Below are 142558 nucleotides of genomic sequence, written 5' to 3'. Positions count from 1 at the left end.
CATTTTCCTGGGACCGAACCAGATTTTCCCTTCTTTCTGTTAATTTTTAGTAACTGTTATCCCTTGCTTTTACCTGTCCTTGAACACCTGTGAGAAAGGGGGGGGTGGGACCCCTCCTCTCTCTTTCTTTCTTGGTATTACACCCTTTCATTGGTTTATTATTTCCAAATATTATTACTGCATCAATATCGATTACTGTTTCAATTTTGTCAGCATGAATCATACCTATTTACCACACAAATTAATATCAAACAAAAACTTCCATATTAAAAAAAAAAATGCTAAAATAAGTATAAATTCATAAGAAGTTTAAACAAGAAAAAAAAAGTAATCCACTATCCCTAAGAGATCTCTATTCCCAGAGATAAAAATAATTTTAAAAGTAAATAATAAAAACTTTTACTTTTAAACAATAAAATCTTTTACCTTTAAACAATTAATCTTTAAAACAATACCCCACAAGTCGACATGGCCCATCAACAAGCTGTAAAAAAGCTTGTAGCAATAAAAACAACTTCACAGTAACAAAGATTCCCAGGAACTGTTATCCATGAAAAAATTAGGAACCACAAAAAACCTATTTTTATCTCTTGTAAAAAAAGCTTGACAAGAAAAAACTTCCTCCCTTTATAAACTTAAACAAGACTATTCTAGAAACAGTAAACTAAATAGAATTTTTAAATTTACTTTCTTTACATTGTCAATGAAAATAAAAAGTTATAAAGAAAAAAAAAGTGTTCAAAAAGGGTTTATTTTAATTCTTACTACTTTTTTATTTTTCAATTTACTTTTAATAAAAATTTCTTTATACCCTTTAAAAATGTTAGGCTTACTTTACCTTTCCCGTAATTATTACAGCGACCTGTGTCGGTCGCTGCTGGTGAGAGAGAGACGGTGAATCTTGTATCTTGATCAGAAGGCTTGATTTATTAATATATGATATAATACATTATAGTTATACTAAAAAGAATATAGAGAGAGGTTTGCAGAGCTGCTAGCTAAGCTAACAAGAGATAGAAAAGAACCCACAACAAAGTTGTGGCTAAGGACTCAGTCCCCTGGCTTGAACTGATGATTGGCTCTTAATTATAAACATAGAAAATGAGCCAATCAAGGTGAATCCTATTGCATTCCACAGCAGCTGATAACAATTGTTTACCTTGTCTTCAGAGGCCTCTGGCCTCCCAAAGACGCAGAAATGTGAAAGAAAGGATTTCTGTGGAGAAATGTCTGCGACATCTCACCTTTCTAAATTGTATAAAAATAAAAGAAAAATGCTGATGTGGAATGAACAGGAAATTCCTTCACCTATAAAATATAGAATACTAACAATTCACTAAAACAATCCTACAATATAAGAAAATTGCAAGAAACAATGCAAAGAGAATTCAAGTCCATGCAGCTGAGTTTCAGGAACAGTCCAAGAGCTGAAGTTGGTTCCCTTGGAATATCTGAGAGTCCTTAGAGTCCTTTTTGTCCTGAAACAGCCTGCTGCAAAAGGAATCCCATCAATAGGTATCAAAAAACCATTTAAAGTCATAACACAATTTTAAACAATATGTACAATTTTGAAATGTCCTTTCTGCTGGCCTTTCAGTGCTTCAGCGCTTCAGAGCTGCTGCCCAGTATTTTCAATCTTTTTTATTTAATTTTTTTTTTTTTTTTTTTTTTTTTTTGATCGAAAAGCAAAAGAGCAGCACCCGAGCAGAGCAATGCCAGAGAAGGAAAAGCCCTGGGGGCCCTGGCCCATGCTGGACCAGCAACCCCAAAACTGGCTCACACAGGGGGACCCGGACTGGTAGGACAAACCAGAACCCCTAGAAACACAAGGAGGCCAAATGATGGCCCTGGCCCAGGAACCTCCTGAGCCCAGCATCCCAGGCCAAACTCATGAGGAAGGCTGTGCATTCCCGCAGGCCTGAACCTTGCTGCCAGCACAATGGCAGCACGGGTAGTGAGACGCTTCCTTTCCCCTAAACCACTGAGGCATGCCAGCAGCAGGGAAATGGAAGCTGCCCCGAGAATCTTCATCTCGGGTCTGGGAATGTTTGTTTCCCACAGCATCACGGCACCACCCCCACTGGGCTGGGGACCAAAGGCAAAACTTTTGGGAGCCCCCTCCCCCTCGCCGCTAGGGCACAAGAGGGGCGGCGGCCTCCATGGGACAATCCCCGAAAAACCACCCCCCAAACCGCCGAGCTTGAAAGCCGGCAGCCGGACTGCCACAACAGTGAGCTGGCGGGCAGCCCCAGCCCCACTGAAGGAGAGACCAGCCTCCGGGGCCGCTTCCTGGGGCGGGCCCGGGGCTGGCGGGCTGGCCATGGGGGGCGCCGGGCCGGGGTGGGGGCCCGCGGAGCTGTGGGTGACGCTGGGGCTGGCCTGGAACGCGGCAGTGACTCTGGCCGTGGAGGAGCCAGCCGAGGAGGGAATGACACTGAGCGTGGGATCAGCCGCGGGCTGCTCCGACAGTCCCGCAGGTCCAGCGGCGTTTTCTGCTGCTGACTCTGGGGTCCGCTGCGGAGGCGCAGTCGCAGTCGCCGTCGCAGTGCAAACAGACAGCAGCGGAGCTGGGAGAGACAGCGGAGCGTCGCTGTTGCTTAGCAACAGGTCAATCGTCAAAAGTGCTGCCTCTTCTGCCTTCTCCGACACAGGCTCTGGCGGGGGCAGGGAGGTCGGTGAAACCGCGGGCGGGACCTCGTGGAGAGGCGGAGACGGGATCTCCTGGAGTGACAGCTCTAGCAGGGGCATGGAGGAAGCCTCGGAGACCGGTGCCGCCCCCATATCTGAAGGCGGAGTCTGAGAGGCCGGCGCTGGCTTGAGCGGCCGCTCCCATCCCCCTGGAGATGTTGAAGTGAGGGGGAGAACGACCATCCTATAATGCATCGAACTCCGAATTTATTGATCGATCAGTCACCTTAAATAATAGTGTTAACGAACTTCATGCATATTCCAAAATACAGCTTTATGATAGGCTAACAGAGAAAACTCTAACCACTCCTTTTGTTTTACAATACCGTTGATTGTTTACATCAAACAAAATCAGTGTTCTCACTGTGATACGAACGGTTCTCAAAACTTTCATAACTGTTCCCAGGGTGCCATCTTTTCCCAGAGAGGATGTTACCTTTGTTATGGGAAGACTGCCTGAGAACTTTACTGTTTATGCAAGGATGCCTGAGAGAGACTAATTGTTTATAGAAGTCAGGCTGGGAACTGCTTTGAAGCTGCTTCACAGCTACCTGCTACTTTTCTCTCAGCTGCATGGCTTCGTGGCCTTTTTCTTTAAGCCATGCTTGAACTAAACTCCCGACACGGAGAGAGAGAAGGGGGGGGAGGAGAACACTCCATCTGAGCATGCTCCGGAGAAAGAGTAAAAAAAACTTCTTTGCGCCGCGAAGTTTTGCCCCCCCCCCGCCGCGAAGCAGGGGGGGGGAAAAAACCCAAAGTCATCACCCACCGGGTCTTCTGCCAAAGGCGGTGGAAACGGAGCCTGGCCATAACAATTAGAGATCCACTGAAAACAAGCTGCTCTGCGCTTCAGGACTGGGAAAAGCTTTATAAATGCTGGGTAGATGGAAGGCAACACGCGTCCCTTGTTCCAGACGAACTGGAAAATGGAGTCCATGCACTCCCAGACAAAAGCATCTAAAGCATACAGAACTTCAGTAAAGAACCCAAAAAGCTTTGCCCATCTAAAGAACCCATAGATATCTGTTTCTGACAAAAAGCAACCATCTTCTCTGCACCAATATTTCCAGAGGGCTATGAGGTTTTCCTCTGAAGGAGGGAATTGAGTCTCTTCTGGCAAGGCATGTGTTTGCCATACGAACAGCCACAAGCTACGAAGGGCTGGTTCATCAGGGATAGAAAAGTGAACAGTACCTTTTGAAAGAGTCCAGCTTGCTCTGGCCAGCTCCACAGGTCTGCTGCTCTTTTCCATCATCTTTCCTGATGGTTTTCCAGAAGAAAGGTTCTCTTTGTGGTCAGCCTTGGCTGTGAACTCTGTCCAAATCAGGATCTTCAGTTCTTCAGCTCCTGGCTTGAATCCACTTTCTGAGGTCACTTCAAACCAACCATCAAATGTCACAGATACAGGATTTTTACCCAGTGCAGCAATTTTGCTCCTCTGGTCTTATCAGATTAATTTTTGCTCTTACACGAGGGGTCACCAGATATTACAGCGACCTGTGTCGGTCGCTGCTGGTGAGAGAGAGACGGTGAATATTGTATCTTGATCAGAAGGCTGAATTTATTAATATATGATATAATACATTATAGTTATACTAAAAAGAATATAGAGAGAGGTTTGCAGAGCTGCTAGCTAAGCTAACAAGAGATAGAAAAGAACCCACAACAAAGTTGTGGCTAAGGACTCAGTCCCCTGGCTTGAACTGATGATTGGCTCTTAATTATAAACATAGAAAATGAGCCAATCAAGGTGAATCCTATTGCATTCCACAGCAGCTGATAACAATTGTTTACCTTGTCTTCAGAGGCCTCTGGCCTCCCAAAGACGCAGAAATGTGAAAGAAAGGATTTCTGTGGAGAAATGTCTGCGACACGTAATCCTATCTCACAACAAAATAAATAGATAAATAATTAACTGACATTAAAACACATCACACTCATCAATACATTAATTAAGAAATCTCAAGACTAGAAAAATCTTAAATTAACAAACCAAAACCACTACAATGTCATAATAAACAGTTTGCCAAAGTTGCTCTGATTTTCTAAAGTTCCCAGTAAAGGCTGTTTTGTTGTTTTGAGCCCCTGAGATTCTCTTGTTGGTATCTCTCCAGTGAGTCCAACTCAGGGTAAAGAAACAATTGTAATTCCTTTTAAATGTCTCATTGAGAGTGTTGTCCGGGGAATGAGAGTCAGGGCTTGTCTGTCCTGCTTGGCACAGCCCAGGAAGGGCTTTCCCAGCCACATTCCACACTCCATTTCCCAGCTGGAGCCGCTGGTGCCTCTGAGTTGTGCTGCCCCAGTCCCAGGGACGCTCTCCTTGTCTGCCCATTCCCCCACGGTCTCTGGGCAGGGATGGCCTCAGTGGCCCTCAGGGGGCTGCTGACATCCTCAGCAACTTGGAGGCTGCTGCTGAATTTTCCTGCTCCAGAGGCTTGTTCAGCCTTCAGCTCTTCAGTGCAGGAATTCAGTGTCCCAGGGCTCATTAACATTAAGAACACCTTAACAAGCCAAGCCTCTGGGAATAATTGAATTTTAAGTTTCAAGTCTTTTGTGGTTATGTAGATCTCAGTAGTGTATTCAAAGTGAATACATGATATTTAAAAAGACAACGAGAAGTGGTATTTTTAGATCCTATTTAGTTTTATTTTCCTGTTAATTTATTGAAATGTGTAATCTCCAACTGGCTGATCTCCCCTCTTTCCCCTTCCACCCATTGGCTTTTGTCTCCCCGCAGACCCCCTGTGAAGAGCCTGGCTCTGTGTTCTCCATCCCCTCCTGGCTGGCACTGCCAGGCTGGCATGAGGAGCCCCTCAGCCTTCCCTGCTCCAGGCTGGACAAGCCCAGCTCCCTCAGCCTCTGCTCACAGCCCAAGGGCTCCAGCCCCACCTTGGAGGCCCTTCCCAGACCCTGCTCCAGCTGCCAGACATCTTTCCTGCCCTGGGCAACCCAACCCAGGCCACAGTGACCTGGATAATCCATGTCCTTGATGTCCTGGTCACACAGCCCTGGCCCCTTGTCCCTATGTCAGGCTCTGGGGTGGATCCTGTGGAACATCCTTTGGTGGAAGCTGTGGCTCCAGGTGGGCCGGGGGGATCCCGGGGGACAGGGACCCTGCTGGGCATGGACAGCATTGGACTTGTTGGGAGAAATTGTGAGGGGGATCTGGGGCAGAGTGACCAACCCAGTGACCTGACAGAGCCCTACTGGGATATCACACAGCCCCTCTGTGACATTACAGCCTGCTCTGTGATGTCACAGCCTTTTCTGTGATGTCACAGACCCCTCTCTGATGTCACAGAGCTGCTCCCTGATGTCATACCAGAGTCTGTGATGTCAGTTTCTGGACTGTGATGTCAGACTTCTGCCCAGTGATGTCGCAACCTTCTCTGTGATGTCACAGACCATTCTCTAATGTCACACAGCCCCTCTGGGATGTCACAGTCTGCTCTGTGATGTCACAGCCCACTCTGTGACCTCATGTTACCAGATGATAAATTGTCTCCACCAGCTGAGCTGACACCTGGACCTTGTTCTCCACAACCCCAGGCCTGTGGAAACCACACAATGCCCATTGTGTGAGAAGGGGAACTGGGAGTTCAGCAGCCTCAGTGTCCTGCCAGCTCAGCCAGGCCCACTGGAACATCGGGGTCCACGACCACCAAGCACCACCAGAGAGACCCCCAGGAGAAAAGAGGAGGAGAAATACATTAATGATTTTTGGAAAATGATTATCAGATGTATATTTAGTCTGGGACAATTAATGAATATGTATGCAAAATACAGAATATAAACAGAAGCTTTCCTGTACTCAGCCTGCAGGGCTTTGGGAGGAGCTGTCCCCCGTGCATCCCCCTGAATAAATAATGATGCTTTTTAATGCTGCATTGGTGCTAAGGAGTTCTCTCTTTTACTGAATTTTTGGTAACACTCCCACTGCCAAGGAAAGCTCGGTCTGCTGCTGTTCACAAACAGAGAAGGGCTGGTGGGAGATGTGGGGCTCGGAGGCTGCCTGGGGCACAGTGACCATGAAATAATCAAGTTTTCAATGTTCTGTGAAAGAAGGAGGGGCAGCAACAAAACTTCTACACTGGAATTAGGAAGGACAGACTTTGGCTTATTTAGGATGCAGATTTGGGGAGTAATGAATCAGGCACTGATTATTTTTAAGGAAAACATCCCTTAAAACAAAGGGGTCCAGGAAGGATGGACACATTTCAAGAAAGTAATAGTAAGGAGATTACAATTGCCAGCCTGTCCCAGTGTGGCAAAAGATGAGCTAGTGAGGGAAATGACTGGCCTGGCTGGCCGTGGAGATTTTGTAGGGAACTCAAGGGTAACAAGAGGTGCATTAACTTTGGGCAGAAGGTCAAGCAGCTTAGGAAATGTTTAAGGATGTTGTAAAGTCATGCAGAAAAAAAGTTAGGAGGTGAAAGTTCAATTAGAGTTTAACCTGACACCTTCTGTGAAAAAAAAAATAGACCATGTTTCCACAATTAAATTAATAGCAAAACATGGGATGAGGAGAACCTCTACTCTTTATTGGATGCAGTGGGGAATATAGTAACTAAAGATAAGGAGAAGGCAGAGCTACTTAACATCTTGTTTGTCTCAATTTTCAATATTAGGACAGGCTGTCCTCAGGACAAGTGCTCTGCTGAGCTGGTAAATGGGCACAGGGAACAGAACAGCCCCTGTAATCCAGGAGGACGCAGTTGGTGACCTGCTGAGCCTCTCAGATGCTCACATGTGTCTCTGGGATCAGATGGGATCCATCCCAGGGGGATGAGGGAGCTGTGGATGAGCTTCCCAGGCTGCTCTCCGTCATTTACCATCAGTGCTGGCTCAGCAGGGAGGTCCCAGAGGACTGGAGGTGCCAATGAGAGCCCAAGGGCTGGAAGGAGGATCTGGGGAACTCCAGGCCTTTCAGCCTGACCTGGGTGCCCGGCAAGGTTATGGAACAGATCACCCTGAGTGCCATCACAGGACACCCACAGGATGGCCGAGGGATCAGAGCCAGCCAGCACAGATTTCAATATCTGCATTGATGATCTGCATGAGGGGACTGAGTCCAGCATCAGCAAATTTGCAGATGACACCAAGCTGAGTGTGAGTGTGGATCTGCTGGAGGGTAGGAGGGCTGTGCACAGGGCCCTGGACAGGCTGGATCCAGGGCCCAAATCCAACAAGGTGAGGTTGAACAAGTCTAAGTGCCGGGTCCTGCATGTTAGCCACAACAACCCCTGCAGCTCTGCATGCTGGGACAGAGGGGCAGCACAGCAGCCAGGCAGAAAGGGACCTGGGGGCACTGATGGACAGCAGGCTGGACATGAGACAGCAGTGTACCCAGGTGGCCAAGGAGGCCAACAGCTCCTGGTCATTGTCAGGAATGGTGTGGCCAGCAGGAGCAGGGCAGGGATTCTTCCCCTGTCCTCAGCACTGCTTGGGAGCACCTTGAGTGTTGTTTGCAGTTCTGGGGCCCTCAATTTAGGAAGGCCATGGAGGGGCTGGAACGTGTCCAGAGAAAGGCAACAAGGCTGGGGAGGGGTCTGGAGCACAAGTGCTGTGAGGAGCAGCTGAGGGAGCTGGGGTTGTTTATCCTGGAGACGAGGAGGCTCAGGAGAGACAAGGCAGTGTCAGGGCACAGGTTGGACTTGATCTCCTAAGCCTTTTCCAACCTTGCTGATTCTGGTTTCTCTGAAGCCACACTTGGAGCAGTTGCAGGATGAGCCCTGGGCCTCCTCTTCAGAAGCTCCAGCAGCCCAGGTCCCTCAGCTTCTCCTGCCAGCTCCAAAGCCCATCCTGTCAGTCCTGCAGAGCCTCTGCAGCTCCTCCTCACCGCCCGGAACAGGGAGCCCCAGAGCCAGACACAGCAGCCCAGATGTGCCCCCCTGGCCTGGGGTGCCGCTGGCAAGGGAGCAGCACCAGGCACTGCAGGAGCCTGCAGACAATTCCTGCAGCACTTGCAGGATGATCCTGCTGCCCAGGGACGCTCCCATGGTGCCAAGTCAGGAACTGCAACGGGGAGTGGGGCCAGAGAGGAAAGGGCAAACAGAGATAGCCTGTTTGCAGGGGAGGGAACAGCAATGGGCAATTGGAAGAAATCTGTATCAGGAAAGAGGAAAGAAAGTAAAGGTGAAGTCAGGGAAATCCTGAGGGCGGTTTGGGGGTGGCTGCCAGGCAGCCCTGGCTCTGAGCAACAGCGTCTGCAGTGGGACAGGAAACTCCCAGCTGATGGGAACAAACTTTCTGGCTGACTGCAGAGGCCAGGACAAACCTGAGTGGTTTCCCTGGCATCCCCCAGCCCTTGCTGGCCCCAGGGGCGGATGGCATTTGTGCTCCCTCAGGTTCATGTCCCCACACCAACAGCATGGGGGTGCTCCCCCTGCTCTGTTCAATGCAAACAGGGGCTGCTGAGCCAGTGCTGCCGTGTCTGTGCCTGCAAGGATGGGGCACCTTTGTGAGCTGGGGGAATGGCCAGGGCTGCAGAGGGGTGATGTGGTTGGCAGCTCCATGAGGACACTCTGGGATGCTGCCCTGGGCTGTGCAGCGCACTGGGGATGGATCAGCCCCTGCTCTGCTTCTCCTTCCCATCTCCCCCAGGGCCCTTGCAGAGCCCCAGCCATGCTGTTTGCCCCCAGCCTGCCCATGGCCAGCCTGGGGCTGCTCACGGGGCTTTTCTGTGCTGAGCATTGGCCTGGCTGTGTTCTTGAGAGAGCCTGGGCAAGGAGCCTGGAGCACCCAGGCTCTTGCCTGAGGCGTCTGTGCTGCCCCAGCAGTGCCCATGGCCTGTCCCTGCTGCAGCCCCGGCACTGCCACCCCCAGGGCTGTGCCCGGCCCCGAGAGCACTCAGGCCCTACAGCAACACCAGGGCCACCAGGGCAGCGGGGCAGGGCCACGGCAGCAGCACTGGCAACACCAAGTGCTGCTGCTGCTGCTGGGCACAGCTGCTGGGCCAGCACTGATCTGCCCCCAGCTCTGCACACAGACATTGCTGCTGCAGCTCCAGAGAAGGCAACAAAAGGGCATCTCTGCAGAAAACTCTGCTGGGAGATCATTTATTTCCACTGAGAGTGCAGCCCCTCATTGACACAGTCTGTGGCCACAGGGAAGATGGAGAGAAACAAAATGAGAAATGGCACAAGCAATGACATTTTTGTTTTTTAAATATGTAAAACTAAAACAAGGGAAAACAATCCCCACAACCAAACCAAGAAGAAGTATGAAAGATTACTTTTATTACAACTTATTTGCAAAAATTGTCCAGCAATTTACTGTCCCTGAAAGCATGCAGTCATCAATCTCCAAACTGCAGCCTTGAGCTCCTGGTTCCTCAGGCTGTAGATGAGGGGGTTCAGGGCTGGAGGCACCACCGAGTACAGAACTGACAGAACCAGATCGAGGGATGGGGAGGACATGGATGGGGGCTTCAGATAGGAAAATATGATAGTGCTGGAGAACAGGGAGAGCACGGCCAGGTGAGGGAGGCAGGTGGAAAAGGCTTTGTGCCGTCCCTGCTCAGAGGGGATCCTCAGCACAGCCTTGAAGATCTGCACATAGGAAAATACAATGAACACAGAACATCCCAGTCCTAAGGAGATGGAAAACACTAGAAATCCAAGTTCTCTGAGGTACAAATTGGAGCAGGAGAGCTTGAAGATCTGTGGAATTTCACAGAAGAACTGGCCTAGGGCATTACCATAGCACAGGGGCAGGGAAAATGTACTGGCTGTGTGCATGACAGCATTGAGAAAGCCACTGGTCCAGGCAGCTGCTGCCATGTGGGCACAAGCTCTGCTGCCCAGGAGGGTCCCGTAGTGCAGGGGTTTGCAGATGGACACGTAGCGGTCGTAGCACATGACAGTCAGGAGAGAAAACTCTGTTCCAATGAAGAACACAAAGAAAAAGAGCTGTGCAACACATCCTGAGTAGGAGATGTTCCTGGTGTCCCAGAGGGAATTGTGCATGGCTTTGGGGACAGTGGTGCAGATGAAGCCCAGGTCAGTGAGAGCCAGGTTGAGCAAGAAGAAGAACATGGGCGTGTGCAGGTGGTGGCTGCAGGCTACGGTGCTGATGATGAGGCCGTTGCCCAGGAGGGCAGCCAGGGAGATGCCCAGCAAGAGGCAGAAGTGCAGGAGCTGCAGCTGCCGTGTGTCTGCCAATGCCAGCAGGAGGAAATGCCTGATAGAGCTGCTGTTGGACATTTGCTGTGCCTTGACATGGGGATCTGTAAAAAATGTAATAATGGATTAGCTGGATTTGGAGAGGACTTTAAATATCCCAGCACAGCCGGGGGGCACTTTACTTTCCCCCCACTGCCTGCCCAGGGTTCTGCTGCCTGGAGATGTCCCTGCCCGCAGCTGCTTCTCTGTGCCCAGGGTTGGGCCCTGCCAGTGCTGCCAGAGCCCAGGCCAGCCCTGGGGCCTTAACTCTGCCCTGCAGACCCCTCCCATCTCAGGCACTTCCCAGGGGCAGCTGTGGCTCTGCAGAGCCATCAGAGCAACTCTGAAGGGGCTTGAAAACTGTCATTGATGCTGCCTCTGAGTTGTCCTGTGCTAATGTCTCTAACTGCCTGATTTCGAATTATTTCAGAAAAAAAATTCTCACCCTGAACTGAGAGATACATATTGATGTGCAATTTCCCACTCAGAAAACCCAGAGCAGTAGATTAATAAAGCAGGATTTCCCCTTGCATGCAGTCCCTGACTCAGTGTGCTCCCTGTATAATCTACTTTAAAATGTTCTGCAGTTAAATGCCATACTGGGAGCAGTCCTGATCAATGCAGCATCCTCCCCACACTAGGAGAACACTTCCAATCCTTACCAGCTGTCTCCTCCCACCCAGATCTTGTCCCCCAGTGCTGGAAGCAGCTGCCAGGGCTGGCTGAGAGCTGTCCCTGGCAGGCAGCAGAGTCCCTGCCCCAGCACAGCGCCCTGGGCTGCAGGACCCTGCTCTGCAGGACAGCCCTGGGCACCCCTGGCTGCTCTGCACAAGAGACAATCAGAGAATGTACTCACAGGGTCTGTAGGCATTGGGATGTTCCAGCTTTAGGAGATGGCTCCAGGAACTGCAGCGGCATTGTCCTGCAGCCAGAGGTTTCTGTGCCAAGGACTGGCAGTGATTCTGCCCCAGGCATTTCTCAGCACCTTCCCAGCCCTGACTGATTGAAGCTCTCTGTGCCTCTGTGCTGTGCCTGGGGTGGCTGCAGGCAGTGCCCCAGCCCTGCTGGGCTGGCAGAAGAGCTGCTCATCAAGAGAAATGTGCTTTTGAAGCTCTTCTTGGTTACTAGGAGCTACCACTGTGCCAGGCTCAGCTCAGCAGCACAGACACAGCACAAGGACTTTAATGACCCTCTGGGGCTTTGTGCTGAGGCCCTGAACATCAGTCCCTGAGAGGGAGCTGAAGAAACCTCTCCAGAACTCCAAGTCAGAATCACACTCCAAACTTTCTTGGACTTTTAATGGGTTCCACTGAGGGACACGACTGAGAAAGTGTTCCCAGGCCCCAGGCAGAGCAGAGAACTGGAGGCACTGATGATAGGTGAGGACAAAGAGAAGTCAATTCTTGGTGCCCTGGGGCACAGCAGGTTCTGTGCCACCAAGGGCTGTGAGGAGACACCTTGTCCTGAGGCCCTGGGGCCTCCTGGCACAGCCCCAGCCAGGCTAGGCACTGTCAGCCCCTTGTCCTGCCCTCAGCATCCCCCCCTAGCCCACATCCCAGTGGCCTCAAGGATCTGCTGGAAGGAGTCCCTGGGGAGCCTTGCTCAGAAATGGCCCTGGGGGCTTCTTAATGATCCCATGGACTGCAGGTTTTTCAAAAGACTTTGGGTTTTGCTTTTGCCTTGGAGTCTCTGAGAGGTTTGTGCAATCATGGCCTCCAATTCTCTGCTGAAATTAGTCCCTGGAGAGGCTTTGTCAGTAACACCACTCAGTGGGGTTCATTAATGCTTCAAGGTACTTCAGTTATTTTAAGGTATTTGGTGTTTCCCTTTTGATCCAGACTCTGTGAGAGGTTTCTGCAATCATGGCCCCAATTATCTGATTTAATGAGTCCCTTGAGAGCATTGTACTGACACTCAGTGGGGCTCATTATTGTTTTGAGATACTCAAGGTCTTTAAGATACTTTATGGATTTAAGAATACTTTAAGGTACTTTTAAGGATTTTCCTTCCCACACTGAGCCTCTGAGAGGTTTTTGTGCCATCCTGGCCTTCAGTTCCCCCCTCCATGGAGTCCATGATGAGCCTGTGTTGGGTATCTTTCTCTGTTCTGCTTTACAACAAAGATGGAACTGAAAGAATTTTGTAAGATTTCCAAAAGCATCCAAACATGGGACAATTAACAATACAACAATCACTAAGAGAACGAATAGTCCTGTTTTAGCTCAAAATCATCCAACCCTTTAGTCCCTTGGATTGGAAGAGCTTATTGACCAAGTCTTTGTTTTCCACTTGAAGCTTCTTGAACCCTTCCTTCAGTAGTTGAATGCTCTTGTGGATTGACTCGCTTTGGCTGGAAAAGTTCTTACAACACAGCTCTGAGTCTACACAGCCATGCTCATGTACCCAGAGTAAAATCTCTATCGCTGTTCTGCAAGGTGGCATGTCTGATGGTCTCTATGTCTGAGAGCAGGCCACTCAGTGTGAGGGAGGTAGCATTGGTTTGCTTACTTAACAGGCACCCAAGATGGTCTTAATTGTCCTAAAGCTTTAGCTGCAGCCACCCAAGGTAGTACACATTGGGGATGCTACACTCCGATAACTGGATTAAAGCTTGCAAAGCCATCTCTTTGATATCATCCAATACTTCTCTGGCGATACCTACTGCTTGATCATCTGGTAGGCTCTGTTGTCCTTCTCCACCTAGATGGTTGATTGTCAATTCCGCCCTTGCCTCATTATTAGCATAGTCTGCTATTAATTTATTTAGTAAACACTTCCATCCCCCTTCCCACAGGATGTATTCTGTAGGTGACAGCAACATGGTCATAATACATTTTAAATCATAGGGGGTTAAGACATGTGCTGTAAACATGGTCCTCATTAGGCCATTAAAAGACGGTAAGTCTCTTCTATGTTCTTTAGCTGGCCTACACAGCTCCTTGATTTCCCCATAAACCAATGGCTGATACCTGGGATTCTGCCTCCTTCTTTCATAACATATGGAGGAATTTCGAGACTATATGCCAGTCTTCTTACTTTCCCAGGGATCTTCCAGGGTTGAGGGGCAAGGTGGCTCTGAGGAATCCAAACTGTCTTCTGGGGAGGAAGAATAACTTAGAGGAGAAACATTTGGATTAGATATAGTGTGACAGTTGGGCTTAGTACCTTGAGCATGGGGTTATATTGTTGCCGGAGGGTGATGCAAAGGGCACTGCCATTTTGTCAGGTGTTGGGAAGGAAGGGCCTTGTTCTAGGATGGCGGAATTCTGGTGTGGCCTTCTAGAAGCACGGCCCAAGGTGAAGGTGGAATGATTGAAAGTGGGGGCGTGACCCACATTCATGGGGGTGGAGTCTGGAGGTTCATTTAGGACGGAAGAGAAGGTTGTGGTAGCAGGAAGTGGAGGAGCCAAGATGGAGGGAGGACAGTCAAGTTCAGGGGCATCTGGAAAATTTTTAGTGATCCACTTCACGATTGAATTTAATTTGTTCTTTGAAGATATTTAGTCATGATCAGTGAGAATTAACTTAAAGCATCGATCTACACACCTTTCTACTTTGGACGTCCGGCTGCCCATTTTTCTCTTTCTCCACCTTAGGTGGAACAGCCACTGGAACACCCCAAATCAGTTATGGGATGTGGATGTGTATTGTAAAAACAGAGTGGCAAAATGGGCAATAATTGTCCTGCATTTCCCCAAACCCATCTGCAATCCTACGCAGGTGAAACTGTCGTTGTCCCTTGTGGATCCTGGCCAAGGTCCCTGAAAGCATCGATGAATCTGCCCGCCCGGCACAATCCAAAATCCCAGGGAGCACTGACCTATCCATCAGGTAACCCCAGCTGACATGATTCAATGTCAGGGTCCCTGTTTGGATGCCAAAAGACGCAATGAGGGTGGCTGTGACAAACCTTTCTGATTCCCCAACTTCAGGGCAAGGGGGGTGAAAATGAAAAGAAGCAGATGCTGGGGAAGATGAAACAGGAAAGCCTTATAAATATGATTGCCTGGCAAAAGATTTTGAGAATATGGAAACTATAAGTGAGATTGAAATGAAAGCAAGCTTTGAGATACCAAGCCTTAGTTACTGAACAACTGGAAAACCATGGTATGACTGGCTCAAACGTAATCTTCTTTTGATGAAACAAGACCCTCTGCTTGCAGACAGGTCCAAGGGTCAGAGCAGACCCTACTAGCTTGAAAGAAGTAGTCCAAAGAGTAGTTTTTAGGGTTTAAAATGTAACACAGTATGGCAATGTAAAGTTTCTTACAGGCTGTATGTAAATGCTGTAAGATTTGTATCTTGTACTAGATTGATTAGTGAAAATTAGAATATGCGGCACAGAAGATGATTTATTGTATTGTAACGGGAACTCCCCTCCTCTTTTGGGCATCCATTTTGGGCGCCTCTTTCAAGCTCCTCTTTCAGGCAAGCTCCGAGCAGTGGCTGGCAGCTCTTGACAAGGCCCCTGCACCCACACCTGTTGGTATCTCTAGCTGGTTAGAGTGACCATGAGAAAAGTTCAAAGGTTTCTTTTCCCAGCCCAGCGCTTGAAGAAGGAGTCTTCAAGAAGGGCTCTTCATTTCTCCATCTTAAGGTCGTTTATTTTATATTATCTATAAAAAATTTTCTCCTGCCCTGCTTAGGTCAGCTCAGCAAGACTGTCCAAGGCATTCTGCCTGCCCTCGGGATGGTGTTATGTCTTTATACTAAAAACTACGTGTACAATGTTTACAATTACTTTCCAAAACCTATCACCTATGTTAGACAGTGAGCTTCTGCTCTAAACCAATCTGTAAGTGCCAACATCACAGCAGAAAATGGAGGCCAAGAAGAAGAAGGAGAAAGGCTGGATACACCCAGTTCCCTCCATCTTGCCTCCTGAACCCTGAGACAGAGTAGAGATCCATTCGGAATTAGGTGAAGTGTCTAAGAGAGGTGAAAAGTCTGTGACGCCAAAGCTGAAGGAAAAGTCAGATGCTGGAAGCAGCAAGACGACAGAGAAAGAAAAACAGAAATGACCACAAGGTCAAATTGCCCCCGACCTAAGAATTCCTTTGATAAAGGAGAACTGGTGATAAATGTCACGCCGAATGAATTTGTATGAACTTATTGTGAAAATCTATGTATATGCATTTGGAAGGGGGATAAAAGGAGACCTGAAGTCTTCAGTGGTATGCATGTCTTTTGGGGAGGCTTGCGTCCAGCGTGCGTCGTAATAAAGGCATACCGGGCTTTACAACTTTTATAAAGTTGTGAGGTTTCTTCTTTTCTCCGCAAAACATTATGGCGAGCCAGCCAGAGTTCTCTGTCCCCGCAGGGGCAGGGGGGATAGACGGACCTCCAAGGCGCACCCTAGAATTTTTTTTCCTGGTGGGGCTCCGCTTGTCTCGCTTGCCACCTGCAGAGACAGACAACGACCTGCTGGCCTGCGGAGGAAGATATGGTATGTACTGAGGGGCCCCCGGGGGAGGGAAAGGAGAGCAAGGGAGTAAACCACCCAGAGACATCTGTGTATAGCTGATGGAGCAGCTGTATTAGAGATGGGGTTTATCGTTCTGATAGAGCGGAACTGCTAGTGGCTCTGGGGTGAGCCGGGTGAACCCATGTATGTGTGTATTGGGGGGTTCATTGATCTGATAGAGCAGAACTGCTGAGCCCGTGTGTGTTTTGTTTGTGTGTGTGTGATATCCGGACACTGTGTCGCTGTATGGTCAATGTATTGTGTGGCCAGTGCACTGTGTTTCTAATCGTGCAAGTGTATAAGTGTATGGTGTATAAAAGAGAATAAATCTACAGTGCGGGGGAGGGTGAGTACTACCCGTGTTTGAAGCAGCCGAGTGAGGCCTGAGACACTGGCTGCAGCAGGCTGCGGGGGCGGGGAGAGAAGTGCTCCGCAGAGAAGCGAGTGGGGGAACATCAGTGATGATATTTATTGTGTTTAAATGTAGTGATTTGTGTAGATTTGGTACATTTTAACCGTGAGTATGAGCTCAGAGGGTTCCTTTGCCTTGGATGTTTGGACTTGATCTCTAGACTGTGTGCTGTTATTTTGATTGTGTCCAGGAAAAACTGATGTGAGTAAATGCTGAATTATGGTATGCTGTGTTGTGATGAGAAAAGTGAGCACTTTGAGAGGTATGCCTTTTCCCAGTGATTTTGTGTGGTGAATTTCTTCCGCTGCATTGTGGTAATTTGATTCTCAGATTGTATAGTGGTGTTTGTGGAGATTTTAAGATTTTGTTGCAACAAGAGTAGCATTTTACGCAGGAGAACTATAGTATGGTGATTTATGCTTAACTACGATAAAGCGAGTTAAAGGAATTCCAAGAATTCTCCCCCTCACAGCAATTCAAGCCTTGGCTCTAGTGAATTTGAGATAAAGGGTGGGGGGGGGTGCATGTGTCTGTGTCTGTGGGCATATCAGAGTTTCAGCTGTGACTAGCACAGCCTTTTTGCAAGGCAGTAAAACAAGTGTAAGTAGACACAGTGCTTAATTAGATTGTGCAAGAAGACAACTAGAAAAGACTGATATTTTGTAAAACAGAGTTTATATAGAAGAGATGAATGAGATGAATTAGTTAATGAGACTTATGAGATTTATGAGACTTCAGCTGGTACTGCAGTAAGTCTGGACTGGAAACAACCTGTAGGGATTTAAAGTTCTCTGTAACAAACAGAATAGCCTGCCTTTGCAGGCAATTTCAGGGAGCCTTTGGTGCATCAAGAGGCTAGCATGCTGTGTGAGGTGACAGTGGCTGTCCCCTGGGCACAGGGACAGCTCTGGCTGCCCTGTCTCCCCAGGGAACACGGGAATGGCCTGTGGGCAAAAGCTGGATGTGCAGGTATTATTGCAGTGCGGTGTTTATGAGAAACACTGGTATTGCTGTTTTGCTGTTCTAATAAGTGTCAGGGCACATGCCCCGAGTGTAAATTAGAGGGTTCTGGTCAAGCAGATTCAGAACCTAAGGTCTTAGAGCTTGTGTGTGGGAATCACATCTGATCCCTGCCACCTGGAGCTGTGTGTATAGGAGGAAAACTAAGAAACTACTGTGAAGATCTGTAAAAAGGTTTGAGTGGAAGCGAGATAGGGCAAGGAGAAATAAATAATGAGAACTGACCAGAGCAAAGAAGTTCGTAAATTAGCCCCTTTTAGGAGGGGCTCACTGGGAGGAGGTTGCCTGTAAGAGCAGCTCAGAAAATAAAAAGATTTATAATACTTCATTGCTGTTAGTACTGTTTTATAATAGGAAGATAAATGGGATAGAGTTTTTGTATGCTGAAATGTTTTTTTGTTTTAAGAAATCACCCAGAATGGCAAAGAGACTGTAAGATCAGACCGCCCTCTGGTGTTGGCCCTTGAAAAAGAAAACAAGGCAAAGAGAAAGCAAATCAAACATGTTGTTTAGCATGCAGCATAAGATAGCAATGTATGAAATCAAGCAAAGATTATCATGCTGAAATGCAAAGCAATCACAGTTTGCAAAATGAGTACATGTGATTTGTTAAAGGCTCCTTCCAAGGTAAGGGAGGAAGGGTAAAGATGACCTCCCCAAAAGGGAAGAATTTCTGTCGACACAAGGGTCATATATTCAGTTTTAAATAAAGCTTTAGTACCTGTGGAGAATGTTTATGTTGTAGTGTGGGGAACAACTGAACAACTGGCCAGTCTGAGAAGGCATATTTGTGCAAACCTTTAAAGTAACACGTGGACTATGTGTACCTAAAAGCTTTTGTACAGTTCACTCAATTTGCTAAACATTCTCAAATGAGAAAAGTTACTCTGGAGGCAAATGATATAAAGAGGTTAGGCTTAACATTAACAGACACTGAAATTAAAGACATTAGTAAGGAGATATTAAAATAAGTAAATAAGTGTTTTCAAGGGTATGGGCCTCTGCTGTAGCAGGGAGAATGAAAGATGCCCCCCCCATAGTAATCAAGCTTAAGGAAAGAACACAACCAGTGAGAGTTGAGTAGCACGCTCAAAATGAAGATAAGGAAGGAATCAGCCCAATAATTGATAGTACTGGATTAAGGACTAATAAGATAACACAGAATTTGTACCCTGTGGTAGCAAATCCATATACTTTACTAACTTGTTGTGGTGGTTTGACCAGGAAGAAGTGGGAATTCTGGGATGTTGTGGTCAAACAAATGGGTGCTTGGATTTTGATATTGGCACCTGGTGTAGCCAGTGGGTTTTGGACACACCTCTGAGAACACACAGGGGTTAAAAGCAGAGCTTCGGCCCTGGGAGGCTCTCTTGGGACTTAAGAGGCACGGAGGTCGGATCTCCCTTCTCCCGTCCAGCCGCTGCTGCTGGGCGGGGGAGGGGCAGCCATGTGGTAGGCCTGGGCCTGGACAGAGATGGGGGTTGAGGAGGCCCTTGAGGATGGAAGGGTGGAGGAGCCCCAAGAGACATCGGGCAGCCATCCCCCCCCCGCCTTGGAGACCGACAGAGAGAGAGAGAGTGCAGCCTGTGTTTGTGTGCCATTACCTTGAAATTCAGGAAACATGTGCTGGCAGCAGGCAGCCCGGCTGAGGAGATGGAGGGGTGCAGCCAGGAGTCCAGCCGCCTGGAGGAGTTTTTAACCCTTTTTGGACAATGAAAACCTTACACAACATTAACCCTTCCTAGATGAGTGATGAAGGTCTGGACCAGAGAGAGAGAGAGAGTGAGAGATGTTGGAAAGATGGAGAAGATGGAGTGGCATTTTATGCTGGACTCTTTTGTGTAGTCATGGACAGAGCCATGTTTCCGTGTGATACAGAGACTGAGTCCAGGGGGAGAAATGTCCCAGAGCCAAAGAAGATTCAGTGTGGGTACCCCTCGGCCCCAGGGGGTATATAAAATATGGGGGGGACAGATGTCCCAAAGGTGAGATACTGTGCTTTTCTGGAACTGGACAAAGCATCCTTAAAAAGACAACCCAGGAAGCAGTCCTGATCCCTGTTTGGTGGTGAGAGCACCCCAACAAGGACGGAAAAGGCCACCACGACACATGGAAGGACTCCCTCTCCTCTTGAGGAACTGAAAGTTGAGCATTCTAAAGGGTGGTGCTGGACCCAGAACTGGTGATTTTGGATGATGTATTGTATTGGGAATTTAGGGGGGAGGAGGAGGAGAGTGTTTTTGTGAGGTTTTCATTTTCCTTGTGTTTTCTTTTTCTTTTGTGTGTAGTTTAGTAATTGTTTGTGTAGTTTAGTTAATAAACTTTTCTTTATGTTTACGCTGGAGCCTGCTTTGCTTATTCCTGGTCACATCTCACAGCAGACACCAGGGAGAAGGTATACTCATGGGGGCTCTGGCTTTGCCAGGCCTAAACCATGACACTTGTCTAACACCTGAGCTAACCTGGTTCCCTGTTTTAGGCCAAAGAGATGCCTTCTTTTGCCTCCCTATCCACAAAGCCAGCCAGAAAATTTTTGCATTCAAACTCAAGCTCACGTAGTCCATGTGCCTGAAGGCTTCAAAATTCCCCACTCCGATTGGAGAACAGCTTGCAAAGACCCAGAGTCCCGGGAAGCTCCACAAGAGGAAAGGAGGCTGTTGCAGTACGTGGATGATCTTCTAGTAGCCACTCAGACGAGGGAAGCAAGAGAAGCCTGCACGGTAAGCCTTTTGAATTTTCTAGGACTCCAAGGACGCAGAGTCTCAAAGAAGGCGGCACAGGTAGTGAAACAGAAGGTAATCTAAGAAGGTAATCTACCTGGGGTAAGAAGTGAGTGCTGAACAGCAGACTTTAAGGCAGGGAAGCCCTATGCCAAACCCTGAAACCCCAGACAACGAAAGAACTCCTAACCTTCTTAGGCATGGCAGGGTAGTGCCAGCTGTGGGTTTATAATTACAGACTGTTCGCCAGACACCTCTATGCTCTTATTGCCAATGGAAACAGAAATCTGCAGTGGACAAGAGATGCCACACGGGCCTTTCACCAGCTAGAGAGTGCCCTCATGTCGGCTCCAGCTTTGAAACTTCCAGATGTAAGTAAACCATTCTTTCTGTTTTCCCACGCAAGGAATTGCCATGGGAATATTGGCTCAGGACTTGGGTCCATACCAGAGGGTAGTTGCTTACTTCTCTAAGCAACTAGATGCAACAGCCAAAGGATGGCCAGGTTGCCTCAGAGGTGTAGCAGCAGTTGTGCTGAATATTCAAGAGGCATGCAAGTTTACCCTGGGACAAAAATGACTGTGCTAGTGTCCCACACAGTGTCCGCAGCACTGGAAGTAAAGGGTGGCCACTGGCTCTCACCACAGAGGTTTCTGAAATACCAAGCCATCATGGTAGAGCAAGATGATATAGATAGAGATAGTGGTGACTAATATTGTCAACGCAGCTTCCTTTCTCAGCGGAAATCAAGGAGAAGCAGTACACCAAGATTGCCTAGAAACCATTGCAGCTACCTACTCCAGCCGCCCAGACTTAAAGGACACTCCTTTGGACGATGCACAGGCCTGGTTCACTGACAGGAGTAGCTACATTGCCAGTGGAAAGCGACATTGCAAAGTACACAGTGACTACTTGCAGAGAGGTAAGAGTCTGGACACTTACCAACAGGTACCTCTGCACAGAAGGCTGAGATAAATGCATTGACCCATGCCTTAGAAACAGCAAAAGGCATTCAGAGTTGAGCATGCACATGGAGCCATCTGGAAGGAGAGGGGACTGCTGACCTCACAGGGAAAGAAGAGACAATCCAACTGCAGGAAGCAGTTCAGCAACCTGAAAAAGCATATTAATGCACACCAGAGAGTGAGCTTAAAATTGGAGGAAAGAAATGAGCTGGCGGATAGAGAGGCAAAGAAAGCAGCAAAGGGTGAGGTACAGATTTTCCAGGAAGGTAAGCCATAATATAATAATACTAATCAAAAGAGACGTACAACTGCAAGGGGTGGGCTACCATTGAAAGAGAGCTAGCAATCTCTTCCCATTTTTGTGGTTACTAGTGAAAGAGGGGCACCAGAAAACACACTAGGGCCTAACTACTTAAAAGCCTTTTATAGAGTGTGGCTCCTTTCTAAAAATGACCAAGACTGCGAGTGATACAGAGTGCATTGAAATGAAGTGTTGACTTTGAAGCAGTAATTTCCACCGGCTTTCTAGAACACACATCTGATTGAAACAATCGTTGTATCGTTGTCAGGAATTTATATGCCACTATCACTCAGGTAAGCCGACAATGTGATCCTTGCCTTCAGACTAACCCCAAAATATCCCCCCAGCCAAAACTCAGTCAGACTGGGAGAGGCCATGGGCCTGTACAGCAGTGGCAAATTAACTTTTCAGAACTCCCAAGGAAAGGGGGGTATCATTATTTACTAGTATGAATGGATACGTTTTCAGGGTGGCCAGAAACATACCCCACCAGAACTGTCAAAGCTCAAGAGGTGACCAGATTATTTTTACAAGAAATAATACCACGCTTCAGAGTTCCAGCCACGATATCCTCAGATAAAGAATCACATTTCCTTTCCAAAATAGTGCAACAGATTAGTAGCCATCTGGGCATAGATTAGGAACTTCACACCCCATACCACCCCCAATCAAGCGGCCAAGGGGAGAGAATGAATCATTTGATTAGGCAGCAAATCATAAGACTGGGGCAAGAAGTTAATCTACCCTAGCCCAAGTTCTTCCACTAGCACTATTGCAAATTCAAACTAAACCTTGAGCTAAAGGAATGCTGAGTCCTTTTGGAATGCCTTATAGAAGACCATATAGAATACAAAGGGAATGTCCAGAATGTCCACCTACATGGTGGCATTAAGCAAACAGCTCAGAGTAATTGAGAAACATGTGGCTGGAACTCGGAGCAGGGAGTTAGATAGCCTGAAGATGATGTATATTTTAAGTCTCTTACAGAGAAGACTTCGGAACTACAGTGGGAGAGACCACTTCAAGTACTTCTCACCACCTTCACTGCAATCAAAATCAAGGAGCAGAATGCCTGGATCCATCACTCTCAGGTGAAGAAGGCCTAGAAGCCCCTTCAGGAGTGATGCCAGGAGAAAATGAACTGAGATTAAAACTTACTCGGGCAAAATGAGTATATTGCGGTCGGGAGTAGTTCATACTTTAGTTTACAGAATTGTTTTGTGTGTAATTATGACTGAAGTTTTAGAACTAGAGAGTACCTCTACCCAAAGCAATGCTGAATGGCCTTGGTCCCTGGCATTTAATCAGTATACTGGATCCATGGGAAAACCTTCTGAGATAAAAGATTTAAACATATCTACTGTAGTAATCCATGAGAATCAGGTATATCAGGAGCAAGAATGGCAGGAACAGGAACTGTGGACACTTCAAGGAATCAGAGGAGAAGAAATCAAAGTAGGGTGCCAGGTCATCAATAGGGTAGCTTAGGAGAGACCAGATGTAATTAGTGTCTGAATCTCCCCTGGTGTATATGAACACCAGGAAGTCTGTGATAACCTAATCAGTTTCCTTAGGTCATTTTCCAAGCTAGTTGGCTGAACACCCCGGCAATGGCTGGTAAAGGGTGCTGAACTGCAGGTGGTGAATTAACCCAAGCAAGGAAGGTGATTTCCTTTATTTATAGCTATCCCTTTTCCTACTGAGATTTGGATCAGTGATTGTCCCTTCTGAGGCGGTTGGATTCTGCTTAAAAGAGGTAGAGAGAGAGACCCCTCCCTCAGAGCTCAGCAGCAGGCTGTAGGATTTTGAGCATCACTTTTGTGCTGAGTGTTTCAAGTAGCAGAAACCTGATCCCAGTTTCTTCTGAGGCACTGAAATGGATTTCCCCTTCATTATTTACTTGAGGCTTGGACCTGAAATCTTTCTACCCAAATCCCATATGTTCCAGCCAGTTTTATTCTCATCTGTTTGACAAATACTGTTATCTTCTGCCCTGAACACAGTCCACAGCTTGATCTTAGCTAGGGGCAAGGTGGGTGAGGTTTTGTAGACCAGCAGAGACATTCCTGCTTGCCACACATCTGGGAAATCAGGTGCTTTGGATGGGGGAAGGAGAGGTTAGATTCCCTGAGGTCTCTACATTTCAGAACAAACATCTGCCTCAAGTATGACCTAAACCTCTGTCAGATACACTTGTGAAGTGTGTCTGAATTTGCAGTGTGAGCCCAGCACATCCCTCTGGCAGGGAGGGATGGTCATGGACAGAAAGCAGTTCCTGTTCCCCATAACAAACATCTAACTGGCATATTAGGGACAAGATTAGGAGTTTTAAATGGAATTGATTCAGAAATACTGATGAATAAACTGGTCACTGCAGCAGGTAGCCTAACGAAATTGAAGCAGCCTTTATAGTAATCTCTATTGGCATTAGGAACTAGCCAGTGACAGATTTCAAAAGTACTGCCAAAGTAAGGAAGTATGAAAAAGTTGGGGACCAAGACCACAAGTTGATAGTAGAAGCACTTAGTACAGTTCAAGATAATGTGTCTTAGCTTTCAGTTGTATACAAGCACAGTTATAGATGCAAGCAACAGCAGCTCTGATCATATGGGAAAGGGGTGAAGGTAATTTTCCAGCTGAAATTGTGTGGGATAATGCAATTGATATTGAAAGGAAGTTTCAATCCTGGCGGACTGTGGTGAATTTCACCTATGATCCTGTTTCTAATGTGGCCACTGCCTTTGTGCTTACCATATGTAATGCCCCTGTTTATGTTATCCATCCCATCATTGCCCTACTCTATCCTTCAGAATATAGAGTGTGGGCACGAAAGATGAATGAAAAGTGGCAGACAGTAAACTTAGAATCCTGCTTTATTAGAGAACAGATGGGATTCATTTGTGAAAGCAATACTGTTAATGCCCAAGATGTGTGTTTGGACACTGAACAGTGTATTTGCCACTTTGAAATTCATCCAGTCACTACTGACCAGAAAACTGTGCTTGTATATACTGGAAAAGGTTGTAGGCTTGAGAATTGCTTGTGCTGCTGTACAAATTGATAGCAATGATGTTATTCTGTCTAGTAGAAACCATTCTAATCTCTGTATTTGTAATTTTGTTAAGATTATTGGGTGTGATTTTTTGTATTTGGTACCAGTAACATCCCACCAGCTGATTAAAGCCAATTACACACTGTATCAGACTACCACTTACCCCTATTGAGATGAACCTTACATTAGTGAAACAATTAATTAAGCACCAAGACCTATTGGAAGGCTTCAAAGAAATCCAAGAAAGCGGAAAGAAAACCTTAATTACTGTCCAACATGATACAAAGGAGATAACCAGAGTTCTACAAAGAATAAAACAAAGTATGGATCATCACTGGTGTGATGTGATCTTTGGGTGGTCACCAACTGCAAATGGAATCTTTAATAAGTTGTGCCACCCCATTGTAGTTTTACTAATATTAGTTGGGATAAGCTTAGGATTATCTATTATATTGTTAATTTGGAACTGGAGAATGCTACAACGAATAGCTGTACTAACATCTTTGTCAAACGTACATGGTGAAGCACTAAAGGCACTTATTGTTGTGAAGGTTTTCATTAAGTAAAAGAATTTACTTATTTTCTAGGAAAGGGGGGAATGAGACAGAGTAAAGATCCATTCTGAATTAGGTGAAGTGTCTAAGAAAGGTGAAAAGTCTGTGAGGCCAAAGCTGAAGGAAAAGCTCACATGCCGAGACAGCAAGGAGACAGAGAAAAAAAAACAGAAAAGACCATGAGGTCAATTTGCCCCGGCCTAGAAATTCCTTTGATAAAGAAGAACTGGTGCTAAATGTCACACGAAATGAATATGTATGAACCTATTGGGAAACTGTATGCATATGCATTTGGAAGGGGGATAAAAGGAGACCTAAAGTCTTCAGGGGTACGCTTGCCTTTTTGGGGAGGCTTGCGTCCGGCACGCGTCATAATAAAAGCATACCGGGCTTTACAACTTTTATGAAGTTGTGAGGTTTCTTCTTTTCTCCGCAAAACACCTGCACAGCATAATTCCAGCAATATGCTGGCACTGAAAGTTCACATTTGGCAATTTCCTGGTGGTGGCACATTCCCCACCCAGATCTCGTGTGCGCTTGCACTGCCAGTGCCCACATCTGGCAATTTCCCTCTTCTGGCACCACCCATGTCCAGCAATTGCTGGCCAAGAAAGCTAAAACCTGGCAATTTCCCCTTGCCAGCACTGCAAAATCTGGAGTTTGCTGGCAGCAGGATCCCAAGAAAGAAGGAAGGAAAGAAGGAAATAAAAGAGGAAGGCATCCAGATCCAATCCTTCCTGGAGCCTGAAATGGGCTGTTTGCTGGCACTGCCAGTGCCCAGATCTAGAAATTTCCCTATTTTGTCACAGCCCAAGTGCAGCAATTTGCTGGCACTGAAATCCAAAACCTGTGGCAGCTTCCTGCTACTGGGTCTGGCACCACCCACATCTTGTGAATCATGTAACCAGATTTGGAAATTTCCCGGTGCCAGCAGAGCTCAAATCTGGCAGATTTCTGTTGCCGGCAATGACACCACCCAGATCAGGTGTTTGCTGGCAGCACCAGTGCCCAGATCTGAAAACTTCCTGGTGCTGGCACAGCCCAAGTCCAGGGATTTGCTGGCACAGAAAGCCAAAATTTGGAAATCTGCAGGTTCTGGCACCAGCACCATCCAGATCTGGTGTTTTCTGGGATCGCCAGTACCCAGATTTGGAAATTTCCCGATGCCTTCACAGCCCAGGTCTAGCAATGTGGTTTTAGCTAGCTTAGGAAGAGAAGTTCCTTGGACTGTGACTTTCCTTTTTCTTGGAACTGTTTAAACCTGCTCTGGACTGAAAACCCAGACAAACACCGGCAGCAGCTCACACCTGTGGCCCCCCGAGCTCTGGGACGCTGCATTCCAGCACCAGAGGGACTTAGAAGAGACCGAGTGAGCCAACTACAACCCACAAAAAGGACTTTCTGAATTTGCCATCTCTTCAGCACTGTCAGAGGTTTTATTTAATGTTGTTCATTTTTCATGCTTGTGAATACTTTACTTGTTAAATAAACTGGGCTTTTTTTCACTTTTCTCCAGGAAAGTCTTTTCCTGAACTAGTAGGGGGAGGGACTGCTTGAACTTCTTTCTAGATGGACCCCTTTTGGATATTTCCTCCCAAAATTTGCCCTAAACCAGCACAAACAGTCATCATGAAAATTTCACCAGTGACATAATTTCCTGGTGGCAAATCTTGTGACAGAAGCTTGACCTTGTTCTCCATGAGAGATTCTTGGGAAGAGCAGACAGGAGAAAATTCCTGGAAAACTGAAACAGCATTCCAGAAGGGAAATGAAAATGAAGGACACAATCCAAGATGTTTTCCTCTGTTAATTTCTATGCTCCCCTTTTCCATGTTGCACTACCTCTCCATCCAGTAATTCCAGATGCACCTCACCTCTAAGATTGGTGACTTAGGGATTTTTAGACACTCTAAAATACCATGAGCCACACACAGTTTTCCTTCCCCTGTTTTTACTGGAAAGCAACACTGGAGATGTAAGTGCAGTGCTTGGGTCAGGTAGGAATCCTACCCCAAGGGAAGGTGCCCCGACAGTGTTTGACCCTCAGCAAGGACAATGCACAGCAGTGAGCGAGGGGATCGCTGTGCCAGAGTGCAGGAGTCAGGGCTCTGCATCCGGGCTCAAGGCTGCAAAGTTCCCGTGTTTGGGCAGACGGAGGGGCTGTCCCCGGGGCGCGCGGGGCTCGAACGTGGGGCGAGTGGGGCGAGTGGGGAACGGACACGGGGACGAACGGCCCCGGTGCCTCAGTTGCAGCGGCGGCAGCGGCGGCAGCAACAGCGGCGGCAGCAAAAGCGGATATTCTCCAACACTCTTTCTCTTTCTTTCTCTCTCTCTCCCTTTCCCGCGGTCGGGCACCTTTCTCTCGGGGTCCCTTGCCCGGCGTCCCTCTCCTCTCCCCGCCTCCCTTTCCCCTGCGGGGCTGGGCCATGCCCCCGGCCCGCCCCCGGCCCCGGGCGGGGCTGCCCCGTACCCGGCCCCGGCCGTCCCGCCGCAGTCTCGCCTCCGCCCGGCTCTGGCCGTACTGGCGGTGGCGCTGCTGGGCGGGCATCAGTGCCTGGTGCGGGGGCGGCATCGCCGTCCTTCGGCTCTGCCTGGCCCGAACCCGGCCCCGGACGCGACGCAAGGTCCAGTCCCGACCCCGGCCCCGGCCTCGGCCCCGGCTCCTCCCGGGGCCAGCGGAGCACACACACGGCACGGCCGCTCCCGCCGCCTCCTCTGCGGTTTCCCCGGCCCGAGCTCCGCTTTTCGGCAGCGCGGCCGCCGGCCCCGAGCCTCCCGTGCCGCATTCCGAAGAGCGAACGCCGGGGCATGGCCGGCCCGGGGCGGGTGAGGGGCGCTCGGGGGCCGTTGCTGGCCCCGGGCCGAGCGCTGACAGCCGCGTCCCGCCCGCAGGGAAGACGCAGCAGGGCCTGAAGGAGCAGTACAGGCTGGGTTCGCTGCCGGGCGCGGCGGCTTCGGCAGCGTCTTCGCAGCCACGCGGCTCTCGGACGGCGCCCCGGTGAGCGGCGGACAAGGAGGAGGGGGCGGAGGAGGAGGAGGAGAAGGGCAGAGGATGGGGCTGGGCAGGGCAGGCGGCGAGCTGAGCCCGCTGCTCCCCTTGACTTGCAGGTGGCCATCAAAAGGGTGCCACGGAACCGCGTCCAGCACTGGGGCGAGCTGGTGAGTGAGCGGGGCCAGCAGCCGGGGCTGCCGGCCGGGGATGAGCCGAGGCCCGGCACGGTGGGAGCCGCCAGGACACCCCGAGGGAGAGCGGGCGTGGGGCCAGCCCAGGGCGCAGAGCATCCCGGGCTGGCTGAGGGCTTCACGAGCCCCGGCATGGCATCAGCCCCACTGACGGCGTCGTGCTCCTCCCGCAGCCCGACGGCACCAGCGCACCCCTGGAGATTGTGCTGCTAGCCAAGGTGTCCACTGGCTTCCCTGGTGTGGTCCAGCTGCTGGAGTGGCTTGAGCTCCCCAAGGACATCTTGATGGTGCTGGAGCGGCCAAAGCGGTGTCAGGACCTGCATCGTTTCATTCGGGCACGGCGGTTCCTGCCCGAGGAGGAGGCGTGGGAGCTGTTCCGCCAGGTGCTGGAGGCCGTGCGGCACTGCACCAGCTGCGGGGTCCTGCACAGGGACATCAAACCAGGGAACATCCTGGTTGACCTGGACACTGGGCAGGCCAAACTAATTGACTTTGGCTGTGGCACCTACCTGCAGGACACAGTCTACACTCACTTTGCAGGTGAGCCCACGCAGGGGTCCTGGGCCCAGCATCTCATGACCCAACATCTCCCAGCCCAAGCTGGCTGTGGCAGCAGGGATTCTCTCTTTTGCAGCCCTTCATGGCACTGAGTCTTCAGCTGAGTTTCTTTTGAAACTCAGGGCTGAGTGGGTAGCCATCTTCCAGCCCTGCAGGCAGCCTTTGCCCCCCACTCTGCCCAGAACTGGTGCTGGGGCAGCCAGCCCAACAAAAACACCCGTGGGTGGGGGTAGCAGAGAGGGGGGACCGGAACCTGTGCCCAGCCGGTTTGGTGTGCAGGTGAGAAAGGGCTTGGACTGCTCCACTCACCTGGTCTGTTGGGGTTCATAATGTTTTTTGGGGCAATGCAGGCAGGGAGGATGAGAGCATGGTTTTTCCCAGCACTGGGTGGGTTCTTCCTTGTTATGGTCAGGCCTTGCCAGGGCTTCCACTGCCCCCTTGAAACACTAGAAGTTTCTTTTCCAACCCCACTTCTGTACACAAGTCCCAGGTTTTGATGAGAGGGCAATGCTCACCCTGTGTGCCACTGAGGCAGCCCCCACATGCCCAGGGATGCTGGGGCCAGGCTCTGGGAGCAGCAGCATCCCCCTGATGAACTCCATCTGTATTCCATAGGAACACTGTTGTACAGCCCCCCGGAATGGAACGACTTTGGCTGGTACTATGGCAAGCCAGCTACCATCTGGTCCCTGGGCATCCTGCTGCACCAGATGGTCTGCGGGGAGCACCCTTTCAGGAGGGGCCAGAACATCAGCTGGGACCATCAGCTCTCACTGCCACAACGGCTCTCTCAAGGTGGATCCTCATCTCTGGGCATGGGGGGAATTCCAGTGCTGGGAGACAGCAGTGGGCTCGTGAGCATCCTGCACTGGCAGCTGCTGAGGAGGTGGCACATGTCCTGCTCTCCTCCAAAACAGGGAGTTGATGGGAAAGTTCAGGTCGAGCTTTGAGCACATCCAGCATGGCCTGGGCATTGGAATGGTGGGGCAAAGCCAATAGGAGCCTTCTCCAACTAACTGGTGGTTTCTGGTTTCTCTGCCCAGAGTACAAAGATCTGATCAGGCAGTGTTTATCCATGCTGGACTTGGAAAGGCCCTCATTAGAAGACCTGTTCTGTCATCCTTGGATGCAGGATATTCATCTGCCCTAGAAGAAGGGAGAGAGCCACAGGCACACTTTGATCCAGGGCCCTGGAAAGTTCCAGCTCCACATATGCCTTGGCAGTCAGAAGCAAAGGAACCCAGCCCTTTTTGTGCTGCCTGTGTCACTGCACCGGGCTCATGGGATGGGAACACGCAGCCCTTGTGCTGGAGCTGAGCTGCTCTGCCCAGCGCTGGCAGCAGCCATCCCAGCTGGTTTTGCTTGTCCTGGTTCCCTGACAGCTTGGGCCCTGGGCAGAGCCCTGAGAGCCTGGTCTGCCCCCAGGGAAGGAGAAGGAGCCCCTGGAGAAGCTGTACCGGGTGGGGCTGCTGCTGCTGGAGAGAGTGAGGATGACACCAAGGATGACAAGCTCTTCCTCAGCCTGGCCAGCTGAAGATGATGGAGTTTGATTCTGGCACCTTCTTCAAAGCCAGGCTCCACAGTGAATTTGCAGATGAGTCCGCATGCAGGGGGATGCTCTCCAGTTTGGGCATTGCCCAGCCTGGCTGGGAACCAAAGGCTCCCCCTTTGCTGGGGCAGATGCAACTCATTCTTCAGTGGCTACCCAGCTGCTTTTGGCAGGGCAGGGGGGATTGGCTGGGGTGGGTACGAAATGGGAGTGGGCTCCTGGCCCTGCCAACAGCCCCCAGCACCCACCATGCCCCAAGCTGGGGCTGGGGCAGCCAGCCTGACACAAACAAACCCCCATGGTGGGAGCAGAGATGGGACTCCAGAACCTGTGCACAGCTGCTTTGCTGTACAGGAAAGGAAGGGCTTGGGCTGCTCCACTGCCCTTGTTTGCTTTGGAGTCACCGTGATTTTGGAGGGCAGTGCAGGGGGGAAGAGAGAAAGTGTGGGCTTCCCTCACCCATGGATGGGTTTTTCCCTAGCATGTGGGGGTTTGGCCTTCCTCAAGGCCCTGACAGAGATAAGAGTTTTTACTGTTTTTCTTGTTTTCTCTTTTTGTCTCTAATCTCTTTTCAATAATGTGTTGTTTGTTTTTCCAGAGGAAGCGTTCCAGGTGGTTCAGTGTGGATGGGGAAGTGCTGGGGAGCAGCTGTGGCATGGATGGGCCGTGCCCTTGGAGAAGGCTGAGGCCATGGTTTGGGAGCAGCTTTTCTTGCAGCCGTGGCTGGTGTGAGGTGGGTCCCTGTGTGCTTGGCAGGGTGGGATCAGAGCTTTTGGGAGCTGGCAGCGAGCACAGGAGCATCCTGCTCTGAGCAGCTGCTGAGGGGTGGATGTGCCCTGGCTGGCTGCAGGCTGGGCACATGTGCTGCCCTCCTGCTCTGCTGCCAAAGGCAGCAGGGATGGGCAGCTCTGGGCACAGCTCTGGGCACAGCCAGCATGGCCTGGGCACCGCAGGCCTGGGCACAAGGGCACAGGAGCCCTCAGCTGACGGGAACATTCTGCTTTCTCTCCTTGCAGCTGGGCTCTGCGGGTGCTGAGGCTGCTCTGGGCTCTGCCAGGGCTCTGCTGGGCTCAGCCCTGGGCCCAGCTGGGTGGGCTCTGCCCTCACATTGCTCCGACAGCTCTGCATCAGACGAGCCCGTTGCGAGCACAGCGCCTGAGCTTTCTGCTTTGGCAGGTGAGTGAGACTCTGCTGCAGGCCCAGAGATTGCAGCTGGGGACCCACATGCAACTGGCAAGGACCCAAACTCTCCACAGTCCCAGCTGAACACCTGGATCTGTACAGGGTGTTTTGTGTGTCCCATTCTTCCTTCTTGATTGGCTGGAATTGTGCAATTGCACTTTCTTCCTCCTCTGGCAGTGCCACGAGTGGGCCAAAGCTGGCGAGTGGGCCATGCTTCTGAAGCAGTGCAGTCTGGAGCTGGTGGATGGAGAATTGCCCTTCTGCACTTCCAAACCAGAGCAAAAAGCTGTAAGTGAGACTTTGTGTCTCTAAGAAATCCCTGACAGTTTCAAAAGGAATGTGCAGCTCATTTGCAGGGTGAGAAGGAAGGTCATCTTCTAAAGGATTTGGGCTTTGACAGTGTTTCCATTCCCAGCCCTGCTTGGAGGTGGAAGGGCACAAAGCAATTTCCTCTTGCTTTGACCACAAATTCAAATACCAATATTGGAAACAAAGCCCAAAATATTTTAAGAGGATTTTGAGGTCACAAAGATGGATGCATGCCATCAGCGCATTTACAATGTAAATAACTGAGTTGTCTTTTTAAAAAGATCGTTTACCTCTTAATGCAAAGAATGTAACTTGGCATTTATGTTTTGTTTGTTTTCATTAATTCTATGGGTTTTTTTCACTAACACTTGGATTTTATTCTTATCTTTTACAATTTATCAAATTTTTTTCCTTTTTCCTTTTCTTTCCTTTCAATAGAAAACCTGTCCTATCAAAGGAATGTCCTTTGCTCCTGATTCCCGTGTGGAGCAGCTCCCTTCCTGCTGGCTGAGCTACTCAGGCACAACCCGGCAGCTCCTGGCCCTGCAGGTCTGAGGCTTTTCCCCATTGCTGGGCACAGACTGATGGAGCAGCACTGCTGAACACGGGCACACAGAGGGACCAAGAGCAGCTGCCTTTGGCCACCTGAGGCTCCAAGGCCCAAACTCAGAGCAGCCAGGGCTGGAAGAGACTGGCAGGATCTGATCCCTGACTCTGGGCCGGGGCTGCACAAATGACCCCACAGCAGCAGCAGCAGCAGCAGCAGCAGATGGAGCTGACTTTGAGCACAGCCCCTGCCCCTCTTCCCTCCTGTGTGCAGCGGTGTCACAGCAGCCTGAGGCACCTGGGAGCCCCCAGTGCCAGCAGGGACTGGAGGCTGTGCAAGGAACGGAGCTGGGGAGCTTCCAGATGGAAAAGGCTGCTGTGCCCAGGCAGTGCAAGGGCACAGAAAGGAGGCTCTGGAACACTGGATCTGTGCCAGTGCCACAGTCCTGGGCAGCAGCCAGCGAGCCCTGGGGGAACAGAGGGCACAGCAAGAGGGACAGAACCAGGCAAGGGCAGAGACTGGAGAGAGCCAGGCCCGGGAGCAGGAGCAGCTGCTCCATTGCACTCTTGGAGAAAGCTCTTGGCTGGTTCAAGGCGCTGAAAGGTGTGAAGGGCAGAGGAGGAGGCCACAGCAAACAATGCTCCTGTTTGCACAGCCTCCCCTCTCCGTGTCCCAGAAGGAATAGCATGGACTGTGTTCTTCTCTCCGAGTCATCGCGTTCAGCATGAGCAGCTCAGCACCAGGAGCTGAAGGAGCTGAAGCCTCAGGCCACAAGAGCTGGGCAAGAGGGAACTTTTGGAGCAAAGTAATGCTGCTAGAATAGCCCCAGCTGGATGCAGTGGATAGAATCATGGAATCACAGAATCCTTTCTGTTGGAAAAGCCCTCTGAGCTCACCCAGTGCAGCCGCTCACCCAGCAGTGCCAAGCCCAGCACTAAACCACGTCCCTGAAGTGCCAAGGCCTGGACACCAGCCCTGAGTGAGGCCTGGACAGCAGGCCCTGAGCCAAAGGTGGCCTCTGGATGAACCTTCCAACCAAAGGTTATCTTTGTATCTGCTCCCTGATGAAATATGCATGGTCATTAGCACTGTGATAGATGTAGCCACTCCTCAGTGAAACATGTATTGACCTTTGTGTATTTAGAAGCCAGACAAGGCCATGAAATCTTAATCTGGCCTTGTTCGGGGCTGTATAGTCAAAGTCACCTCCCTTGGTTCCTCCTTGAGCCCTGGCCAGGCTTTGGGAGGGACCCAAGAGGAGGATGAAAGCAGATGTTGCCACACTAGCAGTGCTGTCAGTTTGTTCATTCAGCACTGTCAGAGCTGGGCCCTCTCCCAGCGGGGTTGGAGCCTCACCTGGGGCTGGAGGCACCTGCAGGAATTCCCAGTGCCAGGAGTGGCTCTGCAGCCCTTGGCTGTGACAGCTTCCCCAGCTGCTGTGTGGGTCTGGGGGATGGTAAAGGCTGAGGGTAAATGCTGCTGGATCTTTGTTAATCACTGCTGCAATCTTTGGTGGGGATGGTTGGGTGCATTGCTGAGCTGCTCCTTTTGTGATTCTTTGCTGCTCTGAGCTGCAGGAAATGACACTGATTCCTTCAGCTGGAGTTTGTGGTGCTGACCCTGCCCACTGGTAAAACAAAACTGGCACAGTCTAGCCAGATCCCAACAAAATGTCACTTGTTCAGTGTAAATGTGAGGAATCAGTGCCATCAGAAATTCCCAGCTGGGAAGCCCTTCCCTGGAGTTCCCTGGCTCTGGAGTGTACTGAGGTTGGATCCCCTTGTGAGCAGTGGGGCAGTCGGGTAAAAGAAACTGCACCCCTGGATGGCTTCAAATGCACCCAAAAATTGCAAATGGAAAAGGAAAAGACCTTGTGGGTTTAGGCAGACAAAGATGAATTTGTTAAGAGTACATTGGAAACAGCACCTTCAGAAGGAACAATGATTGTTGGAATGCTCCCACATGGAGCAACAGAAGAAGGTTCTAATATGGAGCTCAGATGCATTTGTGCAAGTGAAATATTAATATAATAAATAACTATATATATATATATTTATAGGATAATAAGACCTTAATATATATATTTATCTTTTATATATGTCCATATCAATCTATATCTATATTTCTCTATCACTGTCTACATATAAAATTATCATAATGTGAAGTAGTGCTGACAATGCTAATTTGGTAGCTTTGGCTGCTCAGGGATGTAACACTGAGTACCCTACAGAACAGGATTGGCCAGGACCTTAATGTCAGTGGCCAGCTTTGTGAGATTGTATACAATGAAAAAGGAGGAAGGGAGAAAACTGGCTATTTTTACAGGGTTTGCTGATACTGTGAATCAGAGTGCTTTGTCTCTTCCTGTGAAAAATACAGTGATTAGGCCTGCAGGGTTTTTCATGTACCAGACTATGCACAAGCTGCAGGACTGGTTGAACAGGTTGTTAAAAGAGCAGTGTAAAAAATGAGGAGATGGAACCTTGGCCCATGGAGAACCCATCTCCCAGATGTGCTCCATGCCCTTCACAATGGCCCACTGGGGAAATGGAAACGCCCTGGCTGTGCACGGCTGCCCCCAATTTGCAAATCCAACCCTGGGCAGTGAGACTTGGGCTGCCTGGGAAATTGTTCTGGCTGTGATGGCCCCTGGCAGGGCCAGCCCAGAGGCTGCAGGGCTGGGCCTTCACGCATTGGAATTAATGAGGAGAAATTCAAAGCAAATGAGAGCTATCAATACCAAAACAAGAATTCAGATTCCTCCAGGACACTTTGCTTTGGTAACTGCTCCTTTCGAGCTTGGCCTTGCAAAGTGTTCCTGTCATGGCAGGAGGAATTGATGCAGAATATCCAGGAGAAATTACAGTAATTCTGTTAAACTATAGTGACCAGGATTGGATTATTCAACCCCATGACAGGGTAGCACAATTACTGATCTTGCAATTTTAAGAACGATTTTGCAAAAAGGAGATCCACCTCCAGTCACCACCATTTGTGGAGATAAAGGGTTTGAATCCAGCAGTCCTAATAATGGAGCCAGAGTGTGGGTCCGGAGGCCAAATGGCCCTTCCAAGGCAGATGAAGGAGCAGCTCCTGGGAAAGACAACTCTGAGTCCTGAACCCTGGGCAGGAACAATGGGAATGTGTCCCTGCAGCCAAGGATTCTGTGTGAGAACAAGTAGATCTGACAGGAGATTGTTTTACACATCCTGCCAGACCAAATCTCCCTGTTTGCCCCAAGGGCCCCTGTGGAAAATGCTCCGATCCACGGGGCTCCATGTGAAGGCTGCTGTGACCCTGAGGGACTTGCACAGGAATTCCATCCAGGAGCCTGGGTGCCCCTCAGGGACTGGGACCCGGCCCCTTCCAGCCAGAGGGGAAAGGGCCCCCCAAGCCTTGTTAGCCACAGACAGCATGGTAATGCTGAACAGCAAAGGGCCTGGGGGCATTATTCTGGAATTAAAAAGGCGCCAGCTCCATGGACAACAGAATTCTTGTTCCTAACTCAAATGAGATTGAGAAAAAAACAATGAAGAACGGTGTCACTAAAGTACTGCTGATGTCTGTAAGGTATACCTTGATTGTTAGCCAGAATCTTTGTCTGCCACAAACACCTCTGGTGTTTCACCAAAGGATTGGTCATCAAAATGTAATGATGGCTTATGATGAATTGCTGAGCTTCTTTTGTAATTCTTTGCTAATGATAATGTGCTTTGCTGAGCTTATCCTTTTGTAAATCTTTGCAGCTGTGCATGATATAAATGACACAATTCCTTAAGTTGATGTCTGTGTCTTTGGTAGTGACCCCGGGCCCTGGTGAAACAGGGCCCCCTCTTGCCCAAGTTTTCCCTGGGAAGGCAAAAGCCCTCCCTCCAAAATTCCCCCCTTCCTCCTTGTTCCCCCCTTCATACCCTGTGCATGATGTGCTCTGGTCTGGGCTATGCCCGGGCTCAGTTGGGCTCCCCTGTCCTGGCTGTGTCCCCTGCCCAGCTCCCCCGCAGCCCCAGCCCCTCCCCAGCGTGGCTGGACGAGGGGCAGGACAGGCCTTGGCTGTGCTGCAGCTCAGCAAGAACAAAACCATCTCTGCGTGCTCAGCCCTGTGCTCAGCACCCGGCCCAGCAGTGTCTCAGTGCCAGGGGCTGTGCCCTCAGTCCCTGCCGGGGGTTTCCATGGCAACTGCCAGGCCAGGTGACCCAGGTGTCCCCCCAGTGCCGGTTGCCATGGAAACAGTGCCCAGCCCTGCCCCTTTCTGTCTGGCTGACCTGGCCTTTGGCCCTGGCAGTGCCGGTGGCTGCTGGTTCCTGGTGCCAGAGCGGCCAGCGCGGCACAGGGCAGGTGGCCATGGCACAGCTCCCAGCAAGGGATCCCCTCTGGCTCTGGGCACTGACACCAGCCCTGAGCAAGGGCCCAGGGCAGCTTTCCATGGCCACCAACCATCACAACAGCTCCGGGCATTGGTTGCCATGGCACCAAACCAAGGACCGGTCCCCGTGGCCGTTGCCATGGCACCTGGTGGCACCAACGAGTGTCACTGCAATTGTACCTGGAACAGCCCTGGCACCGCTTTGTCCTCAGGGTTGCCATGGCAGCAACAGCTCTGCAGGCAATTGGCTATGGAACCTGGCTGCAGAAATGGCTCCTTGGGCTGGTTTCCAAGGAAACCTGAACTGATGGGGTTGCCATGGCACCCAAACCCAGCAGTGGGGTCCTTGCAGTGTCCATGGCAACAGTCCCTTGCAATGGCACCACCGCATGTTGGGATGATGATCCACCCTCAGAGCTGGCCCAGGGCAGGTCTGGAGTGCTCCTGGTGGCAGCTTGGGCTTGGCACACACTTGAGGAGGATGTCTTTTTGCAGTGGGGAAACTCAGGAGTTTTAGATTGCTTCAAAAATCAAAGAAGGAAAATCCCTCTTTGGCTGTGTGCAGCCACTTCTCCAAGCAAAGCAGGTCCCGGGTGAGTGAGGAGAGAGACGATGGGCTTGGGGAATATGGAGCAAGGTTGTCCACACTGGCTCAGAGCTCAAGGCACCACTTCTCTGAGCAGGCCAGGGCTCCTTAGGAGAGTCCCTGGATCAATATCAGTCACTGAATGCTGCAATCACCTCTTGTGTAATAAGAACAGCAATAAAAAGACACCCTTTAAAATAGGACTACATATTTCCTGGAAGCTCTTTGAACTAGTTCTCCATAACTGTCAAAGGAAAACCTCCTAATGAACTACACTGGAGCAGAGGGAAATCAAGGCAGAGCCAGGGTTTGTCAGGACTTGCTTGATCCTCATGAGCCTCACTGTGCATTTGGAGTGAGCCCTTGAACCTCAGGGCCTGGGAGGAGATTGCACAAACCTTGCCAGGAATCAAAGGCAGAGGAAACACCCCAAGTGTCTCCAGGCATTCATGGCTCCCTCTGAGGTCCCTCTCCAACACAGGCTCCTCATGGACTCCTTGGAGGAGAGAATTTGTGGCCAGGATGGCACAAAAACCTCTCAGAGAGTGTGGAAAGAAAAATCTAAAGTACCTTCAACACCTTGAGTGTCTCAAAGCATTAATGAGCCCCATTTTGTGTCAGTACAAAGCTCTCCAGGGACTAATTAACGCAGATAATTGGGGCCATGATTGGACAAATATCTCCCAGAGTCTATCCCAAGGGAAACACCAAGTACCTTAAAAGAACTGAAGTACCTTGAAGCATTTATGAGCCCCACTGAGTGGTGTTACTGACAAAGCCTCTCTAAGGACTAATTGCAACACATAATTGGAGGCCATGACTGCACAAAGCTCTCAGAGACCCCAAGGCAAAAGCAAAACCCAAAGTCCTTTGAAAAACCTGCAGTCCCTGGGAGCATTCAGGAGCCCCCAGGACCATTCCTGAGCAAGGCTCCCCAGGGACTCCTTCCAGCAGATCCTTGACGGCACTGGGATGTGGCCTAGGGGGGAATGCTGAGGGCAGGACAAGGGGCTGACAGTGTCCAGCCTGGCTGGGGCTGTGCCAGGAGGCCCCCATGCCTCAGGACAAGGTGTCTCCTCACAGCCCTTGGTGGCACAGACCCTGCTGTGCCCCAGGCCACCAAGAACTGGCTTCTCATTGTCCCCAGCTGCCATCAGTGCCTGCAGCTCTCTGCTCTTCCTGGGGCCTGGGGACACTTTCTCTGTTGTGTCCCTAACAGGGATCTCTTCAAAGTACAAGAAACTTCAGTGTTTCAATAGAACTGAGTTCTTGAGGGTTCTTGAAGGTTCTGTGACATCCCAGACCTGGCTGTGACATCACAGACCTGGCTGTGACATCACAGAGCAGGGTGTGAGGCCATAGAGCAGTGTCAGCCATCATAGAGGGTGGCTCTGAGGCATCAGAGAGTGGGTTGTGACATCACCTGGTGGCTGTGTAACATCATAGAGCAGGCTGTGACATCACAGACCTGATTGTGACATCACAGGGTGACTTTGTGACATCAGTCTTCTGCGACGTCAGAGCACTGCTGTATGAAATCACAGGGTGACATGCAGTTGGCTCTGTGACATCACAGGGTCAGTGTGATATCACAGGGTCAGTGTGACATCACAGGGGCTGTGTGACATCACAGGATGCTGTGTGACATCACAGGGGCTATGTGAGGTCACTGGTGAGGTTACTCTGCCCCGGCCCCCCTCACAGTTCCCCCCAGAGCAGTCCAACCCTGCTTGTGCACAGCGGGGTCCCCCGTACCCCCGGGTCCCCCCACTCCCGGCCCCGCAGCCTCCCCCAGAGGATGTTCCACGAGATCGACCCCAGAGCCTGACACGGGGATGGGGGGCCGGGGCCCTGGGGGTGGCACAGGGGGACAGGGACCCCCCGGCAGCGTCCCCGTGTCCCCCAGGGCCAGAGCCTGGGCCAGGGCTCCTTCACCATCATGAATGAGGGCTTGAGAGCACTGAAAAAATCCCCAGTAAGGGATCAGCCAAAACCAGATTTAATATAAAGGGACAGCAGCGCAAAGTTCCTTGGCAAGAGTCACTCTTCTCCTGATTGGGCACTTCAGGCACACCAAGGAAACAAAGCAACAACAACACCAAACAGAATCCAGGCAATCAAACCAGAAATTACCCGAGAACTGTCCCTGTGTGTGTGTGTGTGACACAAGGACAGCAAGGGCAAGGATAAAAGGAACATGGCCTGAAAGCTTAACAGAGCTCAAACTTAACAGGACTTTACTAATACATTAACCTTAACTGATACTTTCAACCTCACAGTTTAGCAAAAAGCAGAGTATAACAGCATGTAACCTAACTTAAACCTATGACTTCGCATATTAACAGAGGAATAACACTTAACAATACTGAACTTAACATATAACTTATACTAAAGGTAACCGCTTAGCAAAAGAAAACCTCTCAGCAGCATTTAACTTCATTTAGGCCTTGTGATTTAACCTTCCCTACAGGCCTGACTGACTCAGCTATCCCAGGCACTCCAACCCCTCAGAGAGCAGCATTTCTGCCACATTTCCCCAGCACAGGCAGTCCTGTCTGCACACAAAGTGTCAGTGCAAGGCACCTGTGAGCAATTCCCCTGAGGGCAGGCAATGCTCCTTGTGGATCCTTTGGCATCTCCCCAGCGGGTGAAGAGTTGAGCCTGGAGGAGTGGGGGGATCGGCCCAGGCTCTGTGGTTGTTGGGGATCCCTGAGTGCAGCAAACAGGAGAGTTCCCAGCTGGGAGAGGCCTCACTCAGAGGGAGTCGCTGGCCCAGGAGAGCTCCAAGGGCTCCTTTTGGAGCGCTGTTTGCAGGGCCCCAAGAGAGGGGCTTCAGTCCCAGCAATGGCTCATCCTGGCCACACTTGGCACCAACAGCTTTCTTTGGCAGGGTGAGAACAGGGATGTTGTGCCACTGAGGGAACATAAACACGTCCCAGGGCTGCTGCTAAAGGAACCAGGAGCTGGTTGGGCAGCAGCAGTGCCTGTAGCAGACAGTGTTTGTGATGAGCTGCAGAGGAGCTGAGCCCAGGGGCTGTTGGCCAAGGCCCAGGCCCAAGGAGCATTTCTCAGCTGGCAGGGCAGCCTGAGAAGGGGAGGGGGGAATGCAGCAGCACAGGACCCATGGAACCAAGGGACAATTGTGACACTGTGGGGCCCTGTGAGACCAAGGGATCATTGTGACACTGTGGGGGCCTGTGAGACCAAAGGACGACTGTGACACTGTGGGACCTTGTGAGACCAAGGGACCACTGTGACACTGTGGGACCTCATGCAATGATGGAGACCACTGTGACATTGCTGAGCCTCATGGAACCAAGGGGACTGTCCTGACACTGTGTGACTCCATGAAATGTAGGGTTCATTGTGACACTGAGAGGCGCCATCAAACCAAGGGTCCATTGTGACACTGCCGGGAGTCCTCAAACTGTGGAGACCATTATGACACTTTGGGGTGTCATGGAACCACGGGGCCATTGTGACACTGCAAGACTCCATGGAGCCAAGGGTCCAAACTGTGACATTGCAGGGCCTCATGGAACTGTGGAGAGACCATTAGGACACTTCACAGCCTCATGGAATGAAGGAGACCATTGTGACACTGAGGGGCACCATGGAATCATGGAGACCATTGTGACACTACAAGGCCCCATGGAATAACCAAAGCATTGTGTCACTGTGAGGCCTCATGGAACCAGTGAGACCACTGGGACCCTGGAGGTCTCCACAGAACCAAGAGGACCTCGTGAAACCAAGAGGCCTTTGTGACATTGCAGGGCTGCCTGGAACCAAAGGTCCAGTGTGACATTGCAGGCCCTCATGTCATCAATGGTCCATTGTGACACTGTGGAGCCAAAGGAGACCATTGTGACACGGCAAACCCTCAGGGTCCTAAGGTCCATTGTGACATTGCAGACCTCATGGAACAGAGGAGTCACGTGACATTGTGGGGCCTGGGGAACCATGGAGAGCACTGTGACACTGCAAGGCCTCATGGAATCAGTGGGACCATTGTGACACTGCAAGGGCTCATGGAATCAGTGGGACCATTGTGAGACTTCAGGGCCTTTTGGAGCCGAGGGGACATTGTGACACTGCTGGGCCCCATGGAAACAAGACACCAATATGTCACTGATATTTTTTCATAAAAATCCTTTCTTTGGGATTTTTCCTCTTCTGGGAAGCTGAGGCCCCAGAAGAAGAATGTAAACAATTGTTATCTGCTGCTGTGGAATGTAGCAGGTGCACCTATGATTGGCCCATGTTCCATGTTTGCAATTAAGGGCCAATCAGGACCAAGCTCTCTGGGACAGGTTCACAGAGAGCTCTCTTGTTTATTGCTATTCCTATTCTTTTCTTAGCTTAGCAGCTTCTGAACTTTTCTCTCTATTCCTTTCAGTGTAGTCATAATGTATTATATATAATGAATTAATAAATCCAGCCTTCAGATCATGAAGCCAAGATTCTCGTCTATCTCTTCACCCTGAGGAACCCTTGCAAAGCCATGTAACACCATTATGGCACTGTGGGGCCTCATGGATCCAAGGCACCATTGTGACACTATGGGGCCCCACAAAACCAGGGGAAGATGGAACAGATCTTGCTGGTTTGGCCTCCCAGGGGCCACCTGACTGGTCCAGCTGACCTTGGAACATTAAGACTCTCTTGTCATCTGCTTCTGAAACACTGGTACTCCGTGCTTTCCTTCCCAATGGAAAAGAACTGTTCTTTTCCGCCAGGCACCCATGGCCAGAATTGGGATTTCACCTCCAAATTTCCCTATATCCAGAGATTGTTCCAGTAGGAATATTGCCAGGACAAGTCTAGCTGCCAGTGGTTTCATGAGGGTCACTTCCCATCTGTCCCCAAAATACTGGGGAAGGCTCCATGCTTTCCTTCCTGTGGAAAGAACTTTCCTGCTTCTCCAGGTGCCCATGGCCAAGACTGGCCTTCCACCTCCAAAATTCCTTCAGTTCAAAAATGCTCCCAGACAAAATCTGCCCTTATTGACAAGTCTGCCAGGCCTTGGCCTTGTGAGGCTCTCCGCTGCCTTCCAAACACTGGAGCCCTGTGTTTTCCATTCTGTGGAATAGAACTGTCCTTCTCCTCCAGGCACCCATGGACAGAATTGGGATTTCACCTCCAACATTCCCTGTTGTGAGAGACTGGAGGAGATTGTTTGCTCAAAACATTTTTGCACAGGGGAGGAAGGGGCAGGTCCAGCCTTGCCCTGCCCTGGAACTCCAATGCTGCTGTGCCCTGGAACCCCAATCCCCCCTGAGCCTCTCTCCCAGCCCAGAAGTGTCTGCCAGTCCCTGGCACAGCACAGGCAATGCTCCACAGCCACCTCTGCAGCCCCAGCCCAGCTCCTGAGGGACCAAATGAGCCCAAGTCCCACCTGGGGGAAGGGCCCAGGGAGACCAAGCTGACCACAAGGCAAGCACACATCTTGACCCTACCTCCACTTGGAATTTACATCTGAACACTCCTGGAATCCAGGACTTGGTAGCTGTGGGGGTGCTTCTGTATATGTTTTTTGTTTTTCTCTTTCTGTGTATATTTCTTCCATTTCTCTTCTCCTGCAAATCTTGAGTAACTTAAAACTGCACAGGCTTAGAGTTTGTGAAGGTGAATGGTCCAATTTAAAGCTTTGATAAGTGGGTTTGTTTTTTTTTCCACTGAATGTCATATTAAACCATTTGCCAAGTTTCCATAATTTTCTAATATAACTAGTAAAAGCTGTCTTGTTCTTTTGAGCTCCTGATGATCTCTTGTCAGAATTTCTGCACTGCGTCCAACTCAGAGGAAACAAACAATTGCAATTCCTTTTAAATCTCTCATTGAGAAAGTTTTTTACTAGATAGGAGTCAGGGCTTGTGTGTCCTGCTTGGCACAGCCCAGGCAGGGCTTTCCCAGCCACATTCCACACTCCATTTCCCAGCTGGAGCCGCTGCTGCCTCTGAGTTGTGCTGCCCCAGCCCCAGGGACGCTCTCCTTGTCTGCCCATTCCCCCACGGTCTCTGGGCAGGGATGGTCTCAGTGGGGGCTGCTGACATCCTCAGCACCTTGGAGGCTGCTGCTGAATTTTCCTGCTCCAGAGGCTTGTTCAGCCTTCAGCTCTTCAGTTCAGGAATTCAGTGTCCCAGGGCTCAATAACACTCCAACACCTTACAAGCCAAGCCTCTGCGAAATAATTTTATTTCAGTTTCCAAATAATTTGTAGTTACGTAGATCCCAGTAGTGTATTCAAAGTGAATACATGATATTTTAAAAGACAGTGAGAAAACATTTTTTTAGGTCCAATTTAGTTTTGTTTTCCTGTTAATTCATTGATATATGCAATCTCCAATTGACATTGAATCCAAGTACCTCCTCAGGCAGTTTGTATAGAGATGAAAATCAAGACCCTTCATGGCTGACAATCAATCAGACTCTGTCCCTACCCCCACCCCACCATTTCCCCCATCCAAGCCCTGGCACTCAGAGCGGCCTTGTGCAAATCTGAGCTCCCTCCAGCCCAGGCGGCACCTGCAGCTTTCAGCTCCTTGGCTCCAGCTCCCACCTGCTTTCCTTGGAGAAGGAGCTGCCCAAGACACAGAGGGATGTTCATTTCTTGTCAGCCAAAAAAGCCAAGGGAAAGCACAGCTCCATCAATGCAAAAGTCATTACTCTGTGGGATATTGAATCCACTTTCCACAGCAGACAGTCTCAGAGCAATGGAAAACCTTCTGAACCCAGCACAGATCCCAAGGTCCCCCCAAACCCTCCCTGCCCCGATTCTGCCCAGATTTGCTCTTTGCACACATGAGTCACACGCTGAAGCCAGGAGCTCCCTCCATGCCCAGAGGGAGGAAAAGAGAGAAAGGGGATGAAGATCTCTCCTGTGCAGAGCCAAGGTCCACGTGCAGCCCCTGCAGTGGGAACCACAACTCATCAGGTTTGTGTCCTTTGGGCTCAGGGCCTGGTGACACTCAGAGGCACAGAAAGGTTTCTTGCCAACAAACACACGTTGAACGCAGTCTCACTTCCACAGCCACTGGAGCTGACCGGCTGGCTAGCCGCTCCTGGAGTGACCGGTGGAGACTATGAATCCCACCACTCCCAGGTTCTCGGCAAGAACCCCTGAGTAGTGACTCCGTCTGCCGTGTGGTGATGCAGGTGAGAGCAGGACTGCGAAGAACTGAGGTAATGGAATGAAGGAGTGGACAAGTGTGTGGATGCCAAGGCGCCTTTTTAGCCCGGGTGGGACCAGTGACGGTGTCAGGTAAAAACTGTTAGGGAGGCACTTAAAAAGGGGATGGGGGCAACAGAAGAGACACGAGGGGCCAATGAGCAAAACCCAGGAGAGCAGCGAGGGACACAACTGAACCAATAGGAAGGGCCCAGAGGAGAGAAAAGGCTGAAGGGAAAAATCATATTCTAGGTGAGGGATGATTGACATAGAAGATTCTCGACATGAGAGGTGACAGTTACAATGATTGACAGGCAACAGGTGGGAGAAACAAACCATTAGGAGGGAGAACATGGAGGGAACCGAGGGTCAAATCAAATTATTAACTTATAAAAAAGAACCAACTTTACAATAAACCCATATAAAACACACACAATGCTACAGTCGAACATTTGAACAGTTTAATATTCCTCACAGCTCTTTCCTCAGCTCTCTGTGATGTACCAGCAGCATCTGAAATGTCCCCCATCCCCAAGGGATTTCTGTACATAACAGTTTTAGGCAAAGACATAGGAAAAATTAAGTGATAGATATAAACACAATTAAGATGTTGACTAACATGATATTTATTTGAACTTCAGAAATATGGGGCAACTCTCTGCAACTAAAAGCATGAAACCAGTCATTTGACAGGCACTTGAAAGACCAGAGAGCATCTGGAGGAGGAAATCAAAAACCAACAAGGTGGGCATCAATCCAGCTGCTCTAGTGAAGGGGCATCCTTAGACATGGCCATCTAACCAGGAAAGCTGGAAACACATGAAGGAAGATTGAGAGGAAGTAATACACTGGATATTGGTGACACAAGTCCACAGGAAGATCAGTACTTGTTCTTCTGCCATCATTACACTTCCAGGAAGTTCCTGTTCCTGGTGGGAAAAATTTGTCATGGCTTAAAAGTACTCAAATGACCCAGGTAACAAAGATCCATTTGTATATTAGGAAACTAACAGGTATTAAAACCTGTGCCACTTTCCAGACAGACATCAGCTGTGTGCCCATGAACAGGCAGTGCCACTTGTGCCCTGAGGTGCCCAGCTGGAACTGGATCTCTCTGAGAGCACCTGAGGGAGAGCAGAGCACCTTGCAGGCTGCAGGTCCCTGACAGCCCCGCAGGGCTCCTGTCCCATCAACATCTGCTCTGCTCCAGTCTGAAAGAGGGCCCAGAATGGTGCTAGGATTGCCAGAGAGCTGAGGTGTGTGCTGGAATTCAATGCCCTCCCCATCCCGCAGCAGCCCTGCATTTCCCTCCTGCAGCCTTGGTCTCCAGCACAGCCATGGAGGCTCTTTGGGCTCTGGACTGTTCCTGCAGCCCCCAAGGGCAGCTGAGCTCTGCCTTTGGCACAGTCAGGCCTGGCCAGTGCAGGCCATGCTCAGCAATTCCCTCTGTGTGCCTGGCCTTGCTGTCAGCCCCGGCAGCGGCTGTGTGGCCCCTTTGTGTCCCTGTGCTGGCCCAGCCATGGTGGCCCAGCCCCTGTGCAGGCCCAGCCCAGGCCAGGAGCATTGCGGCTGGGAACGGCCCCTGTGCCGTGGTGCCCACAGCAGCCTTGGGGCTCTGTGCCCCATGGCCTCCCTGCTGGGCAGCCTCTGCCAGCTCCTGCAGAGCCCGTGGCACCTGTGAGGCTGCACAGACCGCCCTGCCCCGGGCTCTGCCGACCTCTGGGCCAGCAGAGAGGCAGCCAGGGCTGGCCATGGCCGGGAACAGGCCCTGAGCCCCACAGGAGGATGGAGCTGGGCCACAGCCAAACTCAGCCTAGGCCAAAGCTGGGCTCAGCAGCCAGGGCTGCCAAGGGCTGGGCACAGAGGCTGGTGCTGGCAAATGTCCTGGGCCCCCTCTCTGCTCTGTCCATGCCACCAAGGGCGCAGAGCAGCCTCCTCTCTGGGCCACTTGCCTGTTTGCAATGCCTTGCACAGGCGCTGGCCCTGCCCCGCAAGGCCTGGCCTGAGTCCTGCCCCTGCACGCTCAGCCAGGCTGAGATGGACACTGACGGTTTCTGGGCCAGGCTCTCTGAGCCCAGCCCAGCTCTCTGCAAGCTCTGCCAGCTGCCCTGAGCTCTGGGCAGCACCAAGGGCCTCTCCCCAGTCCATCCCAGCTGGCTCTGGCCCCACAGCTCTGCTCAGGCCAGGCTGCTCTGGGCACTGCCCCACAGCCTCAGCCCCTGGCAAGGGCACAGCACAGCTGCAGCTGCCACAGGACTCAGCCCCAGCCATGGGGGAAGGTGCTTGCCCGAGGCCAAAGGAGGCTCCCTGCTCCCCTCGGGCTGAGGTGCTGAGAGCTCTGCAGCCCCTGCTGCCATCCCATCTGCCCAGGGCAGCACAAGAGCCATGGCCTTGGAGCCCTCAAGAGCTGCTCCTGCTCCAGGCCCAGGGCCCATGCCAAAGCTGTGACAGCCAAAAAGCTGTGCCCATTTCTGTTCATTGCTGCTCTGTTGGCGATGGGTTCTCAGCCACTTGGAGGTTGATGATGAATTTTATTTCTCCAGAGGCCTCTTTTTTCTTGAGGTCTTCCGTTCAGAAATTCAGTGTAAAAGGTTAATAAATATTTGTTCCAAACACACCTGAACAAGAAAAACCCTTGGGAATAATCTAAGTTTTCAAGTGTTCTTTGGGTAATTAGACAGATTTCAGAAGTCTATTTAAAGTGAATATACTGTATTTAAAACAATGCAGAGAGAATTGTTTTTTCCTGTTTTCTTATTTTGTTCATAGATTGATAACAGCTATGTCCAATTGATATTGAACCCCAGCACCTCTTCATGCAGTCTGAGCAGATATGAAAATCCAGACCCTTCATGGCTGACAATCAATCACACTTTGTCTCTATCTCCTCCCCACCCTTTCCCTCATCCAACCCCTGGCACTCAGAGCAGCTGAGGAATGGAGTCACATCCAGGGGTGTCCCAAGGGCTCAGAACTGGGGCTAGGTCTGTTCAATCTCTTTATTGCTGATCTGGATGAGGCCATCGAGAGTACCCTCAGTCAGTTCCCAGGTGAGCCCAAGCTGGGTGGGAGTGTGGCTGTGCTGGAGGGCAGGAAGCTCTGCAGATAGATCTGGACAGGATGGAGCCATGGGCCCAGGACAATTGGATGAGGTTCACCACAGCCAAGGGCCGGGTCCTACCCTGCGCTTACAACCACCCCAAATCCCTGGCCCTACCCTGTCCCTGATCCCCACATCCTGTCCTGTTTTCTTCACCCCTGCATTGCCAGGGACTTTGTGGGATAAGGGAGCTCTGCTCTGGCTATGGAGGGAGGTCCAAGTTCCACCACTGGAGTGGGAACCACAACTCACCATGTTTGTGTCTTTTGGGGGGTGTGGAACTGGTGTCACTCAGAGGCACAGAAAATTTCTCTTCATGGCAAACAGGCCCCAGTTGAACAGGACACCATTTCATAACAATCACAATCCTCCCTCAGATATGTGCAACGTCCCAGCAGCATCTGATGAGTCCACCATTCACAGGTGATTTCCATACTAAAATTAATTTCAAACAAAAGAACAATTAAGTTATTGTATCAGGATGCTTGTCCTGGAGTGGGTGCAAAACAGCTCCAACAATTCCTGATTTGCAAAGCTGTCAGTGGTGGATGGATATGGGAGGTCAGGCTGCTCTTGGTGTTGAGGAAATGCTGAAAGCAGCCTGACTCATTTCATCTCCTCATGCCCTGGCTGATGTCTCCTCTTTCCCCTTCCACCCATTGGCTTTTGTCTCCCATTAGCCCCCCTGTGAAGAGCCTGGCTCTGTGTTCTCCATCCCCTCCTCGCTGGCACAGCCAGGCTGGGATGAGGAGCCCCTCAGCCTTCCCTGCTCCGGGATGGACAAGCCCAGCTCCCTCAGCCTCTGTTCACAGCCCAAGGGCTCCAGCCCCACCTTGGAGGCCCTTCCCAGACCCTGCTCCAGCTGCCAGACATCTTTCCTGCCATGGGCAACCCAATCCAGGCCACAGTGACCTGGATAATCCATGTCCTTGATGTCCTGGTCACACAGCCCTAACCCCTTGTCCCCATGTCAGGCTCTGGGGTGGATCCTGTGGAACATCCTTTGGTGGACTCTGTGGCTCCAGGTGGGCTGGGGGGATCCCGGGGGACAGGGACCCTGCGGGGCATGAACAGCATTGGACTTGTTGGGAGAAACTGTGAGGGGGAGCTGGGGCAGAGTGACCAACCCGGTGACCTCACACAGCCCTGCCAGGATGTCACACAGCCCCTCTGGGATGTCACAGCCTGCTCTGTGATATCACAGCCCATTCTCCAATGTCACACAGCTGATCTCTGATGGTTGGTCACAGCTGGTCACAGCCAACTCTGTGATGTCACAGTCTGCTCTGTGATGTCAGACATCTGCCCTCTGATGTCACAGCTGGCTCTGTGATGTCACAGGGGCAGTATATGATGTCATAGCTGCTCAAACACCTCACATAACCCACTCTGTGATGTCATAGCCTCATCTGTGACCTCATGTTACCAGATGATAAATTGTCTCCACCAGCTGAGCTGACACCTGGAGCTTGTTCTCCAAAACCCCAGGCTTATGGAAGCCACACAATGCCCATTGTGTGAGAAGGGGAACTGGAAGTTCAGCAGCCTCAGTGTCCTGCCAGCTCAGCCAGGCCCTCTGGAACATTGGGGTCCATGACTACCAGGGACCACCAGAGAGACCCCAAGACAGAACAACACATGGGTGAAGGGGAGGGGAAATAGGTGAATGATTTTAGGGAAACCATTATCATATTTATGTTTAGTCTGGGACAATCAATGAATATGTGCGCAATATACAGAATATAAAGAGAAACTTTCCTTTACTCAGCCTGCAGGGCTTTGGGAGGAGCTGTCCCCTGTGCATCCCCCTGAATAAATAATGCTGCTTTTTAATGCTGCATTGGTGTAAAGGAGTTCTCTATTTTACTGAATTTTTGGTAACACTCCCACTGCCAAGGCAAGTTCTGTCTGCTGCTGTTCACAAACAGAGAAGGGCTGGTGGCAGATGTGGGGCTTGGAGGTTGCCTGGGGCACAGTGACCATGAAATAATTAAGTTTTCAATGTTCTGGAAAAGAAGCGGGGGCAGCAACAAAACTTCTACAATGGAATTAGGAAGAGCAGACTTTGGCCTGTTTAGGATGATGATTTTGGGAGTACCAAATCAGGTCCTGATTTTTTTTAAGGAAAACATCCCTTAAAAACAAAGAGGTCCAGGAAGGATGGACACACTTCAAGGAAGTAATCTTAAGGGGGAAGGAGCAGCCTGTCTCAATGTGGCAAAAGATGAGCTAGTGCGGAAAATTACTGGCCTGGCTGGCCATGGAGATTTTGTGAGAACTCAAGGGTAACAAGAGGAGCATCAACTTTGGAGAGAAGGTCAAGCAGCTTAGGAAATGTTTAAGGATGTTGTGAAGTCGTGCAGAAAAAAAGTCAAGAGGTGAAAGCTCAATTAGAGTTTAACCTGACCACTTCTGTGAAAAAAATAGACAATGTTTCCACAATTAAATTAACAGCAAAACATGGGGTAACGAAAACCTCTACTCTTTATTGGATGCAGTGGGGAATAGAGTAACTAAAGATAAGGAGAAGGCAGAGCTACTTAACATCTCGTTTCTCTCAATTTTCGATATTAGGGCAGGCTGTCCTCAGGACAAGTGCTCTGCTGAGCTGGTAGATGGGCACAGGGAGCAGAACAGCCCCTGGAATCCAGGAGGAAGGAGCTGGTGACCTGCTTAGCCACTCAGATGTTCACAGCTGTGTGGGATCAGATGGGATCCGTCCCAGGGGGATGAGGGAGCTGGTGGATGAGCTCCCCAAGCTGCTCTCCATCATTTACCATCAGTGCTGGCTGAGCAGGGAGGTCCCAGAGCACTGGAGGTGCCAGTGTGAGCCCATCCCCAAGAAGGGCTGGAAGGAGGAGCTGGGGAACTCCAGGCCTGTCAGCCTGACCTGGGTGCCCAGCAAGGTTATGGAACAGATCACCTTGAGTGCGAGTGCCATCACAGGGCACCCACAGGATGGCCGAGGGGTCAGAGCCAGCCAGCGTGGATTCCAATGTCTGCATGGAATGGTCTGGATGAGAGGATTGTGTCCAATATCAGCAAATCTGCAGATGACACCAAACTGGGTGTGAGTTTGGATCTGATAGAGGATGGAAGTAGGAGGGCTCTGCACAGGGCCCTGGACAGGCTGGATCCAGGGCCCAAATCCAACAAGGTGAGGTTTAACAAGTCCAAGTGCCAGGTCCTGCAATTTGGCCACAACAACCCCTGCAGCGCTACAGGCTGGGGACAGGCTGAGAGCAGCCAGGCAGAAAAGGACCTGCAGGGACTGATGGACAGCAGGCTGGACATGAGCCAGCAGTGTGCCCAGGTGGGCAAGAAGGCCAATGGCTCCTGGCCTGGATCAGGAATGGTGTGGCGAGCAGGAGCAGGGCAGGGATTCTTTCCCTGTGCTGGGCACTGGTTGGGCAGCACCTCGAGTGCTGTGTCTAGTTCTGGGTCCCCTGGGGTGGGGAATTAGAAGAAATTTGTATCAGGAAGAGTAAAGAAAGCCAAGGTGAAGCAAGGGAAATGCTCAGGGCATTTTGGGAGTGGCTGCCAGGAAGCCCTGGCTCTGAGCAACAGCGTCTGCAGTGGGACAGGAAACTCCCACCTGATGGGAGCAAACTTTCTGGCTGACTGCAGAGGCCAGGACAAACCTGGGTGGTTTCCCTGCTGTCCCCCAGCCCTTGCTGGCCCCAGGGGCTGATCGCATTTGTGCTCCCTCAGGTTCATGTCCCCACACCAACAGCATGGTTGTGCTCCCCCTGCTCTGTGCAATGCAAACAGGGGCTGCTGAGCCAGTGCTGCCGTGTCTGTGCCTGCAAGGATGGGGCACTTGTGTGAGCTGGGGGAGAGGCCAGGGCTGCAGAGGGGGCATGTTGTTGGCAGCTCCATGAGGACGCTCTGGGATGCTGCATTGGGCTGTGCAGCGCACTGGGGATGGATCAGTCCCTACTCTGCTGCTCCTTCCCGTCTGCCCCAGGGCCCTTGCAGAGCCCCAGCTGTTGCTGTCCTCAGCTGCCATGGCAACCCTCAGGACAAAGAGGTGCCAGGGCTGTTCCAGGTACAATTGCAGTGACACTCGTTGGTGCCACCAGGTGCCATGGCAACGTCCACGGGGACTGGTCCTTGGTTTGGTGCCATGGCAACCAATGCCCGGAGCCGTTGTGATGGTTGGTGGCCATGGAAAGCTGCCCTGGGCCCTTGCTCAGGGCTGGTGTCAGTGCCCAGAGCCAGAGGGGATCCCTTGCTGGGGGCTGTGCCATGGCCACCTTCCCTGTGCCACGCTGGCCGCTCAAGCACCAGGAACCAGCAGCCAGCGGCACTGCCAGGGCCAAAGGCCAGGTCAGCCAGACAGAAAGGGGCAGGGCTGGGCACTGTTTCCATGGCAACCGGCACTGGGGGGACACCTGGGTCACCTGGCCTGGCAGTTGCCATGGAAACCCCCGGCAGGGACTGAGGGCACAGCCCCTGGCACTGAGACACTGCTGGGCCGGGTGCTGAGCACAGGGCTGGGCACGCAGAGATGGTTTTGTTCTTGCTGAGCTGCAGCACAGCCAAGGCCTGTCCTGCCCCTCGTCCAGCCACGCTGGGGAGGGGCTGGGGCTGCGGGGGAGCTGGACAGGGACACAGCCAGGACAGGGGACCCCAACTGAGCCCGGGCATAGCCCAGACCAGAGCACATCATGCTCAGGGTATGAAGGGGGGAATTTTAGAGTGAAGGCTTTTGCCTTCCCAGGGAACACTTAGGCAAGAGGGGGCCCTTCTCACCCGTGGGCAGGGTCACTAGCAAAGACACAGACACCAACTTAAGGAATTGTGTCATTTATATCATGCACAGCTGCAGAGATTTACAAAAGGATGAGCTCAGCAAAGCACATCATCATTAGCAAAGAATTACAAAAGAAGCTCAGCAATAAGCCATCATTACATTTTGATGACCAATCCCTTGGTGAAACACTAGAGGTGTTTGCGGCAGACAAAGATTCTGGCTGACTATCAAGGTACACCTTACAGACATCAGTAGTACTTTAGTGACACCGTTCTTCATTCTTTTTTCTCAATCCCATTCAAATTAGGAACAAGAATTCTGTTGTCCATGGAGCTGGCACCTTTTTAATTCCAGAATAATGCCCCCAGGCCCTTTGCTGTTCAGCTTTACCATGCTGTCTGTGGCTAACAAGGCTTGGGGGGCCCTTTCCCCTCTGGCTGGAAGGGGCCGGGTCCCAGTCCCTGAGGGGCACCCAGGCTCCTGGATGGAATTCCTGTGCAAGTCCCTCAGTGTCACAGCAGCCTTCACATGAAGCCCCGTGGATCAGAGCATTTTCCAAAGGGGCCCTTGGGGCAAACAGGGAGATCTGGTCTGGCAGGATGTGTAAAACAATATCCTGGCAGATCTACTTGTTCTCACACAGAATCCTTGGCTGCAGGGACACATTCCCATTGTTCCTGCCCAGGGTTCAGGACTCAGAGTTGTCTTTCCTAGCAGCTTTTCCTTCAGCTGCCTCGGGAGGGCCTTTTGGCCTCTGGACCCACACTCTGGCTCCATTATTAGGGCTGCTGCCCCCAAACCCTTTATCTCCACAAATGGTGGTGACTGGAGGTGGATCTCCTGTTTTCACAATCGTTCTTAAAATTGCAAAATCAGTAATTGTGCTACCCTGTCATGGGGTTGAACAATCCAATCTTGTTTGTTATTGTTTACAGAATTACTGTAATTTCTCCTTGATATTCTGCATCATTTCCTCCTGCCATGACAGGAACACTTTGCAAGGCCAAGCTCCAAGGGAGCAGTTACCAAATCGAAGTGTCCTGGAGGAATCTGAATTCCTGTTTCAGGATTGATAGCTCTCATTTGCTTTGAATTTATACTAATGAATTCCAGTGCATGAAGGCCCAGCCCTGCAGCCTCTGGGCTGGCCCTGCCAGGGGCCATCACAGCCAGAACAATTTCCCAGGCAGCCCAAGTCTCACTGCCCATGGCTGGATTTGCAAACTGGGGGCAGCCGTGCACAGCCAGGGGGTTTCCATTTCCCCAGTGGGCCATTGTGAAGGGCATGGAGCACATCTGGGAGATGGGTTCTCCATGGGCAAAGGTTCCCATCTCCTCATTTTTCCCACTGCTCTTTTAACAACCCCTTCACCCTTTTAACCAATCCTGCAGCTTGTGCATAATTTGGTACGTGAAAAACCCTGCAGGCAAAATCACTGTATTTTTCACAGGAACAGACAAAGCACTCTGCATCACAGTATCAGCAAACCCTGCAAAAATAGCCAATTTCCTCCCTTTCCCCCTTTTTCATTGTATACAATCTCAAAAAGTTGACCACTGACATTAGGGCCCTGGCGAATGCTGTTCTGTAGAGTATGTAGTGTTACATCCCTGAGCAGCCAAAGCTACCAAATTAGTATTGTCAGCACTATTTCACATTATTATATAATTTTATACATAGATAGTGATATAGAAATATAGATAGATACAGACATAAATAAATATATATAAATAGATATATTGAAGTCTTATTATACTATAAATACATATATAATTATTATGTATAGAGATATTTCACTTGCACAAATGCATCTGAGCTCAAGACTAAAACCTTCTTCTCTTGCTCCATGTGGGAGCATTCCAACCATAATTGTTTCTTCTGATGGTGCTGTTTCCTATGTACTCTTTCCTTTTCCATGTGCAATTACTGGATGCATTTGAAGCCATCCAGGGGTGCAGCTTCTTTTACCCGACTGCCCCACTACTCCCACAGGGCTCCAACCTCAGACCACTCCAAAGCCAGGGAACTCCAGGGAAGGGCTTCCCAGCTGGGTATTTCTGATGGGACTGATTCCTCACATTTACACTGAACAAGTGACATTTTATTGGGATCTGGCCAGACTGCGCCAGTTTTGTTTTACCAGTGGCCAAAGTCAGCACCAAAGACACAGACTACAACTGAAGGAATCAGCGTCATTTCCTGCAGCTCAGAGCAGCAAAGAATCACAAAAGGAGCAGCTCAGCAATGCACCCAACCATCCCCACCAAAGATTGCAGCAGAGGTTAACAAAGATCCAGCAGCATTTACCCTCAGCCTTTACCATCCCCCAGACCCACAGAGCAGCTGGGGAAGCTGTCACAGCCAAGGGCTGCAGAGCCACTCCTGGGCACTGGGAATTCCTGCAGGTGCCTCCAGCCCCAGGTGAGGCTCCAACCCCGCTGGGAGAGGGCCCAGCTCTGACAGTGCTGAATGAACAAACTGACAGCACTGCTAGTGTGGCAACATCTGCTTTCATCCTCCTCTTGGGTCCCTCCCAAAGCCTGGCCAGGGCTCAAGGAGGAACCAAGGGAGGTGACTTTGACCATACAGTCCCAAACAAGGCCAGATTAAGATTTCATGGCCTTGTCTGGCTTCTAAATACACAAAGGTCAATACATGTTTCACTAAGGAGTGGCTACATCTATCACAGCGCTAATGACCATGCATATTTCATCAGGGAGCAGATACAAAGATAACCTTTGGTTGGAAGGTTCATCCAGAGGCCACCTTTGGCTCAGGGCCTGCTGTCCAGGCCTCACTCAGGGCTGGTGTCCAGGCCTTGGCACTTCAGGGACGTGATTTAGTGCTGGGCTTGGCACTGCTGGGTGAGCGGCTGCACTGGGTGAGCTCAGAGGGCTTTTCCAACAGAAAGGATTCTGTGATTCCATGATTCTATCCACTGCATTCAGCTGGGTCTATTTTAGCAGCATTACTTTGCTCCAAAAGCTCCCTCTTGCCCAGCTCCTGTGGCCTGAGGCTTCAGCTCCTTCAGCTCCTGGTGCTGAGCTGCTCATGCTGAACGCGATGACTCGGAGAGAAGAACACAGTCCATGCTATTCCTTCTGGGACACGGAGAGGGGAGGCTGTGCAAACAGGAGCATTGTTTGCTGTGGCCTCTCTCTGCCCTTCACGCCTTTCAGCACTTTGAACCAGCCAAGAGCTTTCTCCAAGGGTGCAATGGAGCAGCTGTTCCTGCTCCCGGGCCTGGCTCTCTCCAGTCTCTGCCCTTGCCTGGTTCTGTCCCTCTTGCTGTGCCCTCTGTTCCCCCAGGGCTCGCTGGCTGCTGCCCAGGACTGTGGCACTGGCACAGATCCAGTGCTCCAGAGCCTCCTTTCTGTGCCCTTGCAGCTGCCTGGGCACAGCAGCCTTTTCCATCTGGAAGCTCCCAAGGACAGGGAGTGCCCAGCTCTGTCCTTTGCACAGCCTCCAGGAGCCCAGGGCTGCCATCTCCAGTCCCTGCTGGCACTGGGGGCTCCCAGGTGCCTCAGGCTGCTGTGACACCGCTGCACATGGGAGGGAAGAGGGGCAGAGGCTGTGCTGACAGTCAGCTCCATGTGCTGCTGCTGCTGCTGCTGCTGTGGAGTCATTTGTGCAGCCCTGGCCCAGAGTCAGGGATCAGATCCTGCCAGTCTCTTCCAGCCCTGGCTGCTCTGAGTTTGGGCCTTGGAGCCTCAGGTGGCCAAAGGCAGCTGCTGCTGGTGCCTCTGTGTGTGCCCGAGTTCAGCAGTGCTGCTCCATCAGTCTGTGCCAAGCAACGGGGAAAAGCCTCAGCCGTGCAGGGCCAGGAGCTGCCGGGCTCTGCCTGAGCAGCTCAGTCAGCAGGAAGGGAGCTGCTCCACACGGGAACCAGGAGCAAAGAACATTCCTTTTGTAGGACATGTTTTCTATTTAGAGGGGAAAAAAAGGAAAAAGGAAAAAAATAGGTAAATTGTAAAAGATAAGAATAAAATCCAAGTGTTAGTGAAAAAACCAAAACATAAATGCAAAGATACATTCTTTGCATTAAGAGGTAAATGATCTTTTTCAACAGAGAACTCAGTCCTTTACATTGTAAATGTGCTGATGGCATGGATCCATCTTACTGACCTCAGCAGCCTCTTAAAAGATTTTGGGCTTTGTTCCCAACACTGGTATTTGAAATTGTGCTCGAAGCAAGAGGAAATTGCTTTGTGCCCTTCCAGCTCCAAGCAGGACTGGGAATGGAAACTCTGTCAAAGCCCAAATCCTTTAGAAGATGATCTTCCTTCTCACCCTGCGAATGAGCTGCACATTCCCTTTGAAACTGCCAGGAGTTTCTTAGAGTCACAAAGTCCCACTTACAGCTTTTTGCTCTGGTTTGGAAGTGCAGAAGGGCAATTCTCCATCCACCTGCTCCAGACTGCACTGCCTCAGGAGCACGGCCCACTCGCCAGCTTTGGCCCACTCGTGGCACTGCTAGAGGAGGAAGAAAGTGCAATTGCACAATTCCAGCCAATCAAGAAGGAAGAATGGGACACACAAAACACCCTGTACAGATCCAGGCGTTCAGCTGGGACTGTGGAGAGTTTGGGTCCTTGCCAATTGGATGTGTGTCCCCAGCTGCAATCTCTGGGCCTGCAGCAGAGTCTCACTCACCTGCCAAAGCACAAAGCTCAGGCGCTGTGCTCACAACGGGCTCGTCTGATGCAGAGCTGTCAGAGCAATGTGAGGGCAGAGCCAGCCCAGCTGGGCCCAGGGCTGAGCCCAGCAGAGCCCTGGCAGAGCCCAGAGCAGCCTCAGCACCCGCAGAGCCCAGCTGCAAGGAGAGAAAGCAGAATGTGCCCGTCAGCTGAGGGCTCCTGTGCCCTTTTGCCAAGGCCTGCGGTGCCCAGGCCATGCTGGCTGTGCCCAGAGCTGTGCCCAGAGCTGCCCATCCCTGCTGCCTTTGGCAGCAGAGCAGGAGGGCAGCACATGTGCTCAGCCTGCAGCCAGCCAGGGCACATCCAGCCCTCAGCAGCTGCCCAGAGCAGGATGCTCCTGTGCTCGCTGCCAGCTCCCAAAAGCTCTGATCCCACCCTGCCAAGCACACAGGGACCCACCTCACACCAGCCACGGCTGCAAGAAAAGCTGCTCCTAAACCATGGCCTCAGCCTTCTCCAAGGGCATGGCCCATCCAGCCATAGCTGCTCCCCAGCACTTCCCCATCCACACTGGACCACCTCGAATGCTTCCTCTGGAATAACAAACAACACAATATTGAGAAGAGTTTAGAGACAAAAAGGGAAAAAAAGAAAAACGGTAATAACTCTTATCTCTGTCAGGCCATTGAGGAAGGCCCAACCCCTGCGTGCCAGGGAAAAACCCAGCCATGGCTGAGGGAAGCCCACACTTTCTGTCTTCCCCCCTGCACTGCCCCCCAAAATCACGGTGACCCCGAAGCAAACAAGGGCAGTGGAGCAGCCCAGCCCTTCCTTGCCTACAGAGCAAAGCAGCTGTGCACAGGTTCTGGAGCCCCACCTCTGCTCCCACCATGGGGTTTGTTTGTGTCGGGCTGGCTGCCCCAGCCCCAGCCCGGGGCATGGTGGGTGCTGGGGGCTGTTGGCAGGGCCAGGAGCCCACTCCCATTTCGTACCCACCCCAGCCCATGCCCCAGCCCTGCCAAAAGCAGCAGGGCAGCCACTGAAGAATGAGTTGCATCTGCCCCAGCAAAGGGGGAGCCTTTGGTTCCCCGCCATGCTGGGCAATGCCCAAATCTGGCAGAATTTCCCTGGGTCGGGACTCACCTGCAAATTCCCTGTGGAGTTTGGCTTTGAAGAAGGTGCCAGAATCAAAGTCCATCACCTTCAGCCTCCCGTGGCCAGGCTGAGGAAGAGCTTGTCATTACTGATGTCACCCTTGCTGTCTCCAGCAGCAGCAGCAGCAGCAGCAGCAGCATCCCCACCCGGTACAGCTTCTCCAGGGGCTCCTTCTCCTTCCCTGGGGGCAGACCAGGCTCTCAGCTTTCAGGGAACCAGGACAAGCAAAACCAGCTGGGATGGCGGCCACCAGTGCTGGGCAGAGCAGCTCAGCTCCAGCACAAGGGCTGCGTGTTCCTATCCCATGAGCCCGGTGCAGTGACACAGGCAGCACAAAAAGCTCTGGGTTCCTTTGCTTCTGACTGCCAAGGCATATGTGGAGTAGGAACTTACCAGGGCTCTGGATCAAAGTGTGCCTGTGGCTCTCTCCCTTCTTCTATGGCAGAGGAATATCCCACACCCAAGGATCACAGAACAGGTCTTCCAGTGTGGGTCTGTCCAAGGAGTTCACGAATAAACACCACCTGATCAGGTCTTTGCACTCTGGGGAGAGAAAGCAGAAACTGAAGGTCAGCCAGAGCAGGCTCCTGTCTGCTTTGCCCTACTATTCCCATTCCCCGGCCATGCTGGATGTGCTCAGAGCTGGGCCTAAACTTTCCCATCAATTCCCTTTTCTGGAGGAGAGCAGGACATGTGCCACCTCCTCAGCAGCTGCCAGAGCGGGATGCCCACGAGCCCGCTGCTGGCTCCCAGAACTGGCATTCCCCCCGTGCCCAGAGAAGAGGATCCACCTTGAGAGAGCCGTTGTGGCAGCGGGAGCTGGCCCCAGCTGAGGTTCTGGCCCCTCCTGAAAGGGTGCTCCCCGCAGACCATCTGGTGCAGCAGGATGCCCAGGGACCAGACCGTTGCTGCCTCGCATGGTACCAGCCAAAGTCGTTCCATTCCGGGGGGCTGTACGACAGTGTTCCTATGGAATACAGATGGAGTTCATCAGGGGGATGCTGCTGCTCCCAGAGCCTGGCCCCAGCATCCCTGCGCCTGCAGGGGCTGCATCAGGGGCACACAGGGTGACCACTGCCCTCTCGCCAGCACCTGGGACTTGTGCACAAAGTTAGGGTTGGAAAAGAAGCCTCTGGTGCTGGAAGAGGGGAGCCCTGGCTAAGCCCGACCATGACATGCAAAGGAAAAACCCACTCCATGCTGGGGAAAAAACCTGCCCATATCCTCCCTGCCTGCATTGCCCCAAAAATATTATGAAGCCAAGGGAAACAGGGCGAGTGGAGCAGTCCAAGCCCTTCCTCTCGTCTGCACACCAAAGTGGCTGGGGCACATGTTCCGCCCTCCCTCTCTGCTACCCCACCCACGGGGGTTTTGGTCGGGCTGGCTGCCCCAGCCCTGTCCCAGTCCTGGGCAGAGTAGCTGGCAAAGGCTGCCAGCAGGGCTGGAAGATGGCTGCCCACCCAGCCCGGCTCTAAAGTAACTCAGCTGAAGATTCAGTGCCCTGACTGGCAGCAAAAGGGAGAATCCCTGCTGCCACAGCCAGCTTGGGCTGGGAGATGTTGGGCCATGAGATGTCAGCAGCAGGAGCACAGCCCTGGGTAGGCTCACCTGCAAAGTGAGTGTAGACTGTGTCCTGCAGGTAGGTGCCACAGCCAAAGTCAATCAGTTTGGCCTGCCCGGTGTCCAGGTCAACCAGGATGTTCTCTGGCTTGATGTCCCTGTGCAGGACCCCGCAGCTGGTGCAGTGCCGCACGGCCTCCAGCACCTGGTGGAACAGCCCCCGCGCCTCCTCCTCGGGCAGGAACCGCCGTGCCCGAATGAAACGCTGCAGGTCCTGACACTGCTCTGGCCGCTCCAGCACCATCACGATGCAGTTGGGGAGCTCGAGCCACTCCAGCAGCTGGACCACACCAGGGAAGCCAGTGGACACCTTGGCTAGCAGCACGACCTCCAGGGGTGCGCTGGTGCCGTCGGGCTGCGGAAGGAGCACGACGCCGTCAGTGGGGCCGATGCCGTGCCAGGCCTGGGGAAGCCCTCAGCCAGCCCGGGATGCTCTGCGCCCTGCGCTGGCCCCACGCCCGCTCTCCCTCGGGGCGTCCTGGCGGCTCCCACCGTGCCGGGCCCCGGCTCATCCCCGGCCGGCAGCCCCGGCTGCTGGCCCCGCTCACTCACCAGCTCGCCCCAGTGCCGGACGCGGTTCCGTGGCACCCTTTTGATGGCCACCTGCAAGCCAAGGGCAGCAGCGGGGTGAGCTCGCTGCCCGCACTGCGAGCCATATCCTCCGCCCTCCTCCTCCTCCATCCCCTCCTCCTGCGCCCGCCGCCGGCCCCGCCGCTCACCGGGGCGCCGTCCGAGAGCCGCGTGGCCGCGAAGACTCTTCCGAAGCCGCCGCGCCCCAGCAGCGATCCCAGCCGGTACCGCTCCTGCAGGGCCTCCTGCGCCGTCCCTGCGGGCGGGACGCGGCGGTCAGCGCTCGGCCCGGGGCCAGCAACGGCCCCCGAGCGCCCCTCACCCGCCCCGGGCCGGCCATGCCCCGGCGTTCGCTCCCGGGAACGCGGCACGGGAGGCTCGGGGCCGGCGGCCGCGTTGCCGAGCGACGGAGCTCGGGCCGGGGAAACCGCAGCGGAAGCGGCCGGGGCCGGGACCGGGGTCGGGACCGGACCCTGCGTCGGGTCCGGGGCCGGGCTCGGGCCAGGCGGAGCCGAAGGGCGGCGATGCCGCCCCAGCCCCAGGCACTGATGCCCGCCCAGCAGCGCCACCGCCAGCACGGCCAGAGCCGGGCGGAGGCGAGACCGCGGCGGGACGGCCGGGGCCGGGCACGGGGCAGCCCCGCCCGGGGCCGGGGGCGGGCCGGGGGCATGGCCCGGCCCTGCAGGGGAGAGGGAGGAGGGGAGAGGAGAGGGACGCCGGGCAAGGGACCCTGAGAGAAGGGTGCCCGACAGCGGGAAAGGGAGAGAAAGAGAAAGAAGAAGAGAAAGAAAAAGAGAAATAGAAAGAGTGTTTAAAACTATCTGTTTGCTGCTGCTGCTGTCGCCGCTGTTGCTGCCGCCGCTGCCGCCGCTGCAACTGAAGCACCGGGGCCGTTCGTCCCCGTGTCCGTTCCCCGCTCGCCCCACGAGCCCCACGTTCGAGCCCCGCGCGCCCCGGGGACAGCCCCTCCGTCTGCCCAAACACGGGAACTTTGCAGCCTTGAGCCCGGATGCAGAGCCCTGACTCCTGCACTCTGGCACAGCGATCCCCCCGCTCGCTGCTGTGCATTGTCCTTGCTGAGGGTCAAACACTGTCGGGGCACCTTCCCTTGCGGTAGGATTCCTACCTGACCCAAGCACTGCACTCACATCTCTAGTGTTGCTTTCCAGTAAAAACAGGGGAAGGAAAACTGTGTGTGGCTCATGGTATTTTAGTGTCTAAAAATCACTACGTCATCGATCTTAGAGATGAGATGCATCTGGAATTACTGGGATGCAACATGAAAAAGGGGAGCATAGAAATAGGTAAGGGAAAACATCTTAGATTGTTTCTTTCATTTTCATTTTACTTCTGGAAAGCTCTTTCAGTTTTCCAGGAATCTTCTCCTGTCTGTTCTCCCCAAGAACCTCTCATGGAGAACGAGGTCAAGTTTCTGTTGCAAGATTTTCCATCAGGGAATTATGCCACATGTGAAGTTTTCATTGTGACTGTTCTGGTTTAGGGCAAATTTTGGGAGGAAATCTCCAAAAGGGGTCCATCTAGAAAGCAAGTTCAAGCGTCCCCTCCCCGACTAGTTCAGGAAAAGACTTCCCTTGAGAAAAGTGAAAAACCCCAGTTTGTTTAACAAGTAAAGTATTCACAAGCATGAAAAATGAATAATATTAAATAAAACCTCTGACAGTGCTGAAGAGATGGCACATTCAGAAAGTCCTTTTTGTGGGTTGTAGTTGGCTCCCTCGGTCTCTTCTAAGTCCCTCTGGTTCTGGAATGCAGCATCCCAGATCTCAGGGGGCCACAGGTGTGAGCTGCTGCCAGTGTTTTCCTGGGTTTTCAGTCCAGAGCAGGTTTAAACAATTCCAAGAAAAAGGAAAGTCACAGTCCAAGGAACTTCCCTGCTCCAGCTAGCTAAAAAAGAATTGCTAGACATGGGCTGTGAAGGCATCAGGAAGTTTCCAAGTCTGAGCACTGGCGGTCTCAGCTAACACCAGAGCTGGATGGTGCTGGAGCCAGAACCTGCAGATTTCCAAATTTTGGCTTTCTGTGCCAGCAAATCCCTGGATTTGGGCTGTGCCAGCACTAGGAAGTTTTCAGATCTGGGCACTGGCACTGCCAGCAAACACCAGATCTAGGTGATGTCGTTGCCAGTGATAGAAATCTGCTGGATTTGTGCTCTGCTGGCACTGAGAAATTTCCAAATCTGTGTTCTGGTTACATGAAACACAAGATGTGGGTGGAGCCAGACCCAGTAGCAGGAAGCTGCCATGGGTTTTGGATTTCTGTGCCAGCAAATTGCTGCACTTGGGCTGTGCCAGAATAGCGAAATTTCCGGATCTGGGCACTGGCAGTGGCAGCAAACAGCCCATTTCAGGCTCCAGGCTCCAGGAAGGACTGGGTCTGAATGCCTTCCTCTTTGTCTTCCTTCTTTCCTTCCTTATTTCTTGGGATCCTGCTGCCAGCAAACTCCAGATTGTGCAGTGCTGGCAAGGGGAAATTGACAGGTTTTAGCTTACTTTGCCAGCAAATTCTGGACATGGATGGTGCCAGAAGAGGGAAATTGCCAGATGTGGGCACTGGCAGTGCCAGCGCACACCAAATCTGGGTGGGGAATGTGCCAGCACCAGGAAATTGCCAAATGCTAACTTTCAGTGCCAGCATATTGCTGGAATTATGCTGTGCACGAACCTGAAAAATTCTGGATCTGGGCACTTGTGGTGTCAGCAAACACAAAACTGGGTTGCTGTAGGTACCAGGTATTTGCAAGGTTTTGGCTTTCTTTGCCAGAAATTACTAGACTTGGGCTGTGCTGGCACCGGGAAATTCCCGCATCTGGGCACTGGTGGTGCCAGCAAACACCAGATCTTGGCATTGCCAATGACGGTAGCAGGGAATTGCCACATTTTGGCTTTCTTTACCAGAAAATGGCTGGACTTGGCTCTGCCAGAACAGGGAAATATCCAGATGCGAGCACTGGCAGTGGCAGCAAACACCAGGTCTGGGTGCCTGTATTTGCATCAGGAGATTGCCAGATTTTGGCTTTCTGTGCCAGCAAATTGCTGGACTTGGGCTGTGCCAGGACTGGGAAATTTCAAGATCGGGGTGCTTGTGCAGCAAACACCAGATCTGGGTGGTGCTGGTGGCAGCACTGGGAAGCTGCTGGGATCTGGCTTTCTTTGCCAGAAAACTGCTGCATTTAGGTTTTGCTGGCACTGAGAAATTTCCTGATGCTAATTTTCTGAGCCAGCAAACTGCTGGAATTAGGCTGTGCAGGCATCTGAAACATTCCCGATCTGGGTACTGGTGGTGTCAGCAAACCCGAGATCGGGTTGTCGTAGGTACCAGGTCTTTGCTTGGTTTTGGATTTCTTTGCCAGCAAATTGCTGGACTTGGGCTGTACCAGAATAGGGAAATATCAAGATCTGGGAACTGGCAGTGCCAGCAAACACCACATTTCAGGAAGGATTTGATCTGGACCCGTTCCCTCCCTGCCTCCCTCCTTTAGCAAGGTGCCAGAGTGGCTGGACAGCAGCCAGGCAGAAAGGGACCTGCAGGGACTGATGGACAGCAGGCTGGACATGAGCCAGCAGTGTGCCCAGGTGGCCAAGGAGGCCAATGGCTCCTGGCCTGCATCAGGAATGGTGTGGCCAGCAGGAGCAGGGCAGGGATTCTTTCCCTGTGCTCAGCACTGCTTGGGCAGCACCTCGAGTGCTGTTTGCAGTTCTGGGCCCCCAATTTAGGACATGGAGGGGCTGGAGCGTGTCCAGAGAAGGGTAGCAAGGCTGGGGACGGGTCTGGAGCACAAGTCCTGTGAGGAGCAGCTGAGGGAGCTGGGGTTGTTTATCCTGGAGGAGAGGAGGCCCAGGGGAGACAAGGCGGTTTCAGGGCACAGGGTAGACTTGATGATCTCCAAGATCTTTTCCAACCTTGCTAATTCTGGGATTCTCTGAAAGAATACTTGGAGCAGTTGCAGGAGGAGCTCTAGGCCTCCTCTTCAGCAGCTCCAGCAGCCCAGGTCCCTCAGATTCTCCTGCCAGCCCCAAAGCCCATCCTGTCAGTCCTGCAGAGCCTCTGCAGCTCCTCCTCACTGCCCAGAACAGGGAGCCCCAGAGCCAGACACAGCAGCCCAGATGTGCCCCCCTGGCCTGGGGTGCCGCTGGCAAGGGAGCAGCACCAGGCACTGCAGGAGCCTGCAGACAATTGATCTGAAGGCCAAAGCTCCTTAGCTCCTTCTGAAAGAGCAGGAACAGTTCCTCATTGCAGTGTGGTGGAATGCTGGGCACCACAGCTCCAGGTGAGGACTGGACACAAGTTTGCTCCCACTGAGTGCTGTGATGGGTTCTGCAGGAGCTCTGGGCTCCTGTGCTTGCCAGGCACGATGAGGAGAGAAGGAGCCAAGTGCACTGATGTGGGAAATTGATTTGTAGAAAGTTTTTAGAGCCTAATAGAAGGCCCACAAAGTATGAATCTGTATATAAATCTTGAGACAAGAAATGCTAACTTTAAAATTTCCATGGAATAGGACAGATATTGTTGAGAGAGAAATGGAGCTGGAAAAAAGTTTCAAAAGATGGCCTTGCAAATAAGATTTTGGAAAAACAGAGCTATGAAAGATGCATTGTAGTGGGACCCACAAAGAGTAGTTTTAAATAATTGGCTTTAAGGCATCTACAACATGGCATGGCAAAAGGCTGATAGACCAAGAAACGCTTTAATGTATTATAATTAGGACGTAATTGGCTTCTGATTGTGATGGCGCGTATTATAACATCTGTATTGTCTCACCCTTCTCATGAGACTGAAAATGGAATAAAAGTTTTTAAAACACCTCTCAGTTGCCCCATCTCTAGGTCAAGAAAAGAGTATTATCCAACACACTGACACACCTTTGCCTCAAGCATAGCCCAGCCTGGACCAAACACACTGCAAGGTTTCCCCTGTGGCCCATGTGTCGAAACATCAGGTCTGCTGTTTGACAGCTCAGGTTGGTTTGGTGTCAAGGAGTTTCTCTCAGAAATACTGGGTTTGTCTTCCTCTGTGCCTTCCCCTCAGCAGCCTTGGGGATGCTCCTGTGTGAAGCCATCTGTCTCACGCAGTTTGAGACAACTTCAAACAGGATATTGTGCAAGAAGTCGTCTCCTCTAAAGGGTTCCAACAACCCCTTTCCAGCAATAGGGAATTATTACTGATATATGAAAGTGGAAAACCCCCAACAGTTTATTATCAAACAGAATCCCCCCATGACACGCGTTCCAAGAAGGCGCCGGGGTCTCTCTCGGAAGAACAGGAGCTGTCACGGAGCAGTTCCAGCAGCTGATGGAAGCTCGGGGACTCATCCGGTGTCGGCTTTCTCCCACGGCAGAGCTCCATGGGGCGGGCAGGGCAGTGAAGCAGCTGGGCTGGAGCCCCTCGCTGCCTTGTCTCCCCGGCGTGGCTCAGCCCACAGACTCTCGGGCTGGGAGCGGGGCCGCTCCGCTCCTGCCGGCACCGTGTCCCTGGGCTTGGACAAACAGTTTCCTGCCAGGAGAGCCCTGCACACTGCTCCACAGATCTTTCATAAAGGCCCAAACCAACTCCAAACGCTCTGTCTGCAGCAGCTTTGCACAAAGGGCTGCAGCAATCCGGGACAGCTGCAAGTGAGTGTCGGAAGGCTCTTGTCTTGTTCCTGTCAGCAGAATTCTTGATGATCTGATGCAATTTTATTCAGATGTAACATGAGAGCTGGTTTTTTTTTTGTTAAAATATTTCATGATGAGTAACAAGCCTTGGATGCATGAGGTACAGGACTGACATGCCAAAGCATGAGCATATCCTCCAAAGTGGCCAGTTTAATTGCCCATTTTATTACTCTTGTATTTACTCCACACTAATAAGGAAAACCAAGGTTTGCTTGGAGGCAAAACAGGCATGGGATACACTACGGTCCCTCGCAGGCTCAGCAGGGCTGGCAGTGGCACAGCAGGCCGTCTGCTACATTGTGAACCACTACAGAGCTGCATCCCAATCTGGTTTAAGTAGCATGGTATTATTAAGACCTCCTTTTCTGCATGAGACATAAAAAAGAGATCCCAAATGATCTTCATGCAAGCATGCAGTAAAGAACTGCTCCTGCTATCCTAACAAAGCGTTTGCTCTGGCAATTACACTCTTCACATTCATCTTTTGATGCAGACACTTCAGGTTTTCCCCCACATTCCTGCAAGGCTGGCAGTCGCTGTTTCCCAGTTCCTGTTCTTCCCTAGAGATGGTGCAGTGGCTGCTTTGAAACAAAAAGCCCTGAGATCGGGACAGCTTGAAGGAGCATGAAATGCTAATTAAGTGCTCATATTGGTAATACCTAGGCCTGCACTGTCCAGTCCTCTGCAGCAGCAGCAGCAGGACCATGCATCATTCCTGTTGGTGGATGTTCATGTTTCTGATGTGCAAGAGCAATGACTTTGAGGAGGGACAAAAATGCCCCTATTCAAACAGTGGGTGTGCAAGGAGATGTGAAGTTTCACAGCCTTTTCCAGGATATTTTAGAAAGATCTAAGAGAATATTGTGGCATGGAGTAGGTCCCTAATTTTGTCTCCAGAGGAATCCCCAAAGGGCACATTGACTCTGCTGCTGATGGCAACCCCAGAAGCTCATGGACCAATTTTCCCTGCAATGTGCCACCCTGCCTGGGCTTTACTAGGCTAGGATAGACCCAGAGCTAAGCAAACACATGCTGCCAGGTGACATTGTGTGACATCAGAAGCTGGCAACCGTGAGGACTTTGCTGTCGAAAGGTTTAAGTTTGCACCGGGCCCAGAAGTGTTTTTCCCTAAGGTAAATCACATTGAAATGTGAAGTTTAAAAGCTTCAAATGACTATGAAAGGAAACTGCAGAATAATTTCTGGAAGGGCAGCATTGTCAATGATCATGCAGCCCACCAACAGCTGGAGCTGAATCCAGAATTGCTTCTTCCAGCTATGTAGGAATTCATTCCACTGGCAAGCACTGGTCCCTGGGAACAAATGATCCCCTAGCTCTGGGCTGAATGGCAGCCAGGATGCAGTGCAGATTTGAGGAACCCTTGCCACTTGTTATTGGCCTCCCAGGGCACTCATCCTTCTGCAAACAAGGTGCAAACAACACAGCTGCACTGCTGTCCCAGGTAAATATACATACAGGTGACTTTGCCAAAGCAGTGCATCTTTTCCCAGTGAAATCCATGACCTCTTCTTACCTATGGAATTGTGATTGAAGACACCTGTGAGCCAGATCTGTGGGAGATTGCAAAGGAGCAAAGCTTTGGGATTTGGGCACACTTCTCTTGGTTTCTTTGCTCAGGCCTTTAGTGAGCACAGAACACACCTAGGTAGGAAACCTTTGACTAGACAGGATCTTTTGGATCCATTGTCCCCCAAACATGTCAAGGTGTGGCCCTGTTACAATGACAAGTTTAAAACGGCAGCACAAATGACACAATGAAAACATGGCCAAAGAGGAAGAGGAGAGGCCCAATGAGGAAAGGATGTGGTGAGGCACTGGCACACTGAGTGAGCTGCACTCCCATAATCTCTAGGCTAGCAGGTCCTGGTCTCACATTCTCCTCTTGGTTTATTTAAATGTTACTTATTTTTTACTTTTTTTTCATCATCAAAATAAAATATATACAATTAAAAGTGTGTCATCAAATTTTAAAGATACAATCAAAACACAGTAATTCAATCTACATCTAAAGATCAGAACATATGTACAGCTGTAACTATGAAGCCTAATGCATCAATCCTATTCTTCAAACACTCTCCATACAGGCGGCAGCTTCTTCCTGAGCTTGGAGGAAAGAGAGCTCTTCTGGACGGGAGGCGAGGACTTTGTGGGTGAGGGAACATCAGAAGTGTCCAGAGAAAACTTTTCGGTAGGACTGTAACCAGTCAGATCTGCAAAATGGAGACACAAAGTTTAAAAGAGAGGCAAAGTTTAGCAGAGGCCACCATGCAAACCTAAAGCATCTGAAGCTCTGTATTTCATGGGACACATTTCCTGGAAATGTCCAAACAGCTGCACAGGGAAACATGCTCCTGCTGGCAGACACTGAGGCAGGCCAGGGCAAACCCTGAGCCACTTGCCCAGAGCTGGCACAGGCACAGCCAGGCCTCTGGGCTGCCCTGGGACAGCAGGGAGTCCAGAGCCCTGTGCTCCCCAGGAATGGCTCAGCTGCACATGCACCCTCCTGCTCCTCTGCCTGCCACACAGCTCAGCAGCCCCACAGCTCCAGGGGCACTGGCAGCAGCACAGCTCATTGCAGGGGCACATGCAGGGCACAGCTGTTCCCTGGCAATGTGCACAGCCTCTCTGGGCTGCCACAAGACCCTTCCTGCCAGCAGAGATTGGCCCAGCTCCCCCCTCACCTCTGTGTGAGGCTGAGCCATGACTGCCCTTCATCTTGTCCTCCATCTGGAGCTGCTTCAGGCTCCCCATGCCATGACTAGGAAGGGCAATGGAGAGAGCGGGGCCAGATGCACACCCTTCCTTAGGATTCTGTCATTTTTGGCACAGCTCAAAAGGCAAATCCAGAGGTTTCCAACTCAGCGCTTCCTCAGCTTTCTGGAGAACATCTCGCCTTTACCAGCCCGGCATTCTGGAGAGGTTTTCCCGCACATGTGGAGGCTTGCTGGCAGCACATTTCTTCAGCTGGGTGCCCATCACCTTGCAGAGGGCAGAGGCCAGCTTGGTGGCCACGGTGCGGACGTTGGCGCTCCGCACAGGCAGCGCCTTGTTCTCCAAGCAGGACCAGAGCACGGGCAGGGCGTCGCGCTGGGCGACTTCAGGGCTCCTGGCATGAACCCCCTGCACAAGCACTGCCGGGACAGAGACACAGCTCCTTACCCACCAGCCTCACTGCAACAAGGATCTGCCTCTGCTTCTGCTTCTTGCCAGCCTCTCTGGCCAAGAGCAGCAAAACAGCACCCAGCGCCCCTTGGTCCAGAAACGGGCAAAGCAGCTGATCATCCTGGAAACAGAACCACCCACCCCTCAGCACTAATTGCTCCAACCAGAGCCTTGTCCCTGCGGCAGACTTCCTACATTTACTAAATTATTTCACAATTTCTTTCTGCGTGATCAATGAATTAAATGTCCAATTGCCTTTTATTTCCATTAAGAAGTTGTCTAAACCCACACTGAATATTTGGAAATACACCATAAAGAGGAAATTGAGAGATTTCTAATAAAAGAAATTATTCCATTTTTGTAACTTTGATGTCAAGTGCCAAATGTCTAATCTGGCTCTTCCCTGTGCTCAGTGGCACGCAGCAAAGGGCAGGGTTAGAACACACCTCAAAACTCCAGCCCACCAGAGATGGCTGCTGCCTGACAGCTGGATGAGAAACATCAGTGACCAGCTGGGGTCTTTGGCAGAATGCTTTTGGGGCTTCCAGCAAAGACCTGGTTCAAACCTCAGGGTGTCTTAGATAATTACTCAGACCCCATTACCATGGCATTTGGGCATCTCCACATTTTAATGGCACTTCCCCTCCCAATGTTAATGGCATTTTTCTTATAATGTCCACTCAAATAGGGGCACAGAGAAAGAAAAATGTTACACAGGGGACTGAAATGTAACCAAAACATGAGTGTTTTCTCATATTGTCTCTGAAATCTCTCTGCCCATTTTCTGAACTGAACTATATCAAACACAGACAAATATTTACTACCAACAGGCTTCTTGCATGGCAGATTTGGCTGAGAGAACAAAAAACTGAAATGCTCTGTAGACCATTCTTGTTTTCTGATCAGACAAAATGTTTTCTGATCAGACAAAATCTAGCAGCCATTTAATATTCTGTGGTGGAAGAGACTTCATTTTCTCTATGCTGTTAATCCATCAGCAGTCATAAAAATTGAAACAGCTCCTGCAAGTACCCAAAACCAATTCTGCTAAGCAGGAAAGGGTTATGGTGCCCATTTTAAACTGGGAATTCATTTGAGTTTAAATGTAATTAAAGACATCAGTGACTACTGAACATGAAGAACAGCTGTCTGTTCCTACTAAATCTCAGAGGGAACATCTGCTTTTTCTAAAGTAGTCCTAATTTATGGCTAATTCCTTTATTTGAAAAAGAGATCAAAAGAACTGCTAAACTAAATTCCCTATTGCTGGAGATCTACTTTATTCAAATGCTCTTTAAAAGGCCTTTGACATTCCGAATTGCTGAACATGCCTTTTTGAGATTCCTAATGAAGACACAAAGTGTATTAAACCTTTCATTCAAAGATGTTGGCATAATAAGCAGTGGATTTAGCCCAGTTAAAGCAAGGCTATCAATCGTCTTCTCTGCTATATATTGAGATTATCCTTTTTCCATTCCTTGGCTATTGCTGGCATAGCAAGCTCCGCTGAGGAATCAATTATCAGCTGCATTTGTAGCATTTTGGGCAGCGCTGACACGGGCAGACACTGTTTGCACACCCTGAAAGGCTCAGTCCAAGGCCCCTCTGGCAGCACAGGCAGGGAGCCTCAGCACTCTGCTTCTGTCCCTGTGCCCCAGAGGCTGCCTTGCACTAAACCCGTGCCTCTGGTACCTCTGTTGAGCTCTGGCCTAAGCTGTGACCCCCAGGCCCTGCACGGTTCAGCCTCAAAACTTTCCAAGAGAAAAACAAGAATTCTGTGAGGACAAAACATCTGATGCCCTGAAACAGCATTTGCCACCATTTCCCCTCAAAGATCACAGATGTCGCTGAGCTCCCCAGAGAGGAGCCAGCTGGGGCATTTTTAGCCCTCCCTTTGCTGGAGGTGGTTCTGAGATGCCCCAGTGAGAGCTCAGCCCCAGGCCGAGCGCCGCCCCCATCTCAGGTGCTGCCCAGCTCTGCAGCAGCCAGGGAAAACCTGCCAAACCCACCTGCCTTGGCCATGGGGCAGCAGGGACACGCTCAGCACCTCCTGGTTTGGAGGAGCTGCTCTGCTGTCTGCTCACAGGCATTCCCTGTAAATGCTCCCTGGGAAGAGCTCTGGGCTCAGAAGGGGAGGCCAAACCTGTGATACGCTCGGTGACATCCAGCAGGGCTTGGCCACTCAGGTGATTCCATTGGTAGCTGAACTCTTTCAGCAGGGACACTTTATCTACAAGGGAAACACACGTTTCTGCTCACTTTTCTCAGGTCATAGGAGAAAGGGCAGGGGGGAGGGAAAGGGCAACCCCATTTTATAAAATAAAGGACATTTCTGTAGATTTTTGAATCCTTTTCTTCTTTCCTTCCAGCCTGCTTGGCAGGGTTTTAAATTCCAAAAGAAAAGCTGTCCTCTCACAGTTGTAAATCCAAACTTGTCTGCTGTAGCAGGAGCTGTGTTAAAACATTTCACAACAGGGACCTCAGGAGTTCAGTCACATGGAAGCAGCGAAAAGGTTTTGCATCCCAGAGCACAAAGGAAGAGCCCCATACTTGGGTCACAGAAAGGCACTGAGTCAGGCAGTTCCTGAGTTCACAGAGCAGCTGGGGAGGAGAAAGTGGAAGCTCCCCTTGAAGACCTGCCTCTTCAACACTCCTTTTTTCAGGCATATTTCCCCAGTGCAGCATTCTCAGAGCTGACATAAATCTGTGTGGCAAAGGAACTTAGAGCAGCCCTTGCCTATGTATTTAATTGCTGTGGCCATCTTGCCCCATGCAAAACAACATGTGGAACAAGGCATCATTGACAGCTGGGTTTATACCTGTTTCTTTTAAAGAAATGAACTTGGTGAATCACAAGTTCCCCTTTGAACATAGAAGACAAAGAAGAAAAGTGGAAAATAGGCAGCTAATGCCTCTAATGTAGAGCCTTGCAGGTGGCTGCCCTGCAGAAGCTCTGATGGGTCAGTGTCCCTTCATGCCAACAGCAAAGCTGTTCATTTGGGAAGTCAGATGGGGCCCAAGCAAACTCCAAACCCCCTTTGCCTCTGAACTGTAGCAGAGCTGTAGCCCAGGACTTGCTCTTCAGACAAGCAGCACAGAGCCAAGGGCTCCTGGGACTGTTGGGAAATGCTGATCCCATTCCAGCCTGTTGGGGATGGTGCATAAGGACTGCACAGCCTCTGGTGGGTGTCAGCTGCAGTGTTCCACACACAAGAGCAGCTGTCAAGGCACTCAGCGCTCTCCTGTGCAGGAGAGACAGAGACGAAGCTGAGGAGAGTCCCTGCCAGGGCTCAGCCTTACCCAAATGAGCAATGGATTCTCCCAGTGCTTTCACAGCTGCCCCACGAACCCTGGCATCCTTTGAGTTCAGGTTCTTTGTTATTCATTCCACCAAACCAATGATCACCGGGTTCAAGGCATCTTTCAAGGCTCCTGTGATTTCAGCCAGCACGTCCAGCACCCTCTGCTTCACTTTCTTGTGGCTGTCAGATATTCTCAGGACAAAATATTCAAAAATCTGTGAAGAGAACAAGCAACGTGAAAGCTGGATTTAAATGTCCTCGTTTGAAGAGTGGGTGTAGCAGTCAGCAATGTCAAAGATGAAAGTGATCCTTTCTGTCAGGTCAGCACTCGCTTGCACAATTTCACTGTTTTTCCGTGGGCCACTCACTGGAATGGTGGCGCAACCTCATGCTGGTTGAAAGATTTTCTTCTGTTTTTAGGAGGTTTGGCTGGGGACTGAATAGTTCCTATGGTATTCTCTCCATCTATAAACCATTAAAACAATTCCATTTATTAATGTTAAAGAGTACCTTTGCTTTGAATGGAAGCAGATGCTTAAAATGCCTGGTTTTCTATACAGTTGTCTCAAGTACTGAGGGCAATTATGATTTTGCCAAAACTATGGCTGGAGGAGATCTAAGTTTTCTTTTGTTTGTCTCAGAGGCAGCGTCTGGAGAAGTGCGGGGCTCTGATACACTCTTCCAGGATCCAGAAAATTTCTCTAAGTAACAGGTGGACTTCTGAAATGTAATGTGCTGTACAGCTCTCATTAGAGCAGGTTCAGTCCCTTGACAGCCACATTATCAGGCACCTTTCCCTGGAAAAAGGGAAAAAGCAGCTACTGGGAGGAGAAGGCAGAGATGAGTCCTTAGCTGTTTTCCTCCTTTTCCAAAGAGAAAAAAAGATCCACCAAGAAGGGTGAGCACTGTCTTTACCAAGAGGAATAGGAACAAGGGTGGAAATGAGTAGCCAGAGCTGTGCCTGTGTAAGACAAGATGGAGTATATAGAAGTATCCTTAAATAAAACAACTGGGTTTAAACCAACCCAGCCTGATACTTCTCTTCCCTGTGCAAACCCATTTTTGGTCTAGAGAACAATTGCCATGCTTTCAGGGGCTGGATTCCCTTCACTTCGCCCAACTGGGAGTAGGAGAGAGCAGCAGTTACAGCAGCAGAAAATTCTGCCATCATCTGATGAACAGCATCAATAGGCACCTGTCAGACAAATACAGCTGGACTGAAATAACTTGTCCTGAAGCCTGGACCTGAATTACTTTTGTCTGGGTAAGAGGGACCAGCGTGTCACAAACAGCCAGGACAGAGTGCCAAGACACACTGAATTAACTTTGCTGCTACAGGCTGAGGAAAGGAGCTAAAGGAAAGGAGCAGCAAAGATACCCTACATACTTGGGCAATGTTAGTGGAGATTAGCTGGGGGCTGGTTTTGCACAGGTCTAGGAGGAGTTCGACTCCTTCCATCCGTGCCTGAAACCCCTTGGCTTCCAGGAGATGGTAAAGCTTCTGGAGCAGCTCTGTTTCTTCCACAGCTGGAGGTGATGCGACCTGGGCTTTTGCACGGGGTAGGAGGTGTCCATCAGAGGGAGATTTCAGCCTGAAAAATAAAACCAAATGAGGACCTGGTGGTGATAATTATCATAGCATGGCATCCCCATAGTGGAAATAATTAGCATTGACTCCATGATTCCAGAAGGCTGATCAATCAATTTATTATACTGTACTATACTATACTATACTATACTATACTGTACTATACTATACTATACTATACTGAAACTCATCGCCCTTACAGACAGTCTGATACAGACAGACCCGATTGGGCAATTGAATCCAAAACACCATCACCAGTGTCCAATTAAGAAATTACCCTTTGGTAAACAAATCTCCATAACACATTCCACGTGTTCACAACAACAGGTGCAGCAAGTGAGGATAAGAATTGTTTCTCATTCTTTTCTCTGATCTTCTCACAGCCTTCCCCAGGACAATGCCTGGGAAAATTGTGCCTGCTGCTCTCTATGGAGACAGCTGCAGCCACAGACAATACCTTCAGTTAATTTTGAGCAAAACATCTTGAGCAGCTTTCCTAATTATGTGATTTCAAGCTGCAAAGTCATGGGGCTCTGAAGAACAACATGGACCTCATGACAATCATTACAGGAGACAATCTGCCAGTGACATTCTCACCATTGCTCACTCAGGAAAACCAAGGATGAGATGCATCTGATCTATCTTCAGATGGCTGCCAGGGCACACAGGTCACTTTGCTTTGTGCAGAAAGAGAGACACTACTGCCAAGTTTAAATGCCTCCTCATATGGGACGTGTGTGTCTTAGAAAAACGGAACTCATCACTCTGGAGAAGTGTCTCTATCACCAGGCATGACAATCTGGAAAAGTAGCTCAGATGCATCTGAACAGATGAACAGGGCCATATTTGAAGGATTCAGAAAATCAGTAACAGAGATAAAAACAGAAGCCAGACATCCCAGAACTATGCTCACATTTCATTTGCTTCCCTGGAGACCAGATGCACAGCTTAACAACCCCACTGGGAACAATTCTCCTGATCAACCTGTCTCTTCCATGAGCACAGGAAGATGCCAGCTGTACTACTGAGGCATGTGGTCACTTTCCTGCCACTGCTGAGCAGGACAGAGCTAAATAAATCCCCTCTGCTATCAGAGGAGAACAGGTACAAGCAGCTCTGCAGCTGCCATGAAGAGACAGCAAGGAGCAAATTCCTGTTTTAAATGCTGATTGCAGCACAGGGGGAAATAAACCAAACATGCTGTCCATCAAGCAGATTACATGAAGGACAGGAATATCAAGGCAAAAAGTCCAGATTGAGACACCTGTTGACTGAAGTTGTTCAGGAATTGCCTTGCTCCTTACTACGCAAACTTGGCACTGTTTGAGGGTAAGGAAACCATGATTCCACCAGGCCAAACCACACAGATGAGAACTGCATCTTTGTGGAACGGCATCTTGCTTCCAGACTGAGATTTCTCATCAAAACACCCATCTGAAAACGACTCCACTCAGATGAAAAAAAAAAGCCCTGTTTGAATTTACTTGTCCCAAGTCATGCAGCAGAAACTTGGCTCTCTCCCAGCCTCCACAACACTGCCCTTGCCACTGCACTGGATCGTCTGAGCTGCCACCAGTGGGTGTCTGTTTGTCTCTCCATTTTTGTGGAAACCCCTCCAGAGAAGTTGTGTTCAGCACAATGCACAAGTAGACATTTTTTATCCTAGAGCATTTGTAGGGAAAGGAAACAATCTGTGGCACTGGTCATCTCTGCCAGACAGTTTTTCCTGAAGAAGAGGCATGCAAAGCTTGTCATGTGCTTTGTCACATCTGACAAAAGTGCTCAGTACCGTTTGCCAGCAGACAATGTGGCCTGGGGCTCCTTTGAGCCATCGTTCCTCTCCTTCACCGGCTCCTTGACAGATGGGCTTCAGCCTTCTGGTTTTCCATCCCCTACAAAGACACAGAGAAACCCCATCAATCTTTAGAATATAAAACAGGAAATTCCCCGTTGAAAACACAATTTAGAACCAGGATCACTGCTACCAAGGCTTAGGGAAACATTTCCTAACTTACAAATGGAAACAGACCAGAGATTCAGTGATGCCAACCCTTTTTTTTCAAGAGCCCAAGGCAGGTTATGGGTGCTGCCACACTGATCAGCAGTCTAAAATCCCAAATTCCTTAGTCTTGAGCATAAATGGGAATAATGCAAACTGGCAGGCAACGAGTGTTTGTGAAGGAAGCAGCAGAACAAATCGGACTCTTTGGGGGTTGGCCCATTGTCTTGGAAGTTGATTTGGTTCAACACTCACTCTCCCTGTGCCTGCACAAAGGCAGACTCCCTTCTGTATTGTCAATAAAAAATATAAAATCCTCCCATCAAACAAACAAAGGATTTTCCACTGGATGCTGCTGAATTCACCAAGCTTCTTCCAGCTCCACAGGGCTTGACACCAGGGCAGTATTCCCAAAAGACAGAAAGTAATTGTAGTAACTAGGATTGACCTGGACATCTTTTGTAAATTTGGGAATTTTCTTGGCACTACTACTTGCAGTGTCCTCTGCAAAGACTCTGTTACCTTCAGAAGCACAATTCTCACTTAAATGCTTTACAGGGGGCAGAGTAGGGAGAGCATGGTGGGGGCTTATGCTTAAATGTATACCCATTTTCTCCTCTTTCCCTTTCATCTTTGTGACTGATTTTGAAAATATTCAAAACCCCACTTTTCCCCTAATAATTTCAGTTTCTTTGTGGTCTGCAGATGAACAGGCTGAGGATTAACAGCTCATTCCCAGGAGCAAAATGATTCAGCAGAAGAGGAATGAGCTAAAGATAGATTGGGTATGTTTGATCTCATATTAACAGTGGCAATACTTGCACAAAGGAGACATTTCTCCTGCCAAGCACTTACTTTTTCTTAATTCTTGTCAGGATACCTTCCAGGTCACAGGGGAGAAAGAGATTGTTCCAAAAGCATTTTAAATTGTTGATGACTGAGCAACATCTTCAGCATCTCCTGTCCATAATGCCTAAGGAAGGAAGGAATGAAAGAAGGAAAAAAACAAAAGAAAAGTGAACAAACAAAGGAAGAGTGTTAACAGAAGAGGCTGATACCTTAAACTCATCAGGTGCAATCCCTGCATAAGAAGGCATTGCCTACTCAGCAAAGAGGGAGATTTACCTCACTTGACACTGCACAGTGCTGTCAGCTGAACACAAAAGGCAAGAGGAGAATGTGGGGCAACAGAAAAATACCATTTCACTCTGAAACTGGGGGTGTGCTTCTGTGGCATCAAAGGATCCCAGGAAACAAGCAAAACACATCTGCTTTGTGGTCAGAGCCTATTAGCAGTGTCTTGCTGGCATTGCACAATAATTTGCCTTTCTTTAACTGGCAGGGAAGCCAGGACAAAACACCTCATGCATCCTATTGATTGTTCTATACTATGGGTATGCAGAGGGGCAGCTAGATGCTCTGGTGTTCTTGGCAGCTATTCATGGGAATTTAATCACCAAAGGAAGGGAATTTTGGTGGTTTGGGTTGATTTTGCCACTAGGAAACCACAGTTTTCTTCAAGAAAAAATGTGGAGCTCACTGAGCCACAGATAACAGCGTTCTAGAAATCTTCAGAACAAGTTTAGAAAGACTGAATATGTTGGCTAAAGACCCCTGAAATATTTCTAGGCAAGTCTGAAGTTAATGAGAAATGAATGTTTGGGATCCTTCAGCGATGAACATTAGCCAACATTTTGGCTTTGTGTTGTGCACCTAAGGCCAAACAAAAGTGTTGGACTGGCTGATCTGAGCTCTTTTGATCTCAGTAAAGAATCCTTCAAGCCACCGGAAAAAGGTGGCAATGCTCCTTTTTGCTGGCCAACCTCAGGTTTCCCAGCACAGCCATTTGCCCAGGCAACCCAGAGCAGTGGTCACAGTGCCAAGGCTGACAGAGCTCAAGAAGAGTTTGGACAATGCTCTCAAGCACATGGAGTGACTCTTGGGGTCACTGCACATGGCCAGGAGATGGACTCGATGACCCTGATGGGCCCTTCCAACTCAGCATATTCCATGATTCTGTGACCCTTATTCACACCGTGAGGTAACTTCATATTCTCTTTAGTTTCCACTCTTGTGTGGTTTCACCTTTACAGCCAGACACAAAATGGTTTTCCTGTTTTGGGAGGTGAAATGAAGATCATTACTTGTGTCCTTGTGGCAGTCCTGAGCAAGCTTCCCTGCCACGTGTGGCAGCCTCTCAGCCCTGGGGGTGCCTGCGAGCTGGGTGACTCCAATTCTCTCCACCAGGGACAGGAGGAGTTGGGCCGCGCACTCGCGCACCGGGGCGGGGCGGCTGCTGGGGAGGAGAGAGCAAACCCTGGGCACAGGGACAAGGAGCAGCGGCAGCGCCGGCCTTGGCCAGAGCTGCTCCCTGCCCTTGCTGGGGGAAGGAGCCCGGGCTCTCCCTGCGCCTTCAGACACCTGCACAAGGCTCTGTCCTCAGCTAAACACAAAGGTAGCATTGCACACTAGGCCTGCCTGCACGGAAGAGGGAGGAATTCAGTCTCCCTGAACTGTCTGATACTCAGTTTCTTTCACAGTATTTACTAGGAGAAAGATTAAAGAAATAGATGACAGATGAATAATTTAGAAATTAAGAACAATTGATGCTGACCCATCAGAGGGCACCCAGTACACAGAGCTACAGCAGGGCTGAGGCTCTTTCCACCCATTTATCCCCAAATCTGCAGACCTTTGGAAAACAACAAATGCAGGGAAAACACGTGGTGGGCTGTGAAGTTGCAGAATATCCAGCAATGCAACCTGTTTCTTCTGTGGGGCTTGGCAATGGATTCATCTGAATGTTTTACTCTATTGCAAAGCTGAGGAAAGGGTGGCAGGCAGTTTAGCCAGGCTGCCCTGTTCTAGAGAGTGTCTCTTGGGAACTATCAGGCCCAGCACCAACATTTAAGGCAGCATTTGCTCCAACTGTCCCATGGCTGTCAGCCTGTGGAGGTGCCTGTAAAGTGATTCATCATCTCAAGGCTAACATGAAACATCAGTTTGCATAGAAAGTAGAGCTCTAAGCCAGGACAGTCATACAAGACTCCTTTGGCAGGAGCTGCACCTGCTGTGCAGGCTGTGCCACACCCAGCAGACTGTCCCCCATGTGTTCCACGCCCCAGCAAGGACCCTCCTCATTTCCCAAGTTAGTGGCATCATGAGGAGACATGGTTTTCCCAGGGCCTCTGTGGTTAGCACTGTGAAATACCAAACACTGCTCACAGCTGCAATTGCAATTGCCCCTCTGCCCACAAAAGCACAAGGCTCTATCCTTGGCCTTTGCAGGCACTTTCACTTCCCCACTGATCACCACATCTAGGAAAATCTGACAGACTGGGAGAACTCCAGGGAGCAGCAGGAAGCTGAGTCAGAGGAGCTTTAGTCTGGACATCAGGAAAAAGTGTTTTTCACCCAGAGGGTGGCTGGGCACTGGAACAGGCTCCCCAGGGCAGTGGTCACAGCACCAAGCCTGACAGGGCTGAAGGAGCATTTGGACAGCAATCTCAGGCACTTGGTGTGACCCTTGGGCTGTTCTGGGCAAGGCCAGGAGCTGGACTCCATGGTCCTGATGGGCCCCTTCCAGCTCCCCATATTCTACACTTCTGTGATTCTGAGAACTGATGGGCTGCAGGAGGGCAGAGATAGGTGATAAGAGGACAGAAGTGAGGTTGGTTGGAGAATCAAGTCACTGAGTTCATAGAAGATGCAGGATACAGGATGCTTCCCTCCCACCATTCCCATTCTCTGTCTCATCCCTTCTCCCTCCCACACACACAAAGGTGAAGAATATCACTAAAAGAAGAAGAACCTACTTGACTCCCATGTCCAGGAGAGCAGTCATTGCTCGTGCAGGAGTCACATTCTCCACCAGGATCCCCAGGGTCTGACTGGCTGCTTTCTGAACAAATTCTAGGGAGCTGGACACCATCTGGAGAAGGACCCGAGCAACCTCATCCACCTCAGAGTCCCTGTCCTTCTTCAGGGTCACAGAGAGCTCTCTCAGAGTGACAATGGCAGAGCAGGACACCTTGGAACGGAGGTTGGTCACCTGGGAAGCCATGAGGGGAAACATAAGAATCACCTTGGAAAGAAAACCAGTTGCCTTCAACAGAAGTCCCAGGAAAAGACAACACATCCCACTGTGTCCAGAGAAACATAAAAGTACAGGAAGAGCAGGAGAGCACAAGCACAGAAAGGCACTTACTCTGGCACCAATTTCTGGCTTCAGACCTGCTCACTGCCGGGCTAAAATAAAAATTTCATTAAGTGTTCTACTTAACCCTTCTAAAATGTCCACAGCTTTGATTTTAGGCCCTTTTACTAGAAAATTAAAGCAAGAGCTGCTTTCAAATCATGAAGGCAAAAGTCATAAAGGTAAAAGAGTCAGGTGCTCCTGTTCCAAAAAGCAACACCAGCAGCTGAAGCACTCAGCCAGGAAACAGAAAACACAGGCTCAGGTCTACAGAATAATTTGCAGTGTTGAATTACAGCTTGGGTAGAAACTGGGACTCTGGCAAATAACATCATTAGTGTCTCAGTTTCTGCATTTACACATTGCATTATAAAGGTACCACACTCAAAGATGAGTGTCAGATACCCGACCTGCCAGTAAATACAACTGCATGTACCCACAGATCCTACAGATAGCTGACAGACATTAGAAATATCAGGTCTAAAACCAGAAATGAAGGCAGACCCTGAGCACACATAGAGATGAACAAGCACATACCTACTCTACACACCGTGTATGAAGTATAGGGGACAATTCAGAACAATGTTCTCACCTCGCTGGTAACTGCCAAGCAAACCTCACCAAGTCTACAAAGCAGGAGCTCTGAATGGGACCCAGCCAGGTGTTGGATGGTGAAGAGTCCCTTCTCCTTCAGCTCCCTGAAAGGCAGAAGATTGATTTTTCTCTCCACCAAGGCAGCACCCTCTGAAATGACCAGGCTGGCAGCTCAGATGAACAATGGGAGGTGCTTTTCAAGGAGTGCTTAATGAAATCGTGGAACGCGTTGCCCCAGGATGCTGTGGCTGTCAAAAGCATTCACAAACCCAAGAGGCAAAGAGAGGGGTTTTAGAGTGGCCATTTAAGAGGACAGCCTTTCTGAAATCTCTGGCACATGAGGTCAGGCCCCTCTGTCACTGCTTCCTAGGAGCTGTGAGACCGGGCCATGCTGCTGTTTGTTGTCACCTCCCTGTACCTGTCCCTGAAACACAGTGCCACTGGGCTGTTATTGGGGCATTTTCCTTCTTTGTCAGCCCCAGCAGGCATTCAGCAAGGAGAGTCTGCACTGCCACTCTGGAGCTGAGTTTCCACTCTATGATATCGACCTCTCTGTCACCCCCTCCCTTCCCCTCACATATTCCCCAAAAAAGCAGCAGGATGTCTGCTGGGACCACCTCAGCCTGCAGGAAGGCCAAGTGCACAGCTTTCTTTCATCCCAGCATGGAAATATAAAAACTGTATTATCACATCAAACAGAGGGCCAGGAGCTTTTTATTTTGCCCGCAAGTGTCCACAGGGCTTTGGGGAAGAGGAGAAAAAGAGTGTTTTGCAGCAAGCAACCCGGCTACTCAGGCAGGATGGTAGGAAAAGTGTCTGGAAGCTGCTTTTTAGGACTTTGATTGTTCTGCTGAAGCTTCTGACAGAGCTGATGGGCAGATCCCAGAGCTGTGGAGAGTTCTGTGGTAGCTAGGGAAGAGGCGCTGCGGAAGATAGTCGCGATGTCACGGAAAGCCAGGACCCTCTGTTCCCTGTAGATAAGACCCTCTGTTACTCATAGATAAGAAATTAACATAGGAATGTGGCCCCACTAACAGTAGGAATGTTGCCCCACTGAAGCCAGTAACTTTCCACTCCTTACCCAGTACTTTTCCATTCCCTACTAACCATAGGTAAGAAGGACAAACCCCTTTTTTGACGTAGAGACCCCCAAGACTGTAAGACCCCATGAGAAGAAGTAATAAACACCTTTTGACCGTCCACCACATTGGTGTCTGCGTATGTCATTGGCCCGAACGGCCCTGGAGAGTGGGCTGTCGAGCTGTACCTCAGAACCAGGTCGCCTGCCTTGATATAGAAGGCAACAGAGTTCCTGGGAAATTTGTCCTTGGATATGTCTACAAATGCTCTCCCAGCCATGAACTGCCATCTGTGTCCTGCCCATAGTTACTGCCTGGACTGTTGAGTATCTGAGGTGCCTCTTGAGACTGCTATGGAGCTCCTTCACCAAGGAATGGATTGGGATACAACATCCCTTTCTGCTTCTAGTTGGGCATTGACAGAACCTGGACCACTCTGGCTGGAGCTTGGGCTCTGGCCAAGCAAGATTGCCAATGAGAGCAGCTCATGGTCCTCAGCTCTTGCCTCTTACTGTGACAGACAGACATGGCCATGGGGACAGAATGGAGCTGCCCCATCTGCCAGGTCACTAAGAAGGATGTGAATTTTTCTCTGCCCAATTCTGCCTGGGCTGCATCCTGCAGTGGGAAAAGAGAAATCCAGCATGCCAACTCTGCAGAAGAATGATAGAAGCTGTCAGGCTTTCTGAGTAGGATGAACAGGATTACATACAATGTGCCATCAGCTCCCCCAAACAATTGCTAGAGTCCAGCAGGGAGAGAGCCTGGCCACCTTGCTGAAAGCAGCCCCCAGACCCTGTGATGGCTGCTCCATCTTCCCCACAGGGAGCACTGTCCCCAGCTGAGCAGGGGGCTGCAGGACCAGAGCCTGTGCATGGCCTCCTGCCCAAGGTGTGGGCCGAATTTTTCAAATAACAATGTCATCTGCTGGACCAAAGGTGGCCCTGGCTGCAGCAGAAGCTGGAGGGAATATGCCAGCACCAGAGATGGCTGGTTAAGGAATCCATAGAGCAGCATCCTGCACACCCTCTCTGCCTGTGGTCAAGTTGCCAAAATCTTGGTGCCAGTACTGCAGCTTCTCCTCTGGAGCAGTCTGAATTGCTGCTAGCATAGTCCAGGGTAAAGAAGCAAAAAGGACCTTTGCATCATCTCCACAGATGTTTTATTCAGCTGTGCAGGGAGATGTTCAGCTCCCAGCACCCACACACAGAGGGTCTCACTTTGTCTCCACAGGGGCCTGGGGGCTGACCCTGATCTCGGGGCAGTACAAAGATGAGGGGGTCGATCAGGGAATAGGGAAGGTGTGGCTCAGGAACACAGGAACAGACACAGGAACAGGGGAAGGAGCCAATGGGGTCTAACAGCTTTTTGAGGGAAGCTTCTTGTGTCTCCCTAGAACAGGGAATGCCCCACCAGGGTCTCCACAATTCCCTATGTTTTATATTATTAGGAAAGCTTCTCTGAAGGATCAACTGCATCAACACAAAATGACAAGAACAATCAAAAGCACTCATAAGACAATTGTTCAAAATGCATACAATTCTGAGTTCCCAGTGTGCCAACAGATTTCTTGGAGTGTCTTAGATCTGGCAGGAGGGATGCAGGGTTTTCTTAGCACAGTTTATCAGGAAGCTGAGTCACACATACTGAACCTCTGGTCCATGGCCTCCTCACTGCCATGGTGCAGCAAGGAGGCCCAGAGGCTGCTGTGCTCTGGGCCTGTCAGGGATGAGCACAGCGGCTCTGTGGCCAGTGCCAGCTCCAGCTCCAGCAGCTCACAAGAGGAGGCTCCTTCCAGAAGCTCTGCTGGCTCAGTGTGGCAGACCAGCAGAGCCCACTGGAAGCCCCCCTCCATTGCAGCCACCCCCAGCTGCGCCCATCATCACTGCAGAGCAGGAGCTGCCCCAGAGGAGCCGCGGCAGGAGCTCATGGCAGTGGCAGGTCCCTGTGCCCAGGGCAGAGCCACAGAACCTCTGCTCCTGCCTGGGACAGGGGCTGCTCACCCTGGTGTCCCACCGAGAGCAGGGATCCTGGGCCCCAAACTCTGCCAGCCCTGCAAAAGGCCACCCCGCCAGCAGTGCCAGCAAGGTTCCTGCAGCCATTCAGCCAAATCAGAGGAAACAAATGTCTCTTCAGCTGACACAGCCTCTGCACACAGCTTTCTCCCCCTTCTCCTGGTGCCTTTCCCTGACTCCAGGAAGAGCTGCAGGAAATGCTGTGTGAGCCATGATGATGGAAGAGCTACTGATAAAAACAGTGGGGTGATGCTTTCAGGGGAGTCATGAATGGAAGATTGACCAACCTTCCAGCCAATGGTGTGCCGAAAGTTTCCATTCTTTAACTAATTGGCTGCAATAAATTAGTAAAAAGAAAGATATGGAAACAAATTAAATCTCCCACAGCTGCTGGCTTTCCTCAGGCTCCATGGTCTATGTATTGCTAGACTCACTTCATTTAGGCAGAATATGAACTGCCCTGACTTGCTGGCGACTGACCACAAGGTCTCATCTGTGGTGAGCAGTCACTAAAATTAGCTCAGCAGAGGCATCTTCAGCTTTCCAAGTGTAGCAGAAATACATATTCTCTGCTTCATGGCTGTGTGGCAGCAGCTGCTGGCGTGGATTTGTCAGTGTTGCTTCATGGATTACTCCTGGGAAGAAATTGTGTGCACAGGCACAGTGTGATGGCTTCAATCTCCTCTAATTACTCCAATCGGATGATGGCCAGAACTTTCAGGCAAAAAGCATCATGACAGAATAATTTACAATATTCTCCAAAGTACTTCTGTCGTTTTGATTTTCTTACTGATTAGATCCAGTGTCTGGCCTGAAGAAAACAGTTCAGAAAGAACAGGCAAACCTCAGCTTGCAAGTTAGGGTGCAAGTTTTTAATCTGCCGTTTTTGCAGCAGGTACAAACTGCTTTTCAACATGTTTGCAAAAAAATCTCTTAGTTTTTGCTATACCTATACAGAACCTGACTCTCTCCTCGTTTTATTTTGATTTGAGATCCAAGCATGATTTTTTTCCTGGACAGGGAAGTAAGAACCAGCTGCAGATACAGACTACACGTGTGAATCTGTACTGCAGGAACTGAGCTGTAGCTTGGAATTAAAGGCAAGAAGGGATGCCATGGTAAATGAGAACATTTAGTGCTGGCATAGGAGCCTTCTGCAATGCTCCACCAACCCATGGTTCACATTGCTACAAACTCTCTTTCTGATGTTACAAAGAGTGTTGAAGAGCTGGCTGTAAGTAAAAAAATTAGCCAGAATGTTAGTTTTTGTTAATATGGCGAACAATGACTATCAAATAATTCAGAGCTCATAGAAGTGAGTATTCAGATTTCCACTTAGTATGTGCTGGCAGTTTTAATTTGAAATCAACAGGTTTATCCAAATCAAGTTATCCATAGGAATTAATTTGCTCTATGGTCTAACTAAAAATGCCTCATTGTCTGATAAGTTTAGTAGAAATTTGCAAAGTCAACAGTCCACAGATTTTCATTTCTTGTTTAGTGGCTATTCTGCATGAAAGCTTTTACAGACTAATCAGTTTGGATGTAATTAAAATGCCAGTACATTTCATCTAGCCATTTTGGTATGAGAACAAAACCATATGACTGCACAGCCTTTTAAAAAAAATTTTGAAATAAATTTTCAAATCAACAGTCTGAGTAGGACTCAGAAAAAATACTCTACCAAACTTCAACTCCATTGGAAGATTCCCTTGTCACCCTGTGAATCAACTCTACATTCAGAAGATTAAAAGTCCCAATGATGGTGGTTTTGCTATGGTTAGGAATTGGGGAAGGGTCTTCTTCCTTCTCAGCTCCATGCTGCAGTGCCTTTGGGATGTGGCCTGCTGGCCGTTGTTTGTGCAGCCCTGGTATTTCTCCATGAGGCAGAAAGTGCAATTGCATTTCCAGCCCAGAGCCCGTGAGGAGTGGGGCGTGCAGAGCTGTGCCAGACCCAGCCCAGCAGCTGTGCCCCAGAGGGTTTTGGTTCCTGCCCAGGGCAGCTGGTGCATCTCTGCCGTGAGCGCCTCCCCTTCCAGGTGCCCATGGACAGCAGGTGCAGGGTTCTGCACGGGGCATGGAACAGGGTGGGGATGTCTGCTGGCAACAGAGTGCAGCGGAGAGCAAACAGCCCAGGATGGTCCTGGAGTGTGTGACAGAGAACTCCTGACACAGCTGGGGACTGAGCCAGTGAGGGAAGGCACTGCTGGGCCTGCTGTTTGTGAGGAGAGAAGGGCTGCTGGGTGACAGGAGGGCTGGAGGCGGCCTTGGGCTCAGGGATCACAAAATGATTGTGTTTGATTCCCAGAGAAGGAACGAGACATGCTGGGGAAGTTTTGACCTGCAACAAATTGTGAATTTGTTAAGCTTTAACAGGCAGTGCTTAGTCGTACCTTCCCTCACAGCAGTGGTTAATGTGTGCAAGTGGATGTCTTAGCCTTGAGAATAAAGACAGTGGGCCTACTGAGGAGGTAGCTGCAATGCATTCAAGGAGAAGAAGGCTCTTAACCATGGAAGGAGAATTTGAGGAATGGGATGTTCACCACATGGCCAGCAGAGACCCTCAAGAGACCCCTACTCTAAATGTCAGTAATTTTGGGGAAGGGATTTAAACATGTCAGATACTTTGTGAGAATGTTTAGCCTGTGAGTTTGAGCAAAGTAATGAATAAAAGTAATGAAAGTAATGTCTTAGTTCCATGGATACTAACACATGGGTGTGCATGATTCAGGGAAGTGATTCCCATGCACCCAGCAGTGAAATAAAGTAATGCCTTTTTTCTCACATTGAGCTGGCAGGGTGGATCAGGCCCTGCTTGGTAAATTTCATTTTGGTCATTCCTATTGAAGCATAAAGAATGGTTGAAATGAAATCTTTTCCAGCTGTTTCCCTTTGGTTTACCTGTTTGAGGGTTAAAATTCTGTGCTGCAGGTGTGCTGGGTGTGTGCAGAGAAGTGCAGCCTCAGACACCCCTTGGCTTGTGTTGCAGAATGAGGCCTTTGTTGGGCATGAGCCATTTGTCGGGTGCTGGGAAAACTCAGGGCTCAATATGAGTCAACAGCAAGTTCCGTTTATTGAAGATATCATCAGACACTAATACAGCAAGTAATAAGCTTATGAATATTCTGTTAGGCAAGCGATCTATTGGTTAAACTATACCGTCAACTCTTCCTCATTCCTTAAGGGCCTACATTCTCTATTTCCCACGTCTCTCTGTCTACTTGTTATCATACCCAGCTAGGCCCAAGGACACGCTATCTTGCAGGTGCAAAAACTCAAACTAGCTGTGTTCGGCACTTTCCCAGCTCCTGGTCGGCTAACAAGCGAATGTCTGCGTGACCTCTGTCATGTAGCCATTTCTCCACAGGCTTGCCCACAGGTTGTCATGCCTTGCTGCCAGGTGTGCCCAGCTGTGGCAGGAGAAGGAGCCCGCAGCGCAGTGGGCACCGTGCCCTGCCCAGCCGGGGCTCTCTGGCACAGAGCAGCAGCAGCGCCAGCGCCGTTCAACCCGCTCCTGCCTTGGCTTCCCCTGGCACACAGAAGCCTCTGGAAATCAGCACCGCCAGTGGCGTTCCCAGCTGGGAGCAGCTGCTGCTGGCGGGCAGATGCTGCCAGTTCGACTGCTGCCAAAGGGGAAGAGAGGCAGAGATGTACACGCACCGGAGCCCTGGGCATGTCCAATAAAGGTGCAAATATGTGGGGAGATTTGTTAAGAAACATTTCAGCTGTGATGCCAACAGTGGCTTCTCTCCTGGCTCTGTGTGTTCTGGACAAGTAATGCAATGGTTGGGTCTGACAATTAAGGAACAGATGTTATGTGGATGTTCAAATGAGTAGTGATGGTATTGTAATATATCCTCCCATAGTCCTCTTTCCCGTCCCCTTGTAACAGCCTTGGTAATCAGGGCATTTGGGGAAGGCTGGCTTGTGACCAGCAGGCAGGGTGTAACAACACCTGACCTCCAGTCGGGATGCAGGAAAGTAATCTCCACCAATGGACAGCAGAGAAAGAGTTGACTGGCAAAACTTTTAGAGGAGCTAAGGGTATAAAAGGCAGAGCATCGTTTTTGTAGATGAGCACATGGCTGCTAATCACAGAGACTCCCAATGCTGCAATTTTTCCTTATTCAGTCCTTTGTTAAGGTTTACTAAACGTTTACAATTTTAAAAGTGAGAGTCATTTCTCGCATGTGCAATGCTGTGGGCCATTGTCTTGTTCTGGTTTCCTTTGCTTGGGTCCCATCTGAGTGCTCAGTTGGGGTACAGGCTGTAGGTGCTTGGGGCGCCCTTGGAGTTCCTCTTGGATCCCTGAAAAACAGGGTTTGGCCCATGAAGGCAATTTGTGCTGCTTTGTGACAGAGAAGAACTTCCCAGGCTCTTTTGTGTTTTCTGTAGGGAAGGTTGATTATTGCTGTGCATAAATTCACAGACCAGCATGGAGCGTTTGCTTTGTGATGTCAGGGCATGGTTGCCACCTCGTCGTAGTGGCATCAGAAGGCTGCCTTGGTGCACGGAAGGCCTGAGTGTCAGAGCAGCCCTAGGCCTTGCTCACATCAGGAGAACTTTCCTGGCTGGCGCCTTTGTCAGTGGGTAGCTGCCCATTGACAAGAGCCTTGTTTTTCCTAGTTTAGGAAAAACTCATACAACACTGTTACAATGTTTCATCATCTGGCTAAAGCAGCATTTGCTGCCTATGGCATTTCTATTTCTGTGTATTACATTACACATTTTGCATGAAAGTAGAGATTTCCATTCTACTTAGGTTAGGGTGTATCCTAACCTGGCTTTTGTATGTCTTCCTGCTCTTTCTTGGTGGCTGAGTTTCTGATTTTGAAAGAGAAAGAGCATTAGGATGCCAGTGGTTTGCTAAAGCTCCTGTCAAGAGATCCAGCTAAAAGGGGGTGTCTGTAGCCACAGGGGCAGCATTTGCAGGGGAACCTGCAGGGCTTCCGTTCCCTGCACGGGAGAGTCTGTGGCAGCAGAGTCTGTCATTTCCTCATGTTGCTGGGAGAAGCAAGACACCTTTGAAAATGTAGACTGGCAGAGTTTCTTGGAAGGCCTTCTAAAAACTCTTCAGTTGTTCCCAGGATTCAGAGAAAGCTTATTTTCTTTTTAAATTTTGTCATGAAAGGATTTGACTGTCTAACTTAATAACGTTTTACTGTGTGCCAAAATAGTTATTCCCTTTGAAAGAAAATGCAAACTCTAAAGCAGTGAGTGTCTGCTCCTGAACCCTAGAGGTGCTGCTGTGCTCTTCCACAATAGAACTGTCACAGCTGAGGGGAATTTTGGGAAGCTTTTCTGGGCAACTATTTCCTGCAAGTTAATGAGAATTAGTGCATGTAACTGATTGGGGAAAAAAAAAAAGAGTACCTGAAGGAGAGGATTTCAGAAGCTGTTTTATGTGTTTGGTAGAACAGGAGCATTGAGTGTTGAAGAACAATTTGCATTTTCTTGATCATATTTGTATTCATTTACTAGCTAAACAGGCCAAAGTGTTGGCACAACCATGAATATTGTCCTGATCTCTTGCTGGCTGTGTGAATGAGATGTGTCTCCTGGAGGGATGTTGTGAAACAGGAAATCGTCTCTGTTTGGGTTGACTTGTTCTGTGGGATTCAGCAGCCCAGGCAGTTTTCTGACAGCATCTGGTTCATTTTCCCTTCCCACTACAGGACACCTGAAGCGTGTATTCAGCAGCGCTGAAGATCCTGAGGTGAGTGAGAAAGGAACATTTCATGTTCCTGGTGTTTAAGAATTGTAGAGGAAGATGTGAGCTTGGCCAGTAGCAGTAGACTGAAGAGGGCCAGCTAGGAAGGCCGAAAGAAAAACCATATTCATGCCTGAAACAAAAGTAATAAAGGCAGCGATAGATATTTTTAAATTTCCTTCTCAGAGTTTGAAGAACTAAAAACCTAGTTTTGAAAAGAGAACGATGCTTGCAGACAGCAGATAGGGAAAATTTAATTAAGAGCAATTTCCTGTACAGTTGAATTAGATCATTTTAATTTAAAGAGAGGGACTTAGAATCCTATTCCTATCAAACTTTATGATATCTATTTGGAACATGAGGTGGTAGAACAGGAAGGCCATCTTGCAATGGTGCCTGCAGTATCTGAAGTGCAATGGGCACCTTTGTGGCTGCAGAGCTGCGTGGGCCCAAAGGATGCAGGGCTGGCGGCCGTGAGCAGCTGGAGATGAGGCAGCGTGGGGCCAGGGGGCCAAGAAGGCCAAGGGCACGGTGGCTGTGCCAGCAGCAGTAGGGCAGCAGGAGCAGGGCAGGGAGCGTGGCCCTGTGCTGGGCAGCGCTGCGGCCACAGCTGGAGTGCTATGTGCAGCTGTGGGCCCTGGGAAGCTGAAAGTCATGGAGGGGCTGCAGCGTGGGCACAGAGGGACAGGGGAGCTGGGCAAGGGGTGCAGCACAAGGCCAGGGAGGAGGGGCTGAGGGAGCTTTAGCCTGGACAATGGGGGCTCATGAGGGACCTTCAGGCAGACTTCCATAGATCCCTGCCTTGGATCCATAGAGCCAATGCTCAGCACGAGGGCTGTTTCCCTGCCAAACATCCCTTCACTGCATCCAAGTGTTTTAGACACTTTAGTAGGTAACACTTTCATATTTTGTTTGTTTATTTGTTTGTTTGTTTGCTAGAAGGAGAAGCCTTGTTGTCCTGGTTTAGGGCGAATTTGGTAGAGAACCTCCAAAGGGACCCCTCCATAAAGCAAACCCACACGGCCCCTCCCCCCAACTGGTTTGGGAAAAATTCCTCGGAGAGAAGTGGAAAGAACCTGCTTATTGAACAGGCACAGCACCCCCCAGCACACAAAATGAACAATACCGGATTGACACCGCTCTGAGAAAGATGACAAAATCAGAAAGTTTCTTTCGGGGGTGGTTGCTCTGTTCTCAGTCCCTCCGGTGCTGGGGCAGCTGCTGCAGCCAAACGGTGCAAACCCTCGGTGTTTCCAGGTCCCAGTCCGGAGCAGGTTCGAGATGGTCGAAGAAAAAGGAGAGGAGAAACAGTCCAGGAAGGAATTTGGACCGTTTAGCTGGAACTAGCTAATAAGCAGGAGCAAAAGCAAGCAAAAGCGAGAGCAGAGAGACAGCAAGCAAAGCAGAAAAGCCAAAGGCAAAAAGCAAAAACAGCCCTATGTACTGCCTGTCCCTGTGTCCCTGATAAGAGAAACCCAAACAAAACTTTCACTCTTCAGAGACAGTCTTAAAGGCACAGAACAGATGAATGGGGATACAAGCATCATAACGTCACCCCAGGACATTCCACCTCTTATCCCCATATCATCAACATACTACAACACATCATGCATTATTCATACAAAATTTCCATCTGTTCCCCCAAAATTTACAATCAATACCCATCATGCCGTCATCACATCCCCACACTGGATGACTGAATCCAGGCCCTATATTACAGAGCTGCAGGATTCCCCCTTTTCACTTTACTCACTTAAAGTTCCATCTATCACTTGCTCAGACCTTTGACACTTACACATTTCCTTCTATGTCATGTCTGTATGGTTTAATGTACAGACAATGGCAGTAACATCCAATGAACAGTGATTTTGCATATCATTCTTACCCCACAATCAGATCTCCCTGAGGTACATATCGTGTTGTTCCATCTCTTTGCATTATCCACCACGTGCAACCTGGTCCCTGAGCAAAGACAACCCCACGAATGTGTTTGTCTGTACTCGAGGCAGAATTGATCCGCACAGTTTTCCCTAACAAACCTCTGATATGTACCACTGGGACTTTGTCTCCTTCTATTATATTCAGGGACTCAGACTGGGCAGGACCTGCTCGGTTGGTGGAACCTCGGGTGTTAACTAACCAGGTGGCCTTTGCTAAATGCTGCTCCCAATTTTTGAAAGATCCCCCACCCAAAGCTTTCACCTGGGTTTTTAGTAGTCCATTGTACCTCTCCACTTTGCCTGCAGCTGGTGCATGGTAGGGGATATGGTACACCCACTCAATGCCTTGTTCCCTAGCCCAGGTGTTGATAAGGCTGTTCTTGAAATGGTCCCGTTGTCAGACTCAGTCCTCTCAGGGGTGCCATGTCTCCACAGAACTTGCTTTTCCAGGCCCAGGATGGTGTTCCGGGCTGTAGCATGAGACACAGGGTAGGTTTCCTGTGGGATCTCAGCACCTCAGGATGGAGGTGCAGAGAGGCCGAGACCACCCTTGGGGGGCTCGGGAATCCTGGAATGTTGCCAGAAGTGTCTGGTGGCAGGATTTTGATCCTACACAGGAGATGAGACCTGTATGAGGACTGGGAGGAATTCACTGGGTGAATGGTGAAGGGATAAGTTAGTTAAAGTGTAAAACACAGGGTTTAGGATTTTGGTACAGGGGGGTCTAAAGAAGTAAGATGGAGGAATTGGGGCGTGTCCTGTTCTTCTTCTTCTTCTTCTTGGCCTCCATCTTCTGTGGTGGTGGTGGCACTTGGGGATTGGTTGTTACTAGAAGTGCACAGGTTAATAAGGGTAGAAGATATTGGGGAAAAATGATAAATATTGTACACATAACTTCAGGTATAAAGATAAGTGACCGCCCCGGGGGCTCGCAGTGTGTGCCCATGGCTGACTTGCTGTGCAGACCTCTGTCGGGCTGAAAGAAAATCTTTTAGATAAACAATTAATAAACACCAAGACCGAGACAAGATCAGAAGTCTCTCCTCGTCCTTTGAAGCGTCGGCTGTTCAAGGCCATCCCTGGGCCTTTCCAGGCCACCTAAACAGCCAGAAAACCTTACAAGTGGCGTCCCTGGACCTAAACAGCCTAAACAGCTCACAGAAAACCTTATAAGCCTAAACAGCCAAGCAAAGAGAAAAGAGAAACGCCGAAAATCTACAAGCGGCCTCCCGGATCTCTCTCCGGACATAAATCAGCCGGACATAAATCAGCAGCGAAAAGAAAAACATGAAATCTACAGTTTCCAACCATCCAGTGGTGGCCTCCACCATGGTCAGCACGTAGCGCTTGCCCTGGCGTGTCTGGGGCAGTGTGATGCAGTCAATCTGCCAGGCCTCCCCATACTTGTACTTGGACCACCGCCCACCATACCACAGGGGCTTCACTTGCTTGTCCTGCTTGATGGCAGCACACCTCTCACAGTCATGCATGACGTGAGAAATACTGTCCATGGTTAGATCCACCCCTCGGTCTCATGCCCACTTATAGGTGGCATCTCTGCCCTGATGGCCTGAGGCATCATGGGCCCATCTAGCTAGGAATAACTCTCCCTTATGTTCCCAGTCTAGGTCTATTTTGGACACCCCTATCTTTGCAGCTTGGTCTACCTGCTCATTGATTTGGTGCTCCTCATTAGCCCTACTCTTGGGTACATGGGCATCTACATGGCGGACTTTCACAGGTAGGCTCCCTACCCGGGTAGCAATGTCTTTCCACTCTTCAGCAGCCCAAATTGGTTTTCCTCTACGTTGCCAGTTAGCCTTTTTCAAGCTCTCCAGCCATCCCCACAGAGCACTGGCTACCATCCATGAATCAGTGTAGAGGTAGAGCTTTGGCCACTTCTCTATCTCCGCAATGTCTAGGGCCAGTTGAACAGCTTTGAGTTCAGCAAGTTGGCTTGATCCACCTTCTCCTTCAGTGGCCTCTGCCATCTGTCGTGTGGGGCTCCATACGGCTGCTTTCCACTTCCGGTTCATCTCTACGATGAGACAGGAACCGTCAGTGAAAAGAGCGTAGCGTGTTTCCTCTGGGGGCAGTTGGTTATAGGGAGGAGCCTCTTCAGCCCGTGTCACTGGTTCTTGTTCCTCTTCATCTGTGACACCAAAATTCTCACCTTCAGGCCAATTTGTAATTACCTCCAAAATCCCAGGGCGATTCAGTTTACCTATACGGGCACGCTGAGTGATGAGAGCAATCCACTTGCTCCATGTAGCACTGGTGGCATGGTGAGTGGAAGGAACCTTGCCTTTGAACATCCACCCCAGCACCGGTAGTCGGGGTGCCAGGAGGAGTTCTGCTTCAGTGCCTGTTACCTCTGAGGCAGCCTGGACTCCTTCATAGGCAGCCAAGATTTCTTTCTCTGTTGGAGTGTAGTTGGCTTCAGACCCTCTGTAGCTTTGACTCCAAAATCCCAGTGGTCGACCCCGTGTCTCCCCAGGCACCTTCTTCCAAAGGCTGCAGGACAAGCCATGGTTCCCAGCTGCAGAGTAGAGCATGTTCTTTACCTCTGGTCCTGTCCTGACCGGGCCAAGGGATACTGCATGAGCAATCTCCCGCTTGATCTGGACAAAGGCTTGTTGCTGCTCAGGGCCCCAGTGGAAATTGTTCTTCTTGCGGGTGACCAGGTAAAGAGGGCTCACGATCTGACTGTACTCAGGAATATGCATCCTCTAAAAACCTATTGCACCCAAGAAAGCTTGTGTCTCTTTCTTATTGGTGGGTGGAGACATTCCTGTGATCTTGTTGATGACATCTGTGGGAATCTGACGCTGTCCATCTTGCCACTTCACTCCCAGGAACTGAATCTCATGAGCTGGTCCCTTTACTTTGCTCTATTTAATGGTGAAACCAGTTTCCAGGAGGATCTGGATGATTTCCTTCCCTTTCTCAAACACTTCCGCAGCCGTGTTCCCCCACACAATGATGTCATCAATATACTGCAGATGTTCTGGAGCCTCTCCCCTTTCTAGTGCAGTCTGGATCAGTCCATGGCAGATGGTGGGGCTGTGCTTCCCCACCTGGGGCAGTCGGTTCCATGTGTACTGCACTCCCCTCCATGTGAAAGCAAACTGAGGCCTGCATTCTGCTGCCAGAGGAATGGAGAAAAATGCATTGGCAATGTCTATAGTGGCATACCACTTTGCTGCCTTGGACTCAAGCTCGTACTGGAGCTCTAATATGTCAGGTACGGCAGCACTCAGTGGTGGAGTCACTTCATTCAATGCACGGTAGTCCACAGTCAATCTCCATTCTCCTTCAGATTTTCGCACAGGCCAAATGGGGCTGTTGAAGGGTGAGTGGGTCTTGCTGACCACCCCTTGGCTCTCCAGCTCTCGGATCATCTTATGGATGGGGATAACAGCATCTCGAGTGGTTCTATACTGTCGTCGATGCACTGTTGAGGTGGCAATTGGTACTCGTTGCTCTTCTCCAGTCAGGCATCCTACTGCAGATAACCTCAGATAACCCAGGCAAGGTGTTCAATTGCTGGATGCCCTCTGTCTCTAGAGCAGCTATTCCAAATGCCCATCTGAGTCCTTTTGGGTCTTTGAAATACCCACTTCAAAGGTAGTCTATGCCCAAAATACATGGGGCCTCTGGGCCAGTCACAATAGAATGCTTCTTCCACTCATTTCCCGTTAGGCTCACATCAGCTTCCACCAAAGTGAAATCCTGGGATCCCCCTGTCACACCAGCAATAGAAACAGACTCTGTCCCCACATGTCTTGATGGGATTAATGTGCATTGTGCACCAGTATCAACCAAAGCTTTGTACTCTTGTGGCTCTGATGTGCCAGGCCAACGAATCCACACAGACCAGAAAACATGGTTTTCCTCAGCCTCTACCTGGCTAGAGAGAGGGCCCCTCTAAGCCTGGTTATCCTTCTTTCCCTGGGTATATATTTTGGATGTTCCTTCGAGGGGATCAGACATGTCATCATCATCATACCTGGTGGTTTGGCTACAGGCAACTGGAGCTGCTTTCCTCCTGGTGGCTTCCTTAAGTTCACGCACCCGTTGTGCCAGAACAGCAGTAGGTTTCCTATCCCACCTTCTCATGTTTTCCCCACAATCACACAGGTAGAACCACAGCTCAGCTCGGGGGTGTACCTTCTCTCACCATCTGGGAAATGTCTGCCTTGAATACCAGAACCTCCGATCTGTACTGCTGAAATTTGGAGAAGGTCTTCTTTAATCTCCTCTCTAAGCTTCTTATGGTTCTCCTCTAGCTTATCCTCTAAGTTCTGCAGACGTGTTTCTACCGCTGTGATTCTGGCATGTGTCGGACCATGTACAGCATCTGCATATGCTCGGAGCTTCCTTGCCATGTCAAGCACAGTCTCACCCCTCTCATCCTTCTTCATGATGGGTAAGGCAGAAGCATATTCATGTGGCCCAAGTCGTACAAGTTTTCGCCACATCACAGACGTGCATGGTACTAAGTGTGGGTTCCTAGTTGTTACATCATCTGAGAAGATAATCTCTGCCACTGCCATTTCTCTCAGGCGTTGGATCCCTTGCTCTATGGTCTTCCACTGAGTTTGTTGCATATAGAGATCATCTGCACACAGGTATCTTCGTGCAACACTGTCCAAGACCCGTGCCCAGAGGCTGTGTGGATTAGCCCCCCTCATCATTTCTTGGTCGATGACAGGATCCTGTGACAGGGATCCCAAATGCCTGGCTTCAGTGCCATCCAGAATTGTAGCCTCACCTGCAGCATCCCAGAGATGGACCAGCCAACTAATTATGGATTCATCAGGTTGTCGGGTGTTATCCTTCCTTAGGCCACGAAGGTCCTTCAGGGTAAAGGACTCAATATTTTCATCTGATCTTACAACTGCTGCTTTGACTCCTGATTTTATGTTAGGAGGCATTGAGGTTCCTTCTCCTCCATCATCATCATCATCATCATCATCATCATCCACTGGTTGATTGGTCTTGTCGGTGCATTTCCCAGTTCTAGTACTGGTAGCAACAGCCATGGATTTAGCTGCTGGCTTAGTCTCACTATCTGGTTTGGCTGCTGGCTTTGAGCCTGGAGTGTTAGCTGCAGCCTGAGTCACCGGGAGAGTTGCTGATTTATCTCTCTGCCCCCCTGCCTCTGTCTGCTGCCCGACAGTATCTAACAGAGTGAGATAAGCATACGCCAGGGCCCAGCTCACTGCAATGACCTTCGTCTCCTTAGGCTCATCCTGGTACTTCTCTTTCAGATATTTCCCCACCTCAGCTGGGTTCTGAATTTGTTCATGGGGAAAATCCCAGACTGTAGGCTTTGACTTTGGGAATGATTTTTTTCTTTTTTTATTGTTTTTTATTTTTTAAGTATCCATGCCAAGTCTCTCATATCTTCCCCTCCAAGTTTTGTCTTCCTCCTTGACCTTTTCCCCTGCTTTTGCAACATCTGTGAGCTTAGTTTTGGCATGTTTTGGTCCTTTGCATTGCAGCTGATTTCCTCACAGCCTATTTTTTGAAGACTCTAAAATTCCCGATTTTCTGCTTTTTTCAATTGCATTTCATTTGAACCTATCTCCTTTCCAGAGTGTTTGTAAGCCTTTCTTTTGGGATTCACAAGATTCCTTTTCCCTTCCCGAAAGGAAATTTCCTTTTCTTTTCGGAAGGGAAAAGGAATCTTGCGATTTCAATGGGGACCAATAGAGGAATCTTTGGTGCATGTTCCTGCCCTTGATGGCATGCCATGCCATTTGATAGCTTTGACTTTGGGAAAGATTTTTTTCTTTTTTTGGTTGTTTTCTGAAGAGTCCGTGCCATGTCCCTCATATCTTGCCCCCTAAGTTTTGTCTTCCTCCTTGACGTTTTCCCCTGCTTTTGCAACATCTGTGAGCTCAGTTTTGGCATGTTTTGGTCCTTTGCAATGTAGCTGATTTCCTCACAGCCTATTTATTGAAGACACTAAAATTCCCGATTTTCTGCTTTTTTCAATTGCATTTCATTTGAACCTATCTCCTGGGACATAAGGGTTTTAAAGTATTTTTCATTCACAATCCTTTGAGGCTTTCTGTTTTTTAGCATAAGGTATATCTCTGGTCTCTGGGATAGTTTAAAAGCTGTTCTTTCTCTTCCCAAACTATATTATCTTGGAATTGGCATCATGCTGCCATGGCCATGGTTTCTGTGTGCCTGGGTGCTGTGTGTTTGAGGGGCTGGGAGCTGAGGGGGCTGCAGGAGCTGTGGTGCTGATGATGCTTCCTTGTGCTTTACCCTTCTGTCTTGTGCCTTACTCCTCATTATCCGTAGTGAACATGCTCTCCGTGCCTTGGTTAGGATGTGCTTGATTAAAATAACCTGTCAGAGATGAGATGGAGACTAATTAAAGCTCATTGCCTGGTGTGGGTACAGGGGCTTTTGCTTATATGCCCCAAACAAATTACTGGCACCTGCTTTTGGAGCTCCTTGCCTGGTTCTCCAATAAAACTTGTTTGCTTTGGGGAGGACAATTGCCAACAGAACTAAATTCATGTAGGAAATTCTTTGCAGTAGGAATTGTTCTATCAATAGAGAAAATATTTCTTCTGTGCATCTCTGGGCTCGACCACGGCCAGAGGCTGTGCACAGGGGAAACAGATCTATTTATATTGGAGTGATGAGGAGTGCTTGGAGAGAATGTTTTACTCTTCTTGTCTTTTCTGGCTGAGCATCCCTTGGTTAAAAGTATTACAGCGGCATAAAGCCCTGGAAATCAAGCACTGGTTTGAAGATGCTGCTACAAAGGGCACGAGCTGCTTGGACCTACTTTTGTGCCAACAGCTCCATCATCAGCACAGGGCAGCATGGACAAAGATTTTATTCCTGGCAAATCCATGCCATGGAGATGGACTTTGCCTCTTGAAGCCCATGTTCACACTGTGCAGCTTGGGTCAGCTGTGCAAACAAAGAAAAGGCAGCGTTTTAGGGAGGGGAAATCCCTGCCAATGCTAAATCAGTGCTGCTTTATTGCCTCCCTAAAGCTGATGTGCTGCTGGCTCCAGACAAAGGCCATCCACCATTTTGGAGTTATGGAGAACCTGTTTTGTTGGGCTCCTGCTGCTGTCAAGGAGTCAAGTTCATCCCAAGGACATACAAGATATACAAGATATACAATCAATAACCTGTTTACCAAAACAAAATGTTCTCGGCTGGCTGTCTTGCAGTCACTGGTTATTAAGGTGATTTATTTGTATGAAGTGTTCAGGCTTTTAAAAGCATTGCAGGTTAATAATAGAATCAGGGAGTAGTTTGGGTTGGAAGGGACCTTTAAAGGTCATCTAGTCCAACCCCCCTGCAATGAGCAAGGACATCATCAACCAGATCAGATTGCTCAGAACTCAACCATCCCACCTGACCTTGAATGCTCCCAGGGATGGGGCATCTACCACCTCTCTGGGTAACCTGTGGTAGTGCCTCACCATCCTCATTGTAAAGAAACTTCTTTCTTATATCTAATTTAAATCCACCCTACTTCTGTTTAAAGCCATTCCCCCTTGTCCTGCCACAACAGGACCTCCTGTCCTGAGAAATGTCCAGAACTGATTACATCAAATGGGCTGAAATTGCTTCTGGCAAGGTCAGTGTGCCTGGTCAGGCTATTTGTAGGATAACACTCACCCACAAAGCTGGGATGTCCTTCTGCTTCCCCCCAAAACTTCCAGGCCTTATTGAGCCAGGCTGGCTTAGGCAGGTGATGGTGCTCACCTTGTCGGACACCTCAGGGAACCAGGCAAGAGCGACAGGGCAAACGTCCCCATTGGTAAAGTGGTGAATTGTGGCAAAGAAAGTGCTTTTGAACAGTGATAATTTTCCTGGATCCAGGGGCTGGTGACACATCCTGCCCGCCTGAAAGCTGCAGTGAAGGCAAAGGGGTTCAGGAAGTGATTTAAGGAAAATGGGAGTCCATAAACGGCCTGTTTTTGTCAGGGAAAGCACATATCAATAACTGCCCCGTCTGGCTCTGCAGGGGAGCAATCCACACAAACCGTGCAGCAATTTCCTCAGACCAGCTGTGATGGGGAATAAAAGCTGCAGCCCTGGGAGCTGGTGGGTGGCTGGAGCTGTTTGCTCCCTGCCAGCCAGGAAAGAGGTTGGGAGGCTCCTGCAATGGGTTACCCCCATTCCCAGCACTTCTTGGAGACCCTGGCACTTTTACCACACCCTCCCCAGCCCCACCAGTCGTGGAGGGCAAGTGGCATTGCAAGAGGCTGCCTGGCTGCCAGCAGGAGCTGTGCTGGCAGATGTGTTAATGAAGGGAGCTCGGGTAGAGTACTGGTGACAGTGGGAGCAAGGACACGGTGCCAGTCTTGCTGCAATCAATACATAACTGTGAGAATCTGAGTGCAGAGGGAATGCTGCTTTGAACACCCTCATTTCCTCTCCCACTCCCCCCTGGTCTGGATTCGAGCAGCCTTGCTCCAGAGTGAAATTAAAATCTGCTTCCATTCCAGGATGCTTTTACTCTCCAGCATTTATTCCTGCTTTTCTCCAGGGCTGGAAGTGAGGGTGTACTTTGGTTGGTTTGCTGCCCTGAACCAGCTCAGTCTGCTGAAAGCAGAGCCCTTTGGAAGATGGAGGTTTCTGGAAATGGACTCTCCCCTTTTCCAGTGCTGCTCATCACCTTTGTGGGGTGTGAGGGGCTCAGGGCAGTGGCTGGGGCTTCCCTTGTGTCAGTGCTGCCACGAGGAGTGGGCAAAAACTGTCCTATGGCTCTGACTGTGCCAGAGGTGCGCTGCCTCATCCTCCTGAACTCTGGAAGCAGGAGAAGCTAATCTGCTGCATCAATCTATGGGTTGATTAGTCCTCTGGACTTGGAGCTTTTGTGCTTCCCTACCTCAGAGTTCTTCCATCTGCCCACGTGAGTGACAGCTTTTGTGTAATTTGCCTGTGGGACCTGTGAGGAAAAAGCCTTGGATGTGATTGGACCTGGTGCTGCAGTACTCTGGGGTACAGCTGATTGCTTCCTTTTGGAGTTCTCTTGGCCATGGATTTATTAACAGGGCTCTGTTTCCTGCTGGTTGCCTTTATCAGATGTGCACAGAGTGTGTGCAAGGGGGTTCCTCAGCACAGCTGAAGATTAGGACATAAGGAGGAATCCTAGTTTGAAAGGATGAGAACAAAATCAAAATAAAAGGATATTTTTTGCCCAAAGTTAGCATGAGTCAGCATGTAGGAATCAGCTCTTCCCTGGATCCCTGTTCTTCCTGTGCTGCTGGCAGATGAGGGTGTCCTGCAGGGCTGTGATCCATCAGCATTCCTGGCAGGAATATACATTATTTAGTTGCCATTAAGCTGGTTGTAACACAGCTGCTAAGAGCCCTTGGTATCTGCCACGTCCAAGTGAGAGGAGATGTCACTTTGACTTTTTTAATGCCATCTGAACTTTCACTTGTGAAAAGTCACCCTTTCTGTCATTGCTTGACCTGCTTGGAAAAGCTGTGAGTCTTTACAAACATCAGCACTGCAACAGGGCTATAATGCATCCTTGGAAAAACAGCCAGGAGCCCTTCAGGGATCTCACCGGGGAGCAGGCTCTGTGCAATATATTCCAATATCTCTAAGCAACAGCTTAATGTGTTGCCTTGTCTGCTTAAGTAGCAGAGCTCCTCTGGCCTAAAAGCCTCATCACCAGAGGGTTATGGAGTGCAAATTGCTGCTGAATGAATTTGCTGCTTTGTTCACTCTGGTTTCCCCTCCCTTTTGTGTGTGTTATGACAGTGAAATGACTCATCTTCACCTTAATATCATGTTTTGGAGAAATGGTCTAATATTTTGTACAATGCTCAATGTAAAAACCCCAAACCAACAAAACAGATGAAATCTGTTTCCTGGAACTATGTTTTCCAGTGCAATTACACAGAGCCAGCTCCTTTCTCCACACTCTTTTGGGCAACAGACATTGTGGAGTACAAAGTTAATATCATCAACTATTGTAAGGAAAAGAGGGAAAAGCAGAAGGAAAAGAAGCAAAAGCAGGTTTGAGCTTAGTGAAACTTGATTCTGGCTTTGGGCTGCAATAATTTATTACAGCTCTCTTTTACAATTAATGCCAGCCTGACCTACTTAAATAGAACATCATAATTCTTGTGGCCATGTGTGTGGTCATGAAAATTCAGTGCTAAGAGCGTGAGCTGTGTTGGTTATGTCAGTGGAGAAAAATGTAAGTTGGGTAACTCAGGTGAATGAGCAGGAAATGGTGTGCTATAAAACTCATAAAAATAATTTAAAGATAAAAGGAAAATGGAAGGGATTACTGCAAGATGGGATTTATGGCTGGTGCTCTCTGCTTATCTGCACCCCGTGGTCATGGCCATAGTGGGCATGTTAGGGACTGCATTTAGTGTGGGTCCCAGAAATAGCCAAAAGAGCAGTGACAGTCAGGAACACCTGGCTCTCCTCTCTTTAAAATCTAATTTCAGCCCCAAATTTAATTCCCTGGGGATTTAAGCTGTGAGGTCTTTGTGTGCTGGGTAAATAAAGCCCCCATCAGAAATCATATTAATGCAAATTATAGATGACCACACCAAAAAGAAGTTTTGGATGCTTGTGGAGGAGAAGCAGAAAAAGCAAAGAAATAAAGATACTTCTGGGTTTTCCACAGGGAATAATGTCTGAAGTGCAGAACTCCCCAGGCCATGCAGGACCTCCTGCCAAGGGGAATGATTTCAGACAAGTGCTGACTGTGTGGGAAAGGGTGTTTTGTGTTGGAGGGCTGAGTTATCACGGAAGTTTTCCACTTCTACTACTTGGTAATATCAGTGTCATTTTGTCAGTAAGGAGCACACTCAGTGTCTGAGACATCTCCATCTCCACCTGCTTCACAACTCCACTTGAAGGCAGATGAAAATTATTTCCTTGTAAATGACGTGTTTTCAACAAATTCTGCAAACCCTTACTGAGGCTCTGTCGCAGTCAAGGCGGTCACGACATAAAGCAGAGACCACAAGCACACTCAGTCTTAATCTCAGTTGTCAACCCTTAGCACCGTTTGCAACTGTTAGCAACACTTTATTAGTGAAAATGGCCGATACACTTTCCAGTTTTTTCCCCTCCAGTCGCAGAAGGCTCCCATCTTTCCTCTCTCGATCTCCTTGGTTCAGCTTCTTCCTCTTACTTCTCGCTCCTTTAGCCAACAGGCCTGCTGCTAGCCCCTCCCACAATTCCCCCTTTTTTGTTTTTGAACTGTAAATACAGCTGCTATGGATTTTTGCAGGGCCCTTTGCAAAAATCCAAGCAGAGAGGGGAAACATAAAATCACAATCACAACCATCAACAAAATTCCCATTCTTAATGCAATCGTTCCTGTTCTTCATCCATCTTTAAGTACTCCTGCATTGCTTAGCATAGTGCCCAGATTTAGCACAACGATTGCATACATCGCTGCTTGCACTTGGCCTAAATGTTGTTTTCCGGACAGTACACTGTGACTTTACGTGCCCCTGTTGTCCACAATTATAACACTTTGCTGAAGGTCTTAGCACTGCAGCAAGAGCTGCCATTTTATGCTCAACTGAACCAACTTTCGAGCAAGCAGTAACCATTTCAGACAAGGTGGGTTCCCCAGGCAAAGTGTCAATAATCTTTCTGCAATCTGGGTTTGCATTTTCTTTAGCCAACTGTATGCACAATTTGTCTCGCAAAGTTTCATCATCTACCTGTTTCTCAATAGCAGCAGCAAGTTTTTCTGCAAACTGCAAAAATGGTTCTCTCATCCCTTGTTGTATAGTGATATATTTCTGTTTTGGAGCTGCCATTTCCATTAGTTAAAGCACCCATGCCAATTTGCTGAGCTTGTGCCAAAATCGAAGGATCCCACCTTGCCTGTAAATCTGGATTAGCAAAAGGCCCAGTGCCCAGTAGGGCATCAACACCCACAGCATGACGAGGGTCGTGTTGAGGCAACTGCGTATTTGTTAAAGCGGTGCACTCAAACACTCGCCTCCAAGTTTCTTGAAATACACCATATTGTACTGGTTGGAACAGAATTGTAGCAAGATGAGTGATGTCATAAGGTGCAAGCAAATCTGCATTAATCACACATATTAATTGCATTACCTCTGAGGAATTAATACCATACTGAGCTACTTTTGATTGGAGGTCTTGCACAACCCTCCAAGCGAAGATGTGATGACTGTCGTTCTGTCCTGTTCCAGGAGCTGCTTTGAAAACTGGAAAAGCCATAGGGTTATCACAAGCAACATTTGCATTGGCACTGCTCTCCTGAGGTACTCTTGGAGCACCTAACCTTTCTATTATGTCCCAATTATTTTCTTCAACTGCTTTCCTCCTAACAAATTCCCAGAACTCCTGAGGGTGTCGAGGAAGCACAGTGACTTGACATGGAGGCAAAGTCCATGGGGCAGTAAGGCTAGAGCTCTTAGGAGATGAAGGGACCAGAGCTCCTTGTCCCAACTCAGGTGTTACTGCGGGAGACTCATCAGTTGACTCGCTGTTGCTGTCACTGTCAGGTAAAGGAGGATACAGCCTTGCAGGTTGTTCAAGCCGCTCAGAGGGAAGCGGGGGGGCGGATGGCTGGGTTTCTCTCTCTGCTAGAGACATTTCAGCTAACTGGCATAGCGGTGTAGTATATACAGGCACCATCGCGAGCTGCTGCACAGGTGTGAGATAAGGAGGCTTAGGGGCCTGATAAGAAGAGGCTAGGGCAGGTTGTCCAGAAGTTTTGGCAGCTTTCCCAGAAGCCTTGGCAACCAGCCCAGAAGCTCTGGTAGCCTTCCCGGAATCTTTGGCAGCCTTCCCATCAGAGCCCCCTTCTACCTCAGAGGCCCTCCCGTCAGGTTCTCTTATCAGGCCCGACTCTTTGTCCACATCTTGCTCCGTTTCTCTCTCTATTTTCCATTCCTTTAAAGCCTCAAAGAGCGAGTTCCAAGTAACTGCTAGATCAACAACTGTTTTATCTCCCGCTCGAATGACTTGCCAAAGTCTGTCCCCGACCTTTTTCCATGCCTTAACGCTAAATGCTGTGTCGGGATCAGTGCCAAAATTCTGTGATTTAGCCCACAGCATTATATTACGAAGTGCATAGTCTGACGTATTAATTCCCTTATTTCTAACAAAACTTTCCATGTAGACAGAACATTTTCTTCCTCTGTAGATAAATTTTGTCCCATTATTACTAGTTGGTGGCTCACCTACTTCCAGGTGTCTTGATTTGAGAGAATCAGGTCCGGACCTCCCTGTGGCTTCTACTTGCCGCTCTCAGCTGCACCAACGCCGCTTCCCCCACTACGTCCCAGTGGGTCACGTATGCCAATTGCTAGGACCCTGTATGGGCCCCCACTGACTATTTTCTTATCACGTCGGCGGTCACCAAAATGTCGCAGTCAAGGCGGTCACGACATAAAGCAGAGACCACAAGCACTCTCAGTCTTAGTCTCAGTTGTCAACTGTTAGCACTGTTAGCAACCGTTGGCAACAGTTGGCAACACTTCATTAGTGAAAATGGCCAATACACTTTCCAGTTTTTTCCCCTCCAGTCGCAGAAGGCTCCCATCTTTCCTCTCTCGATCTCCTTGGTTCAGCTTCTTCCTCTTACTTCTCGCTCCTTTAGCCAACAGGCCCGCTGCTAGCCCCTTCCACAAGGCTCCTTGCCATGAAGTTGATTTTCTATTTATTTTTTCCTATTTTTTTTTTAATAAGAAGAATTGCTTTCTTGCAGATGTTAGGTAAATTTTTCCCTTCCTGGGATGTCAGGAGGTGCACATCCTGTACAGAAACACTCCCCAACTGCATCAATAACCTTTTTGTACTGCTCAGTGAGTCCTAGAAAACTGCAGAGCGGTTTTGTGTCTCTGCAGGTTACTTGGCAATCAATTCTCCATCTCTGATAAATCCTAATTTAAAGGGAGGATGTGACAAACTCCCTCCTCTGCAATCAGGAGTTGGCAGTGCCCATTCTTCTGCAAATTTATGGGTTCAGCAGAATAATATCATAGGAACAGAGGTGTTATGCAGCATTCCTGCTTGGTTTGCTCCTCATTTCATGGGGCAGACAGCAGCATTCTACAGCTCTAAAAAGGGCAGGGAATTTTCTGGACTGGGAAGAAAAGCATCCTTGAGAGAGGCAGAATATGATGCTGTTACCCATGGCTGGTGTTCCCCCTCTGTTATCAAATTTCCCTCCCTTGCTGCCCTGGGGCACCTGAGAATGGGTGGTGTAGTGATGTTGTCCATATTGAAATCAGTCAAAGAGTTTGTGGACTTCTTTCCAGCATGAAAACAAACCCTGTTCTGCTGGTTGTATGAGGGAAAAATTATTTCAGGCAGAGAGAGGCAAGAAAAAGGTGAGAGACCAGTGAATTTTTTTCCATGTGGCTGCAGGGAGGGAGAACAATTGTGGTGTGGAGATGCATTGTTAATGTAAAAGCCACAAAAGCAACCCAAACAGGGAGTGAGCATCACTGGAACTGCACCTCTGTCAGTAAGGGATGGATCCCTCCTGCTCTTTCTCCTGCCTGGGGCACCTGTGTGGGGCTGGTTGTCCCTGTCATTTACCTTTTGATTGCACAACCATTTCTTAGAAAACAGTTGGCTCTTCAGACTCTCCTGGGCATTCAAGTGAGTCCAGGAGATGTGGGGGTGAGCTGACAAGTGGGTTTGGATGATCTTGGCTGTTAGGTGTTGCTATGTTTCCTGATGCTGGTCTCCAAAGCAATCCCTGGCACGCTGCTTTTGTGGAAGGCAGAACAGCTCAAGAGAAAAATGCACTTGAAATTACCTGTTCTGGGGAAATGCAATGAATTTTCTGCTAGGAACTGCATGTAAGCAAAGATGGAGCCTGAATTAGGGATCTTTCCTTGTGGGGGTCCCTTACACTGACACAAAGCTCTCTGTGCCTCTCAAGAGGGTTGTCACCATACAGAAACATGTCACTTCAGGGCAGGGAGGGGGATTTGACATCACAAAACATCGAGGGAAAAGCATCGAGGCAAATTCTCCTTTTCTGGTCAGGAAAACCAGAGTGTGTGCCTGCTGTGTTCCACGAGTAGGAAATCAATTGCTGAGGGATTTCTGCTGGGAGATTTGTGCTTTATGAAATTCCTGCCAGTGGCAGAGGGGTGGGGAGATGGAAACGATAGCGCTGTCTTCCTCCCCTCTGCTGCTTTAATTGTTTGTAATGATTTAATAAGCAGCACTATTCTTCCCCGCAGCAAACACAGACAGGTGGCATTTTATTACCTTTATTAGGGTCCCTGTTTGGAATTTCTTTGCTGTATTTACTTCTTTGCAGGCTTGGCCCAAAACTTGGAGAGGTCACTGTAAGAACTGGACTTTTTGCTGTCAATATTCTGAGTGTTGAGCCAGCACCAAATCCATGCAATTTTATGGGAAAGAAATAATAAGGACAAATGACATGATTTAAGCAAGGAAATGCTCTTGCCTTTGGCATTTTATGTGCACACCAGGAGAGAAAGAGCAAAGCAGGTACAAGCTCCCAGTACTTGCAGAAGAATAAATGGAAATAACTTCCCGTTTAGGCTGGGAATCAGGAGAAAATTTATACTCATCAGAAGGGTGTTGAAGAGGAGCAGCTGCCTAGTGACAGCAGACAGGTGGAGAAGTGAAACCCCAAATTAAAGGCTTTTAATGTGGAGTTTTTGGATGCTGGGGTCTTTAGAAGCAGATTTTGTGAGTCCCACGGGCAATGGAGGTCACTTCCCAGGGGAGCATCCCTGTCCCATGCCTGGGATCTGCGGCTCTGGTCCCACAGAGTGATTTGGGTTGTACCTGATGGCTCAGCAGAGCTTGGGGAAATGCCTCAATGTTGGTTGGATTTGAATGGCATTGGGGTCAAATTGAGTTTCTCCTCTGAGGGATGGAGTCTTGACCTCTCACAGGTTTCGCTTGAGTATTTCTTTAATCTATCCCCCACCCCAAAACCCCCCAGCAGATCCCCTTCTCCTGCCACTCTGTATCTCCCACAGCTGTGATCCTCAGAGCTTTTCCCTTACACTAAAAGACCTGGAAATCGGCTGGGTTTTGTTGCCTCTTGGCAACAAAATTGTCTCCTATTATGCAGCTCAGGGGGAAAGAAACCTCTTCCTCCCTTCAGTCTGCTGCAACAAAGTGTTTTGTTCCTCTTTGTGAAGAACCAGGAAGAAACACTTCTTTTTAAGATGAGGGAGCCCAATTCAATTCCCTTATCATTCTGAGCAAAATAACCCAGTTATTTATGTTGAAAGTCACTCCAAAATTTTGAAGAGATCTTTTTAGAAAATATTTCTCTTGGTGACTGATTATGAGTGGGTATGGGAAGAAACTCTTTGCATTGAACCACTCAAAGCAGTAATTTCTTCCCAAAGAGTAGATGTAATTCCATTTTTTGGGTGAAAAAAAATAAGTAGTAGTGGACCAAAGGAGCTTCAAGCTGATCTCTATTTGCTGCCAATGACTGAATTAAATGCACAGGGTTCCTATCAGCTCTGCCAGACAAAACGTTGTATTTGGGTTATTGGGGGTTTTGTCAGAAATCTTTGTAGCATGAATAGTTCATGGACTTATCTCTGCTGGCTTCAGCCATTCCTGGTGTCCATCATATCTTGCTATTATAAGGCAGCTCTTTTCATTATGCTGTCTTTTAATTCAGATATCTGAGCCTTTTTCTACTTCTAGTCTCACTTTTCAGTAGGACAAACATTTTCTTATCTGTGAGTGTATTCAGTGGTGGCCACACAAGTGAAGGCAAGGAGCTGGCAGGTGATAATTTATGAAACTTTCTATAATGGGAAAAAACTCAGCATTCAATTTCCATCTCCTTAGAAATCTCTATTTCTTTTCTTGTCTCTTGTGCTCGTTGTGGCTGGTCTGAGTTTAGTGCTTGGAAATGCAATTATATGGATTCAAATTATTTTGAGAGAGAATAATCTTGTATACAAAGCCAAATAAATTTAACTTTTCAATATTAGAGCAGTTTGATATTGTCATGGTTTGGGCCTGGCAGAGCCAGAGGCCCCATGAGTATACCTTCTCCCTGTTGTCTGCTGTGAGATGTGACCAGGAATAAGCAAAGCAGGCTCCAGCTTAAACATAAAGAAAACTTTATTACCTAAAGTACAAGAAAAGAAAGAAGGAAAAAAACTATAAGAGAAAAAAATTGAAAACCTTACAAAAAACACTTTCCTCCTCCCCACCAGCAAAATTTCCCAATCCGATACATTCCCCCCAAATTCACCAACTGCCCAGTCTGGCACCACCCTTTTGGATATTCAAACTTCAGTCCATGAAGAGGAGAGGAGTCTTTCTTGCACCATAGGCTTCCCCTGGAAACACGCTGAAACTCATGTGCTTCCCTGTCACTCAGCACCGCCCGGAAAGTCCTTTTGCCGCTTGTGACATCTTCCTTCCATGCCCAGTGCTCTCACCACTGTGCATGGACCAGAGCTGCTTTTAGGGTTGTCTTTTAAGGATGCCTTGTCTCACTCCAAAAAGGCACAGCCTCTGCTTTGGGACATCTGTCCCCCCCATTTTTATTCAACCCCCTGGGGCCGAGGGGTCCCCACACTGAACCCTCCTGGTTCTGAGGCACGGCCTCCCCCTAAGTGCAGTCTCTGTGTCACAGGAATAAAACTGGTTCAGTCTATGGCTACACAAGAGAAGTCCAGCCAAAAGGCCACTCCAATCATCTCTCTCTCCACTCAGCCAGCCTTCTCCACGTCCTTTGGGCCAGGTCCTTGTCTCATCTCATCTCTTATCTCCCGTCTTATTCAGCTCCGAGGAGGATCAGCCTTTTTGCAAGCTCCCAATCATGAAAGAAAGGGGTTAAAAATTTCAGTCTGTCTGTCCCAGAACTCCGGCACTCTCACACTTGCTGCTGCTCCGGCCGGGCACCTCCTCCCTCGCTGCATTCCCCCCCCCCCTTTCTCCTCCTGGGCCGGCTGCTATCACATTCGTCTTCGCCGGCTCTCCTCTCTCTCTCTCCTGGGGGGGGAATGGCTCCCCGATGTCTCTTGGGGCTCCTCCACCCTTCCATCCTCCAGGGCCTCCTCACCTCCCATCTCTGTCCAGGCCCAGGCCTACCACATGGCTGCCCCTCTCCCACCCAGCAGCGGCGGCTGGACGGGGGAGGGAGATCCGACCTCCGTCCCTCGAAGTCCCAAGAGAGCCCCCCAGGGCCGAAGCTCTGCTTTTAACCCCTGGGCGTTCTCAGAGGTGTGTCCAAAACCCACTGGCTACACCAGGTACCAATATCAAAATCCAAGCACCCATTGGTTTGACCACAGCATCCCAGAATTCCCACTTCTTCCTGGTCAAACCACCACAGACATCCAGGTTGGGGACCTGGCAGTGGTTAGTGCCTGGCCAGCCTCAGAACACAGAGTTTGATTTAGGTGAAATTTCATTCATTGGAGACAAAGTGAAATTGCCTCTTATTTGCTCAGCACTAAAAATCCATCTGAAGCTGATTGCCAAGACTTGCTGCTGAATGATGGGATTAACTCCTGCAATGGCCCCATGAAATGAGAGACGGGGAGAGGAATATTAAAAAAAGGCATTTCCAACCATGTGCAGGCCCTCATGTCCTGCTGTTGGCTTGGTGCTGTCAAAGGGGCTGATTTTGATGGTTTTAGAGGCACTAACCTGGGCAGTGAAATGCACCTCAGGCAGCAATTGCTTCTCTGGTGTCTGCAAGTGCCTTTATCTCCCTTCATGCTCCTCAGAACTGAAGTCCTGCACAGACCGAGTGAATCTGAGGCTTTGGGAAGGCCCAGTGGGGACAGATTTTGGTGAAATTTGAGTCAGGAGATGGAAGCAGCAGCTGAAGGGGCTGTAATCTTAATCCTTGGGCTCTCCTGCAGGCTGATGCAGTGTGAAGGAGGCAGGGATTCCACAAAGCAGCTTCTGTAGCTCCTGGGGGAAAAAGAAACAAGTGGTAAGTTCTTTAATTTGTTAGAGTTTCAGGCTGTGCTGCACCTCAGGGCCAGACTCTGCCCCTCTCTGCTCCAGCTGGTGCTTCCCATCTGTCCTCTGTGGTTTTTATTTGCAAACCACCTCCCTGACCAACTTCCACTTTGCTTTAAAAAATTCAGCACCATGTTTGTGGCTGAACAGGTCCCAGAGCTGGGGAGAATGGTTTGAGATGCAATTTGCATCACAGAGTTGTTACAGCAGGGAAATTGTCCCATCCCTCCTGTGCCTGGAGCTGCTAATCTTGTTCTGAACATTGAAAACCTCTTCAGCTTCTCTCATTATACTTTAATTTGATTACTGCTTTGATTTCACACCTCTTTCACGCAGGCTTTTCCTCTCTCCTTGGCTGGAATTCTCTGAAAAGATAAATTTTATGAAGCCTTGGGACAGTTCCCGTCATCTATCTCTGCTCCTAATGCTGCTTGTAATTATCTTGGGAACCTGAGCATGAGGGAAACTGGGAAGAGTTTAGTGAGAAGAAAAGGAAGGCACAGAGGCCAAAGTGTAAATGCAGATTCTGGGTCACCAGAGTCTGGAGTGTTGAGGGGGTCTGGGCCGTGCAAACTGATGTTTTTCTCTGTGAATGGCTAATTCCTTCTGTATCTCCTCCTGAAATTCCTGTGCACCAGGGCTGGTGCTGGAACTGCAGGCACACAAACTCCCCATGGAGCTGTGTGGGACACAGTGGGAATCATTTATTTGCTGTTTTTGATGAAAAGTTGTGACATGAACTTCAGTGTCAGGGAGATGATAAATTAATGCTGCGGCTGTCAGACAGTGCCCACACATTGTGTCTGGAGACAGCTGAGGAGAAGATGAATTAAAACCAGGATTAAATCCCATGTGCCACTGAACTCTATCAGAGAAAAACTGCTTGGAGTGAAGTCTGTGAAGTGACTGGGGAGACCTGGATGAAAGGGACAGCTCTGAGAAGTGTGTGGTACGGCAGTGATGTCCTAACACTCATCTTTGCACAGAGATGAAAAAGTATCAGTTTCCATGGCCTGAATGTCTGGGTGTGGAAACTGTGTGTTGCACAAGCTGTGCTGAGCTCATCTGGCTCTGAAATATCATCTCTGCACCTTAGCCAGGAACAGCAGCAGAGTTCTGAACAGATTAATAAAAATCAGTCATAACCCAGAAGCAAACCTTGGCAATACACATCTGTGGCAGGTGAGGAGACCAAAAGCTTTCATTATTGTTCAATAAAAAAATCCTCTCTCTTGGCATTAAAATGCTTTAGTTTCAGCTCTGCCCCAGACTATCAATGTCAAATGTTTCTCTGGGTGTTGGGGATAGGTTCTCCCCCATAGCTCTCTGCAGGTTGGTGCTAATTAAAGATGTTCTGTCAGGTTCAGATGCTTTGGTGCCTGACCAGGGAGTGCAGAACAGGGATTACAAGTGCTGACATTTACTGTACTAGAAAGTCCAAGGGATAAATTTGTGCCAATTAACACCTTTAACTAGGAGGATCAATTCCTGTTGTGCTTGTACCAGAGTCTGGGCACAGACGGGGTTTCCAAGGGAAATCTTAGTCCATGTAGGGCTGGGGCTCCCTCCAGGCTGGTCCAGCCCCTCAGGGTGCTCAGGAACAGGGGTTCCCCACAGCCCAGGGCACCCTCCTTAGCCCTGGGCTCCCAAGGGCAGAGCCATGGCTGAGGCTCTGCAGGAGCAGGCAGGCTCAGCCCTGCTCCAACATGGGATCCCATGGGACAGGGCACGCTGGGATTTGCCCCTGCAGCTACCAGGTGTGTCCAGAGAAACTGCAGGGAGGGGGTGACCTCTGTCAGTGGGACCCCTCTGTGCACAGGTGCCCCCACTCCTGGGGTGGCTGTGCCAGCTCCCCCAGGGACCTCCAGCCCTGAGAACCTGGAGCAAGTGGAAACCACAACTTTGCAAATGCTGCCTGTGCCCAATGCAAATGGTAAGAGAACAGGGGTGTGAAAAAAAAAATTGTTTATTACAGAAGAACATCAACAACAATACAGAACACTTTAACAATGTAAGAACATTTGTAACAACAACAATCCGTAGAACGTATATACATAAGAACCTATCTAGCTAAAATATATGAAAGGCATTTGTAGAAGATAAAAAAATTCTAAAAGTCTTAAGTCCTAAATCCTATTCCTAAAGACAAAAAAATGTAGAACATATGTACAAAAGTGTGGCATCTCTGTCTGGAATGTTCATCAGTGCTGGAAGAAAAGCAGGTGCCATGGTCACTGCAGTCAGGCCCAGAGGGCTCTTCCATGGGTCCCCAGGTTGGCACATATGGACAAAGCAGGACTCTGCTACCAGAGCTGAGCCTGGCTGGCTGTGGGATGGAGCTTGAGTGGCCCAAAGTGAGCACAGGACAGGCGGTGTGTGGCCACCAGACTCCAGTTCGCGAGGTGCCGTGTCTCTGTACAGGGACCAGCCTAGCTCCAGTCTGGCAGCAGGGGACCCACTCTGCCTGTGGGGATCACATCCTATCCTGCTGCTGGCATTGGTCTTCATCCCAAAATCATCTCCTCTTCCTCGTCTTTTATATCAATGTCCATGTCCTCAATGTATTCTTCCATTTCCACTTCCATCTCCTCCTCTTCCTCATAAACATCCACTTACATTTCCTCTTCCACATCCACATCCATCTCTTCTTCCGTATCCATATCCACCTCCATCTCTTCCTCTTCAGTCTCTTCTTCCTCCATTTCCACGTCCTCCACTGTAGGAGTCTGGACATCCACCTCCATCTCTTCCTCTCTGTCCATGACAGCCTGCAGAGGTGGCAAAACCTCAGAGTGGGGTCCCTGTCCCACACCATCCCCACAGAGCTGCAGCCCACTCGGGCGGCTGGAGGTGTCCACCTCCATGGAAAGGCACCATACCTCCCTCAGCTGACAAATGAGACAAAGGATAAACGTGAGCATCCTGAAGTGATGGATGACAAAATCCAGGCACTAGGGAGCTCTCAGCACTGATGGGAGTAGCAGTGGGCAGGTGACAAGAAGGGTGGCAAGAACGGTGATGAGGGTGAGCAGGAGCGCACCGCACGGTAGGCTGACACAAGGGCCAGTGGTTGAGTTGTACTCTTTGCTGGGGGGTGGCAGTTCCAGTTGGAACGTGGGAAGTGACATCACAGAGATCCCAAGATTCCAGGGTCAACAGAAGTGGTCACTGGGGATCCCTGAATGGTTGGGCTTGAAACAGACCCTGAAGATCATCTTGTTCCAAGCTGAGCAATCTTCCCCCACACCTTGGGGGAGCCCTGTTCCCAAGGATGGGGCATGCACAGCCTCTGTGCCCAGCCTGGGCCAGTGCCTCACTGTCCTCAGTGTAAAACAGCAGCTTCCTTAGATCCAGCTCCAATCAATCGGCAGCTGAAAGCCATCCCCCTTGCCCTGTCACCACAGGCCCTGTTGAACACTCTGTCCCCTTCTTTCCTGTGGGACCCTCCCAGTCCTGCACAGCCACAGTGGGGCCTCCCAATGTCTCCTCTTTTCAGGCTGAGCATCCCCAGTGCCACTTGGACAGCAGTCAGTCAGATCAGGGGATGTCAAAGCTGAAGGGTAGCAAATAGCATCAGGAACTGAGAGATGGAAGTTTTAGACACAGATTTGCCTCTAAATGTACAAAATTAATAACAGTGGAGGGAAAGATGGTGGGACACTTGTTCTAACTGGTGAATTTCATTTTTTTCTTCTTTTCTGTCATGCTGATGGTTTTTCTGTTTGAAAGGACGCTTGGCACAATGTCCACTGTCTTCTCCATTTGTGAAACACCAAGCAGAGTCTGGGCGGGCTGATGATGCAGAGCAAAACCTGCAAATATACTGGTGATCCTGAGTCTAGGGATGCAGCTAAACCCAGACAAAAGTAATTTCTGGAAAGTCAAGCCTGGTTTACATTTTCTTGAGTTTGACTATGCCAAATTAACCAGTCATTTATAAAAAAAGCAAATAAAATGCTCAAACAAAAACAAACAAAAACCCAAATAAACAAACCCATGCAAACCAACCAAACAAATAAAAATCCCAAATAAAACCAAAGGGAATGAGGAGTTAGTGTTAGTTGTGAGGATATCACAGCAGGCAAATGGCTGCTTCCCACAGGATCACCATAAAAAGCCACATAAAACAGCTGCTCCAAAATATACCCAACAGGAGAAAAATAAAAAGTGATAGATGGCAACTTTGGGGGCAGCTCCACATTAAGGTGAAGGATGAGCAGTGGTTCAGATCAGCATTCCCCACCCTCCAGGCTGCTGTTTGCTCCTGATAAAAGACCCTTGCAGGCCTGTGTCCCCTCTCAGTGCAGTGTAAATCATCCCCACAGCTCTCAGCTGAGCCACTGGCATTTCCAGAGCAAGATCCAGGCACAATCCTGAGCATCTGTGGAAGGTCCTGAGCATCTTCATGCTTAGAACCACAAAACAGCTCAGGCTCTCCCTGGACTGGGTTTTCAGGGGAGGTTTCCATATGCCTGTGAGATCTGTTCATCCCTCAACACATCTGACATAATGTACAATGATGCATTTTTGTTCCTTCCTTGCTCCTGTGTGCCAGTGAGGAACCATCCATGTGAATGGAGGATGTTGTGCACAGGAACATTTATTCCTGGATTGCCATTTTACTTCACTGTCGCTCAGCTGAACACGGTCCTTTTCTAAGAGGGACTTACAAGAAATGTGTAGGAATTTTGGCTCTGAGAGAAGCAGAAAGCACATTTTCTACACCCCATTCCCAGCAGATGCAGTTTCCCTGGCAGAACAGTGATTGCCATTCATCTTCCTGGGAAGATTGTGAAGACATTCAGAGATCACAGGTTCAGCTGGCTTTTGGCTTTGTGTCCCTCATTTCACATGGCCAGTTTCAAGGGCCATTGAAAGAGGCTCATGTTTGCCTTGCTACCCAGAAGTGCTGTAGTTATTTCCAGGAGAAAACAAAAAATTGATTGTCGTCTGGTGTGGTAGAAATCCCACCACAATTGTGACTCTGTGAGCAAAGACAGCCTGTGCTTTTTGGGGCTGTAACAGCTGAGAGTGTGGCACAGCAGTTTTTATATTGTTTTTAGAGTGCTGAAAACATTGTTCCCAAAACAATCTTTCTCTCCTGTCTTCTATCATAAACTGTGGAACAGAGAAAATGGAAAGGAGCAGAGGTTTGTATAAATTGGTGGGGTTTTTAAAGTCTTAAAATAGTGTCAGCTTGATGCATGATACTTTAGCTATTGGATTAGTAGCACCTATTTCATCCCACCAGAGAGGTGGGATTGAAGACTTCCAACAACAGAAACACTAGATGTGCAAGAGCTCAGTTTTCCACCCCTCACACAAGTATCTTGCTGTACTATTTTAAGCAGCTCAGCCAGACATATTAAAATATTGCTCCAAACAACAACAGAATGAAAATGTTCCACCAAATGGGGAAAAATAAGAAAAGTAGGTGGCAGCCCTTTCTGAAGAGCTTGTGTTGATTTTGCAAAGTTAGATGCAAACAAGGTTTGCCATATTTCTTTCCTAGAAAAATGTAGATATTTAATAGAAATCTGTGTCTGAGGCTGCTAAATTGGGTATGATTTTAGATCTGGGAGGAGCAAAACAGGTTCCAGAGAAGCTGTGCTTGTGTCCCCCTTGGAAGTGTTCAAGGCCAGGTTGGATGGGGTTGGAGCAATCTGGTCTACGGGAAGTGTCCTGAGAAACTTTTGGTTTTCCTGAGATGCTGCCCTTGCAAGGGGAGCTCACAAATACCCCACATAGTTTGAAATGCTCTGAGCAGAACCCAGCTGTGCTTTCTCACAGGTGATGAGGGATTTTCACTTGTATTATATGGGGGATTTTCAGAGGGCAGTGCAAGAGTATCAGAGTGTATTTGACAGGCAGAGAGGGCCAGTGTGGCAGCAGCTTAATGCAATGGAGCTTTTCCTTCTGTGATCCTGTATAACCCGAGGCACTCTGGGGCTCTTGGACCCGGCAGCTGGGCAAGTTAATCATTGTAACAAGGGAAAAATTAACCTGCTCCACTCTCCTCAGCATGGCTGTGATGAGCATTAAGTAAACCAGCGAGCCCTTGCCAAGGTGGGAGCTTGTTCTTAGCCAGGGAGGAGGGAGAAAATATTGCTTGGAGTAAATAAAGCAACTCTGCTTCCCCAGGAAGAGGAAAAGAAGTAATTAAATATGTGAGTGCTGCATGGAATAATTTGCACAAGGATATATCTTGTCTGCTATGCAGGAATGTTCCCAATCAACCATGCTTCTCCTGACCTTTATTTTTCTGTATTTCTACCACATCATATAAGAGACTCTTGATTTAAAAAAACCAAAACAAACACCTTGTGTGGAGGCATTTTTTCCTTTCTTCAGAGTGCCTCTTTCTTTTGGTCCCTCCAGAGCTCTCACTTCATTTCTGCTGTTCCTTGGAGCACAGGCTTACTTCTTTCCTGATTCCCTGGGTTTGTTTTGCCTCTGGGTGTCATGAACACTATATATTTTGGGGTTTTTCTCTCCATCTTAAATCTGTCTCTTCAAGTGGTTTACCTTCGTTTACCTGTTCGAGTGATGGATTTTTCTCACCTTTTATTACTTAGTGCTTTTTCTTCATTCTCTAAACCCAACTTCTCCCTTGCCCTGTGGCTGTTAGATGCCATTACAGGAGCATTCATTCTTTCTCTGCTGCTTGTCTGAGCTTTCACAGGGAGCTGAGAGCTCTTTGGGGTTAAACTTGACTCACTTCAGTGCCTTCCTTGATGCTGCCTGTGTACTTGGTGTCATGGTTTGACACTGGCACAATGCCAGTGCCCCCATGAAAATTCCCTCTCCCTGGCATCTGCTGTGAGGTGGTACCTGGAAACAAGCAAAGCAGGCTCCTGCTTAAGGAAAAAGGAAAAAAAAACTTTATTAACTAAACTACAAAAAACTAAACTACACACAAAAGAAAAAAAGAAAAAAGACAAGGAAAATGAAAACCTCACAAAAACACTCTCCTCCTCCTCCCCCCTAAATTCCCAATACAATACATCTTCCAAAATCACCAATTCTGGGTCCAGCACCACCCTTTAGAATGCTCAACTTCCAGTTCCTCAAGAGGAGAGGGAGTCCTTCCGTGTGTTGTGGTGGCCTTTTCCGTCCTTGTTCTGGTGCTCTCACCACCGAACAAGAACCAGGGCTGCTTCCAGGGTTGTCTTTTTAAGGATGCTTTGTCCAGTTCCAGAAAAGCACAGTCTTTCACCTTTGGGACATCTGTCCCCCCCATATTTTATATACCCCCTGGGGCCGAGGGGTACCCACACTGAATCTTCTTTGGCTCTGGGACATTTCTCCCCCTGGACTCAGTCTCTGTATCAGACGGAAACATGGCTCTGCCCATGGCTACACAAAAGAGTCCAGCGTAAAATGCCACTCCCTCTTCTCCATTTTCCCAACATCTCTCACTCTCTCTCTCTCTGATCCAGACCTTCATCACTCATCTAGGAAGGGTTAATGTTCTGTGAAGTTTTCACTGTCCAAGAAGGGTAAAAACTCCTCCAAGCGTCTGGACTCCTGGCTGCACACCACCCCCCATCTCCTCAGCCGGGCTGCCTGCTGCCAGCCCATGTTTACTAAATTTCAAGGTAACGGCCACAAACACAGGCTGCACCCTCTCTCTGTCTGTCTCCAAGGGGGGGGGGGGGGGGGGGGGGGGGAACAGGCTGCCCATTGCTTCCCAGCATTTCTTTACTTCTTCCTTCCACCCTTGGGGGGGCCAGGCCGGGCTGCATGGCTTTTCCCCTCCCCCCGCCCAGCCAGCAACTGGGCTGGGGGAGAGACCCAACTCCTTCCCGCCAGAAATCCAAAGAGAGCTTTGAAGGAAAAGAGCCCTGCTTTTAACTCCTTGGGTTTGTGGTCTCAAGAGGCGGATCCAAAGCCCCACTGGTCAAACCAGGTGCTCATCTTAAAATCCGAACACCCATTGGTGACCACAGCAAAAACAACATATCCCAGATGTCCCATTTCCAGTCAAACCACAACACTTGGACACTTTAAGGGAATAAAGTCTCAGTGTAGAGATTACAGCTGTGAAATAATGGCTCTTTTGAAGAAGACAAGAATGCTGCTGTCAATCTTTTCAAGGATAAACTGAGCACCTTCTTTTGGGGAGAACCAGGCTCAGCTCAGGACAGAGGTGGCTGTTGCAGGTTCCCAGGTTTGGAGGGAAGGGTGCAGCTCCTGGGGGTGTGTTTGTGGGAGGCTGTAAGGTTTATGTGGGGTTCTTGGAGCAGTGGGACCACCCCACTGAGAGATGCACATCAGGAAATGGGTGCACAAAGGCCCTGAAGTGTGACCAGCTTTGGTGAAGGTTTCCATAGAAAAAAATATTTTTACTGAGATTTTGGACATTTTGAAGCTCCTTCTCATATCCTTTGCCTGATGAACATTCCCCCTCTGCAAGAGCATGGGGAATCCTGAGTTCACACTCTGAAAACCCCTTATAATTATATTTTTTTCTATTTTTCAATGTTGTCATCCCAGCAGGAGTTAGAGAAAGAGAATATATGTGCCCTGCCTGTCTTTGACTTCGTGACAGGAACAATGCCGTGGGGAAGCTGGTCAGAGGAGCATCACTGCTCTGTCCTTAATTTTCCTGCACAGCTGAGGATGATTTAAGAACCAAGGCACAGCCAAGACCTTTCCTCCTCCTGTGCTCATCAAGCAATCAGTGCCTCATCATACCTCAGCTTCAAACACTCGTTTGCATCTGGCTGACCTTGACTGCCCTCCCTGGATGGGAAGAAAATAAGGTGGAAGTGTGAAAGATTTGGATTTTAGGGGTGAGTTGTGAAATAGTGTCTGGTGCAGGCTGGTTCTGTGGAAACATTGTGTGCTGTGCCATGGAGGATGAGAGTAAATGGAATAAACAGGAGATAAAAAGGGCAAGGCACCTGGTTAGCTGCTGTTGAAGAAAATGTTGGAAAAAAAATACATGTAAGAAATATGTCAGAGATGGTCATTAACTGCACTGCAGGGTCAGAGCTCCTTTAGTAATTGGCCATGTAGCGAATACTAGAAATTATTAAAAAAGTTCCTAAGTGACTGAGGGCTTTTAGTGAATGGTTGGGGGAAACAAAGAACTTTTATTATAATTTAAGCATCATCCTCTTTCTGAGATAACAGCTGCTTTGAATAAACTGAAATATCTTCTCCATTAGCTCCGGCAGGAACTGGATAAAGCTCTCATTCAGGTAAACTTTAACATATGTCTGTAGAATAATAAATTTAATGAGAGTCATCAAACGTATTGTATGAGTAAGGATTGTGCTTAGGGCAAGAAGAAAGAGTAATTAGGAGTGGACAAAACATGAATTATAGTGGGGAAATGATAATTTATGGTGGTTTAGGGGGAATATTTAACTAAGCTGAGATAAAAGTCTACCTTTGTTGCAGGCTAAGCTTTATAACAGAATTCTACTATAGCAAATTTGGGCTCCAGACAGACCTTTGGATATGAGTTTACCTCTGGTTTGAGAAAGCTCAGGGCTTGAGCAGCATTTTATGGCTTTGCTCTTGACCCTTGGGCTATAAATGCTCCTGTAAAATTAATGCCAAAGTTATAGCTTCTACAAATTTCTAAGAGTTCCAATGGAGAAAGGTCCACCTGGACGTTGGGGACAGTTTCTCAGAGCAGAACATTTCAGATGCCATTAAACTGCATTCAAATGCCCTCTTATTGGGGCATAAATTTCACAGCCTGGTCTATCAGCCTGACACGTTCTTTGAGAAGAGACAAACTTTACAAGCCACTTTAAAAATAATTTCACTGCCAGGTTTGCAGCTCTGAGAACATTAATAAACTGAAATGGCTTTTCACCCTGCAGTAGCCACTAAGTAATTATAATTGTCTGTAGGCAGAGTAATGAAACCAGATGTTAACAACCTAATGAGAATTTTTACCAGCCCTCTGCTCCACAGACACATCCCTTTTCTGTCCCTGATTTTCCTGCACCCAGTGCTTCCCAGAGAAGTTTAGTGTTGCTTGTTAGTCAGGTAAAAACTGCTTTATTTTGTAGGAGTGGTGATGCTTCAGCTGGGCTGCTGCCATGCTGGGGTCACATCACAAAGCCCAGTTTCTGCAGGAGCTGGGGAGCATGGAGAGCTCTGATAGCACAGCATGGCAAAGCTGGAGTGGAGGATTCTGGTTTAGTGTGCCCCTGGTTTAGTGGCAGACAGCATTAGTGATTGATAAATCTTTAGTTCAAAGATAAGGTGTTGCTGTTTTGGCTCTAATGTTAGGTTGCTTTCAACACAGTTTTTCCTGGCACTTAAGATACTTTTCTCTTGCTTTCAGTACTCTGTCATTCCAGATGACCTTTAAAGGTCCCTTCCCACCCAAACCATTCCATAATTCTTTGGATACATGATGAATAGCAACATATATTTTACCCTTATTATGGATGATATTACATCATGTCTGGCCTTTTGGGGCTCTTTCTTCTCCAGGTCCTTGTGACTACACTCATTCCTATATGCTTTTAATTTTTTCTGTTGCTTACCTGTTGCAGAATGAGGCCTTTGTCGGGGATGAGCCATTTGTTGGTTAGGGGAGACTTGGACACTCAATATGAGTGATAAGCAAGTTCCGTTTATTGAAGAGAGCATCAGATACTTATACAGCAAGTAATAAGCTTATGAATATTCTGTAAGCCAAGCGATCTATTGGTTAAACTGTACCATCAACTCTTTCTCATTCCTTTGGGCCTACATTCCCTATTTTTCACGTCTCTCTGTCTACTTGTTATCATACCCATCTAGGCCCAAGGACACGCTAACTTGCAGGTGCAAAACTCAAACTAGCTGTGTTCGGTACTTTCCCAGCTCCTGGTCGGCTAACAAGCGAATGTCTACGTGACCTCTGTCATGTAGCCATTTCTCCACAGGATACTGCCTTTATGCAGGCACAGGGAGAGTGAGTGTTGAACCAAATCAACTTCCAACACACTGGGCCAACCCCCAAAGAGTCCAGTTTGTTCTGCTGCTTCCTTCACGAACACTCGTTGCCTGCCAGTTTGCATTATTTCCATTTCTACTCAAGACTAAGGAATTTGGGATTTTAGACTGCTATCAGTCTGGGAGCACCCATAACCTGCCTTGGGCTATTGAAAACAAAGAGTTGGCATCACTGAATCTCTGGTGTGTTTCCATCTGTAAGTTAGGAAATGTTTCCCTAAGCCTCGGTATCAGTGATCCTGGTTCTAAATTGTGTTTTCAACAGGGAATTTCCTGTTTTATACTCTAAAGATTGATGGGGTTTCTCTGTGTCTTTGTAGGGGATGGAAAACCAGAGGGCTGAAAGCCCATCTGTCAAGGAGCCGGTGAAGGAGAGGAACGATGGCTCAGAGGAGCCCCAGGCCACATTGTCTGCTGGCAAACGGTACTGAGCACTTTTGTCAGATGTGACAAAGCACATGGCAAGCTTTACATGCCTCTTCCTCAGGAAAAACTGTCTGGCAGAGATGACCAATGCCACAGATTATTTCCTTTCCCTACAAATGCTCTAGGATATAAAATGTCTACTTGTGCATTGTGCTGAACACAACTTCTCTGGAGGGGTTTCCACAAAAATGGAGAGACAAACAGACACCCATTGGTGGCAGCTCAGATGATCCAGTGCAGTGGCAAGGGCAGTGTTGTGGAGGCTGTGAGAGGGCCAAGTGTCTGCTGCGTACTTGGGACAAGTAAATTCAAACAGAGCTTTTTTTTCACCTGAGTGGAGTCTTTTTCAGATGGGTGTTTTGAAGAGAAATCTCAGTCTGGAAGCAAGATGCCATTCCACAAAGATGCAGTTCTCATCCGTGTTGTTTGGCCTGGCTGAATCATGGTTTTATTACGTTAAAACAGCACCAAGTTTGAGTAGTAAGGAGCAAGGCAATTCCTGAACAACTTCAGTCAACACGTGTCTGAATGTGAACTTTTTGTCTTGATATTCCTGTCCTTCATGTAATTTGCTTGATGGACATTATGTTTGGTTTATTTCCCCCTGTGCTGCAATCAGCATTTAAGACAGGAGTTGCTCCTTGCTGTCTCTTCATGGCAGTTGCAGAGTTGCTTGTACCTGTTCTCCTCTGATAGCAGAGGGGATTTATTTAGCTCTGTCCTGCTCAGCAGTGGCAGGAAAGTGACCACATGCCTCAGTAGCACAGCTGGCATCTTCCTGTGCTCATGGAAGAGACAGGTTGATCAGGAGAATTGTTCCCAGTGGGGTTGTTAAGCTGTGAATCTGGTCTCTAGGGAAGCAAATGAAATGTGAGCGTAGTTCTAGGATGTCTGGCTTCTGTTTTTATCTCCCTTACTGATTTTCTGAATCCTTCAAATATGACCCTGTTTATCTGTTCAGATGCATCTGAGCTACTTTTCCAGATTGTCATGCCTGGTGATAGAGACACTTCTCCAGAGTGATGAGTTTCCTTATTCTAAGACACACACGTCCCATATGAGGAGGCATTTAAACTTGGCAGTAGTGTCTCTCTTTCTCCACAAAGCAAAGTGACCTGTGTGCCCTGGCAGCCATCTGAAGATAGATCAGATGCATCTCATCCTTGGCTTTCCTGAGTGAGCAGTGGTGAGAATGTCACTGGCAGATTGTCTCCCATAATGATTGTCATGAGGTCCACACTGTTCTTCAGAGCCTCATGATTTTCCAGCTTGAAATCACAAAATTGGGAATGCTGCTCAAGATGTTTTGCTCACAATTAATTGAAGGTATTGTCTGTGGCTGCAGCTCTCTCCACAGAGAGTAGCAGGCACAATTTTGCCAGGCATTGTCCTGAGAAAGGCTGTGAGAAGACCAGAGAAAAGAATGAGAAACAATTCTTATCTTCACTTGCTGCGCCTGTTGTTGTGAACACATGGAATGTGTTATGGAGATTTGTTTACCAAAGGGTGATTTCTTAATTGGACACTGGTGATGGTGCTTTGAATTCAATTGACCAATCTGGTCTGTCTGTATCAGACTGTCTGTAAGAGCGATGAGTTTCTGTATAGTGTAGTATAGTATAGTATAGTATAGTATAGTATAGTATAGTACAGTATAATAAATTGATTGATCAGACTTCTGGAATCATGGAGTCAATGCTAATTATTTCCACTATGGGGATGCCATGCTATGATAATTATCACCACCAGGTCCTCATTTGGTTTTATTTTCCAGGGTGAAATCTCCCTCTGATGGACACCTCCTACCCCGTGCAAAAGCCCAGGTCACGTCACCTCCAGCTGTGGAAGAAACGGAGCTGCTCCAGAAGCTTCACCATCTCCTGGAAGCCAAGGGGTTTCAGGCACGGATGGAAGGAGAGGAACTCCTCCAAGACCTGTGCAAAAACAGGCCCCAGCTCATCTCGACTAACATTGCCCAAGTATGTAGGGTATCTTCGCTGCTCCTTTCCTTTAGCTCCTTTCCTCAGCCTGTAGCAGCAAAGTTAATTCAGTGTGTCTTGGCACTCTGTCCTGGCTGTTTGGGACACACTGTTCCCTCTCACCCAGACAAATGTAATTCAGGTCCAGGCTTCAGGACAAGTTATTTCAGTCCAGCTGTATTTGTCTGGCAGGTGCCTATTGATGCTGTTCATCTGATAATGGCAGAATTTTCTGCTGCTGTAACTGCTGCTCTCTCCTACTCCCAGTTGGGTTAAGTGAAGGGAATCTAGCCCCTGAAAGCATGGCAATTGTTCTCTAGACCAAAAATGGGTTTGCACAGGGAAGAGAAGTATCAGGCTGGGTTGGTTTAAACCCAGTTGTTTTATTTAGGAATACTTCTATATACTCCATCTTGTCTTACACAGGCACAGCTCTGGCTACTCATTTCCATCCTTGTTCCTATTCCTCTTGGTAAAGACAGTGCTCTGCCTTCTTGGGGGTCTGTTTTTCTCTTTGGAAAAGGAGGAAAACAGCTAAGGACTCATCTCTGCCTTCTCCTCCCAGTAGCTGCTTTTCCCCTTTTTCCAGGGAAAGGTGCCTGATAATGAGGCTGTCAAGGGACTGAACCTGCTCTAATGAGAGCAGTACAGCACATTACATTTCAGAAGTCCACCTGTTACTTAGAGAAATGATCTGGATCCTGGAAGAGTTGATCAGGGCCCTGCTCTTCTCCAGACACTGCCTCTGAGACAAACAAAAGAAAACTTAGATCTCCTCCAGCCATAGTTTTGGCAAAATCATAATTGCCCTCAGTACTTGAGGCAACTGTATAGAAAACCAGGCATTGTAAACATCTCCTTCCATTCAAAGCAAAGGTAGTCTTTAGCATTAATAAATGGAATTGATTTAATGATTTATAGATGGAGAGAAATACCATAGGAACTATTCAGTCCCCAGCGAAACCTCTTAAAAACAGAAGCAAATCTTTCAACCAGCATGAGGCTGTGCCACCATTCCAGTGAGTGGCCCACATGAAAACAGTGAAATTGTGCAAGCGAGTGCTGCCCTGACAGAAAGGATCACTTTCATCTTTGACATTGCTGACTGATACAGCCGCTCTTCAAACAGGGGCATTTGAATCCAGCTTTCACGTTGCTTGTTCTCTTCACAGATTTTTGAATATTTTGTCATGAGAATATCTGACAGCCATAAGAAAGTGAAGCAGAGGGTGCTGGATGTGCTGGCTGAAATCACAGGGGCCCTGAAAGATGCCTTGAACCCGGTGATCATTGGTTTGGTGGAAGGAATAACAAAGAACCTGAACTCAAAGGATCCCAGGGTTCGTGGGGCAGCTGTGAAAGCACTGGGAGAATCCATTGCTCATTTGGGTAAGGCTGAGCCCTGGCAGGGACTCTCCTCAGCTTCGTCTCTGTCTCTCCTGCACAGGAGAGCGCTGAGTGCCTTGACAGCTGCTCTTGTCTGTGGAACCCTCCAGCTGACACCCACCAGAGGCTGTGCAGGTGCAGTCCTTATGCACCATCCCCAACAGGCTGGAATGGGATCAGCATTTCCCAACAGTCCCAGGAGCCCTTGGCTCTGTGCTGCTTGTCTGAAGAGCAAGTCCTGGGCTGCAGCTCTGCTACAGTTCAGGGGCAAAGGGGGTTTGGAGTTTGCTTGGGCCCCATCTGACTTCCCAAATGAACAGCTTTGCTGTTGGCATGAAGGGACACTCACCCATCAGAGCTTCTGCAGAGCAGCCACCTGGGAGGCTCTACATTAGAGGCATTAGCTGCCTATTTTCCACTTTTCTTCTTTGTCTTCTGTTTTCAGAGGGGAACCTATGATTCACCAAGTCCATTTCTTTAGAACAAACAGGTATAAACCCAGCTGTCAACGATGCCTTGTTCCAAATGTTGTTTTGCATGGGGCAAGATGGCCACAGCAATTAACTACATAGGCAAGGGCTGCTCTAAATTCCTTTGCCACACAGATTTATGTCATCTCTGAGAATGCTGCACTGGGGAAATATGCCTGAAAAAAGGAGTGTTGAAGAGGCAGGTCTTCAAGGGGAGCTTCCACTTTCTCCTCCCCAGCTGCTCTGTGAAGTCAGGAACTGCCTGACTCAGTGCCTTTCTGTGTCCCAAGTATGGGGCTCTTCCTTTGTGCTCTGGGATGCAAAACCTTTCCACTGCTTCCATGTGACTGAACTCTTGAGGTCCCTGATGTGAAATGTTTTAACACAGCTCCTGCTACAGCAGACAACTTTGGATTTACAACTGTGAGAGGAGAGCTTTTCTTTTGGAATTTAAAACCCGGCCAAGTAGGCTGGAAGGAAAGAAGAAAAGGATTCAAAACCCAGCAGAAATGTACTTTATTTTATAAAATGGGGTTGGCCCTGCCCTTTCTCCTATGACCTTAGAAAAGTGAGCAGAAATGTGTGTTTCCCTTGTAGATAAAGTGTCCCTGCTGAAAGAGTTCAGCTACCAATGGAATCACCTGAGTGGCCAAGCCCTGCTGGATGTCACCGAGCGTATCACAGGTTTGGCCTCCCCTTCTGAGCCCAGAGCTCTTCCCAGGGAGCATTTACAGGGAATGCCTGTGAGCAGACAGCAGAGCAGCTCCTCCAAACCAGGAGGTGCTGAGCGTGTCCCTGCTGCCCCATGGCCAAGGCAGGTGGGTTTGGCAGGTTTTCCCTGGCTGCTGCAGAGCTGGGCAGCACCTGAGATGGGGGCGGCGCTCGGCCTGGGGCTGAGCTCTCACTGGGGCATCTCAGAACCACCTCCAGCAAAGGGAGGGCTAAAAATGCCCCAGCTGGCTCCTCTCTGGGGAGCTCAGGGACATCTGTGATCTTTGAGGGGAAATGGTGGCCAATGCTGTTTCAGGGCATCAGTTTGTTTTGTCCTCACAGAATTCTTGTTTTTCTCTTGGAAAGTTTTGAGGCTGAACCGTGCAGAGCCTGGGGGTCACAGCTTAGGCCAGAACTCAACAGAGGTACCAGAGGCACGGGTTTAGTGCAAGGCAGCCTCTGGGGCACAGGGACAGAAGCAGAGTGCTGAGGCTCCCTGCCTGTGCTGCCAGATGGGCCTTGGACTGAGCCTTTCAGGGTGTGCAAACAGTGTCTGCCCGTGTCAGCGCTGCCCAAAATGCTACAAATGCAGCTGATAATTGATTCCTCAGCGGAGCTTGCTATGCCAGCAATAGCCAAGGAATGGAAAAAGGATAATCTCAATATATAATAGAGGAGATGACTGATAGCCTTGCTTTAACTGGGCTAAATCCACTGCTAAATATGCCAACATCTTTGAATTCAAGGTTTAATAACTTTGTGTCTTCATTAGGAATCTCAAAAGGGCATGTTCAGCAATTGGGAATGTCAAAGGCCCTTTAAAGAGCATTTGAATAAAGTAGATCTCCAGCAACAGGGAATTTAGTTTAGCAGTTCTTTTGATCTCTTTTTCAAATAAAGGAATAAACCATAAAGTAGGACTACTTTAGAAAAAGCAGATATTCTCTCTGAGATTTAGTAGGAACAGACAGCTGTTCCTCACATTCAGTAGTCACCGATGTCTTTAATTGCATTTAAACTGAAATTAATTCCCATTTTAAAATGGGTACCATAACCCTTTCCTGCTTAGCAGAATTGGTTTTGGTTACTTCCAGGAGCTCTTTCAATGTTGATGTCTGCTGGTGGATTAACAGCATAGAGCAAATGAAGTCTCTTCCACCACAGAATATTAAATGGCTGCTAGATAACATTTTGTCTGATCAGAAAATAAGAATGGTCTCCAGAGCATTTCAGGTTTTCATATCTTAGCCAAATCTGCCTGTTGCAAGGAGCCTGTTGGTAGTAAGCTTTTGTCTATGTTTGATACAGTTCAGTTAAGAAAATGGGCAGAGAGATTTCAGAGACAATGTGAGAAAACACTCGTGTTTTGGTTACCTTTCAGTCCCCTGTGTAGCATTTCTCTTTCTCTATGCCCCTATTTGAGTGGACATTATAAGAAAAAATGCCATTAAGATTGAGAGGGGAAATGGCATTAAAATGTGGAGATGCTCAAATACTACAGGAATGGGGTCTGGGTAATTGTCTAAGACACCCTGAGGTTTGAAGCAGCTCTTTGTAGGAAGCCCCAAAAGCATTCTGCCAAAGACCCCAGCTGGTCACTGATGTTTCTCATCCAGCTGTCAGGCAGCAGCCATCTCTGGTGGGCTGGAGTTTTGAGGTGTGTTCTAATCCTGCCCTTTGCTGTGTGCCACTGAGCACAGGGAAGAGCCAGATTAGACATTTGGCACTTGACATCAAAGTTACAAAAATGGAATCATCCCTTTTATTAGAAATCTCTCCATTTCCTCTCTATGGTGCATTTCCAAATCTTCAGTGCGGATTTAGACAACTTCTTAATGGAAATCAGAGGCAATTGGACATTTCATTCATTGTTCATGCAGAGATTGTGAAATAATTTAGTAAAGGTAGGAAGTCTGCCACAGGGACAAGGCTCTGGTTGGAGCAATTAGTGCTGAGGGGTGGGTGGTTCTGTTCCCAGGATGATCAGCTGCTTTGCCCGTTTCTGGACCAAGGGGCTCTGGGTGCTGTTTTGCTGCTCTTGGCCAGAGAGGCTGGCAAGAAGCAGAAGCAGAGGCAGATCCTTGTTGCAGTGAGGCTGGTGGGTAAGGAGCTGTGTCTCTGTCCCAGCAGTGCTTGTGCAGGGGGTTCATGCCAGGAGCCCTGAAGTCGCCCAGCGCGATGCCCTGCCCGTGCTCTGGCCCTGCCTGGGGAACAAGGCGCTGCCTGTGCGGAGCGCCAGCGTCCGCACCGTGGCCACCAAGCTGGCCTCTGCCCTCTGCAAGGTGATGGGCATCCAGCTGAAGAAATGTGCTGCCAGCAAGCCTCCACATGTGCCGGAAAACCTCTCCAAAATGCTGGGCTGGTGAAGGCGAGATGTTCTCCAGAAAGCTGAGGAAGCACTGAGTTGGAAACCTCTGGATTTGCCTTTTGAGCTGTGCCAAAAATGACAGAATCCTAAGGAAGGGTGTGCATCTGCCCCCACTCTCTTCATCACATTTCCTAGTCATGGCATGGGGGGGCTGAAGCAACTCCAGATTAATGACAAGGTGAAGGCAATCATGGCTCAGCCTCACACAGAGGTGAGGGGGGAGCTGGGCCAATCTCTGCTGGCAAGAAGGGTCTTGTGGCAGCCCAGAGAGGCTGTGCACATTGCCAGGGAACAGCTGTGCCCTGCATGTGCCCCTGCAATGAGCTGTGCTGCTGCCAGTGCCCCTGGAGCTGTGGGGCTGCTGAGCTGTGGGGCAGGCAGAGGAGCAGGAGGGTGCATGTGCAGCTGAGCCATTCCTGGAGAGCACAGGGCTCTGGGCTCCCTGCTGTCCCAGGGCAGCCCAGAGGCCAGGCTGGGCCTGTGCCAGCTCTGGGCAAGTGGCTCAGGGTTTGCCCTGGCCTGCCTCAGTGTCTGCCAGCAGGAGCATGTTTCCCTGTGCAGCTGTTTACACATCTCCAGGAAATGTGTCCCATGAAATACAGAGCTTCAGATGCTTTAGGTTTACATGGTGGCCTCTGTTAAAGTTTGCCTCTCTGTTAAACTTTTTGTCTCCATTGTGCAGATCTGGCTGGTTACAGTCCTACCGAGAAGTTTTCTCCGGACACTTCTGATGTTCCGTCACCCACAAAGTCCTCGCCTCCCCTCCAGAAGAGCTCTCTTTCCTCCCAGCTCAGGAAGAAGCTGCCGCCTGTGTCAAGAGTGTTTGAAGAATAGGATTGATGCATTAGGCTTGATAGTTACAGCTGTACATATGTTCTGATCTTTAGATGTAGATTGAATTAATGTCTTTTGATTTTGTCTTTAAGTTTTGATGACATATTTTTAATCATATATATTTTTATTTTGATGATGAAAAACGAAAATAAATAAATAACATTTAAATAAACCAGGAGGAGAATGTGAGACCATGACCTGCTAGCCTAGAGATTATGGGAGTGCAGCTCATTCAGTGTGCCAGTGTCTCACCACATCCTTTCCTCATTGGGCCTCTCCTCTTCCTCTTTGGCCATTTTTTCATTGTGTCATTTGTGCTGCCGTTTTAAACTTGTCATTGTAACAGGGCCACACATTGACATGTTTGGGGGACAATGGATCCAAAAGATCCTGTCTAGTCAAAGGTTTCCTACCTAGGTGTGTTCTGTGCTCACTAAAGGCCTGAGCAAAGAAACCAAGAGAAGTGTGCCCAAATCCCAAAGCTTTGCTCCTTTGCAATCTCCCACAGATCTGGCTCACAGGTGTCTTCAATCACAATTCCATAGGTAAGAAGAGGTCATGGATTTCACTGGGAAAAGATGCACTGCTTTGGCAAAGTCACCTGTATGTATATTTACCCGGGACAGCAGTGCAGCTGTGTTGTTTGCACCTTGTTTGCAGAAGGATGAGTGCCCTGGGAGGCCAATAACAAGTGGCAAGGGTTCCTCAAATCTGCACTGCATCCTGGCTGCCATTCAGCCCAGAGCTAGGGGATCATTTGTTCCCAGGGACCAGTGCTTGCCAGTGGAATGAATTCCTACACAGCTGGAAGAAGCAAATCTGGATTTAGCTCCAGCTGTTGGTGGGCTGCATGATCATTGACAATGCTGCCCTTCCAGAAATTATTCTGCAGTTTCCTTTCATAGTAATTTGAAGCTTTTAAACTTCACATTTCAATGTGATTTACCTTAGGGAAAAACACTTCTGGGCCCGGTGCAAACTTAAACCTTTCGACAGCAAAGTCCTCATGGTTGCCAGCTTCTGATGTCACACAATGTCACCTGGCAGCATGTGTTTGCTTAGCTCTGGGTCTATCCTAGCCTAGTAAAGCCCAGGCAGGGTGGCACATTGCAGGGAAAATTGGTCCATGAGCTTCTGGGGTTGCCATCAGCAGCAGAGTCAATGTGCCCTTTGGGGATTCCTCTGGAGACAAAATTAGGGACCTACTCCATGCCACAATATTCTCTTAGATCTTTCTAAAATATCCTGGAAAAGGCTGTGAAACTTCACATCTCCTTGCACACCCACTGTTTGAATAGGGGCATTTTTGTCCCTCCTCAAAGTCATTGCTCTTGCACATCAGAAACATGAACATCCACCAACAGGAATGATGCATGGTCCTGCTGCTGCTGCTGCAGAGGACTGGACAGTGCAGGCCTGGGTATTACCAATATGAGCACTTAATTAGCATTTCATGCTCCTTCAAGCTGTCCCGATCTCAGGGCTTTTTGTTTCAAAGCAGCCACTGCACCATCTCTAGGGAAGAACAGGAAATGGGAAACAGCGACTGCCAGCCTTGCAGGGGTGTGGGGGAAAACCTGAGGTGTCTGCATCAAAAGATGAATGGGAAGAGTGTAATTGCCAGAGCAAACGCTTTGTTAGGATAGCAGGAGCAGTTCTTTACTTGCATGAAGATCATTTGGGATCTCTTTTTTATGTCTCATGCAGAAAAGGAGGTCTTAATAATACCATGCTACTTAAACCAGATTGGGATGCAGCTCTGTAGTGGTTCACAATGTAGCAGACTGCCTGCTGTGTCACTGCCAGCCCTGCTGAGCCTGCGAGGGACTGTAGTGTATCCTATGCCTGTTTTGCCTCCAAGCAAAGCTTGGTTTTCCTTATTAGTGTGGAGTAAATACAAGAGTAATAAAATGGGCAATTAAACTGGCCACTTTGGAGGATATGCTCATGCTTTGGCATGTCAGTCCTGTACCTCATGCATCCAAGGCTTGTTACTCATCATGAAATATTTTAACAAAAAAAAAAAACCAGCTCTCATGTTACATCTGAATAAAATTGCATCAGATCATCAAGAATTCTGCTGTCAGGAACAAGACAAGAGCCTTCCGACACTCACTTGCAGCTGTCCCGGATTGCTGCAGCCCTTTGTGCAAAGCTGCTGCAGACAGAGTGTTTGGAGTTGGTTTGGGCTTGTATGAAAGATCTGTGGAGCGGTGTGCAGGGCTCTCCTGGCAGGAAACTGTTTGTCCAAGCCCAGGGACACGGTGCCGGCAGCAGCGGAGCGGCCCCGCTCCCAGCCCGAGAGTCTGTGAGCTGAGCCACGCCAGGGAGACAAGGCAGCGAGGGGCTCCAGCCCAGCTGCTTCACTGCCCTGCCCGCCCCATGGAGCTCTGCCGTGGGAGAAAGCCGACACTGGATGAGTCCCCGAGCTTCCATCAGCTGCTGGAACTGCTCCGTGACAGCTCCTGTTCTTCCGAGAGAGACCCCAGCGCCTTCTTGGAACGCGTGTCATGGGGGGATTCTGTTTGTCAATAAACTGCTGTGGGTTTGCCAATTCCATCCATTAGTAATAATTTCCTATTGCTGGAAAGGGGTTGTTGGAACACTTTAGAGGAGACAACTTCTTGCACAATATCCTGTTTGAAGTTGTCTCAACTGTGTGAGACAGATGGCTTCACACAGGAGCATCCCCAAGGCTGCTGAGGGGAAGGCACAGAGGAAGACAAACCCAGTATTTCTGAGGGAACTCCTTGACACCAACCCAACCTCAGCTGTCAAACAGCAGATCTGATGTTTCAAGACATGGGCCACAGGGGAAACCTTTCAGTGTGTTTGGTCCAGGCTGGGCTATGCTCGAGGCAAAGGTGTGTCAGTGTGTTGGATAATACTCTTTTCTTGACCTAGAGATGGGACACGGAGAGGTGTTTTAAAAACTTTTATTCCATTTTCAGTCTCATGAGAAGGGTGAGACAATACAGATGTTATAATGCAAGCCATCACAATCAGATGCCAACTATTTCCTAATTATAATACATTATAATTAGGTTTTTTGGTCTATCAGCCTTTTGCCATGCCACGTTGTGAATGCCTTAAAACCAATTATTTAAAACTGCCCATCGTGGGTCCCACTACAATGCATCTTTCATAGCTCTGTTTTTCCAAAATCTTATTTGCAAGGCCATCTTTTGGAACTTTTTTCCAGCTTCATTTCTCTCTCAACAATATCTGTCCTATTCCATGGAAAATTTTAAGTTAGCATTCCTTGTCTCAAGGTTTATATACAGATTCATACTCTGTGGGCCTTCTATTAGGCCCTAAAAACTTTCTACAAATCCATTTCCCACATCAGTGCACTTGGCTCCTTCTCTCCTCATTGTGCCTGGCAAGCACAGGAGCCCAGAGCTCCTGCAGAACCCATCACAGCACTCAGTGGGAGCAAACTTGTGTCCAGTCCTCACCTGGAGCAGTGGTGCCCAGCATTCCACCACACTGGAATGAGGAACTGTTCCTGCTCTTTCAGAAGGAGCTAAGGAGCTTTGGCCTTCAGATCAATTGTCTGCAGGCTCCTGCAGTGCCTGGTGCTGCTCCCTTGCCAGCGGCACCCCAGGCCAGGGGGGCACATCTGGGCTGCTGTGTCTGGCTCTGGGGCTCCCTGTTCTGGGCAGTGAGGAGGAGCTGCAGAGGCTCTGCAGGACTGACAGGATGGGCTTTGGGGCTGGCAGGAGAAGCTGAGGGACCTGGGCTGCTGGAGCTGCTGAAGAGGAGGCCCAGGGCTCCTCCTGCAACTGCTCCAAGGGTTCTTTCAAAGAATCCCAGAATCAGCAAGGGTGGAACAGGCCATGGAGATCATCATGTCCAGCCTGTGCCCTGACACTGCCTTGTCTCCCCTGAGCTTCCCCCAGGATAAACAACCCCAGCAGCTCCCTCAGCTGCTCCTCACAGGACTTGTGCTCCAGACCCCTCCCCAGCCTTGTTGCCCTTCTCTGGACACGCTCCAGCCCCTCCATGTCCTTCCTAAATTGGGGGCTCCAGAACTGCAAACAGCACTCAGTGTGCTGCCCAAGCAGTGCTGAGCACAAGGGAAGAATCCCGGCCCTGCTCCTGCTGACCACACCATTCCTAATCCAGGCCAGGAGCCACTGGCCTCCTTGGCCACCTGGGCACACTGCTGGCTCATGTCCAGCCTGCTGTCCATCAGTCCCTGCAGGTCCCTTCCTTTCTGGCTGCTCTCCAGCCACTCTGGCACCTTGTTGAAGGAGGGAGGCAGGGAGGGAATGGGTCCAGATCCAATCCTTCCTGAAATGTGGTGTTTGCTGGCACTGCCAGTGCCCACATCTTGGTATTTCCATATTCTGGCACAGCCCAAGTGCAGCAATTTTCTGGCAAAGAAAGCCAAAACCAAGCAAAGATCTGGCACCTACAGCAACCCAATCTCGTGTGTGCTGACACCGCCAGTACCCAGATCGGGAATTTTTCAGATGCCTGCACAGCCTAATTCCAGCAATTTGCTGGCACAGAAAATTAGCATCAGGAAATTTCTCAGTGCCGGCTCATCCCTCACCCAGATCTGGTGTGCGCTGGCACTGTCAGTGCCCACATCTGGAAATGTCCCTCTTCTGGCACCACCCATGTCCAGCAATTTGCTGGCAAAGGAAGCTAAAACCTGGCAATTTCCCCTTGCCAGCACCGCCCAATCTGGAGTTTGCTGGCAGCAGGACCCCAGGAAAGAAGGAAGGAAAGAAGGAAAGAAAAGAGGAAGGCATCCAGATCCAGTCCTTCCTGGAGCCTGGAGCCTGAAATGGGCTGTTTGCTGGCACTGCCAGTGCCCAGATCAGGAAATTTCCCTATTCTGGCACAGCCCAAGTGCAGCAATTTGCTGGCACAGAAATCCAAAACCTGTGGCAGCTTCCTACTACTGGCTCTGGCACCACCCACATCTTGTGTTTCATGTAACCAGAACCCAGATTTGGAAATTTCCCAGTGCCAGCAGAGCCCAAATCCGGCAGATTTCTGTCGCTGGCAATGACACCACCCACATCTGGTGTTGGCTGGCAGCGCCAGCGCCCAGATCTAAAAACTTCCTGGTGCTGGCACAGCCCAAGTCCAGTGATTTGCTGGCACAGACAGCCAAAGTTTGAAAATTTGCAGGTTCTGGCACCAGCATCATCCAGCTCTAGTGTTTGCTGGACCACCAGTGCCCAGATGTGGAAATTTCCCGGTGCCTTCACAGCCCAGCTCTAGCAATTTGGCTTTAGCTAGCTTAGGTAGAGAAGTTCCTCTTTCTGTGGAGGAACTGTGACTTTCCTTTTTCTTGGAACTGTTTACGCCTGCTCTGGACTGAAAACCCAGACAAACACCGACAGCAGCAGCTCACACCTGTGGCCCCCCGAGCTCTGGGACGCTGCATTCCAGCACCAGAGGGACTTAGAAGAGACCAAGGGAGCCAACTACAACCCACAAAAAGGACTTCCTGAATTTGCCATCTCTTCAGCACTGTCCGAGACTTTATTTAATATTATTCATTTTTCATGCTTGTGAATACTTTACTTGTTAAATAAACTGGGGTTTTTTTCACTTTTCTCAAGGGAAGTCTTTTCCTGAACTAGTAGGGGCAGGGGCCGCTTGAATTCGCTTTCTAGGTGGCTCCCTTTTGGAGGTTTCCTCCCAAAATTAGCCCTAAGCAAGCACAAACAGTCACCATGAAAACTTCACCAGTGGCATCATTTCCTGGTGGCAAATCTTGCGACAGAAGCTTGACCTTGTTCTCCATGAGAGATTCTTGGGAAGAGCAGACAGGAGAAGATTCCTGGAAAACAGAAAGAGCTTTCCAGAAGTGAAATGAAAACGAAAGAAACAATCCAAGATGTTTTCCTCTATTTATTTCTGCGCTCCCCTTTTCCATGTTGGGGCAGATGTAGGGGCGATCCCGGGGGCGCGTGGGGCTCGGACGTGGGGCTTGTGGGGCCAGCGGGGAACGGGCGCAGGCACCGACGGCCGAAATATCAGGAACTTGGGGGTAAAGATTGGGAAAAGCAACTCGGGACCCCCACAATGGCCCAATTCCCCCCCAAGATTCACCTGCCAGCCCCCAAATCCCCCACATTCACCCCAAAATCCCTCCCATCTCCCCAAATCCCATCCAGGACCCCCACGACCCCTCACGGACCCCCCCAAAACCTCACCCGGGAGCCCCAAAACCTCCCCAGTTCCCCCCAAAACGCCTCAACTACCCCCAAAATCGCCTCAGGACCCCTTCAGCCTCGGCTACCATCCCCAAATCCCCCCCAATTCCCCCCAAATCCTACCCCGGACGCCTCCACCCTGGCCCGGCTGCTCCCGCTGCTGCGCCCCCCCTCCCCCTCCCCCGCCGCCTCTGCCGCGCTTGGCTCGGCGCCGCTTATGAGAGCCCAGAAACCACCCAAATCCCCCCCAGAACCGGCCTCGGAGCCCCAAAATCCCCCCAATTGCCCCAGAGTCCCCGCAAATCCCCCCAAAATCCCCCCCGGACACCTCCGCCCCGGCCCGGCCGCTCCCGCCGCCGCTGCCCCCCCGCCCCCTTCCCGCCGCCGCCTATGCCGCGCTCGGTTCGGCCGCGCTCGATGCGAGTCCAGAAACGGCCCCGATTCATCCAAAACCGGCCTGGCAGCCCCCCGATCCCCCCAGCAGCCCCAAAATCCCCCCGATTCCCCCCAATCCCCCCCGCGGACACCCCCAACCTGAGCCGGGCCGATCCCGCCGCCACCATTGCCGCGCCCGCAAGCCCTGAGCATTTTGGCGGGAAACATCCGGGGCATTTTGGCGGGAAATTCCCGGAACTCCGGCCCGAAAAGTCGGGGCTTTTGGGCTTCAATCCCCCCCGTTCTGGGCATGCATTTGGGTGGGGATTTTGGGGGTGAAAACCCGGGAATGTTGGGCTTGAAAATCGCGACTCTGGGGGTTCCAGACCGGGACCTTTGGGTCCTGGAAGGGGAAAAAAATCGGGGAAGATTTGGGGTTCAAAATCGGATTGTTTGGGGTTGAAGCCCGGCATTTCTGGGCTTCAAAACCCGAATCTTTTAGGGATGGATCTCCGGATTTTTGGGGTAAAATCCTGCATTTGTAGGGCCTGAAAAAGGGGGGGAAATGGGACTTTTGGGTCCTTGCAGGGAGAAAATCTTGGAGTGTTTAGGGCTCCAACCGGCATTTTTGGGGTTAAAAATTGGGAATTTCTTTCTGCCTGGCTTTCAGGCTTTCTGTTTTACCTTTTCTTTCCTCGCTGAGCTGCAATGGCCACAAGTTCAGGTCAGCATCCCTCCGGGACTGTCCAAATGCCTCCAAGTGCCCCGAAAACCCACTCGGGAGCCCCAAAATGCCCCCAGCTCATCCCAGCATTCATCTCGGAGCCCCCAAAATGCCCTCGTTTCCCCCAAAACCAGCTCAGCTGCCCCCAAATCCCCTGCGGACTCCTCCGACCGGGCCCGGCTCCTCTGTCGACGGGAGCCCCGAACCAGCCCCAGCTGACCCCAAAGCCCACCCGGGAGGGAGCCCCAGGTGCCACCCGCACGCCCCAAATCCCAGCTGTGCACCCCAAACCCCACCGAGACATCACATGGTTGGATTTGGTTTTGTTCCATTTTATTGTATTTTCTCTCTCCCGCATCCGCCCGGGGCCGGCAAGGGAGAGCCCCAGGGCCGGCCCGGGCACGGGGACGGGAGAGGGCCGTGAACGGCCGGGCGGGATCGAGGAAAAGAACCGGGCACGGCCGGGCGGGATCGGGGTAAAGAACTGGACATGGCCGGGGATCCCTGGGGGGAATATCGGGGGGGAATCCGAGACACGATGGGGAAACATTGGGGAAAAATGGGGAAAATTAGGGACATGCGGCCCCAGTTAGAGTTGGGGTTAGGGTTGGGGTTGGGGTTGGGGTTAGGGTTGGGGTTAGGAGTTAGAGTTAGGGCTTAGGGTTAGGGTTAGTGCTAGGGTTAGTTTTGAATTAATGTCTTTTGATTCTGTCTTCAAGTTTTGATGACATTTTTTTTAATTATATATTTTATTTTGATGATGAAAAAAAGTAAATAAATAAACACAATTGAAAAAATCAAAAGGAGAATGTGAGACCAGGACCTGCTAGCCTAGAGATTGTGGGAGTGCAGCTCACTCCATGTGCCAGGGTCTCACCACATCCTTTCCTCATTGGGCCTCTCCTCTTCCACTTCGGCCATGTTTTCTTTGTGTCATTTGTGCTGCTCTTTGTTACTTGGCATTACAACAGGGCCACACATTGACATGTTTGGGGGACAATGGATCCAAAAGATCCTGTCTAGTCAACGGTTTTCTACCTAGGTGTGTTCTGTGCTCACCAAAGGCCTGAGCAAAGAAACCAAGAGAAGTGTGCTCAGATCCCAAAGCTTTGCTCCTTTGCAATCTCCCACAGATCTGGCTCACAGGTGTCTTCAATCACAATTCCATAGGTAAGACGAGGTCATGGATTTCACTGGGAAAAGATGCACTGCTTTGGCAAAGTCACCTGTATGTATATTTACCTGGGACAGCAGTCCAGCTGTGTTGTTTGCACCTTGTTTGCAGAAGGATGAGTGCACTGGGAGGCCAATAACAAGTGGCAAGGGTTCCTCAAATCTGCACTGCAGCCTGGCTGCCATTCAGCCCAGAGCTAGGGGATCATTTGTTCCCGTGGACCAGTGCTTGCCAGTGGAATGAATTCCTGCACAGCTTGAAGAAGCAATTCTGGATTCAGCTCCAGCTGTTGGTGGGCTGCATAATCATTGACAATGCTGCACTTCCAGAAATTATTCTGCAGTTTCCTTTCGTAGTCATTTGAAGCTTTTAAACTTCACATTTCAGTTTGCTTTGCCTTAGGGAAAAACACTTTGGGGCCCATTGCAAACTGTAACCTTTTGGCAGCAAAGTCCTCATGGTTGCCTGTCGAAAGCGAAGGAAGCCAACCCACCTTGTCGTTGATTAGCATTGACTTTGATTTATTGATCAATCATCCACTTTATATAACAGTGTTAATTAACTTCATGCATATTGCAAAATCCAAGCTCACAATAGGTTACAGAGAAAACTCTAACCCCTCCTTTTGTTTACAATACCTGTGGTTTGTCTATTGAAAACAGGATCAGTGTTCTCAGAGAGCCCAAGGACAGAATGTTTGCCTGTTATGGGAAGACTGTCTGAAAATTTTAATGTTTATAAAGTGGTGCTTGAGAGAGCCTAATCATTTATAGAATCAAGCCTGGTAAATGCTTTACAACTACCTTTTACTTTTCCCTCAACTGTATACCTTCATGGCCTCTTTCTTTAAGCCATGCTAGAACCAGACTCTCCACAGTTGCCAGCTTCTGATGTTACACGTCACCTGGCTGCATGTGTTTGCTTAGCTCTGGGTCTAGTCCCGGCCTAGCAAAGCCCAGGCAGAGTGGAACGTTGCAGAGAAAACTGGTCCATGAGCTTATGGGGTTGCCATCAGCAGCAGAGTCAATGTGCCCTTTGGGGATTCCTCTGGAGACAAAATTAGGGACCTACTCCATGCCACAATATTCTCTTAGATCTTTCTGAAATATCCTAGAAAAGGCTGTGAAACTTCACATCTCCTTGCACAGCCACTGTTTGAAGAGGGGCATTTCTGTACCTCCTCAAAGTCACTGCTCTTGCACACCCGAAACATGAACATCCACCAACAGGAATGATGCATGGTCCTGCTGCTGCTGCTGCAGAGCACTGGGCAGTGCAGGCCTGGGTATTACCAGTATGAGCACTTAATTAGCATTTCATGCTCCTTCAAGCTCTCCAGATCTCAGGGCTTTTTGTTTCAAAGCAGCCACTACACCATCTCTAGGGAAGAACAGGAAATGGGAAATAGCGACTGCCAGCCTTGCAGGGGTGTGGGGGAAAACCTGAAGTGTCTGCATCAAAAGATGAATGGGAAGAGTGTAATGGCCAAAGCAAATGCTTCGTTAGGATAGCAGGAACAGTTCTTTACTGCATGCTTGCATGAAGATCATTTGGGATCTCCTTTTTGTGTCTCATGCAGAAAAGGAGATCTTAATAATACCACGCTACCTAAACCAGATTGGGACGCAGCTCTGTAGTGGTTCACAATGAAGCAGACGGCCTGCTGTGCCACTGCCAGCCCTGGTGAGCCTGTGAGGGACCGTAGTGTATCCCATGCCTGTTTTGCCTCCAAGCTAAGCTTGGTTTTCCTTACTAGTGTGGAGTAAATACAAGAGTAATAAAATGGGCAATTAAACTGGCCACTTTGGAGGATATGCTCATGCTTTGGCATGTCAGTCCTGTACCTCATGCACCCAAGGCTTGTTACTCATCATGAAATATTTTAACACAAAAACCTCAGCTCTCATGTTACATCTGAATAAAACCGCATCAGATCATCAAGAATTCTGCTGTCAGGAACAAGACGAGCCTTCCGACACTCACTTGCAGCTGTCCTGGATTGCTGCAGCCCTTTGTGAAAAGCTGCTGCAGACAGAGTGTTTGGAGTTGCTTTGGGCCTGTATGAAAGATCTGTGGAGCAGTGTGCAGGGCTCTCCTGGCAGGAAACTGTTTGTCCAAGCCCAGGGACACGGTGCCGGCAGCAGCGGAGCGGCCCCGCTCCCAGCCCGAGAGTCTGTGAGCTGAGCCACGCCGGGGAGACAAGGCAGCGAGGGGCTCCAGCCCAGCTGCTTCACTGCCCTGCCCACCCCATGGAGCTCTGCCGTGGGAGAAAGCTGACACCGGGCGAGCCCCCGAGCTTCCATCAGCTGCTGGAACTGCTCCGTGACAGCTCCTGTTCTTCCAAGAGAGACCCCAGCGCCTTCTTGGAACGCGTGTCATGGGGGGATTCTGTTTGTCAATAAACTGCTGTGGGTTTGCCAATTCCATCCATTAGTAATAATTTCCTATTGCTGGAAAGGGATTGTTGGCACACTTTAGAGGAGACGACTTATTGCACAATATCCTGTTTGAAGTCGTCTCTAACTGTGTGAGACAGATGGCTTCACACAGGAGCATCCCCAAGGCTGCTGAGGGGAAGGCACAGAGGAAGACAAACCCAGTATTTCTGAGGGAAACTCTTTGACACAAACCCAACCTGAGTTGTCAAACAGCAGACCTCATGTTTCTAGACATGAGCCAAATGGGAAACCTTTCAGTGTGTTTGGTCCAGGCTGGGCTATGCTCGAGGCAAAGGTGTGTCAGTGTGTTGAATAATACTCTTTTCTTGACCTAGAGATGGGGCAGCTGAGAGGTGTTTGAAAATCTTTTATTCCATTTTCAGTCTCATGAGAAGGGTGAGACAATACAGATGTTATCATTCACGCCATCACAATCAGAAGCCAACTAGTTCCTAAATATTTTACATTATAAGTGTTTCTTGGTCTTTCAGCCTTTTGCCATGCCATGTTGTAGATGCGTTAAAGCCATTTATTTAAAAATACCCCTTGTGGGTCCCACTACAATGCATCTTTCATAGCTCTGTTTTTCCAAAGTCTTATTTGCAAAACCATCTTTAGAAATATTTTTCTAGCTCCATTACTCTATCAACAATATCTGTCCTATTCCATGGAAAAATTTAAGTTAGCATTCCTTGTCTCAAGATTTATATATAGATTCATACTTTGTGGGCCTTCTATTAGGCCCTAAAATCTTTCTACAAATCCATTTCCCACATCAGTGCACTTGGCTCCTTCTCTCCTCATTGTGCCTGGCAAGCACAGGAGCCCAGAGCTCCTGCAGAACCCATCCCAGCACTCAGTGGGAGCAAACTTGTGTCCAGTCCTCGCCTGGAGCTGTGGTGCCCAGCATTCCACCTCATTGAAATGAGGAACTGTTCCTTCTCTTTCAGAAGGAGCTAAGGAGCTTTGGCCTTCAGATCAATTGTCTGCAGGCTGCTGCAGTGCCTGGTGCTGCTCCCTTGCCAGCGGCACCCCAGGCCAGGGGGGCACATCTGGGCTGCTGTGTCTGGCTCTGGGGCTGCCTGTTCTGGGCAGTGAGGAGGAGCTGCAGAGGCTCTGCAGGACTGACAGGATGGGCTTTGGGGCTGGCAGGAGAAGCTGAGGGACCTGGGCTGCTGGAGCTTCTGAACAGGAGGCCCAGGGCTCATCCTGCAACTGCTCCAAGGGTGGTTTCAGAGAATCCCAGAATGAGCAAGGGTGGAACAGGCCATGGAGGTCATCAAGTCCAACCTGTGCCCTGACACTGCCTTGTCTCCTCTGGGCCTCCTCTCCTCCAGGATAAACAACCCCAGCTCCCTCAGCCACTCCTCAAAGCTCTTGTGCTCCAGATCCCCCCCCACCCCCTCGCCTTGTTGCCCTTCTCTGGACATGCTCCAGCCCCTCCATGTCCTTCCTAAATTGGGGGCTCCAGAACTGCAAACAGCACTCAAGGTGCTGCCCAAGCAGTGCTGAGCACTGGAGAAGAATCCCTTCCCTGCTCCTGCTGGCCACACCATTTCTGAGCCAGGCCAGGAGCCACTGGCCTCCTTGGCCACCTGGGCACACTGCTGGCTCATGTCCAGCCTGCTGTCCATCAGTCCCTGCAGGTTCCCTTTCTG

At 49.5% G+C, this 142558-nt stretch overlaps 3 protein-coding genes across 3 annotated transcripts in view; 1 reads left to right on the top strand and 2 right to left on the bottom strand.

Annotated features, from left to right (window-relative positions):
• Positions 1 to 2446: 2446 nt before the first annotated feature.
• LOC132085191 (olfactory receptor 14C36-like) lies at positions 2447 to 10892 on the bottom strand. The gene is made up of 2 exons (XM_059490561.1): positions 9964 to 10892; positions 2447 to 2567 (listed from the first exon to the last, which is right to left on the bottom strand). The coding sequence occupies exons 1-2, from the start codon at positions 10890 to 10892 to the stop codon at positions 2447 to 2449; spliced, it is 1050 nt and encodes a 349-aa protein (XP_059346544.1).
• A 47979-nt stretch (positions 10893 to 58871) lies between these two features.
• On the bottom strand, positions 58872 to 113627 carry LOC132085190 (uncharacterized). The gene is given in 16 exon segments (XM_059490559.1): positions 58872 to 58978; positions 59227 to 59352; positions 59355 to 59402; positions 60044 to 60410; positions 60608 to 60658; positions 60775 to 61103; positions 61106 to 61304; positions 63921 to 64013; positions 68401 to 68528; positions 69000 to 69129; positions 69298 to 69424; positions 80185 to 80300; positions 83458 to 83544; positions 96801 to 97087; positions 103766 to 103851; positions 113482 to 113627. Coding segments are annotated over 16 exon segments (2427 nt in total).
• A 26481-nt stretch (positions 113628 to 140108) lies between these two features.
• Positions 140109 to 142558, top strand: part of LOC132085189 (serine/threonine-protein kinase pim-1-like) — a 7544-nt gene continuing 5094 nt past the window's right edge. The window contains exon 1 of the mRNA XM_059490558.1: positions 140109 to 140145. Within this exon, the coding sequence (XP_059346541.1) occupies positions 140109 to 140145 (37 nt within the window). The remainder of the gene's footprint in view (positions 140146 to 142558) is intronic.

This window comes from Ammospiza nelsoni, chromosome 29 (assembly GCF_027579445.1).
Source record: "Ammospiza nelsoni isolate bAmmNel1 chromosome 29, bAmmNel1.pri, whole genome shotgun sequence".
Lineage (NCBI taxonomy): Eukaryota > Metazoa > Chordata > Aves > Passeriformes > Passerellidae > Ammospiza > Ammospiza nelsoni.
This window is presented reverse-complemented; position numbering and strand designations above follow the sequence as displayed.

Coding starts and splice junctions, on each gene's coding strand:
- LOC132085191 (XM_059490561.1), bottom strand. CDS start 10,892: ATGTCCAACAGCAGCTCTATCAGGCATTTCCTCCTGCTGGCATTGGCA. Junction 2,568..9,963: donor ACTGCATGCTTTCAGGGACA/GTAAATTGCTGG, acceptor TGTCTCTCCCAG/CTCCGCTGCTGTCTGTTTGC.